At 46.0% G+C, this 143433-nt stretch overlaps 2 protein-coding genes, 2 non-coding genes and 1 pseudogene across 4 annotated transcripts; 4 read left to right on the top strand and 1 right to left on the bottom strand.

Moving 5' to 3' along the window:
• Positions 1-22366: 22366 nt before the first annotated feature.
• On the top strand, positions 22367-130518 carry CLMP (CXADR like cell adhesion molecule). Its single transcript, XM_090291762.1, has 7 exons — positions 22367-22457; positions 103252-103409; positions 123375-123576; positions 124672-124839; positions 125296-125418; positions 125963-126104; positions 127012-130518. Exons 1-7 carry the CDS (start codon positions 22427-22429, stop codon positions 127310-127312), a joined length of 1125 nt encoding a protein of 374 aa, XP_090147888.1. The 5' UTR covers positions 22367-22426; the 3' UTR covers positions 127313-130518.
• LOC149997308 (DNA primase small subunit-like) lies at positions 76779-87640 on the bottom strand (annotated as a pseudogene).
• A 2191-nt stretch (positions 130519-132709) lies between the features above and the next one.
• On the top strand, positions 132710-137561 carry HSPA8 (heat shock protein family A (Hsp70) member 8). The gene is made up of 9 exons (XM_090291073.1): positions 132710-132791; positions 133454-133663; positions 133987-134192; positions 134738-134890; positions 134994-135549; positions 135765-135967; positions 136374-136572; positions 136769-137001; positions 137252-137561. The coding sequence occupies exons 2-9, from the start codon at positions 133459-133461 to the stop codon at positions 137435-137437; spliced, it is 1941 nt and encodes a 646-aa protein (XP_090147199.1). The 5' UTR covers positions 132710-132791; positions 133454-133458; the 3' UTR covers positions 137438-137561.
• Positions 135613-135699, top strand: LOC149997306 (small nucleolar RNA SNORD14). The gene has a single exon (XR_016507369.1). It is a non-coding gene; the product is annotated as a small nucleolar RNA SNORD14 (small nucleolar RNA).
• LOC149997305 (small nucleolar RNA SNORD14) lies at positions 136031-136116 on the top strand. Its single transcript, XR_016507360.1, has one exon. It is a non-coding gene; the product is annotated as a small nucleolar RNA SNORD14 (small nucleolar RNA).
• Positions 137562-143433: the final 5872 nt, after the last annotated feature.

Here is a 143433-nt window from a genome sequence, read left to right as displayed (position 1 = left end):
AGGATGTTTGTCTAGTTCTTCTGCACCTCTACATAGAGGCCACTTCATAGACGATTAATCATATTCTTCTCCTCTCTTCTGGGTTTGCTTTAAATTTTGCTAAGTTTCCTTCAGAGACAGGAGCCCCAAAATGAGTCCTCTCCTTCAAATAAAGGCTGAGCTGAGGGCAGAGCCTCTGAGAGTTTCTCAGGGCCCCGGTGCATATCTTGGCTTCTTTTCCCCAGCACCCAGGACTTTGTGGGCTCTAACTATGTGTTCTCGGGGTGCCCTGAAGAGCTGTTGTGAGTCTGACTTTAAATGTCCAGGCCAACAGTTCTGCGCAGACTGGGGTTGGCTAAAGGACAGAGCTAAGCCTCACAGCCAAGGATGGGGCTGCCAACAGATGAGGAGACATTGGTGAAGCCAGGTGGGACCCAGGGGAGCAGCCAGAAGAGACAGGTCCGTGCTGCGGGTGTGCCTCAGGCCCGGTCAGCGCCAGGAGCACGTGCTCACGGCCAACGCCGCTCTGCGGAACTGATGGCCACTCCAGCTGGCTCTCTTCCTTCTTACTTCATAGTCTAATGTTTTGGTCAAGAAATGTGTAAAGGGAAAGGCATGACTTGGCTCTCTCAGAGCACTGAGGCAAATAAACCCAGGAAAAAGGTCAGAAATCTTTGGTTAGGTCACTTGATCACAATTATGCTGCTATTATGGGTTGGATAGTTGGTCGTGTTTCTTTGCAGCAGACAGCTGAGGAAAACAGATCCCAGCCTCCGTGGGCCCCTGTCTGACACAGTGCTGCGGTCCTGAAACCAGAAAAGCTGGCGTTCCTGCTGCCTGTCACCTGCCAGACCCAATAAGCAGAGACCAGATGGAATCTTTATGGGCACTTTATTCAGATGGTGATCTGAGAAGACGGTGGGTTTGTACCCTAACAGACTGTCTTAAATTTCATTATAAACAGACCATTTTTATAAGGAGAAGAAAAGTGTAGGGGTTTGGAATTCAGGGCAAAGGTTAATTGGATAAAAGCTGCAGCGTTCCTTCATCTGTGTCCTGGGTGGTGGTCTTTGTGTCCTGGGTGTTCATCTCACCCTGGAGCACAATGGCTCAGGCACCCTCTTGATTGCTTGCAGTCCTCCCGGGGCACAAAGGTAGAAATACTCATGGTCTTCTGGAGTCAAGGTGGGCCATACCTTAAATTCCCGAAACAATAGCTTTTCACATGCATTAACTACTAAGCTTATTAACTATTACCTAAAACTAAAATTTTCCAACTCTTGAGTTCCCCTTCAAAAGAAAATCAGGTCACTGACTTAAGAAAGTTTTACCTGAAGTTTTAAACTTACAGTTTTTGTTTGTTTTTTCTTAGCTAGACTTTTAACAAGGACTAGAGGGCAAAAGAAAGGGATGGACAAAAAGACCTTGAGATCCTTTGTTCCCAGGTGTGTAGTGGGAACCCCAGGCTCCTAGAAAGATAGGAAGTCAAACAATTAGAATGAGGTTTTCTCATTCTAACACCAAAGAGGCAGGCAGAGTGGATGGCCCAGAGCCCAATGAGTAACCCCACCTCTACCTGCAGGGTGAGAAAAAGTCAGAGGCCCAAATTAAAGTGTTACCTTGCGGGCAGCAGGAGTGGGAGAAACTGCTGTGCCCTTTCTCCACGAGTCCAGTGAGCTCCTGCATTTTTATGTTGAGGTGTTAAACATTGTCAGAGAGAGGGCAGTCTGTGAGTATTTAGGTCAAGTGCTAGGATTTCTTTCAATGCCCTAGAATTCTAACTGCACTCCAAAAATGCTAGATTGAGATCCTTAAGCTGGCCTAACACACTTTTTGGGAACCTTAACAGAGTCATCACTAATACTGTTTTTAAAAGCCTGTCTGACCTCAGTATCTCTCTGCCCCCTCAAGCAATCCCTGTATGGAGCTTCCTTGGAGCTTCCTCCCTCCCCGCTGGTGTGCAGGTGTGTAAATTCCGGCTGGCTTCTGGACTGAGTGAGGACCCCTTTCCGTGCCTGATCACGCCCCAGGGAATAATTTCAGTTTTAAAACACAGAGAAAGTCATCACTTTCCAGCTTTCTTTCTTTTTGTACTTTCTTTTTGTAAGTATATTTTATTGATTATGTTGTTACAGTTGTCCCAATTATTTTTCCTTTGCTCCCCTCAGCCCAGTACCCCACTTGCCTCTAGCAGTCCCACCCCCCTAAGTTCATGTCCATGGGTCATGCATATCAGTTCTTTGGCTTCATCCTTTCCTATATTATTCTTAACTTCCTCCTATTTTGTACCTACCAATTATGCTTCTTAGTCCCCGAACCATTTCCCCATTTCTCCCCCTCCCCACTCCCAGCTGATAACCCTCCAAATCATCCCCATACCTATGATTCTGTTCCTATTCTGGTTTGCTTAGTTGGATTTTGTTTTTATTTTTTAGATTCACTTGTTAATAGTTGTGAGTTTGTTGTCATTTTAATACTCATAATTTTTATCTTCTTTTTCTTAAGTAAATCCCTTTGACATTTCATATAATAACGGCTTGGTGATGATGAACTCCTTTAGCTTTACCTTGTCTGGGAAGCGCTTTATCTGCCCTTCCATTCTAAATGATAGCTTTGCTGGACAGAGTAATCTTGGTTGTAAGTCCTTGCTTTTCATCACCTTGAATACTTCTTTCCAGTCCCTCTTTATCTGCAAAGTTTCTTTTGAGAAGTCAGCTCATAGTCTTATAGGCATCCCTTTGTAGGTAACTCTCTGCTTTTCTCTTGTTGCTTTTAAGATTCTCTTTTCATTTTGAACCTTTGGCACTTTAATTATGATGTGTCTTGGTGTGGTCCTCCTTGGGTCTAGTTTGTTTGGGACTCTCTGTGCTTCCTGAATTTGTATGTCTATTTCCATCAACAAATTTGGGGACTTTTCCCTCATTATTTTCTCACAGAAGTTTTCAATTTCTTGCTCTTCCTCTTCTCCTTCTAGCACCCCTATAGTTCAGATGTTCTCACTTTTAAAGTTGTCCCAGAGGTTCCTATGTCTCTCCTCATTTTTTTCAGTTCTTGTTTCCTTGTTCTACACTGGTTGACTGTTTTTTTCTTCCTTATGTTCCAAATCATTGGTTTCCTTCCTTCCACCATTGGTTTTGTGTGGATTTCCCTTCATTTCATTTAGCATAGCCTTCACTTCTTCCCTTATGCATTTGTCGTACTTAAGCATATCTGTCAAGCCTATGGGCATCTTTATCACCAGTGTTTTGAATTCTGCATCTGTTAGGTTGGCTATCTCCTCATTGCTTAATTCTCCCACTGGAACCTTGATCCGTTCCCTCTTTTGGGCCATACTTCTCTGTCTCCTCATCTTGACAGGCTCCTGTGTTTGTTTACCTCTGTATCTTAGGTAGAGCTGTCGTACCTGTTATGTTGTAAGGGGTGGAGCCTTAGATATTCATCAGTGCAGGGTGACTGTTTCACCACATTGTGGTACTCTATGTGGGGGAGGGGTCTGAGAGGGAACAATGCCGCTTGCTCAGCACTCACCTCTTTTCCAGGCACTTTTCCCACTTCCGTATGGGACTGGCACCTCTCTAGCTATTTCCCTGGCCATTGTTCCCAGAGCAGCTGGGTCTGTGGATGTTCTAGGACCGTGGGGGCCCTTTAAACAAGTGGACTCTGCTGAGAGACTGGCAGTTTCCTCCTTCACCCCAACCCCCACTGGTTTTCACAGTCAGAAGCAATGAAGTTTTATTTCCCCCAGCACTGGAACCATGAGCTGTGAGGTCTGGTGAGGAGCTGGGAACACTCCTCAGGTGTCCCTCGTGACTTTTTAAAATGTGTGACTGCGCTTTCTGCCAGCCTGCCACTGCTGCCACTGCTGCCTCCACCACACCACATCCTCTCTGCCCCGGCTCCGCCCCTCCTACCTGTCTGGGTGAGTATTTCTTCTTTATATCTTTGTTTGCTGGACTTCCATGCAGCTCAATTTTCTGGAACTTCTGGTTGTCTCTAGTTTTGCGGTAGTTGTATCCCTTCTTAGTTGGGGAGGGAGGTGCAGTGTATCTGTCTAGGCCTCCGTCTTGGCCAGAGGTCTCTGTCACTTTCCAGCTTTCTTACCCAGGCAGGTTTTGCAGGCCAATCAGAAGCCCCAAACCTGACACTAAAAGGTGACTTTCAGAGAAGCGGAACCCATGGAAATAGAGAGTAGAATATTGGTTTCTGCAACTGGGAGAGAGGGAAATGGGGAGATTTTTGGTCAAAGAATATAGACTCCCAGCTATAAGATAAATTAAATCTGGGGATCAAAAGCACAGCATGGTGATTATAATTGACAATAGTGTATTACATGCTTGAAAGTTGTTAAGAGAGTAGATATTATCACCACATACACCAAAAGATCATAATTATGTGAAGAGTTGGAAGTATTAACTAACCTTATTGTGGTAATAATTTTGCAGTATATACATGTATCTAATCATCACATTGTACACCTTAAGTGTACATACATTATGTGACAATAATATCTCAAAAAACTGAAGGAAAAAAAATAGATACATAAAGACCAGCATTGAAGCAAAGCCAAAGTGGATGATGATAATTCTGGGGGTTTCTTCCTAGGGGTGCTCAGTGTAGAGAAATCACTTAAGTTGTAATGAAAACATACAAAGCAAAATGGCTCAAGGGAAACCGTAGTTCCCAATAAAATGCTCTGCTCACCCAGGGGCGTTTTGCTAGAAAGCCGCTGAATGGCTACAGTGGGATGGGGTACGGCAGCCGATGGCAAGGCCCAGAGAAAGTTCAATGTCTAAACAAACTTGCAGGAGAATTGTGAGAGGATAAGAACAGACAGTTCCCCCCCAAAAGGAATATGCTTCATTCTCAGATATATGAGAAAATGCTTCACATTTGTAAAAGAAATATAAAACTGTAGTGAGATACTATTGAGACGAGATAGTGAGAAGCTAAGAGAATTCTTTGGCAAGTGGAATAGGCAAACTGAGACAGACAGCTGAACTCAGTGGCTGAGCAATTTACAGCCAGGTGCAGATGGTCCTCAGGGCAAAAGGCCTGGCAGGGTGCAAATCTGGGAAAACAAGGGCCTGGCCCTCAGGGTGACCTCTCCTGCCCTGGCCATTCCCCCGGATATAACATCAAGGCCTCAGGTATATTTCAGCTCTAGGCCCAGAAAAGCAGCAAAACCAGGTGGGCATGCCAGAACCAACTGTAGTGACTAAAGACCCCCTGCCCTGTTACTGACCCAATTGGAGAAGACCACGACCCTGAAAGGGCGCACCTGGAGAACTAATGAATATTCTACTAAAACCCTTCCCTCAGACCTCCCTTAAGATTCCTTCCTGCAAGAAGAGATAAAATCCTCAAGACAAAGGACCCAGTGCACACGCTCTCCCTCTGGGGAGCAGCTGTGCCATTTCCTTTCCCTTTTTCTTTCTCCACATCTTTCTTCACAGGCACTCCTCTCCTTAACTCTAAGGCAATGGGCAGCTGGCAGCTTGTCCCCGGCTAACCCCTGAACCTGTCCCCGAAGGCCCCTTTTCTCTGACTTCCCAGGGAGCTAAGGCAGCTTAGCCTGGGCTCTTCTGTTGCTTCATATATGCTAAGCCCTTTCTTGTTTCACTGTCCTCAGCTTTAATAAATGTACCCTCATAGTCAGCTAGACCCATGTTGTGAAATCTTTCCTACACAAAGTCAAGAACCCACACACTACAGCTGGCCCCAGGCAGACCTGCTCAGGGCCAGGCCCCTGTCCACTAACACTATCTTCACTATAAAAGTTCAAAAATTTCACAACACACTGCTGTAAATGTAATATGTAATGCTGGCAAGAGCTCTCATATATCATTGGCAGGACTGTAAATTGATATAAACCCTATGAGAGGAATTTCTAAAAAATCTATTAAGTTATTAATGTATGTATTCATTGACCAACCAATTTCACTTCTGGAAATTTATCTTACAGAGATGTACAAAATCATATATGTACATAGTTTTTCAATGCACTATTGCTTGTTATATAAAATGATTAGAGACAACCTAAATATATATTAATAAGAGAATGGTTAAATAAATATTTGATAGTATATGTAAAAAAAAAAACACTGGAGGTTATACAAGTTGTCTTTGAGGAGGAAACCTTGGTGTCTGAGACTGGTAAGAGGTAAAAATTTCACTATATACCCTTGAACTTTTTGAATTTGAACCCAATGGATGTTTATTTATTTTTAAAAATCAGCAAATACAACCTTAACACATTGCATACAGGTGGCGAGAATTCTCATCATATCTAAAAGGTATTTAAATTCCCCGGTATGCAACGTGATAAAAAAACTTATGGGTACTAAGAGTGACAAGACAGAAATTAGTGGATATGCCTAAATGTACAACATTGGTGCTCAAACAGAGCTCAGCAGATTGATATAATGGAAATAGCTTGGAACTGTAACTGTCAAAGTATAATTTCCCAAAAAATTAAAAACACAAGTTCCTTACAAAATAGTATAAACATTCATCACAGATTTTATTTAAACTATTAATCTATTGAGACAGGATAGTTCAGTGACACCAGGAAGGAATCATTAAGGTGGGAACACTGATTCCAAGGGCAGTTGAGGAAGTAACACACCAAAATAATTGTTTTTTAAGTTAGAGATAAATCTAATTAATGTTTCACAGGGCAATAAAAGCAGAGGTTATTTGCATCTCCATTGGACCCACATCTACGAGTTACTGTGTAACTTCACAGAGTCTGAGCCCTTAATTAACTGTAAACAACAGAATCCAAAAATCGGTTTATTCTCCAAGAGAGTACCAGCTACATAATTTGCTGGGCCCAGTACAAACAAAAGTTCAAGGCCCCTTGTTCAAGAATTATTACAAATTTCAAGATGGTGACAGCAGAGCATTAAAGCAAGTTCACAGGCCCCTCGCGGGGCAGGGCCCGGAGGGCCTCAGGGGCTGCAGCTGCAGGAGCTGCCCTGCCTGCAGAGCTAAGGAGACAGGAGATGACGCCCCACGGTGACACTGAGAGGACTGCAGACACCCACGGCATTAACTCCACCTTCAGGATAATTTTTCCTTACTGAGGGGGAAGAACCGCTTCCTCGTTGTGAGTTTCCAGTTAAGTTACCCAACTGCTGTGAAGCTCCATTGTCCGAATGGTAGAAAACGATGAAAAATAATCCTTGCCAAGGACTGAGGGGGAGGAGACGAACTGAGTGAAGGTGGCCAAAAGGTACAAACTTTGAGTTAGAAAATCAGCTATCTCTGGGCATGTAATGTACAGTATGGGGGACTCTTGTTAACAGTACTGTGTCGTACAGTTGACCCTTGGACAATGTGGGGGTTAGGAGTGCTGATCCTCTGCACACTTGAAAATCCACATATAACTTTGACTCCCTAAAAACTTCAGTCACCCCTCCATATGCACATATCCACAGGGGATTGGTTCCAGGACCACCCCCAACCCTTCAACCCCCTCCCCCCTCACCCACTCAGCCCCCTACATAGACCCAAATCCTCAGATGCTCAAGTCCCTTATATAAAATCACATAGATCCATGCATACAATTGACCCTTCACATCTGGATTGGTTGAATCCGTAGATGATAAACCTGGGGATATGATAGGCTGACTGTATATTTATTGAAAAAATTCTGCATAGAAGTAGGCCCAAGCAATTCAAACCAATGTTGTTCAAAAGTCAACTGTACATAAGAAAATTGCTAAAAGAGTAGATCTTAAAAGTTCTCATTACACACACACATACACACACACACAAATTTGTAACTATGTGTAGAGATGGAGGTTAACTAGACTTATTGTAGTAATCATTTCACAATATATACATATATTGAATTATTATGTTGTACACCCAAAACTAATGTCAATTATATCTCAATAAAAAATTTCTAGTAATCACATTAAACAAAGCAAAAAAAGATAAAATTAATATTATAATTTAGTTAACCCAATATATTCAAAATATTGTCATTTCATTATGCAATAAGCATTCAAATTGTTAATAAAAATACTAAACCTAATCCTATATATTTCATAGGGTTGTAATGATTACTAAACAAGATGTGTGTTTGACAGTTCCACACACTAAGTCATGCAGATATCCAGCATCAGAATAGAGTTCTGGGACCCCCGCCTGGTACTTTCAGATCCTCTTTTGAGAGTCAATTCTCTTAACGCAGGAAACGCTTCCTGGGAAAATGACCCTGAATTGCATTACAAGGAAAGGAAGAAATGTGATGTGGTTGTCAGGAAGTGGGAGGTTGTCCCCCCCAAAAATGACAGTTTGGAGAAAAGCTTGCAGAAAGGAAAGGGTGAGCCTGTCTCAGGAGACCACAAAACTGTCAGCTTCAGAGGCTGACCTAAGACGAGAGCCGACAAGTCAGATGGGCAGACACCATGAAATCATCACAACTCACTTGTCCCATGGAACATCAGGGCAGTGCCTGTCAAGTCCCCTGACCCCAGACATCTCTAAAAGCAGAAGAAAGAAAATAACTATCCAAATAAACCACTACATTTAGGATACTTCTTTAACTTTCTGTGTTTATCATCATAAATACATGGAATTTGTATGTTTTATTCCATCACATACCCAAGATTATTTTATTTTTTATTTTTTAAAAGATTTTATGTGTTTATTTTCAGAGGGCGGTGAAGGGAGGAAGAAAGAGAGAGAGAGAAACATCAATCAGTTGCCTTTCGTGTGCCCGCAACTGGGGACCTGGCCCACCACCTAGGCATGCGCCCTGGCCAGGAATCAAACCAGCGAACTTTCAATTTGTAGGATGATGCTCAACCCATTGAGCCACACCAGTTAGAGCACCAAGATTATTTTAGTATTAAAAATAATCATCTCCCCTCCAAAAAAAATCTTTGCTAAAATTTAATTACATCAGGATGTTCCATATTTTCCCTTAACCCAAAAAGTTTAAGTATCCCAGTCCACAAAGCACTATAATACTAGCATCTTACTAATGACATCTTGGTACTAAAGGCTGCTACACAGAAGAGTCCACTCTTGACTGAGATCCTCTTGGCACTTCAGGCACCAGAACTCCTTGGATGGGGCCCAGAAGAGGACATGCTCTGTGCAGAAATCCCACAGTTCCATCCAGCCTTCTCTGCGGCCCTTTCCCTTTGTACATACTCCCATCACCCATGAGCCTCCAGCCTAACCCCTTCTTGACTCTTGGAGAACTAACTGGTTTACGGAGATTTATAACTCCTTGAATTTTTCCAGAATTTCTAATTCTTTCGCTGCCTTTAGTTTTTCTGCTCCATAATTGGGTATGGAGGTGGAGCAATAGAAGAGGTAGGGCGGGAGGGGTGGGGGGGGGTTGCACTGTAGACTCAGAAGAGAGAAATTTCCATGGGAGGGAAGAGCAACCTCTGAAATCTGAGACTGGGAGACCACCCAAGCTCCATAGCTCCTACCTACTGCCCTGGGCCCCTTGAACCATGCACATATTTCTGTTCTCCAGAGCCTTGCCCCTGGGGCAGAATTATCATTTGTTTATGATTAGGATCAGGCAGCTGAATGCAATAAGTCCTCTAGTAAACTCAGATTGCAGCCCTATGCGTCTAACTGATCCAGGGAAGAGCTTCCTGTGCATTTCCCTACGTTAAAGTGTGCATGCGTTGCTCAGATACTTGGTGACAATTGAAGGAGCAAAATTCATCACTGCCTCTTCGTGTGTAAAACAGGAATTAGGTGTAAGCTGATATTTTCTCAACCCCTTCTTCCATCCTCAGAAATTGTTTTTATTACCAGAAAATGGGCTGTTGGATTGCAAAATAGGATATCATAAAAACATGTAAAATATCTTTTCTAATTGCTTCAATATGGTGGAGGTTGGGGAGGGAGTGCTGGGTATAAGTGAAACAAGACTAGCTGTGGCTAATTGTTCAAGTGGGTGTTGAGAACATGGGTGGTTGTTACACTCTTCTCTCTACTTTGTTTTTAGGTTGGAAATTTTCCATAAGAGATTTTTAAGAAATGCCTGCCCTCGTGGAGCTTATATTGTCTTTCACAGAGAGGCGTGGGAGAGAATCGGCATACGGCAGGCTGCACGGTGCTCATGTCCAGTTCTGCTTCTCACTGTCGACTCTGTCCTTCGTCATTGGTCACAACCAGACCTTCACCATCACTTCTCAGCAGAGGGCCCCCCGCAGGCTCTTGTCTGCACCTCCCTGCCAGCTCTTGCCAACCTGAGTGACCCCCTCTCTCTATAGCTCTCTTCACCCCCACTCAGGAGGAGGAGGAGGAGGAGAAGGAGGACGAGACAGGATCATGACATTCTCTTCCATAGGATCGGTCCTGCAGTCAGGAGCCAAGGCCAATTCCAAGCAGAGAGAAGAGCCACTATTCTCTAGACTAATACTTGAGAACCAAAATCTGATGTAAAACTTAAACATACAAATTTCCAGGCCCCACCCCACATGTAATAAATAAGCCTTGTGGGTGGAAGAGGTAGGAAGAAGTCATTTTAAAAGCTTCCCTGTAACCTGGCTGCCCGGCCAGGTGTCGGAGTCACTGCACCAGGCCAGCACTTAGCGTCCTGTGGCTGGTGCTGCCAGTCTGTCCTAGAAGAATATTCCAACTCTAAAAGTTTGAGTCAAACTGCTCGTCCACCTGGGACCCTCCTTCTGCCTTATTGTCCGAGGTGGTGGTACCTGGAGATCTCAGCATTACCTCGACCAGCGTGTCTGCTCATCAGTCCTCAGTGTCTTTCAGCAACCTTGTCCCAGCAGGAAGCTCTGGTTCTGCCTGGCCACCCTTTCCTGTTGCAGGTTAACTAATAATTCAAATTCAAGCTAGAACCCCAGTGACCATCCCCACCAGGGTGTTCTTTAGGTTCCTCAGACTTAGCATAAACGAATTCACTGGGTTCTCCTCCCTCAGCCAGCTCCCTCTCTTGGCTTTTATGCTTCTTGCGAGTCTTAGAACCATAATTCTTCTTGTTATCTTGTCTTGAAATCAACGTTATGATTAAGTTACCTCTACCGCTCTCTGTTCTCCATGCTTCTCTCTAATCAATCACCAAATCCCTTTACTCTGTTCAACAATTTACACTCGTCATCTCTCCCTTCTAGGCACAGGGCCTCTGTCCCAGCCCAGCCCTCTTCACGTTTCACTCATAACACTGAATGCCTTAAAGTGAACTTTTCATCTCCAGTTGGTCCCATGCATTCCCCACCCCTTCCACCACTTCCAGTCCTACCCCCTTCCTCTGAGGTGTTCAGAAGTAAATCCCACCAATCTTCATCAAGACTATGTTGTTCTCCAGATCAAAAACCCTTAACAGCCCTGGCCGGTGTGGCTCAGTAGCTCAGCTGGTTGGAGCACCATCCCGTACACCAAAAGTTTGGGGTTTGATTCCAGGTCAGAGCACATACCTAGGTTTCAGGTTTGATCCTCAGTGGGAGCGTGTATAGGAGGCAACCAATTAATGCTTCTCCTCACATCAATGTTTTTTTCTCTCTCTCTCTCAAATCAATAAGCATATTTTTAAAAATTTAAAAAGCAAACAAAAAGAATAATAGCTGCCTTTGCCTACTGAATAAAGCCTAGACTTTTTTTTTTTCCCAGTGATTTGGCCCAACTCTACCCTATTGGGCTTATATCCACCCACAAGTTTCTTATGTTCCCATAAAATGTTACTACTCACAGAACTCTGCCAATGATGGAAAATTAGCCTGTGAATTGTTTTCAAGTAGGTTAAAAAGTTCTGTGATAATAAATGTAACAACTAAAGAAAATATCATAACATCTTTGTAGATTTAGTGAGGTACTTATTAATTTTTGTTTTCATGGTTTTCTTTTTATATTGTGAAGTGGATTGCATTTTTTTAAAATCTTCATCTTTGGACCTTCAACACCAGACCTGGAGATGAACTGCCCTGCTTGCAAATGTCTGACTAGGCCAGCAGAGCTCAACTGCAGACTCAGTGGGGATACTTGAAGTCCCACGGAAGTGCCATCAGTGGCCCCCACCAAGCCATCTTTATACATCTCCGCACCGGGGAAGAAGGTAATTCCAGAAACGCCCTCCTTACTTTGGATGTGGTAGAGCCACAGGGCAAGAGGCAGCATGTGGTGAGATGACTGGCCCCAGGCAGGAAGCACCACGGCCCAAAGGGAGGGGCACAGAGTGGTTACCAATGAACACTGTTTATTGGGGCAACCTGAGTGAATTCCCAGCCCAGGCTGCAGTCAGAGATGACACTAAACAGTCCTCCTTTGCTTTCGGGGTTGCTATGACAGCCCGGAATTTGCAAACCAAACCGGACCTGGAGACAAATTCTGTCCTTGGCCCCAAAAGTTAGTAGTTCCAAACAGTTCTGCTTATGGTGCTTGCTGTCCCCTCTGATACTTGCCAGACAGAGCTATCTCTAAACCGGGGATGTGACAGTGTCCCAATGGGCAAGGCTATTTCTGAGCTGGCTGAAGCTGCATTAGAAGGAATTTAGGTGTGATAGAAGGAACTTCTTGGCAAGAAAAGTTGGAAAAATATTACAATAGGTCCCAGAGAGAACCTCATCATTTTCTCAAAAGTATTTTATATTTGTTTAGTGTTCTGTGGTTTACTAATCACATCCATATAAATTATCTCACTGGATTTTCAGATACGCCCAAGGAAGTAGTCAAAGGTGATATTGTTATTTCCAACCAAAGACGAGGAAAGTACGGCTCTGTAAGAACAAGATCATGGGTTAATAAGCAGCAGAATTGAGGTTTGAGTCTGGGCTTTCTGATTCAAAGTTTAGCTCTAAATTCTACTGTGATGATTTCCAAAAAATAAACAAAGTCACATCTGAGGTGGACGGTTTAGGAGCAAAGTTTTTTAAAGAAAGTGATGCTGTGGATGAATGATTTTTTATTGTGGCAAAATACACACTGCATAAACTTGATCAACTGAACCATTTTTGAGTGCACAGTTTTGTGGCATTAAGCACATTCACACTGTGGTGCGGCCGTCACCACCACCCATCTTCAGAACCTTCATCTTGCTGAACTGAAACTGCATCCATGAAGCACCAGCCCTTCCCTGCCACCTGGCCCTGCATGCTGGAAGTCACCATTGTACTTTCTGTCCCAATGAATTTGACCACAGCCTGTACATCATATAAGTGTAATCATACAACATTTATCCCTTTGTGGCTTACTTCTGTCAGCATAATGTCCTCTCGGTCCATCCATGTTGCAGCATGTGTCAGAATTTCTTTCCCTTTTGAAGCCAAATAATATTCCACTGTATGTATAGACCACATTTTGTTTATATATTCATCTGTTGGTGGACAGATTCTGATGATGGAAGGAATGTAGATTTTACAGGAATACCACTATGTAAAAATGACCATATGCTTGTAGTACCAGAGAGTACCTATTCAGAATGCTCCAAATGTAATTAAGTTTTAAAAACTGCACACCACTTATGTTTGTGTCTTTGAAGACCCAGCAGATCCTTTCACTGCTAATCAGCATGGGAGGTTTCCAGGGAAGTTGAAGATCAAACCAGTACAGTCCATGTAGAGAACAGTTCCTCATTTCCCGAAGATTCCTGTTTGCCAATCCCAAGGAAATGACGATAGAATGCCATTCTAGATTGCACTTCTGCCAACAAATCTCGTTTTCTTAGGAACCATCTTCAGAAGAGCCTCATATTTATATTTATGGTTAAATTTCCACTTCATATTTTACAATAGTCCCTGGCTGGTTTGGCTCAGTGGATTGAGCGTCGGCCTGCGAGCTAAGTGTCGCTGGTTCGATCTTCCAGTCAGGGCACATCAGAGAAGGAAACTCTGACTCCAAAAAACCTCCGCTGCCTTGCGGCATACCTCTTCAGGGGAAAGGCTAAGGGAGTAAACCCCGACAGAAAATCCGGAGCCGGAGTCCCTAAGGCGGTTTGACGTTGTAGTCAACACCGGCAACTCCTGCGGTGCACCTGAAGCCAAGCTGTATTGACTCCGTCTTTCCCTTGGACCCTTCAGCTGCGAAGAGAGGGGGTGGTCTGCTGCATGGGCAACAGCAGACCCTCCATATCACCCTGCCCAGGCTCTGTAGCTTCAGCTTCACTGGAGAGGACACTCCAGCGTCATCGCAAGATGTCGATTCAACACGGGAGGAGACAGATACCGTGTCACTCCCGAGTCGGACTGCACAACCATTCTCGGCGGTGCAGATAGACTCTTAAGAAGCTACACCATCGTCTCTCGAGACGGACGGCTGCCGACGACGGTGGACATTTGGGTTGTTTTCACCTTTTGGCTACTGTAGATGCTGCTGCCATGAACCTGAGTGTATAAATATTTCTTTGAGTCCCTGTCTTCCCTTCTTTGGAGTAGGTACCCAGAGGTGGAATTGCTGGGTCATGCAATAATCCTGTTTAGTTTTCTGAGGAGCCATCATACTGTTTCCACAGCAACTACACCATCTTACATTCCCACCAACAGTGCAGAAAGGTCTTAATCTCTACACATCCCCACTAACACTTATTTTCTGATTTTTTACGTTAGCCTTCCTAGTAAGTGTGTAAGTGGATAGCTTTTAAACTCATGGTTGTCTGTGTCATTTTTTTCAGAAGGGTTGAAGGTTGGTCCTAGTGAAACCAGGTTAGCTTCCACCTGAAAGCCAGCTCTAAGCCCAGCCAGGAGTCTCAAAAAAGCATCCACCAGTAACCAGAGAAAGCACTTAAATAACCTGAGCAAATCCATGACTTGCTCCTTGGGATAATGAACCTGAAGCACAGATCCTCCTCATAGGAATTTCATACGCCTTTACTATGAGCAGAATTCACTGTATGGTGGATACTATATAAAGTCACCTCCCTTCGTAACCAGAAGGTGTGTGTGTGTGTGCACACAGGTGAGGGCATGAGTCTACATGGATGGAGATGAAGGTGACATGTTCCAAGTAGGATCATTAGGCTCTCCTCCCAAGCAACTCTAGTCACTTCCTGTCTGTGAGCTTCTGTCTTTATTCTTTATCTACCCCTGCCTACTTCAGAGGGATAATTTTGATGTATTTTTAAAGGATTTTGAAGAAAATGTTTTGTGCACACAAGATGTAATTATATCTGATAGTACAATGACATCACCTGGCAAGAACTGTTGGCTTTCCTATAAAGTGGTTCAGAATAGTGGGGAAGTTTGGGGCTGGTGAGATTTGGCCTAGGAACCATCCTGAATCTCCCAACCTTGGAAGTTCAAGCCTTACCCACCTCAAATGCCACCTCCTACATGAAGCAGTCCCTGATCATTACATAGGAAGAAATAACTCTCTCCTCTTAAATTCAACAGTACTACATCTATACCTTTCTTGGCCCAAAGGCTGTGTTTTATCTTTGGTTTACAGTTATTTAAGAGCATATCCCACTTTAAACTGGATGTTCCTTAGAGGCAAAATCCAGTTCTGGTTTGCACGGAGTATAAAACAGATGCTTCCCAAAAGCTCCCTAGCAAACTTCTCTTGTTCTTGATTCATTGGCTAGAACTGTGTCACATGGCCTTCCTGTGGCAAGAGATGTTCTGAGAGTGTAGACATTTTTTAGCCTCTATGTTGGAGGTTTGTTGGGAACAGGGCTGGTGAGCCAGTAACCAGGGTCTTCCAGAACTGTCTTTCTGCTCAGTACATCCCTGAAGTCAGGGGGAAGAGGCCCCAACCTGAGCCCTGAGCAGGGCTCTGGGGCCCCATTGCGTCTGTTGTAGACACAGAGTAACCGTTCTTGGATTGACTGACCCTCTACTCCAGCTCAGATACATTCATAAAGAATAAAGAGCTTACAAAGCATTAGCATCTCTATTTCTTTAGGTAACAGACTTGGGTTAAATAATTTAAGATAACTCAGTAAGTGACAGTTCCAGAAAGGGATCTATCCCGGTCTCCCGATGGCACACCTCCTGCTCGGCCTACCAGTCTCCATGCCTCTCAGACAGCGGGGTCGGCCACAGCCGCCCCATGCCTCACCTAGCCCCGGAGCCGTCCAGTCCAGAGAGATGCCAGACGGTGGCCTGAGTTTGTGTCATGTGCTTGTGGCTATGTGGTGGTTGGCAAGGTGGAAGCTGTTGCTCCTCCGCTCCTGTCTTCTCAGCTCAGCGGCCACAGACAGCGGCCGCATCACTGCGCAGCTCCGCACCTCAGCCCACAGAACCCCGAGCTCCCCGCAGGACGGCGGCGACCTGTTCAGGCTCTGCACGTATTGTCCTCATTTTAGTCCGCAGCTTCGACAGCCTCATCCATTTCTAGATAAAAATCCCAGCTCTTCCCTGAACCCCATCACACCTATTTTTTTGTGAACAGACACTGTGGAGTTTTCTGTTCTCATTATAGACCTTTCAGGAAGAGACAGAGCCACTTGGTGTGATAATTTTCCACACTGCTGGAAAGAGAATGGACTGGTTGCTAGGCAACAGGCCTCAAGCTTGACTCTGTCTCTAACTTGACTGTGACCCTGACATAACACATCCCCTGACTAGGTCTCAGTCTAAAAATGAGGAAGTTGGACCGAAAGGAACTCCAAGGACCCATCCAGCTTGACAGTGGAGGCAGCCGCTGCTCAGGGTGGAGCTAAGGCAGGCCTACGGGCTGAACCGTCTTTCAGGGCTGAGTGAATGGAAAGCACATAAGGACCATATTCCCTTAGTATTCTTTTTAGTCCTCACCAGAGGAAAAGGGAAGAGAAAGAGAGGGAGAGACACACACACAGACATCGATCGGTTGCCTCCCATACATGCCCCAACTGGGATCAAACCCGCAACCTAGTTATATGTCCTGACTGGAAATCAAACCTGCAGCCTTTCGGTGTATGTGATGATGCTCCAACCAAACAAGCCACGCCCTTCAGGGTTCACGTAATCTCCTTAACACTCATAAGAGAATCTTATTAATGAAATGATGTAGACTGAGAGAGGGTAAGAAACTTGCCCAATTAGGCACAGTACGGAGGGTTAGGGGAATTCAAAACTGGCCTGTCTTGCCCTTCTGTTACGTGAGGACCCAGCAAGAACCCAACCATGCCGGCACCCTGATCTTGGACTTTCAGCCTCCTTCCAGAATGGCGAGAAACAAAATTGTTGTTTATTTAAATAAATAAAGAAATCAGCCGGTCTTCCTCCAAAGCCTGAAGCTGGACGGAGTTTCTTCAGCAGGAATTGAAAGCAGGGTGTGAGGAGGTGCAGGGAAGCCCACGTCAGCTAACCTCAGGGAGGACGTTGGCAGCAGAGCAAGACCCCGGCTGTAAACCTTTAGGCTCAGCCGCGGCGTAAACCTTCTCTGTTTTTCATCTTGACTCTTGGCTCTCCCACTGGCCTCCTAAAAACTCCACTGGGATTGAAGGACAGGCCTGCGGACCTTGGGTCCTTGCAAGTAGACGGAGACAAATTCCTTTCTAACAAATGTCCTATAGGGAACACTTGCCCCACAAATCCTTGTCCCCTCAGCTGGCACACAGATCAAAGTGGGGACTGTCCTCTCATGGTGTGGGATTGAGTGGGGTCCCAGGCCTCTGAGAAGAGAGTGGCTGCTTTTGCCACCTTGGTGATAAGTCCTTGTTCCTCAGCCACCTTCGGCACACAGGTTCCCCCCGAGACACAGCCTCCATCAGCACTGTTCAGTCAAGACCCTGAAAGCCAGCTGGGGCCTCTCACTGTCCAGCTGGGAAAGACGGGCACACTGATAGCCAAGTCTGTGTAAAGATGACCTTGTTTTAATAGGAAAAGGGAATGAGACAGAGCTGGCTCTTTTTTACTGCAGGGAATGGAATCTTAGGAACCAGCGTCTATTGAGTCTCCTATGTGTTAAACACTGTGGCAGATACATTCGTGACAGTCTCATTTCCTCCTCATAATGGTGTCAGGAAAAGAGGAGAGGAAGGCTCACTGAGGTGGCTGGCTCAAAGCCACTGAGATCCCCAACTGTCTGCCTTCTGCCCAGAGCCCTTGCACTGCCCCCAAGTCTCCATCTGGGACGCCTGGGCAGAGCCGCACACTGGAGCCTGAAGACACTGGAGCCCGAAGACACTGAGAGACATGGTCTGTGGCTCTCCAGCACCCTCTGAGGTGAGATGACAGCAGGTCTCCAGGTCCTCACCACGCCCCCTCCTGCCCGGTCCACAGGACCTCCCTGGCAGCCCTTGCGCGGTGCAAGGCCCACAGTCGGCTTCACAGCACTCTGCCTGCTCCCTTTCAGGTATTTCTCATTCCACATTGTCATTGTTTGCTGTCCATCGTCCTTAACTCACCATAGCACCTGGAGGGCAAGGACAGCTCATGCTTGCTCACCATTGACTTCCCAGGAGCTGGCACATTCTAGGAGCTGAAAGAAGATTCAGTGAATTATAGATTTTAAAAATTCAAAGATGGGTGGATAAATGAATAAACTGATAGATGGATAATGGTTTATCCTCCCCTCTAAGTTACCATGTCTCAATTAAGTTTATCTTTCCCTTCCTGACAAGTTAACTTACTTGACTCCTCAGTTGGCTAGTAATAGCATCAAAAGAGAGTAAGATATCTGGCTTTCAATCTTCTGATTTTAAATCCTGCCTCAATCATTTACTAACCTGGGAATGATAAGCAATTTGTTTAATCTCTCATTGTAATATGGGATTGTGAGGCTTACTGACAACATTTGTAATACCTGAACTATATTAGGAGGTCAATAAATAGCTGCTACTAATCTTAGCATATATAAAATATATTAGGTCATTTATAGTTACTTTTAGTGCCTCTTTTGTCTTCTACTTCCTCTCCCACAATGACCATTGAGTATTTAACCTGTCAGATCTTCCCTCCAAGAATCGTCTATATTTGTTTCCCCGTCCCTGTCTCGTCTCCCCACTTAATGCAACAGATTCTAACCAGTTCCTCTGCTTCCTATTTTCTTCCAATCTTTTATGTGCACCCTAAGGTGGCTCCAGAATTCCTCTAGAGAAGAGGTTAGGGTGGCAGTCTTTGGCTCCCCATAGAGTGGGGAAAATAAGGAACTTGCCTTGAAGCCGCATATGCATGTCTCGTTGCAAAATGTTGAGAAAATGCCAACTGTCTATATTAAAGAATGGGGGTAGGAGCGTGATGAGTATAAAAGGGGTACTAGAGCTCTCCATCCTTGGCTAACTCCTGGGATCACCTCTGAGCAAAAGCTGCTAATTCACATTTCTTAAATTATGGTTCCCATCAATGTCCATTTTTCTAAATTTTTTTCAGTGAGTTTGGAAAAGTTCCAGAATCTTTTGCCTCACATTCAGGACTTTCACAATTTCACTTTAAGCTAATTGTTCCATGGCATTTTGCTCCAATATGAATTTTTCATTTTCTGTATTTCATTTCATTTAGGTGCCCCCTGAATGCACCCAACTCCATGTATGTGCCCAGGAGTGCCCCCGGTGGTCCTCCTGGGGTCTTTCTCTCAAATGGAAGTCAATCCTTAAGGCCTGGCTCAAAAAGTGTTCTTCCAGCATCTCTTCCCAACCACCTCAGCCTGAAGGGCTCTGTCCTTTCTTGGAATACCCAGTGTTTCTTATTGTCTGGATAAATCATTCTGCCACTTAACCACATAACTTTCGAGTATTTTTGTTGAAAGTTTTCACATGCTGATGTTTTCTCTCCCACTGGACTGAGATGTCCATTTACGGTAAAGACTGCCACATACCTCTTTGGGTCCCCATGGCACCCAGCCCAGTCACTGTGGGACACAGTGTAGGTAGGCAGTGGGTTGCTGAGTCACAGAGTCAACCCCAGAGGCACTCTGCTCTGTGAGCCACAAATGCACAACAGAAAGGAGGCTTCAAATTTAGGGACAGTCATCTCTAGGGCCAAGGACTCTCCCCAAGGAATATATGCCAAATATCTACCAGCTATAGGACTTCGGACCTGGGAAAAAACTAAGTGTTTATGATCTAGTCTCAGCCTAGTGAAACCATTTCCTGGGCTGGTGATGAATGACTTAGAGCTGACTGCCTCTTGTTACCTTTAGCCTGAACAGGGAGAGCTTAAATACACCTCTGCCTACACCCACACACATCTGTCCTGTGTACATCACCCTCAAGCAGTAAACAGTGTTAGCAGATTCCTGGGAGAGGCCACCAGCAGTGGAGGATTAGAGCTGGGGCGTAAAACTTTTGCAAAAATATTTCTTTTAGAGAGAAATGAAAGGAGGACTTTGGTGAAGAGTATGTAAGAATGTTTTGTACACTTTTTGTAACTTTTCTGTAAATCTAAAAGTATATCAGAATACTAAACAAAATTTTAAAGCAGAAATCATGAAAAACCACCTTCCTCAGCCTTTAAGAATTAACGTTTTAACACATTCATACACAAATTATGTTTATGAATATTTCTCCTATTAGACAAGAAGTATAAAATGGAAAGAGCCAGAGATGTTTTAAACACTTTATAATATAAAACAATATTTTAGATTATTAATATTGTGATAGAGGGGTTTTAATGTTATATAATATGGGTCAAAATACTTAACTTCTCTAGGTTACAGTTTCCTCATCTTTAAAATGGATTTAAAAATGCTCATCCCTCAGCATTGTCTGAGGAATTAAATTAAAAGATAAATATTAAATAATTAATACAATTCCTGGTTCACAGTTGGTGCCATGATAGTCAAGTTCCCAATGTTTAAAAAACGTCAATCACCGAGTCCTGTCCACTTTGTGTCCTTAACGCAGGAAGAGCGTCTGGCTCGGAGCAAATGCTCAGCAGCGGCGACTGCAGACGCGGGAGGAGGCAGCGCAGGCCCCGCAGGGACGCAGCCCGCCCTGGCCCAGCACCCCCTGCTTGCGCCACCCCCTCTGATTTCTTGAGTCCTGTCTAGGCCTCTGCTTTCTTCGGCTATGAGGTGGGTTGGTTTTCATTACAACCAGAAGCACTAGCTAATTAGAGAGGACCCCACAGCTCCTGGGATCGAAGACCCTGGAGAGGGGGTCGGCGTGTGGTCTGCCCGCTTGCCCTGCTGGAGGGGCTCACTCCCGCTTCTCAGAGCTCGGCCCGGCTCCCAGCACGGGCGCTCGTGCGAAGGAAGTGAGCGAGCGGCTCCCCGGGCCTCAGTGTGGCCTAGGAAGCCCGGAGGCCGGGGCCACCGGGGGAGGTCCAGAGCCCCAGACGCGTGTGCCGGGCGCGAGCCGTCGGAGCCGCGGGTAGTTGGGCCCCGAACACCGAGGTCCCCGCCCCGCCCTCTGCTGCCCCCCCACCCGCTGGCCATGGGCGGCAGGGTCCTCGAGAATGGAACCCCAGGGCCCCTCCTGCCGCTCCCGCTCCTGGGCCCGTCCCCAGAGCAGGAGCGCCGGCCCCTCCGCCCTCCGCCTTCCCGTCTCTCTGAAGGGGGTGGTGCGGGTTTTGGCGGGGCCCCTGCAGTGCGGTTTGCTTCGGGGCTCCCGAGAACAGACCCCGTCCGTCCGCGGAGCTCCGGTCCGCACCCCCGGTGATGGACAGCTGGGCTCCGCCGGGATCGCGGGTGTGCCGCGGTGCACGGGGCCAGACCAGAGCCGGACCGACAGCCCGAGGGCGAGCCAGGCGCGGGAGGCTGCGGCGTCTGCACGGGCGGTGCGCTGGAGGGAGGGCAGCACGCTCTCGGCTCACTGCCCCGCGGCCTCGGCCGCCACCTCCGCGCGCAGCTGTCAGTATGCGCTGCAGTGTCACGCTGGCAAAACCAGACGGGAGGCCAGGGAAGGGAGGAACAGAGAAAGGAAAGGAGGGAGGCAGGAGCTGAGAGCGAGGCAGCAGGAAGAGTGTAGGTGCCTGGGGGTGGGGGGAAACCGATCTGTGAGAGAAATGGAAGCAGACAGTGCATGTGAGTGAGAAAACGGGATGCAAGAGGCGTGGAGAGGTCAGAGTGAGCACAGAGGCCGGGCAGACTGGCGAGGCCTCATCGCTGGGCTCCCAGCTGAAGGGGGTCCCACTTTCTCCCACACAGACCCCGCCCTGCACCTCGCGCCGCCAGCCACCCTGCCTCTGCTCGCCCCGGTCCCCTCCGGGCAGAGGTGCGGCCCTGCCGGCTTGCTCCCCGCCGCGCACCCCAACGCTAGGAGGGCGGGGGCGAGCCACGAGGGAGGGGCTGCAGGGAGGAGGCAACCATGTGGTTCCAGCTCACTCTATTTTTTTCCCCGTCTTTCTCCACTCCTTTTTCTTTCCAAACAGGGGAAAGTGTTCCAGGAGCAGCGGCGTCTTTCCGCCTCGCTTTTTCCTCCCCAACCCTGGTCCCCACTCCCGTCTGGGCTCCAGCCGGTGGGGCGCGCGCCGAAAGCCCGTCTGCGAGCGGGAGCGCGTGGCGCGGGGCCGCTGCCGCGGCGGCACATGGCCGCAGTCACCCCGCAAACACCCGGAGGCACCGCGCCCAGCTCGCCCGAGGTCCGTCGGCTGCGCCCCGCCGCCCCGGCGCCAAGCAGCGGCTGAACTGGGAGACACCCACGCCCGGCATCGGGATGACCCTCCTCCTCCTCCTCCTCTGGCTAGGTGAGTGCCTCGGGGCGGGCGGGGGGCCGGCTGACCAGGGCAAACACAAGCCTGCGTCCGGGGACGAACGCTGGCTCTGGACTGACTGTCGTTCCGCAGCCCCCGGAGTGAGCCGGGCTCCTCCGTTCCGGCATCCCGGCTGCGGAGGAGCACATCTGGCCGTGGAGCACACTTGGGGCTGGAGGTGGTTCCTGGTCCAGTTGGCTGTGAACCATTTGATGGGGAGAGTCTTTCGGGGGGTTGGTGTTTAGTTTCAGGAGAATGTGGGGAAACCAGAGGATTGGGGAAGGAAGGCTTCTTCAGGAATTCTTGTGCCAGGTTCCTGAGGGGGGAGGGGGGAGGTTTTTGTTTCAAACAGGCGCCTCCAGGGCCCAGATTGGAAACAGATGTGTTGAAGGGTCAGCGGAAGGGGAGGGGGGAGAGATGGGGAGAGGAGGATAGGCAAGGGGCAGAGCACCAGGAGAACCAGGAAGATGCAAACTCGAAAATGACCCGGGGAAGGAATAAGAGGGAAAGGGCAAGGATTGAAAGGGAGAGAGAAAGGAGAAGGGAAATATGAAGCAGAAGAGCAAGACTGAGGGAGACTGAGCAGAGAGTGGGAAGAAGACAGAAAAAAATGGAGTGGCAGAGAAGAGCAGAGAGAAACAGTTTCTGGGGCAAAGAGAGGAGCCCCCCTGTGTGTCCCTTCTGGGTGTCACCCAGGCAGGACTCCGGAAGCCGAAGCAGCCCTAAGGTACAGATTCTCCTGGGCAGGGACAGGCAGGCTTGCGGGAGTGGGCAGGACAGAACACATCGAGGACTGTGCACTAGGAGCTGACAAGAGGGAGGTGTGACTATCCAGATGCCTGGAGCAGGGAACACAGTCAGGAAAACTGAAGAGAAGTCAAGATCTGCAGGAGCAAGTGTGGGTTTCACCTGGAGATAGGATCAAAAGTCAACTGGAGTTCAGAAAACCAAGAGCCAGGCTGTTGTGGTAGGGTGAGCCCTACCCTGGACGCCAGGCCACCAGTCAGTTTTGAACTGACTGACTGGGCGACCTTGGAAAATTTATTCACTACCCAGGGCTTCAGTTTCCTTAGCTCCAAAACAAGACCACCAGATAGTTCCTAAGTCCCTCCTAGTTCTAACAAGCTAGGCAGCCTAAAACACCAGGAGGTTGTTGGGGCCTGATGTCTAGAAACCGCCCCCCAAAAAGTAAAAAGGCACTAAAAAGTCACCCCAAAGTAGCTGCCTAGAGAGCTCCCTCTCTCTCTTTCCTTTTCTTTTTTTTTTTTTTTTTTTTTTTTGAAACCTTACAAACCAACTAGGCCATAGGCATGCCTGTGTAGGTCAGCCTTATGCCAACGATAATCACCCAGGTGAGAGGGCTACAGGAAGTGGGTTAGCCAGAACTATTGCTCAAGGAAGCAGGTAAGGAGCCACTATTTTCTGAGCTCTTTTAGATACTGCCAGGTATTGCAATACTGCTCCTGTGCACAGCTGGCATAATTAGATAGCACCTTTGTCACCTTTACTGGCCTCTACCCCTAAGCTACCAGTCACCAGATGTTCAGTAGACTCAAACATCAGAGCTGCCTTGTTAAAAAAAAAAGCTGGAATTTCTTAAGTACTTATTAGGTTGAGCACTTTATATCTTGTTAACTCGCTTAGTCTGTATGCCAACCCTTTTGGCTACCCACTTTATTATTCGCATTTTACAGATGAAGAAAGCAAGGTGGAAAGAGGTCAGGTAACTTGCTCAAGGGCATAGGCTCATCTTTAGCAGAGATGGGATCTGAATGCTGGTCGTCTGCCTCCAGAGATTGCTCACAAAACCACCATATGCTACTGGTCAGGACAGAAGGACTCCCAAAGGTGTTCTCTGTTACAAGGTCCAGTCTGGTCCTCCACATGGAGCTTGAGATGTCCTGTGCTCCTGTCCTGTAGAAGGGTCTGGAGGAGGGGAAACCAAGCAACATGGGGCACAGCTTATAGTGGAAAGTGAAAGGTGACTTTGGCCCTCCAGGTCAATTGAAATCAACTGACCTGATGATGGTTCTTCTCTTAGTTCATGAAAAAGAGGAACTGACCAAGACATGGGCCCAAGATGTCACTGATTCACTGCCGGTCCTTATTGGGTTCCTACTATGTGTTATCATTCCTCTGGTGAGAAAATAATCTGTTGGGTTGATACTCTATCTTTCTGATAGAAGCTACCCCTCCTGATTTCTTTCTTGGTTCTGTCTTTATGAATTGTTACAAACGATAGGCCATGTAGGAGAGACAAAGTGGACTGCTGACTTCAAATTCTGCACAACTGGAAGCTCAGCATCCACACCTACTCTTGAGCTTTGCCACATCTATACCTTTGTCAAACATACTCAGATTCATGACATCCCAGCTCTAAGTTGAGGAACCAGCTCAAGTAAGAAGTTACAGAGAGGATGAGCTGAAGGTCAGGACGAGGGACAAGGCAGGAGACTCGGGGTGAGGTTGGTGAGCCAGAGACACGCATCTGAGGGGAGCAGCACCAAAGGAACCCTTCTGCTCAGACATCCTGCGGGCATCAGAGCCCCTGGGGAAGCGCCCCTGTGGGCTGGAAGGGCCTTATTTGCAAAGTGGCTTGGGGCCATGGTATGCCTGGGCACTCTTTAGCAAAGCCAGGAAGGAAAGCCTCCAAGTTGCGTGAATCATCCAGTGGGCCCTTGAAGGAACAGTTCCAGGGCTGCTTCTGGTCACCGCTGGCATGGTTTCTGGCTTCTTTTTTTCTAGAGATTGCACACTATTTAAAGGAAATTGGGAGGGCTAAGAGTTCATAGTCAGAACAAGAATGGACCAGTTGACTCCTTGTTTTCTGGACCTGCCAATGAATTGAATCAAATGCCTGCCTTTCTGATGTGAGTGAAAAATTACGACCCTGAGCCCTATGGAGGAAAGGGAAGGGGGATTTCATGGGCTTCCCAAACCCTATCCCATCCTCTGACCACCACCCCTTAACTCTCTCCCTGAGGCTCAGCTCCCCGTTATTCCACCTGAACTTCTCTCCTAGACTCTGTAACAGATGCCACACCGCTCTCCTGCCTGAACTCTGTCTTCTCCACCCTGCACACCGCTACCAGGGTAACCCTGTCAAAGAGCTGCTGCAATGCAAAGAGTTTGGAATTGGAATCTAGCAACCTGTCTGAGTTCCTATTCTGACTCCCTTGTCTGTAAAATGGGGGTGCAGGGATGTTGAGTTCAAAACTTCTGTAATTCTATGATCTTACTCCCATCTTCCATAAACCTTTTAGGTTCCATTGCTTATAATATTGAGTACAAATACTTTATTCTTATATTGTAGGTTTTATAGAATATCATTTCTCTCCTCTCCTCCCTGCCTCCGGACAACTGTCCAGAGAACCTGGATTACTTCTTGGGCCCTAAACATGTCCCCTGCTCCTTTCAGTTCTATGCTTTTGTTAATGATCACCTCTCCACCAAAAATGCCCTCTTATGCTCCACCCCTAGAGGTCAAAATCTTGTTTACCCTCTAAGTCTCACCGCACATGCAGCTTCCTTCACACGCCCATCTGTGATTTCACCAACAGGATATATTTTCTTCCAGTCCTTTGAATCCCAGTAGCCTCTCTGTTGTTCTGCATTTGCAGGATGATGATCTGAATGCTTATCTGATCCCCCTTAGAGTGTAAGCTGTGTGTAGACAGGGGCAATGAGTGTCTCAGCCACCTGGGCTCCACTTTCAGTACCTTCTGTAGCTGAAAGCTGGCGAAGTCTTTGTTAAGATAATTGGGTTTTTGAAACATTTGGAACATTTGAAGTCAAGAGAGTTAAAAGATGTATACAATTATTGCTCTTAGTGAGAGGACACAATTATGAGGAGCCCAGTTTTAATTCAGCCTGGTTTTGTGCTTCCCTGTCCATTACTGCAAAAATAGCATCAGTACTATTTTTTTTAACTGTACATAGAACATCACATGGACAGGGACCAGATAGCATATTTGTTATACAAACTTACTTTGTTATATTGAGTATGTTAGTACCAGATTAACAATACTTTTTCATTGAAACTTGTGCCCGGGTGGGGAAGGAGGTTTGTTTCCCAGAAAATGCGTTTAAGGAAGGCTTGAATGCATAGTCCATTGGTCTGTGGTCTGATGCCAGATGTCAGTAGGATTCTATGTCCTTGCCTCATCTTCCCACATTAATGATGATGGTCATCATAATAATAGGTTCCCAGCAGGCATGTATCTTGTCTCATCCAGTTTTTGTCTTGTGCTCAGCTGGGCAGTGTACATATGAGTGTATTTTATGAATATACCTAATGATGACATTTTTAAAAGGTAAAGTCAAAAATGGTCAGATATGGGGGAAAGTTAAAAGACTCTCTGAATCGATGGTTTGGAGAGATTTGGCTGAAGTTAAACAGCTAGCTTAGTAGGAAGGCCAAGATGAGAACCCCAATTCTAGGATCTGTCCAATCACATATTCTCAAAATAGAAGAGGATTCTCCCTCTTTTCCAACTCATGCAGTTGAGCTCTAGGATCAAAGTTGCTCTTCAGAAGCTTCAGTTAACTAAGCTAAATGCTGAAGAGTAATTGGCATTGGCTTTTATGTTGAGACATTGCCTAAAAAGTAGGGCAGATGTCGTAACATTTCAATTTGGCCATCATAACGGGAAATCCTGGAAACTTCTTCAGTGCCTGTAAAATGTCTGGTGTGTTTAGGACAAAGAGAGTATACCCAAAATCCCAACCATGTGAGCATGTGCCTACAATAAACAGCAAAAACTCAATAACTGTAACCCCTTCATAATTTTACTGGGTTATTCTGCGCAAGTCATATCGCCCTGAGCCTCAGTATCTTTCTTTGTAAAATGAGATTACTAGACTAAGGTTCTCTTTATGTTTCCTATACCACTAACATTCTCTGATTTCTTTTTAAAAAGATTTTATTTATTTATTTTTAGAGAGAGGGGACGGGAGGAAGAAAGAGAAGAAAAGAAACATCCATGTGTGGTTGCTTCTTGCACGCCCTCAACTGGGGACCTGCCCTGCAACCCAGGCAAGTGCCCTGACTGGAAATCGAACCAGCAACCCTTTGGTTCACAGGCCGGCACTCAGTCCACTGGGCCACACTGGTCAGGGCTGATTTTTTTTTTAATTCTGAGAATTTGCAGGCTGGTCTTGACGTGGTTGTGATCAGGAACACATGAGTGTAACCATACTTATCTGATATTTTCAGGCACTTGTCCATGCATGGCAGTTGGTAACCTGTGATTATAGATCCACAAGGGCTGACTACCTGGTGTAAGAGAGCAGCAGTGACTTCATCCTGGAACTGCACTGGGGCACTGTCAGCCAGGGAACCTTATTCAGGATCAGGGTGGACAGCCACAGACCCTGGCCCAGGAAGTTTAATAGCTGAAATACCAAAGGAGCTCTTCCTCAGGAGAGTTACCTACAAAATACCCCCAGGCGTGGACACCCAGGACAAACTTCTGCACAGAGGGTCTATTGTGTGAAACGGTTTGTAAGCATTAAGCACTTTTTGTTTTGATTTTTAAATTAAGGCATAATTTGTATATCATAATGTGTACCCATTAAGTATGCAGCTTAATGGGTTCCTTGCATAGATTTGAATTTGTGGTTGGGTATTGAAATATGAATTATAAATTATTAGTTCACTTATAGCAGCTGAGAGAGCATCATGTGGATTATTATGACGGTAGAATTCATTTCTAAATTTGTCCAAAGTTCAGCAGTTTACAAAGTATGCTAACGTACTTTATTTCATCCTAAGATCACTCTTGGAAAGCAAACGTCATTATCATGCCATTTTACAGATAAACAAACTGAGGCTAAGAGAAATGAAATGAGTTTCTGAAGATTACCCTGTTAACAAACAGCTGGGCCAGGACACCAGCGCAGCGCTTGGATTCCAAGACATTTGCTTTCCATTTACCAGGAGGCACGTAGTTCTTCTGAAAGGGAGGTTTGTGTGCTACCAAGAAGAGGGGCAGGCTGAAGCCGATGCTTGTTTACAGGGTTTCACGCCATCAGTCCCACGGGGGAAAAGGAACATTTAGCACACTCTCCTCCCTTTCCATTTCGTTCAGACGGTTAAGAAATGGTTTGTTTGGGTTAATGACTATTGTTCATAACCCAGAATGACTACATATACCGTGCATGGACTACTTGTTTCCTCTCGTCAGGAGACCCTTGTGGTTGCCAGAGTTAATGCCATGGAGACCTTGCCTGCATTGGAGTCATACGTATGAGCTCTCCGTGTAACACACAGTCCCGTGGGTGGTGAACATGTATGATTGGGTATGACTGCTCAATCTGTCGCTTTTTCTAGTGAAATTTCTGTTTTCAGCAGTTTTTACTTCTCCTCCTCAACTCCCTCCTCCCCCCAATGCAGACTATAGCAAAAAAGAAAATGTTTGGTTATCTGAGCTTCTTAACTATCTGAATTCTGGAAGAGAAGTTTATTTCCTTTGGCACCATAGAGACCGCACCGGGGAAGAATGCTGAAATCAAACCACCTCTATTTTGTTAGCGACGGTTGGGTCGCTCGGTGTGCGGCCTGAGCCAGAGTCTGGTGGGGACGAGACTGAGACTGCTTTGTTTCGGTGGAAGTCGGGGGGAAAGCTGTTTTCCTTGGGCTCACACCGAGAAGGGACCGTGGCCAAACATCTTCAGAGAGTTCCTCGGCTGGCGGGGAACAGCAGAGGTTTTTCTGAAGCCAGCCAGTAAAGGGGACCTGGAGAGTTCTGTCACTGGTGACAGAGGAAAGAAAGGAGAGCAGGAGGAAGAGGAAACAGAGGAAGGTGGAGAAACAGCATCAGGAGAGGGTGAGAACGCGAAGCTGAAATCGCAGACCGCCTGGTGTTTACGGAGCAGTTTCTTGGAGCCCCCTCTAGTTCCGCATGGCTGCGGCAGCTCCTGGGCCGCCCTCTTAGGGTCACTGTTAGCACTCACGTGTGCGCTGTGCCGTCTTCCACCTCGTTCACTCACCGTCACCCACAAAAGAATTACGGAAGGGAGCTGCCATCTATCGTTCAGGCCCTGGGTTAGGCTCTGAGACCCCAGTTATGTAAAAAGCAGAGCTCCTGTTGTACCGTCTGAGAATACGCAGTGGACAGGACGTGCTCCTAAGGAAGGAATTAGGTACGTGGAAGTGCTATAATGGGGGAAAGCACCAAGGTTTCTAGGAGCCCCACCGGGGAAGCCATTTCAGCAGGCGCTTGTGCAGATAGGCATGTCTTCCCCTGGAGGTCTTTGGTGCTGTGTCTGATTCTCCTCCGTCCCTCATGGCACTTGCACGTTAGTGAGGGGTGTTGATGGATCACCCGCATCCTCCCCAGAACGGATCGTTAAGTGGTGCGTGTCCTGGGCATTCAGCCAAGTGCTTCCTGGAGGGATTGAACCTCCCGATGGCCTTGCCGAGTGAAGGTTATGGTCTCATTCTTCATCACAACCTGCCAGCGAAATAGCTACTTCAATTTTCTCATCCCTCATGAGATGCTTTTAAAAAGAGAGAGAAAGAGATATATCAATGAATTTGTATCTTAATTATTAAGCATGGTGGTCTATTCATGCAAGGTTTTAATGGTACTTGCCCACATGGAAAGCAAATAGAATCAAGCCAAGAAGGAATTTGCTGTTCTAGAAGAAATCCATAACATTGAATAGAGACTCAATCCCTGACAGTCTTACTTTTTCTTCATTGTGCGGGTGTGAGGGAGGGAGAGGATCAGACCTCAGAGACTTCATTGCTTAAATTCAGGCTTGGGTTTGTAGCGGTCACTCAGACTAGGAGCAATAAGTCTTCTAACCCAGCCTCTGTCACTTCTCATTACTTCCAGTGACAGTTCCAATTATTTCCAGTCACTTTTCGAGGGGAGAGCAGAGGGCAGATAAGGCTTCCATGTGGACCAGCCACACAGCAACCTCCGTAAGAACCTGGCCCCGGGGTCCTCAGACCCTGGCTCTGAGGCTGGCTAAGCCACTTCATAGCTTCACAATCGTGTGGCCTTGGGCCAGTCACTTCACGTTCCTCGCTGGGAGAGGCAGAGCCTGCGGATATTCAGAGGGTCTGTTGGCACTCAGCTGACCTCCTGGTGTTTACAGAGCAGGACCAGCCTTCGGGGCAGCGGCCACTGCTGCTTCTCCACCCTGCCGATGAGTTCCCTAATGCCCTTCAGAGAATGCCAGCCTGCTCTAGGACCCTAAGAATCGCATCTGTGCCCCAACTATCTGCAACTGCTCTGGAAGAGAAATGGATGCGTTGTAGTCCGAGGCCAGAGGTGCCCGTCCACGCCAAAGCGCTATCACAGTGTGCGGGCCTTCTTTTCTCAGGCTCTGCCCTCTCTCCACCTGCTCCTGAATCCCTGTGCCCAGCTGGGCTGGCCCAGCTGGGCAAATCCTGGGTGGTTCTGTTTGCCATCAAGTCCTGCTTTATTCAGCACCAACTATGTGCCAGGCCCTGTGTTCACACGAGTCATTTCTTGTATCCTCAGTAACCCATGAGGCAGGTATTATTATCCACATTTTTAAGTCAGAAAAGTGAGCCTTAAGAGGTAAGCTGTTCTATCCTAGGCTGTACAGCTTAAATACAGCAAAGCGGGGGACCAGAGCTGAGTTTGCCTTCTGTTTCACCTCTGATCTGGGGATGAGAATGCAGAGACAGACAAGTAACATACATACAGTGACATCAGCTGGAGGCCACTTGAACCAAATCCACCTGGCCTCTGAGGGGTCTGCCTGGTGAGGAGGTGCGAGTTCCCGCATTCACCAACTTTCTGGCAGTCGTTTATCCTGACCAAAATTAGGCCCCAGTAAGCCCAACACCCATATTCAAGGTGTGTTGAATTATATTCCCTTTTTAAATTTGGAGGGAAAGGAAAACCTCAAGATGAGAAGAAAAATGTTTGTTTTTTTCCACTGACCCCAACAGCCAAGAGTATGATTTCCCTCTCTGTGAAAAAGGGCTAAGCTGCATGTCCCAGATTTCTGCAGACCTAGAATTCCCACTCGGAATGAATCCCTGGACCAGGTTGCAGGGTCTGGGTTTCCATGGTCCAGGTCCATCTGCTTCCTCCAGTGGAGCTCCATCCCCGCCCGCGCTCCAGCCAATGGCGGAGAAGCGCAGCAAGCTTCGGCCCGCCCCCCGCCCCACCCTCAGAGAAGGAAAGGCTGGAAACGGGGCCACCTCTCTGCAGCCACCTTCTCTGCTCCACTGCCTCCCACTCTGTCCCCGAAGTCCTGCTGCTTCCCAAGCTCTGAGGAATCCAGGTGACGGTCCCTCACATGCCTGCCACTTTGGCCTGACCTTCCTGGTGTTCTTTCTCTCTGGGCGCCATATGGCCGTCTCTCAGATCCTGCCCTAAACCAGAGACGGAGGAAGGAGAAGCAGAGACGCGCACACACAGAGAGACAGAGTGGGACAGACACACAGAGAAATAGAGAGGGACAGAAAGACACAAAGAGCAGAGCGGAGAGTAGGAACTCCGGAAAGCTCATGTTTCACGTACTGCCTCTTTTTCTTTCTGTCCCGCTCCCGCGCGCACTTCTCTGACTTCACACCGGCAACCTTGACAAAGAGCTCCCTCCTGAAACATTTGCTAGAGGCAGTGCTCTGCGGCCCTGGCCTGCCCTCAGGCCTCCCGCCTTGCTTTTTATCACCGTTGTGCCCTGACTCACCATCCCCTTTGCCCGGCTGCCTCTCACCACTTCTCCCTGACCAGCTCCTACCCACCCCTCAAGACCGTGGGATCCTCTCCTCTCATCTTGGGAGGCGGATCTGCCACTCCCAGGTGAGAGCGCCGCGCACCCGTCAGTACCCCATAGCCTCCTGGTCACATCTGTGGAATGGCTTATGTCACATTACATCGTAGTCAGCTTCTCCATCTTTCCTGTTGAGTGTGAGTGGAGGACAGGGTCTTATTGTCCGTGACACCAGGCCTCGTGGTTGGCACACATTAGGTGCTTGGAAAACGGATGAATGAGTGAACACATAAACAAGTGAGAGTAAAATGTAAGCTTATAAAAATACATTACCTCTTTACTACAGTATCTAGTACCTGTTACCTCTTCCTAGAATATCTTTTCTTTTTAATTAAATCTATTGGGGTGACATTGGTTAATAAAATTATACACGTTTAAAGTGTACAAGGCTGTAATAAATCTGTATTCTGCATGTGTGTTTACCTACCCAAAGTAAAATCTCCTTGCTTCACCATATATTTGGCCCCCATTTCTCTTTTCTACTCCCCCCCCACCCCCTTCCTCTGGTAATCACCTTATTGTTGTCTGTGTCTGAGTTTTTATTTGTCTTGTTTGTTCATTTGTTGCTTTCAGTTTATATCTTATGTATGAATGAAATCATATGGTTGCTGACTTTTTCTGTCTGACTTATTTCGCTTAGCACGATATTCTCAAGATCCATCCATGTTGTCGCAAGTGGCAGTATTTTATCGTATGGCTGAGTAGTATTTCATAGTATATATGTTCCACATCTTCTTTTTTCAACTCTTTATCAAAGGGACATTTTGGTGGTTTCCATGTCTTGGTCACTGTGAATAACGTTGCAGTTGAACATAGAGGTGCATGTATCTTTGTGAATAAATATTTTTGAATTTTTCAGGTAGTCATCCAGAAGAGGGGTTGCTGGGTCATATGGTAACTCTATCCTTAATATTTTGAGGAACCTCCATACTGTTTTCCACAATGTCTACACCAATTTACATCCCCACTACCAGTGAATGGGGATTACTTTTTCTCTGCAACCTCTCCAACCCTTGCTATTACTTGTCTTGTTGATAATAGCTGTTCTAACAGGCGTGAGGTGGTATCTCATTGTCGTTTTGATTTGCATTTTCCTAATAGCTAGTGAAATTGAGCATTTTTTCATATGTCTGTTAACCATTTGTGTGTCTTAAGAGAAATGTCTGCTTAGGTCCTCCTCCCATTTTTGAATTGTATTGTTAGGGTTTTTGTTGTTAAGTTGTATGAGTTCTTTATATATTTTGGATATTAACCCCTTATCAGAGGTATTGTGTGCAAATACCTTCTCCCATTTGGTTGGTTGCCTTTTTGTTTTGTTGACAGGTTGTTGTTTTTCCTGTGCAGAAACTTTTTAAGTTTGACACAGTCCCATTCATTTATTTTTGTTTTTACCTCTCTTGCCTTTGAAGTCAAATTCATGAAACCCTCTGTAAAACCAAGGTCTGTAAGTTTAGTACCTGTTTTCTTCTATGTAATTTATTGTTCCAGGTCTTTGATCCATTTTGAGTTAATAAAAAGCATTCTAGTTTCATTTCTTTTGCATGTGACTTTTCAATTTTCCCAGAACCATTTATTGAAGAGGCTTTGTTTTCCCTCCATTGTATGTTTTTTCTTTATCAAAAATTACAGGATTTGGCAAAAGTAGGTTGACAGTTGTTCATATGGAAAAAATACAATAATTAATAACAATACAAGAACAAACTCTGTGTTTTACATACGCACAACTGTCCACCTAGTTTTGCACCACCCCGTATTTGCCCATATACATGTGGGGTTATTTCTGGGCTCTCAGTTTCATTCCACTGGTCAGTGCGTCTGCGTTTCTTCCAGTACCACGTGTTTTAATTAATGTTGCTTTTGTAGTATAATTTGAAGTCAAGGAATGTGATCTCTCTGGCTTTATTCTTTTTTCCCTCAAGATTGCTTTGGCTTTTCGGAGTCTTTTCTGGTTCATACAACCTGATGATTTTTTTGTTCTTTTTCTTTTTTAAAAAATGTCATTGGGATATTAATGGGAATTCAATTAAATCTGTATATTGCTTTAGTAATGTAGCCATTTTAACTATGTTGATTCTTCCAGTCCATGAACATGGAATACTTTTCCATTTCTTTGTATCTTTTTCAGTCTCTTTTAATAATACTTTGTAGTTTTCAGTGTGTAAGTCCTTCTCATCCTTTGTTAAGTTTAGTCCTAGGTATTTTATTTTATTATTATTTTTTTTTTTGGTATTCTTTCTGCTGCAATTGCAAAAGGAATTCTTTTCATTTCCTTTTCTGAAATTTCATTGTTAGTATATAGGAATGCAATGGAATTTTATACATTGATTTTGTATCCTTCAACTTTGTTTATTGTTTCTAATAGTTTTGTGGTAGAGTTATTAGGGTTTTCTGTATAAAGAATCACGTTGTCTGCAAAAAGTGACAATTTTACTTCTTTATCCCTAGTTTGGATGGCTTTTATTTCTTTCTCTTGCCTCATTGCTCTGGCCAGGACGTCCCTAGTATATCTTTAATGGAGATATCTATATCACCAAAAAGACCCAAAAGAGGAAATGGTCATTTTAGGCACCGAAGATGGTTGGAATATTGTGGGCAGTGGGGCCTGTCTGGTGTGCTTCACAATTTTCCCACCTGGGAGGCCAGCCACACGTGGCTCCTCCTGAAGCAGGGCTGCTCATAGTCGTTGGAGGAAGACAGTCAGAGCTGTGCAGTGGGCAGGCCACGGGTGGGGGTGGCATGAGAGCGTGCAAACCCTTCGTTTCAGGCCTGGTCATGGGAAGCCTGTAGCAGCTCAGCCCTGGGTGAATATTTCCCATGTAATAATTTGGGGACCTGCAGCTTCTCCTTCCGGCACTATTCTGAACTTTAGCCTCATGCGGGGACAAGGCCAACCATGTTGACCAGCTCTTTCCCTGCTCCTTTGCAGGTCCTCTGGGGGTGAGTGACAAGTTGTATGTTGGGTGCTTAGCCCATAAGGGGCCCCTTTGCTAGCACATGGACTTAAAATTCTTCTTCCTCTCCTCTTCTCTCTGGTTTCGGTTGTGGTAGACTCATGCTGCTCGTCACTGACTGTGCCGGGGTATCATGGAGGCCGGGCAAGTGAAAGAAACACAAGTCAGGCAACCGTTACAGAGAGTGGTGGTGGGATTTAGGAGACATTATTTCCAGGCTTCGTGCTCATACATATGTCAGCTCATTTAATCCTCACGGCAGCATTGTGAGGTAAACATCATCAGCCCCCATTTTAGAGAAGAGGACCAGAGAGGTCAGGGATTTTTCCTGGTGTTACACCGCTAGCGAGCAGCAGAGCCAAAGCACAGAGCCAGGCCTTTGGGCCTCCGAATCATTGCCCGTCCGTCATGCACACGACCACGGTCCCCCTACGAATGGCAGCGGCATCTCATAACACTTAGCAGGCCTCTCCCTGGGCTCTGGCCGCTGTTGTCCCATTGCCCATCGACTGATCAAATAGGCATGGAACGAGCTTCTGGGAGGGCTGGGGCTTTTCTGTGTTCAGTGACCAACCGTCCTGATTTGCCCAGGACTTTCAGCGCTGAAACCAGGACAGTCTTGCAGAAACCGCTCGAGCGCTTGCCCCAGCAGTGCAGTATCTCACTCTCAGAAGTGTGGTCCTCAGGCTAGCAGCAGTGGTATCACCAGGGAGCTGGATAGGGACGCAGACTCTCAGGCCCCACCCCAGGCCCACTGAGCCAGAATCTGCGAGATCCGTGCAAGATCGCCGGAGAAATCAGTATAAAAACCTCCTGAGAGACTTGAAACAGAGCCTGAAGCACCTTTCACGGGAGCTGGGGAAATGGAGGACTTGCACCCGAATTATCTAACCCAGGAAAAGCTTTGGGATAGCCTCCATCGGCGTGTACTGACCCAAACACAGATTTATCGGCTAGGACAGGCCCCATAGTTGACCCATTTGTGGGAAAACGCTGTGTGAGCATGGAGTGATGAATGGTTAAGCTTCTGTGTCTGTCCTTGAAATGAGGATGTTCTTGTAAAGGCTCTGAAGTGTCCTGGGTTTGTTCTCCCTTCTGGGAAGAGGCTGGAGCTCTCAGCAGCTGCCGCATCCCCACGCCGGGCCTGGGGACTCAGACGCGAGATAACAGCACAGAGGTCAGCGCTCAGCATAGAGCCACGCTTGGCAAATAGTAGGCTCTCAGTACTTACCTACCGAAGGGATAAGGGGCATCCCAAACCTACATGTTCTCTTGTTTGATGCCTGGCTCCTCTGCACAGGAACCTAATTCACTTGCAAACACGTTGTCAGTGTTTATTTGCCCTCCTGTCTTTACTGGACCATAAACAAGCGGGATTGGCCTGTGCTCCTGGTGACGGGGCGCCTGCAGCTGCTCTGGTGCTTCAGCAGCTTCTCTGAGCCTTGGCTGGCCTCAGGGGAAACCTGGGTCAAAGCACTTGTTCGGGTGCTTTCAGTGAAGGTGGTGTGCCATCTTCGGTCCATCTTTTCCCCCCTGCAGCCCCACTGTGGGATGTTAAAACAGCAAGGTGGGAAGAGACGTTTGTGTTTCTGGGGTTTCCTCGTAGCCTCAGACTCCGAGCAGTGCTGCCCACGGGTGTCAGCTTCCCCTCCACCCCGGGCCGCGTGCCCAGGAGGCCTCTGCACTGAGGCAGCCCAAGGGAGGGTGACAGGCAGGCCTGGAGGGGACCATGTCACCCCCTCCGTCAGAGCTGTCCCGGACAAAGCTGATTTCTGCTGTGACGTTAATCCCACCCTGACACCAAGATATCAGACCATCACTTTCCTTGCACTAGGGACAGATGTTTCTGACCTGTGTTGGTTTTGTAGCTACTTCTTCCGTGCGGGTTGTTTTCCCCGGGATCTCAAAGGGCTTGGTGTAGGTAGATTTTGCAGGAAGATCCAGATTTCTGTTCCGGAGCGGCTCCTATGTGCTTGGTACTGGGGGGAGGGGAGCGGGGTGGGGTACCAGGGTGGGGGTGGCTATACGTGACCCAAGACCCAGCTCACTGAAGTCTGGTGCCCCGACCAGACTGAGAGGGAAAAGCTAGTGGTGAAAGATGTCAAACAGAATGTAATTAAATGCCAAAATGTTTGGTACTGACAGGAAATGATGTGGGAGTTTTGGAAAAGCATAGTCATTGAGGTGTAAGATCTTTTTCTGGCTAACAGTGGGGCAAGAATATGTGTAATGTGAGGTGAACGCACAGTCGCACAGTCGCTTAAGGGCGTTGTGTGCAGGGCGGGGGATGGGGGTGAGAGGGCAGGAGTCCAGAGGTAGGAACAGGGAGGGGAGGGGGCGGGGTGGAGGCGGTTGTGAAATAATTATTCTGGAAATAGCACACATTCATAGTTTACAGCCCAGTTTGGAACCTACCCCAGGCGGTGTTGAAAAATGACATTGGGCAACTCACTGAGCTGTAGTTTTCACCCCACACAAGAGGTATTGGAACCCAGAATTTCTAGGTCCTTTCTGCTCTGCGGATAGACTGATCGCTCCTTGTCCTGCACTGCAGGCTGTGAGCTGATGTGCTCACCTCCCTGCCCCCCGCACGGGCTCTGGGCTCCCTGCTCCCCAGGCTCCCTGCTCCCCAGACTCCGTGCTCCCCAGGCTCTCTGCTCCTCAGGCTCCCTCCTCTCCCAGGCTCCCTGCTCCCCAGGCCCCCTGCCACCACTCCAGCTCTGCCCTCGGAGTTTTCCCTTGCTTAGAATAGACCCATTTTGTCCAACCCGTCAGCGCTTCTGCCCCTGAAGATGCCAAAGGTGCTCTTGTCTCAGGGTCTTTGCACTTGTTTCCCCCTCACCCTGTGATATTCTTTCCCCTGATCTTTGCAAGGCTGGCTCCTTGCCTTCCAGATTTCAGTGCGAATATTGCCTCCAAGAGATCTTTCCTGAGCTCCTCCCACTCTTCCAGTGTAACCACGGCCTCTTGTATTTTCCTTCTAATATTTTATCACAATCTGAAATATACTTTTTAACCTACAAAAGTATGGAATTTGTATCATTGGTTGTTGTATCCATTGTGCTTAGAACAGTGCTGAAGCAGAGAGGGATGCTCATAAAGATACTATCAACAAACACAGATGCTCTCTTCTGTGTGGCGTGCACAGCAACAGAGACATTTTATAGAAGAAACAGTTATGTCATGAACCTTTATTATGGGCAGAGCTCTTTGTACGCATTATTTCACTTAATCCTCACAACAGGGAGGGGCACAGACTGGAACAGAGTCTGAGTCCTTACCGAAGGTTATACGTCCCTAGTGAGCCATGGAATTAGGGTTTGAATCCAGGCAGTCTGACTTTAAAGCTGGTACCATAAGATAATATATTATTGAAGTCGTCCAAGCCAGTGTTTCTCAGACTTTATGGTGCTTATGAATCACCGAGACCCTGTTAAAATGCAAGACCTGAATTTAGTGGGTGTAGGATGGGGCCTGAGATTCTGTTTCCCACCAGCTCCCAGCCAGTGCTGCTGAGGTGTGGAAAGGAAGGAAAGGAGAGATGGAAAGATGGAAACTGGGGCTCAGAGAGGTTAGGTGGCTTTCCCGAGGCCAAAGGGCTAGTTAATGGCTCCCAGCCCAAAGCTCTTTAAGCAGTTTAATGGCCCCGAGGGATTTAAAGCGTACACACCGAGGAAGGAGAGTTGACTTGGGGTGGGGAATACACTATATAATATACGGATGATGTATGATAGAATTGTACACCTGAAACCTGTATAATTTTATTAACCAATATCACCCCCAGTCAAGTCAATTTAAAAACAAAAGAAAAAGAAAGCATACACATATCCTCAAAGATCATTTGCAGGAATATAGATGCCTAAATTCGAGCTTGCCAAGCTGCCCCCAGCTCATCACAGCCAAGGACATGGTTGCCCCTGGGCTTCCCATAACAGCAGGACAGTTCTTGTTTTGAGAGACAAAAGTGGTTGCCCAAGAACTTCCAGACTTCTTCCTAGCACACTCAGCCATCTAGGTGTGTGATCTCCGGTGTACCTACTCCACTCTCTCTGCCTCATGGAAATAAGCTGCTGTGATCAGGGTGAGGATGGAGGGGGCAGCTTTCTCCCAGACAGAAGTGCTGGCAGAAGCCATTGCTCCTTTGCTGAGCCCTCCCCCTGCCACAGAGATAGCAGGCAGGAGCCATATCTGAGTGTCCATCAACCTGGCTCACACTTATTCCCCCAACAATGGTAATTCCCGGATACCTTGCCCAAGCCACCTTGGGGCCTACCCACACTGTTTCCAGTGCTTTTTCCATATGAATGGCCTGTCTTGGCTCATGCTTAAGATTTTCCTAAAATCTCTCAAACAAGCAGCATCTGGCCTCAGTGTTACCCATACCTCTCGCTAAGTAGCCCCTGGCCTGGCACTAGCAGCAGTTGACTGTGGTTTGCAGCTTGGCTTCACCTGGGCACCTCCAAGCCCAGCACAGGTAGCAGCCATATGCAGATGGCACTCTAGCTCATGCTGAATGGCACTGAGCGGGGCACAGGTGGCAGCTGACCTTGGCCTGCACCTCCCAGGAAACCCCAGAGCCAGCTTCGGACCATGCCAAAGCACCACCCAACCACCTAAGTGAGAGACACACAAGGAGCAGCCTCGGCAGGCACCAGAGCCCGACTGAAGCAAGTTCTGCTGGTGGGGTCAGCCCCTGCACAGCAGACTTTCCATGGTGGTCAAGGCCAGTCCTTAGCAGCCAGTCAGCCTTGGGGCAAGTTTCTCCCATTGATGTGCCGGCAGTAATCAAGGCTCAGCTACAACAGGAGGGTGCACACAGCCCACACAGGAGCATACTTGTACCTGGAGCAACCAGCTCAGGTGACAGGGAGGCTGCACCACTGGGTCCTACAGGACACCTACTACATAAGGCCACTCTACCAAGTCTGGGAGATGTAGCAGCTCTACCTAATACTAATACAGAGAAACAGGGAGGCAGCCAAAATGAGGAACAAGGAAACATGACCCAAATGAAAGAAAAAAACAAAACTTCAGAAAAAGAAGCGAACAGGATGGAGACAAGCAGCCTACCAGACGCAGAGTTCAAAACACTGGTTATGAGGATGCTCAATAAATTTAGGAGAAGAGTAGATGAACTTAGAACTTAAGCAGAGAGAAAACATAAAAAAGAACCAGTCAGAAATGAAAAATACATTAACTAAAATGAACACTACATTACAGGGAATAAATAGAGAGTAGATGAAGCAGAGGATCAGATCAGCAATTTGGGAGATAAAGAAGCAGACAATATCCAATCAGAGCAACCAAAAGAAAAATAGAATCCAAAAAAAATGAGAGTAGTTTAAGGACCCTCTGGGACAACTTAAAAAATACCAACATTTGCATCATGGGGGTGCTGGAATGAGAAGAGAGAAAACAAGAAATTGAAAACCTATTTGAAAAAATAGTGAAGGAAAACTTCCCTAACTTGGTGAAGGAAATAGACACACAAGTCCAGGAAGCACAGAGAATGTCAAACAAGATGAACCCAAAGGCGATCACACCAAGACACATGGTAATTAAAATGCCAAAGATGAAAGAGATTCTTAAAAACAGCACAAGAAAAGCAGTTAGTTACCTGCAAGGGAGCTCCCACCCTTCCCCAACCTTCCTGGTTTCTTTTTGCCTGACACAGAAGACTAAATGTAGACTTGTTGGGAACCTATAAGTCTGTCTGTCCCACCTTCCACCCAGCATAATCCTCTTCTGGAAGATGACCATTTGTGCAAACAACAGGAAGCTAGTACCTGCGAAGAGCCCTTGCCCTCTAAGAAAGCTCTTACAGCTAGAAGGACTTCCCACTCTGAGCTGGAATCACCCTTCCCAAAAACTGTTACCAACAGGGGTGGCAAAGATTAGTAAATGTCATAATCACCATACAAGTAAAAAGCTCTCCAATTTATAAAGTGATGTTTTAAAAGCATTCCTCTGTGACAGGCACTGTGCTGGACATTTTCATATACATGTCCCCTCATGTAATATCCACAACCACACCCTGAGGTACATAGAACCAAACCCCACAGTACAAATACAGACACTGAGGCTCACAGGGCGCAGTTGAAGGGACCTGCCCCAGGACAGGTGGTCAGTGGGCTTTACGGGCAATGTCATTTCTCCATCAGAACCCCACACCCTCCTCTATCCAAAGCCCTGTAAATAGTTAAAGGAAGTCTTTTCATGTTTGTCTCTCATCCTACTCTTTTCTCTTACAAACTAAACACCCTGTTTCCTTACATCTTTCTCCCCAGTTATCCTAATGACTGGCTGACCATCATTCGTGGAAGTCCTGTTATGTGCCAGGCACCCGACAGGTTGACTAAACTCATCTCTGTAAGAATCCTAAGATATTTCCATTTTGTACATGGGCAAAATGCTGATGCACAGAGAAGTAATATGTCTAATGTCACTCAATTAGTAAGTGACAGAAGGTGAGGGTTTGAGCCTGACTCTCGGAGACTGTGAACATGAGGAGAACGCTGGGATGAAGGGATGACACGAGGACAGTGGGGTCCGAGTGAGAATGATGCAAACTTGGATGTTCTCCCATTTGAACGATCTTTCCTGTATCAGAGGCTCGGGGTCCCCAACAGTCACTGAGCTCTGCACAGTGCCTCCCGGGGGCCCTGCTCTGTGCAGGGTAGCAGGGCCTGGCGTTAGGAGGGCATTGTTATTGAGGGGTTTATTTGACACCAATTCTAGGTACTTAAAAAAAAGCTTTACTGAGATATAATGGACATAACAATAAACCTCACATGTATAAAGTACACAATTTGTTAAGTTTTGGCACATGTATACACCCATGAAACCATCATCACAATCAGGGTATTTTTAAATATGTCAGAAATCCAAAAGTACCGCACAGCCCTAGGAGTCAAAGCTTCTATGGACCTTCAAGTGTCTGCCTGCTGCAGAGACCAGGTCGCGATCCTTCGGAGTGAACTCTCTATGAAGAGTCGAGATGGTAAAACTCTTTCTCTGAAATCTTTGACATTTGGGACCCACTGAGCTGTTTCCAGTTGCAACTGAGACTCGCAAGTGTGCAGCCTTTACCAACAAACGCAGTGGCCCAAGTAAGTCACCTCTGGCCAAAGCTAAAGTGCTCCAGCTACAATGCGGAGTCATGAAAGATGAGTGGAATACTGCCACTTTTGCAAGATGTGGTCTTTTTCTCCAGTCCCTGCTGGATTGAGTAACACAATATGAATTAAATGTTTTAAGCAATCATGTTCTTTCAAAAACGAAGAGTTTTCTAATTTGTAAATTAAAGGAGATTCGTGGGCGCCTGAAATGCAAAGAGAACATAAAGGACCTTGGGATGCTGCCTCTAGGACGGAAGGCCAGCAAGCTCCTCCATTGCGGTCTCCCCAGAGACTGGACTTGCAAAAGGAGGAAGCAAGTGGGAGGCTCTGTTATTTATTTTTTCAGTGCTTAACAAATCAGCTCAAGGAGACCCAATGTCAGGCCGAGCTGTGAAGTGTGACTTTTGAGGAGGGAATGCTTTAGCATCCAGTGGGAAAGGAGCCAGGTTCAGGCTAGAACATGATTTAGGTCCAGCTGATCTCTGCCTGTGTCATCCCTCCCTCTTAACCGTCTTGCTTCCCTGAAGAGGTAAGAAGGACAATGTTGGAACTTCTATTATGCATAGTACGAAAATTTTTGAACTACTTCCTATTTCTAAATAACTAGATTTGGAGGAAAGTACAAGTGAGCATACTGGGGTAGAAAGAGCATTTAAGTACTAAATGTAAGAAGAGCTTACTCTGAAAAACAAGGAGAGTACTAACTTTTAGACTCACCGTGCTGATTTTATTTTTCAGTTACGGTTGACATTCAGTATTATTTTATAAGAGTTTCACGTGTACAGCATAGTGATTAGACAATGATATAATTTACAAAGTGATCCCCCCAATAGTTTTAGTAGCTAGTTGGCACCACACATAGTTTTTGCGATATTATTGACTGTATTCCCTACGCTGTTCTTCACATCCTCTTGACTGTATTGTAACAACCAGTTCGTACTTCTCAACTTCGTCACCTTTTTCACCCTGTCCTCTAATTGCCCTTCCGTCTGGCTACCATCATTTTGTTCTCTGTATCTATGAGTCTGTCCCTGTTTTATTTGTTAGTTTATTTTGTTCTTTAGATTCCACATATAAGTGAAATCATATAATATTTGAATGTCTGTCTGACATTTCAATTAGCATAATACCCTCTAAGTCTATCTATGTTGTTGAAAATGGTAAGATTTCATTCTTTTTTATGCCGAGTCACAGTCCGTTGTATACATGCACCACCTCTTCTCTACCTGCTCGTCTGGTGACGGGCATTTGGGTTGCTTCTGTATCTTGGCTATTGTAAATAATGCTGCAATTTAAAAAAGAATGCATTTTTTTAAATTAGTGTTTTGAATTTCTTTGGCTAAATACACAGATTTGTAATTGCTGGGTGATAAGATAGTTCTACTTTTAATTTTTTAGGAACCTCCATACTGTTTTCCTCAGTGGCTGCACCAGTTTGCATTCCCACCAACAATGAATGAGGGTTCCCTTTTCTTCACATCATTGTCAACACTTGCTGAGTGCTGATTTAATGATGATAGCCATTCAGGCAGGTGTGAGGTGATAGCTCATTGTGGTTTTAATTTGCATTTCTCTGATGACTAGTGATTTTGAGCATTTTTTCATGTCTATTAGCCATCTGTGTGTCCTCTTCGGAGAAGGGTCTGTTCAGGTCCTCTGCCTATTTTCTAATTGGATTATTTGTTTTTTGATGTTGAGTTGTATGAATGCTTTGTAAATTTTGAATATTAACCCCTTATTGAATACATTATCGGCGAATATGTTCTCCCCTTCAGTAGGTTGTCTTTTTGTTTTGGTGATGGTTTCCTTTGCTGTGCAGACTTTTTAGTTTGATTCAGTTCCATTTGTTGTTCTTGTTTCTTTTTTTCTTTTCTTTTCTTGTTTCCCTTGCCCAAGGAGGTATATCAGGGAAAAAAAATGCCAAGAGAAATGTCAGAGTTTACTGCTCATATTTTCTTCTAGAAGTTTTACAGTTTTCAGTCTTATGTTTGTCTTTAATCCATATTGAGTTCAGTATTGTATATGGTGTAAGAAAGTGGCCTAATTTTATTTTTTGCATGTATCTGTCCAGTTTTCCCAGCACCATTTATTGAAGAGACTGTCTTTACCCCATTTTATAGTCTTGCTTCTACTGTCATAGATTAATTGACCATATAAGCATGGGTTTATTTCTGGGCTTTATATTCTGTTCCATTGATCTTTGTGTCTGTTTTTGTCCCAGTACCATGCTGTTTTGATTACTACAGCCTTACAGTATAGGTTAATATCAGGTAGCATGACACCTCCAACTTTGTTCTTTTTTCCCAAGATTGCTGTGGCTATTGAGGGTCTTTTGTAATTACACGTATGATTTTGGATTACTTGTTCTATTTCTGTTAAAAATGACATTGGTATTTTGATAGGGATTGAATTGAATGTATAGATAGCTTTGGGTAATATAGATATTTTAGTGATGTTAATTCTTCTATTTATTTGTAACTTCTTCAGTTTCTTTCTTCAATGTCTTAATTTTCTGAGTACAAGTCTTAACTTCCTTGGTTAAATTTATTTCTAGGCATTTTTTTATGTAGTTGTAAATGGATATTTTTAAAATTTCTTTCTGATAGTTTGTTATTGGTGTATAAAATTACAACCAATTTCTAAATATTAAATTTTTATAATGCTACTTTACTGAATTCATCTATCAGTTCTAGTAGGCTTTGGTGGAATCTTTAGGTTTCTTTATATACAGTATCATGTTATCTGCAAATCATGACACTTTTACTACTTCCTTTCCAATTTGGATGACTTTTATTTCTTCTTTTTGCCCGATTGCTGTGGATAAAACTTCAAATACTATGTTGAATAAAAGTGTTGAAAGTGGATATTTCTGTCTTGCTCCTAATCTTAAGGGAAATGCTTTTAGCTTTTCCCCATTGAGCATGATGTTGCCTGTGGGTCTGTCATATACGGCCTGTATTGTGGTGAGGTGTTCCCTCTATTTACATTTTGCTGAGAGTTTTTAGCATGAATGGGTGCTGGATTTTGTCAAATGTATTTTCTGCATCTGTTGATATGATCATGTAATTTTTATGCTTCATCTTATTTATGTGGTGTATCTCATTAGTTGATTTGCAGTTATGGAATCAACCTTGCATTACAGTAATAAATCCACAAGGCTGTAACTTAAAAAATCTGGTGGGGGAGGGGGGATTCCTGGGTATCTCCATTTTCTATCTGCTACATAACCTTAAATAAGTCACTTATTTCTGAGCCTCAGTTTTCTTATCTGCAAAATGAGAATACTAACTGCCGTTTTAGAGAGGAGTAAGGTCAGGCTCTTAGAGATTCAGAAACTTAGCCCAAGTCACAAGCTAATATATATCGTATTGCTCTTTTCTTTAACCATACCAAGATGAGGTCATACGCATTAAAATGTGTGTAATGAGCCAGGACTGTGCAGTCATCCCCTGTGGGTATTGGGCAGACTTCCCTCTGGCACGCACAGACAGATGTGTCAGCCTGCATCTGCATGTGTGATGAGGCCATTTATGTGGGACTGTGCTTTTCAGATATAAGCAGTTTTTGGTATGACTAAAAGAATGCTTTAGGAATCTTCGGACAGAGCCAGGGAACTCCCAGAATCCCGGGCTGTGCAGCGGCTCCAGCCTAAGGGGAAGCAGGCCTGGCCCATGGGCACTGGCTCCCGCTCTGACTGATGCCAGCATCAACCATCCCAGCATGAGCGACACGTAGCTCTCACTCTGGGACGGTCCTGCTGCTGCTATCCTGTCCCAGAAAGGAGTCCTTTCTGAGAGGTTCAAGTAAACCATATCTGCTCTTGCTGATCCCCATTCTGGGGAAGTCTGGGAAAAGGTGTGGACTTTGAGCACGGGAGGAAGAGGAGAGGGAAGTTCCTAGTCTGCACCCCAGGGGGGCCAAGTGTGAGTTGCCCAGTGCCCTGGCAAGGTGTGATGAAGCTGGCGAGGACTGGAGCCCTCTCACAGTGCCCCTCCAGCGAGGCTCACGCGTTCTCGGTGGGGTGCGAACAGCACAACCCTCTTTAAAAACCTTTAAAGGTCTGCTCTAGGAATTTTAAAAACATTCATAACCTTGGACCCATAAATCCATTGTTAGGAACCTCTGCTAAAGAGAGAACCAAATAGAATATACAAAACTTGATGGACAGAAGTGTTTATTTACTGTAGTAAAAACACTGGTACACACTAAATGTCCCAAAATAGGTAAATTATGATTCATGAACCCATAAACTGAATAGAATGTTAGTAAAACAGATAACAAAGAACTTCCATGACTTGGACAAATGCTTACATTATAAAAAATAATAAAAATAGTACAGAACTATGTATATAGAAAAATCTCTAATATATTATATGCATCGAAAAGGACTGAAAGGAAATTTTACAGGTGGTTATTTTCTTCAATATTTTAATCTCTATTTTCCAAGTTTTGTATAATAACTACATATAACTTTTAGTTTTTAAGCATTACTTTAAAGGTTGCTTAACTATCCAAGGGCCACATAAATGGCTTTCTCTTTTGCTTGAATTAGTGCAACAGGCTCCCAAGGGCCCTTCCTCCGCCCGCCGCACCCCCTCCCAGCCCAGCCTGTATTGTCTCCAGGGCTACCCTCTATGGCTCTAAGCAGAGCAGGTGTAACACCCTCGGATTAATAGGGACCGTGGCTACCTGTTGCCTGTAGACTAGAAGATAGTGTTCAAACTCCTTTGTAGATCTGTTGTTCCCCACACAGGCCAAACTCGTTCTGATCTGCTCTGCATGCGTGGTCTCCCTGCTGCTCAGAATACCCTTTTCCCTCCTTTGCTACATGGGAGAGACTTACTTTGCCTTTAAGTCCAAGCTCAGATACGAGCCCCTCTGTGAAATTGTACCCATTGGTCCCAACAGAGCCTGTTGCTGTTGGCCCTCCTTTCAAAGACTTTGCCCACAGCTCTGTTTTAGCAAATATCATAATTTGTTGCAATAATGTCTGTTGACCCCCCAGCCCCTCCCCGCATATGATTATAAAATTCTGAGGATGAAGTTTGAGACTCGTTTGTCTTGGCCTGCCTGGTGCCTGGCCCAGAAAAGCTGCCCAGTGATGAATATGAAGAAGCTGGTCGCTGAGCTGACACAGAGGAAGCAGCAGGGAGCTCTAATTCCAAGTAGACAGCATTTAAAAGATGGCTGTGAACTGATCTTCATTCTTAAAAGCAGCAAGAAAAAGCAGGCTTCGTGTGCAGCAAAACAGATTTAAGTTAGCCAACAGGAGGAACTTCCACAGGCTGCTATTGCTGGAGTAGGTGAGTGACTGGGGTAGGAGATGCCCCCAGAACAGGGTAAAAACCTCCCCGTGTAAGGAGAGGTTGGACATTGTCCTTCCTGGAGACAAGAAGGGGGACAAGGTGACCTGAGTCAGACCCAGGCTTCAAGGTTTTGTCCGAGGACACAGGGCGGGAAGCTCCACTTTTTCCCAGAGCCCACAGCGCGGTTCTGCTCTAGGCCCTGGGCGGGTTTCCAGGCGGCTTCGCCACCAAACCCAGGTCTGTAATTTGAACCTGCAGCCCTGCAGACAAAGGAGACTGTGTTAGAGCAGGGCCAGCTGCTCCCGCAGCCCAGCAGAGCTCCCGGCTCCACAACACTCATTAACATCTTAAGTTCACATAAATATATGTGAGGGCCAAACGCCCCTGGGAGTCCGAGAGGCCCCCCCGCAGCCCCAGTGAAATCTCTCCTTCCTTGCACCTCCTCCCGGCGTTCTGAGCCCAGCCCCCGCCTCCTCCCACCCCAGTCTGGTGTTGGGAAGGCTCTTCCTCAGCAGGGGCCTGGCAGCTCACTTTCAGGGTTCCTCTGTTTTGCCCTTCCCCTCCTTACAGTGGCCCTTCATATCCAGTCTCTGAAGCCCAGGGGTTCCTCTCTGCCCCTCTCACAGCCCCAGTCCTGGAGATTCAGGCAAAGGGAGCCTACGGCCTGGGTGCAGCAGCCCCCCACCCATGCCCACGGTGAGGCCCAGACTGGATGTGGCAGATCTCAGGGCTGAGGGGCATGAGGACCCGCGGGACTTTTTGTTCCTAGGGGACTCCAGTTCTAATGGAATATGCAAAATAGAGAAGGGACACCAAAAAGTAGAAACCTGAGACAGCACTAACCTCAGACTAAAGTAGAAGAGAGCATCACTAGCCTTGTAAGTTCCAGGGAAGGGGACAGGCTTGGAGGGAGTGCCGCTGCCTCCCTCTCAGAGGGCTTCTGGGGAGAGGTGAACTTGAACGGGAAAGGTTGGAGTTGGGAAGGTGCTGCTAGGTAGGACAGCTGGCCTGCCCCTCCCTGGGGCACTGCGGGGCCATCAAGATAGCAGGAGAAAGCCCCTCTTGGCCCCATCGCATTCCAAAGTAACTAGCCCAGCGACCACAGTTGTTTCCAAGTCCGGAGGGGGAGAAGGGCTTTCAGAGAAAAGCCACAGAATGCAGCCAGTTGAACCCTGATGCATATGGGGAGAGCCCAGGGGCTGTGGGGCGGCTCCCCCTTGTGCTATGTGGCTGAGGCTGGAGTGCCCTGGCCCCAGCTTCGGGGTGTGGGGCCACAGCACTGCCCTGGCTGGAGAAGCCTCCCCACCCCCGCCTGCACAGCTTGCTCTGTGAAAAAAAGCACATGAATCTCTTCGTGCGCTAGAAGAGGACCGGGTATGAAGTGGAAGGAGGAAATTATGGTGGCAGGTTTCCAACATCTGACAGCGTTTTCAGCTCAGATTCTTTGGAAAAGGTTTCCCCAGTCCCACCTCGTTCGCTGAGCTTGGCAGCTGGCTCGCCTCTGTCAGTTTGAGAACAGGCGTTCTGCTTTCTGACCCATCTGCCACCCCAGGCCGTCTGTCCATCTTTCTTCCCTGAGCCTGATGAGAAGGGCCCTGTCTTCACCTGCTTCTCCTGGGGTGCACTTCGCTCCCGCGGGCAGCAGCCCTGTCTGCAAAGGGAAGGAAGCAGACTTCTCCACCCGGCAGGAGCTCCCTTGTCCCTGTGCCATGTTGGAAGGGACCCACCCTTAGGGGTCACTAACTACAACTCACCCTGCAGGCCCCATGTGCGGAGGTGGAGTCTCCCGAGCTGGACTGGGGTCGGTGCTCATCCCCCTGACTGTGGTAGAGGAAGGAGGCTGGGCGCAGTGTCTGTGGTCATCCGGGCCCAGCTGCGCCTCCGTCTTTCTGACTTGGTAGCGATGAAACCTCAGATCAGTTGTTGAACTTCTCTGAATGTCTGTTTCCTTGGGTGTCAAAAAACAAAGAGGCAGAAAGAAAAAGAAAGGATAATAATACCTCTTCCTAGCTTGACCTACAGGTCATGGGTAATAATAGCCATCACGCACTGAGTCCTTCCCACTGGTTGTGTCCTGCTAAGGACTGTTTGCATCACCCCAGCGTGCCCAGGGCCCCGACAGGCACACAGTCATGCTCACTGAGGTCATGACCACACGCAGACCCACACACCCGGCGCTCGTCTCGGACATGTCTCCCTTTGGCAGCAGACCCCTGAGATGATGAAATTCCTGCAGTCCCCAGTTTCTGGACATCAGGAAGACCTAAAAGCAGGAGAGCAGCTCACGTTCAGCCTGAGCAGTGATCTGCTGACCTGCTCTCCCACATCAGGGAAAAGTCACCAAGCCCAAACACAGCCTGCTGTCATCCTGTTTAAACAAGGCCGAGGAGGCAGGCAGGCAGGCTGCGGTTGGGGAGGAAGCAACAAGGGCTGTTTGGGATTCCATGGAGACTCTGGGCTATTGAAGCTGTCAGGCTGATACACAAGCTCTGTCAGGCTTGTAGCTCTTGGCATTCTGGCCTCTTCCCCCTGATGACCATTTATAGTCAATCCCTCCAAAGACTAAGACGCAGTGTAGCCCTGGGGTTGAGTGTAAGTGATGAAGCTGAGGAGAGGCACCTGGCCTTGGGGACGCTATGGAAACTACCAGAAACCTCCCTATCGCCAAACTCTAGATTTCCCAGAACGTGGACTCAGCCGCTGCCGCTTCAGGCCTGAGCTGTGAGAGCAAGCCAGTGCCGAGGGGAGGCTGGAGGGCAGAAGAAACAGAAGGCCCGGGGACACAGATTGAGAATTTGGCCCTTATGCCCTTGAATTTTCATTTTATCTTCCCTTAAAATGTAATTCAAGACCCTTTTATGAAGTTTGGAAGTAAGAATCCTATAGCAGAGCTGGGGAAAGGGAGAGATGGCTCGGGCCCTCCCACAGCCCGATCTGGTCACTGAGCTATGGCGAGTTCTGCCTCTTTGCACCCCTGTGATTTCCGGGGTGTCAGCTTTGAGAGCGCACTACATGACACGGGCCCTCTGTAGACCGTGTGCTCTCTGAAGTGCCCAGGAAGGTGCAAGATTAAGAGGAGGGCTTGGAAATAGGCCTGCAGGTCCAGGGCCAGGTAAAAGAACACTGTCCTCGGTGCCAGGTGGGTACATCGATAGCAACTCAGGAAACTGCAAATAATGATGATTAAGAGGAGAAGGCTTGCTGGCTGCTGAGGCCACAGGAAAGGAGTACTTTGCAGTGGTCCCCACGGGCCTGCACACGCATGCAAGAATGCAGAATACTAATAACATCCTGTTAACACGACAGGGGTACCTGGCGGTAGGTGGAGGAAGAATGGGCCAAGGCAGACGAGGAGCAGTGACATTATTGAGCTAGGTTCCAGGCACTCGGTCAGGAGCTTTATACTCGCTACTTTATTTTTTAATGTTCGTGACCTTGATGGGTTAGTCTCCTTATTTTACAGTTGAAACTACAGCTCATAGAGGCTGAGCAAATTGCTCAAGGTTTCAGACTTAGCATGTGGTAGAGCTGGGATTTGAATTTCCTTTTACTCTCTCAGGTTATTTTTAGCAGCTACACCAAGGTTATTACTTGTTCAGGGGGCTCCCCTGGGTGGCTGGGGGATACGTGTCCTCAGGAAGCCCAGTTACAGACTAGAGGTGGCTGCAGCGGGTTGGGTGGTCCTGCCGTCAGGCTGGGGTGACTGCAGAAGCGGGCTCCACTTTGAAGAGGTGTCTGCTTTTATTAGAAGAAAAGCTGGTCCCCTGTGCAGTGTGGGATGACACTGTCAAAATCTCATCTTTCTGGTTAATTTTTCTAGAACTGGGTAGAGATCATGACCCTTCTGTTATGACATCCTTTCCACTTGGCCAAACAAAAATGTGCTTGATTATGCTACAGCATTCTGTGGTTAGTTTCAGTTCTGAAGTTTCTGAGGCCCCTTTTACTAACTTACAAACCTTTTTGTACAAACTGCAAATTCATCTACGTACCCAAATTTGTTGAGCACTTACTATATGCCTGACACCGAGTTCAATACTGGGACCAGAGAATAACTGAACTTGTCTCTTTATACATGAGACAGATACATAAACAAGTGCAATGTAATAAATACCCAAACATCATGATGTTTAAAGCGCCATACAGATAGCTTAGCTGCTCTCCCTCCACTGGTTTTCATTCGTTGAAAAAAAATTACTGGGAGAACTTGACAGGAGTCTATGGCAGGGGCAGGGAGGACAGATAATAAGTAGGTAAGTTAGATGACGCAAAGGAGGCAAAGTCTATAACAAATAAAGGCAGTTTTGGGGAGGCATATTACCATTGATTTGCCAAGAAGTAAATTGTTTAGTACTTTATCTAGAAGGAAGCAAGCACTCAACAGGTGGAGGCTTATGTTGTTATTACCATCACCATTATCACTGTTGTTGGCAACCGTCTGGTGGATTCATTTGGACTTTTTTTTCCCTATAAAATCTAGGCAGTATTGTCACATCTCAATTTTATAGACAAAAATCTGCACACAGTGTGACTTAAGCAGCTCTACCACCCAGTGATTTGGAGTCAAGATATAAAAATTAAGCAGACACTCTGGCCCCCAAAATATCCTTCTACTTAGGGACCCCTCAACCCACAGCTGGTCAACAAGACGGCCTTCCCAGATGGCCTTCTCAGCCTCAGCGCCAACCTATTCTGACCCTACCTCCAGCCCGGATGAGCCAGCCCTTAAAGCATCTGCCATTATCTTAGCACCACCTCCCCCTCCCCCCACCCTTCAGCAGTTGCCAAGTTCTGTAATCAGTGCTCTTCTGACCTGGCTGTGTTTGCAGACCCCCAGGGGCTCTCACTGAAATACAGATCCTGGGTCAGCCCCTGCGCCTGGGGCCTGGGATGGGCCCCGAGGTCCCAGTTTCTAACAAGCCCCAGGTGATGCCGGTATTCGAGGTCAGAGGACCACACTTGGGATAGCGAGCTGTCCGTCATAACCCCTGAGCTGCTCTCCTACTACCTTCCGTCCTCTTGCTCCCACCATCCACAGCTCAGGCCTCCTTACTCCTTCCGAGTCTAGACTCAGGTTCCTGAGTGGTCTCTACCTATAGTTTCCCCTTCTCCATCCTCCGTGCTTCTGCTAAATTCATCTTCCCAAAATATACTCCTTCCTGTTACTTCCCTGCTGTGATTCCTTCAGTGGCTCTCCACCGACCAGCAAACTGGACACAAATGTCTCCGGCTGAAGCCAAGACCCTCTAAGACTTGGCCCCAGCTTTCTCAGCATAGGAAACGTCATGACTCCCTTTGGTTTCTGCCACGTTCCAGCTCCATCGCTTCTTTGCCTCGGGGACTTTGTGGTCACTCTTTCTTCCACCGATGGTCCTTGCTGCTTCCAACTGTGGCCCTAATCTCAGCACCCGAACTCCCGCCCTCCTCCCAGGCACGAGCACCCACTTCCACTGCGGGAAATGAGCTTGAAATGACTGTAGCTCTTTGCCCAAACGTGGTTACCTATGCGCGCTTTTATCTTCCCTGTGGGCTCAAGCTCCTTCATCTCTCAGCAAACCCGTAGGACCTCTCGCAGGGCCTGGCTCCCAGCAATCTCTCATTTAGTTCATCCCAAGTGTCTGAAAGATCTGTTCGCCGGTTCCTTTAACGGACACTGTTCTCTTTGCATTATTTATGTTCCTGTGTTAGGTGTGTTTCAATGTCACTAGCCACTGCAAATCCTTTTGGGAAATCTGTGAGCTATAAGTGATCAATATGCCCTGGCTGGTTTAGCTCAGTGGATTGAGCGTCGGCCTGCGAGCTAAGTGTCGCTGGTTCGATCTTCCAGTCAGGGTACATCAGAGAAGGAAAACTCTGACTCCAAAAAACCTCCGCTGCCTTGCGGCATACCTCTTCAGGGGAAAGGCTAAGGGAGTAAACCCTGACAGAAAATCCGGAGCCGGAGTCCCTAAGGCGGTTTGACGTTATAGTCAACACCGGCAACTCCTGCGGCGCACCTGAAGCCAAGCTGTATTGACTCCGTCTTTCCCTTGGATCCTTCAGCTGCGAAGAGAGGGGGGGTCTGCTGCATGGGCAACAGCAGACCCTCCATATTACCCTGCCCAGGCTCTGTAGCTTCAGCGTCATCGCAAGATGTCGATTCAACACGGGAGGAGACAGATACTACCATGTCACTCCCGAGTCGGACTGCACAGCCATTCTCGGCGGTGCAGATAGACTCTTAAGAAGCTACACCATCGTCTCTCGAGACGGACGGCTGCCGACGGAAGTGATCAATAGTTATCTGCGAGAGTAGACATTCAATAATATTTGTTAAGTGGATAAATGGATGCTTCCCTTAGAGCCGAGTAAAGCGCGGGCAGCTGCCTCCCCCTCCTCCCACTCCTCTCTGCCCCAGGCCCTTTGGCTCCCTGGTCCCTCTAAAAGGTGCCTTTGCAGTTCTGTGGAATCCTGTTCCACTCTAAGACCCAGCGTGGGCACCAGTTTAACACCATCCATGAGACTGAGAGCCCCTTCATGTCCAGGGCCCTGGTCTCTGCGTCCCTACATCTCTCCTGTTACACAGCACAGTGGCCCCCAGTCCCAGGCACATCGATGTCTCCTACAACTTTGAGAACATTCGGGAGTCCAAATCTCCACATCCCACACCAGGCCTACGGAATCAGGTGGCTCTCAAATCGGAATATATGTGCACCGGGAAGGCTTGTAAAGCATAGAGTGCTGCCCTGGCTGGTGGGGCCCAGTCGATTGCAGCATCATCCCATGACCAAGAAGTTACGGGTTTGATTCCCGGTCAGGGCACATACCTAGCAAGCGGGTTCAGTTCCCAGTCGGGGTGGATAGGATCCCCAGTCTCAGCATGTGTGGGAGGCAGTCAGTCGATGCTCTCTCTTGTGCATTGATGTTTCCCTCTGCCTTCCTTTCTCCCTTTCTCTGTCTCTAAAAGCAATGAAAAACAAACACAGAGTGCTGACCCACCCCCAGAGACTGTGGGATGGCACCAAGAATTGTTTTCTGTAACGAGGTCCCAGATGATGTTGACGCTGATGGTGGTCTGAAAATGGCTCTTAGAGGGCCATGTCCGAGGGGCGAGGCCCAGCCATTCCGTATCCAAAGGGAAGAAACCACACTGCTTCTCATGGGCAGGCTGAGTGTGACTGCTTTAGCCCATGGAAAGGACTGGATAAATACTTAATGGGTGAAATGATTTGCTCCATCTATCTTAGTTCTAGCTCCCCAAATAGATGATAAGTAACTTGCAGTTAGAGGCCAAGTCTTGATTACTTCTCTTGCAAATTCCATCAGACAGAGACCTGGGCTGGGCCACGAGTTTATCCTCAGTACATACTTTTAGACAAGTAACAGCCGTCCCTGCCCCTTCTCAGTGTTGCTATCAGAGGAAAGCCGAGGAAACCTACAGTTGCTCCTTTTAGTCGTTGAATAGGAGGAGGTAAGTTCCTTGTCAACTTCTTTGAAGTATTTGTGCCTGAGATGTTTACAGGGGAGGAGGTCCTAGCCATTCATTCTGTACATCGTAGGAAGGAAGAAAATTGAAAACCTGTCTCTAACCCAAACCATCTCAAGTAACCAGCATACTCCGAAGGTTTCTGATCCCGAGGTTCTCGCGCTGCATGTCTGCTGTGCTCTCCGACTTTTTCCTAAAACGAGCGGCCAGTGCTTCTGGGAGCCAGCCTTCAGGAGCTCTTTTAACGCTGCAGAGAAGCCACTTGGCAAAATATGCTTCTAAAGATGTCCCTCCCCAAATGTCAGTATCTATTTATGTTCTCAGGGAAAAAAAGTTTCATGAGAATATCATTGGATTATTGAAATAAACTCTTTTCACCAGGGTCTGTTTTGTGTTTCTTAGAGCCTTTATTAGCGTGTTATAACACTGTTATCATCATTAGGCAGGAGGTCCTTATAACAAACAAACATGGTAGATGTAAAAAATAAAAATAAAAAAGGGTAAATTCCTCATTTTTTCCCTTTTGGGTTAAAAATTGAAAAGAATTTTTAAAGCAACCACTATTCATCAACGGACAATTATTCATCAACTGAGAGTATTTGCAGAGAATTATGGGAAGTACCTGCACATCCTGGCAGACTTGGGGCACGGCCTCGGGCCCAGGAACCGTCCCAGCTGCGTGCCCCGACAAAGCGCAGCTCCTCCTCGCTGCCTTATAGTTTGTCAATTGACCGTCCCCTACTCCGTTAAGCATAAGACCTGCCAAGACTAAGTTACAGAGGAAGCTGATGTAAAAGCCGACAGAGCACACCACTCTCAGCGTTTGTGACTCTGCGGCGGGCTGTCCGTGCAGACGTTGCACACACTCAGGCGACGCCCATGCCTGCTTGTCTGGTAGTGTTTGTTGCCTGCAGTGTGGGGCCCAAGGGAGACACAAGGGGCCACTGTTTACCCTTGTCACCCACTGGGTCTCTCTGCTCCCTCCTTCCACTCATGCCCAACTTCGCCCCATGATGGGGCCGCACAGCTCTGCCTGCACAGTGGCCTGCAGGGAACCGGTTATGAGCTCATTCTGGAAGGTTCATAGACTGATAACTCCTTCCCCAAAGTAGCTGTTAAATAGTTCCCAAGAGAGATTGGGATCTTGCTGGGCTTTCCAGACATTGCTTTAGTCACTTCGTAAAATAACACACACACCCATCCATATTTAAGCATGTTCATTTCTTTAATGATTTGACAAATCATTGGTCTTCCTACATTTTCCAAATGCCTTAGAACCAGGCCTGTATAGCAACTACTTTGTGAACGTTTTAAGGGAGTGACTGTCTTTTCTATTTGACCCCCAGTGCCCAGCACAACTCCTGGCATACATAGGGGCTAATGAGTCAGGTATAGAATAGCAACAGTCACAACTAATATTCACTGGACACTGTTCTGGGCTATACCGTGAAGTCCCTTTGTAGATGCGAACACCTGGGGCTCAGAGGGATGAAGTGACTTGCCCAAGTTCAACAGGTAGAGCAGATTTTAAACCTAGGTCTGTCTAGTTTCAAAGCCCTTGTGTTTAACACAGCACAATAAAGGACACCAGTTGAACTCCCGTTGATTTTAGGGCCTGTAAGTAGTCAAGCTGCCCCCTGGCTTTGTGATTTATTGCGAAACTAAACTAATCCACCCAACAGTCAAACATATATGAGGAACTAACAAGCAGTGCCTTTTTCAAGAGGGAGATAGACCCAGTGAGGCGAACGGCTGCACCAGAGCCAGGGGGCCACTGTATCACTGTCCCTGAAGTCCCCAAATCTGATTCCTCGTAGTGGAGAGGGGTACCCCAATTGTCCACAGTGCCTGAATTCTCCTCTATTGTTTTCTCTCTTAAATAGTCTTCTCCAGGAGAGAGGCATTTTACTGAGATCGCCTCATTCTATTATCTAGGCCTGATGCTGAGAGTGAGCCGCCTAAGTCATTAATGGGCTTGCTTTCTCTGACCAGTGAGGTGGCAGGTTGTAGTCGGAAAGGCACTCGGAGGCTGGCAGGCAGTAGCGACTTGCCCGAGATCTCAGGGTGGACGTTAGATGGCTGATATGAGAGCTCCGGTCACCTAATCCTGCCATCCAGGATGCTTTCGCTTCCACTATCTTCCGCCCCTGAGTTTGAGCAAAGAAGCATATGATACTGCGTCTCAGATGAGTGATCTGTGTGAGAAAGCCTGTGAGACCCAACCTGGGGGCATTGTGCAAGAGGGACCATGTAGAAAGGGGCAGGAAAAATGTACTTAATGAGGAAACGGCTGCAGGGATAGCAGTGGCGCAGTGCTGAGTCAGGGCCAAGGTCGCCCTTGGAACAGGGCGTTGCTTCACACCCTCCTCCCAACGCTGGAGGGCAACGAGCCGTGCTTGGCAAATGCAGGGGCCAGTATCTGCTCCGTCACTCACACACACATCATTTACATTTGGGTAAGTCTGGGCCTTTATTTTTTCTTTATTCATGAACTACAGAGGCCATCCTGGGTGATTTCTAAGATATCCTATCTCTGGCATTCAGGAGGTTAGGCCTGATGTCCTAAAGCCGCTCTGAATGCCCCACCGCCATGACTCTCCAGCTGCCTCTGGATTTTATTTTAGAATGCTGAGCCAGCTGGTAAATGAGTCCCAGGTATTTCACTTCTCTGATTTCTCCATTCTCCTGGGCGCAACTATTCCTTAGTGTTTCTGCTCCTAAAATGGTTAAACATAAATTTGGGCATCAGTCTCAGCATTCAGTAGAAATAGTAACCAAAATAATGTATTGCACAAGTAAAATATAGACTCCTGGAAAGACAGTGTCCACGGGGTGAGACCCCTGGAGGTTTTTCCTGGAGCCGTGTGCACTGCTCTGGGGATGCTTAGCAGATCTTCCTGGGAGGAAGGAAGCATCGTTTGGGAGACACCATCTGTTAGCTGGGCATCTCTCTAGCACATCCATGTGGCATGGCTGGAGGAAGGAAGCGTCACCTAGGAGACTGCACCTGTAGGATGGAGCACAGCTGAGCTTTATCCCACAGGTGAAGTCTCACCAATGCTGCATCCTTCCTCCCACTATGCAACGCGCCCCATAGTATCCACTCCCTCTGTTGCTGCATAACAAATAAGGAAACTAAACCTTTATTATTTCATCATTTCTATGGTTCTGGTTTAGGATTGCCCGTGAATTCTCAGTCAAACCGAGGCTTCAGCCATCTGAGGGCTCGCCTGGGGCTGAGGAATCTGATTCTCCGTGTGAGGCTGGGCGGCCCTACTAACATCTCACAGGCTGGGGTGCTTAAACAACAGACGCTGATTTTTTTTCACAGTTCTGGAGGCTGAAAGTCCCTGATCAAGGTGCCAGCAAATTCAGTTTCTTATGAGGGCTCTTTTCCCGGCTTGCAAACAGCTGGCTTCTCACGGTGTCCTCATATGGCCTTTCCTTGGTTCTTGGGCGCAGGGAGAAAAAGGGGGGTGGAGGTGGGAAGGGAGAGGGAGACAGAAAGAGAGGGCGCTGGGTTATCTTTTCTTATAAGGACACTAATTCTATAGATTAGGGCCCCACCTTTATGACCTTATTTAACCTTAATTACTTACTTAAAGGCCCTGTCTCCAAATATAGCCACACTGCAGGTGTAGGTTTAGGCCTTCAACATATGAATTGGGGGTGGGGGCACAAAGACGGTCTGCAACAGCTCCCAAGGTGGAATACTTATAAGGTGCTGGCTGTTGGCAGGAGACCTCAGTCCTCCTCAGGTGGGCCTCTCTGTGAGCTGCCTTGTCATCTCCATGCCATAGTGCCTGGCGTCCCCAGGAGAGCACTGTCTGAGAGAGCAAGATCAAGGCTACCGTGTGTCTTATGATCTAGACTCAGAAGTCACACACCATCATTTTAATTACAAAGATCAGTTGTATTCAGTGTAGGAAGGAGCTATAATGCCAGGAGGCAGGCGTCGTTGGAGGCCACCTGAGGGACTACCTACCACATCTCCACATGAAAAGAGATTATGGTATTAGAGAAAGAACATGCACTTTCAAGAGCAGCATGTCTGGAGCTGCAGTCAAAGCCTATGTCTACCACATCAAAGCTATGCAAAAAGCAACCTCTCTGAGCCTCTTTCTTCATCAATAGAATAATAATACCTTCCTCAAAGGATGGATATGTTTAATAGTAGAACAGACTTGCCGTGTTGCAAATGTTCATCAAGTAAATATTCTTTCCATCCCTAACATTCTCCAGTCTCTCACCCCCTTGCTGTTCCCACCTTCACTGCTTGCCTAGGCTTCACATACTTTCCTTGTGCAATGACAACACAAGACAAGAACTCTTGGTGTGGCTCAGTGAGTTGGGCATAATCCTGCAAAGCAAAAGGTTGCTAGTTCGATCCCTGGTCAGGACATATGCCTGGGCTGCGGGTTCAGTCCCTGGTCAGGGCACATACAAGACGCAGCCAACCGATGTTTCTTACATCCATGTTCCTCTGTCTCTCTTTCCCTCTTCCTTCCCCTCTCTTTAAAAGTAAATAAATAAGTAATATTTTTTAAAACTATACCAGAATTCTAAAATGTCAGAGGTAGAGAAACATCTATGTCATCTAGTCTAATAGTCCTCAACTTTTTAACCACCAAGGCTCTTTCTATTTTTCTCCCAATGAGCCCATATTTTGAAATACTTTTGATCACCAAACAAACTACATATTTCATTTCCCATTATTTTTGTCAAAGGCATATGTAACTGCCTATTAGAACTTCTGATCAGTGACAGACCATCAAGGTTTCTGTACCAAGCTTCAGTGATAATTTCAGTGGAAGGCAGAGTAATTATTATTTTAAAGCCCCAGAAAGATGAAAGGGATTTACCCAACATCATTTAGGTTAGTTAATGATAGAACTAGGGCTCTAACCTGGACTTCTTGATCCCAAACCAATGATTATTCCCTAATTCTAAGTGGTCACCTTATTAATGTGACATGCTGTGTATATCTCATGATATCTGACATGAGAGATCTAAGGTCTTTTCCAGTCTAACACTGTGAAACTCCAGGGGGTAAAGCCATGTCAGGGCCCCCATTGCGTGAAGAGCACAAACGGGCAAGATCTCCAACCCACAAATGTGAGCCTGTAAGCACCACAGAAAGGCCATTAGCCATGTGACATCCACAGAGGCTATCTCACTCGACCTTCTGCCTGTGACTTCTAGAGCTGTTCAGTGCAGGCATTAGGCAGGGGAGCTAGTTTTGTGTCTTCAAGTTTGCTGGCCCGTATCCTATCAAAAGAGAAACTAGATTCTCATTGACAAATGGAAGTCATGGTCACGAAAGGGGTCAGGACATCAGTCTCAAGACTACCTCAGTGGAGGAGGGGTGAGAGGGTACAGCTCAGCATGTGCCTTGTCTTGCCATGGAGAGTAAAAGCTGAGAAGGAGGAAGGCTGTACAGTTACCCTGGGGTGGGCCATCAAGCCACCTTTTGGCAGAAGGTCAGTTAATGACATATGGATATGACAGCTGTCCAGTCCCAGTGCCTTCTCTGAAAGAGAACAGAATCGAAGAAGAGCCTAAGGATTTCCTCAGCCTAGAGCAGTGGTTCTCAGCCTTCCTAATGCCACCACCCTTTAATACAGTTCCTCATGTTGTGGGGACCCCCCAACCATAAAATTACTTTCGTTGCTACTTCATATCTGTAATTTTGCTACTGTTATGAATCGTAATGTAATATCTGATATGCAGGTTGTATTTTCATTGTTACAAATTGAACATAATTAAAGCACAGTGATTAATCACAAAAGCAACATGTAATTTTATATGTGTTTTCTAATGGTCTTAGGCAACCCCTGTGAAAGGGTCGTTTGACCCCCAAAGGGGTCGCGATCCACAGGTTGAGAACTGCTGGCCTAGAGGCTGAAAGAAGAATACCTATGAGCAAATTAAGTGGGCCAGTTGTTTAAAAACAAAAATACTTCATAAATGTTGGCAAGCTCTGTGTATGTGTTAGTGCTTGCACCCAATTTAGTTCACGGTAAAGTTCCTTTTGAATGTTCCAGCCTGCCTCTGCTTAACTAACGGGCCTAAGGAAAGAGGACTTTGCATTTCCCATCCTTGGGCCGAAATTCTAAGTGGGAGAGGTAACTCTGTGCGGACAGATGTGTTCATGGCCAAGGACTCAGGAGAGAAGCTGGCAGGAGGGCAAAGGAGGTTCCAAGAGAAAGAGCAGATGAAAGTTTCAGCCCTGGCTGGTGTGGCTCAGTGGATTGAGTGCCTGCCAGTGAACCAAAGGGTCGCCAGTTCGATTCCCAGTCAGAGCACATGTCTGGGTTGTGGGCCAGGACCCTGGTTGGGGGCACACGAGAGCAACCACACATTGATGTTTCTCTCCCTCTCTTTCTCCCTCCCTCCCCTTCTCTCTAAAAATAAGTAAATAAAATCTTTTAAAAAACAAAGTTTTATTCATGCCTTCTTTCACCCCTGGAGAGAAAATAGCTAAGGCTCTTATTTGCTCCAGCACTGGAGGCTGCTCTGTGCCTGGGGAGAGGAGAGGCCTGTGTTGCTGACATGGGCAAGCATGAATGTCAACACGTGCTGCAACAGTCCTCAGACTCGGCAGCTCCATCAGCGTCGGCCAGGGGGACACTTTAATGTCAATTACATTCAATGTCATTGTTTGGGACTTCCTTGGCCAGATGCATTTCATGACAAGAAATTTAGTTTTATAAAGAAAACCTTTAGAAAAAAAAAAAAGACGAAATGTCCTCAGTGAACTTCCTTTGAGGGCAATTGGTATCATCAGCACGGTGGCTGAAACACTCTTGAGACATGCTTCCCCTCCAGGCATTTCTTACACAAACAGCCTCTGTGTTCCAAGTCCCTTGCTGGGCCCTGATGAGTATGCAATGGAAAGCGTAGCCCAGCAATTTAGGAATTTACAATCCAGTTGGGACATACATGATATACCACATGAAAAGATACAGGGAGAAATATGAAGGCAAGGGGAAAATGGCAGGATGCTTGGCAAATACTTCCCTAATTTGAGCTTTAGGGAAAAATCAGACGGGGCTGTCCTGAAGCGGAGTAGCAGTCTGCTCGGGCCACCATAACAAAGGACCACACACTGGGTGACTTAAGCCACAGAAATGTGTTTTCTCACAATTCTGGGAGCTGTAAGTCCAAGATCACGTGTGGACAGGGTTGGTTTCTTCTGAGGCCTCTCTCCTTGGCTGAGGAGACCCTCTTCTCTCCCTTGTCTTCACGTGGTCTTCCCTCTGGGTGTGTCTGTCCAGATTTCCTCTTCTTACAGGGACATCAGTCACATGGGTTAGGGTTCCACCCTAAGGGCCCATTTTAACTTCATCACCTCTTTAAAGATCTATCTCCAACTCTAGTCACGTTCAGAGGTACTGCGGGGTAGGCCGTCAACATAGGGATTTTGAGGGGAGCCCATAACGGGGTATTTAGTTTAGAGGAGGAACAATCACATCCGTGTGAAAAGTTATATAAACCTATCAATGAGGCTGCTGTGCTGTGTGAACTACAGGCAGAGACTCAGGACATGAAGAAATCACCACGAGCCAGTGGGTTCTGAAGGCTTTCCTAGAGAGGTGGCCCATGAACTAGCTAGAAAGGAAAGTAGGATTTGCGTGAGGGTGGAGTGTGGGAGTGGGGAGAAGGAGTAGGCCTTCCAAGCGGAAGGAAGGGCATGGACAATGGTTCGGACGGGGCTCTACGCAGACACACCCAGAGGGTTTGCCCGGACCAGCCTTGTGAGGCCAGAGCACGTTCCGCGGGAGAAGAGACGAGAAGAAAGCTGGCGGACACTAGAGAGGAGAGGGCTGGGCTGCAGACGGACGCTCTCTCGCTGAGGGCTCTTCCACCGGGGAGTGAAGGAGCATCAAGAATAACGTTTGCATATAGACCCTTACAATTATTGGGAGTTTCCATAGTATTCTCTCATTTCCTTTGCACAGCAATGTAACGAAGGGAGCAGGGCATCCTATAACCATTCTGTGAATGGGAAGACTGAGGTGGAGAGAGTGTAAACTGGCTGCCCAGCAGGTGTGAGGGCTGCGGTCAGAAGTGAGGTACAGGCACGGTCACCTGACAGGCTGCGGAGGGTGCCCTGGAGAGCGGGTTTGGGGCAGGGAGCCGTTAGAAATTAGGCAGCAGTGAAGTGATGAAAGCCTGAGTGAGGGCGGTGGTTCTAGAACTAGAAAAATTTAAATACACTGTATTGGTTTTGATTAATAAGCATGCTAAAAATAAAGATGCTGTGAAATAAGCAAAAAGACCCCTGGGGAGGGTACCATGCTGGGTTGTCATCAGATGTCTGTATCCCAGCATGAATTAATGTGTAGACCCCTCCTGACTCTGGGAAGTCGGCAGAGGGAGAGCGATGCCACTACGTTCCCGTGTGTGTCTCGCAAGCCCTCAGGATGTTGCACTAGGTTTATGAATTAATGCATCTCTCGCTCCCCCTAGACCTTGAGCTCCTCCAGGAAAGTGACAGTACTTCACTCATTTGCCTACCCAATGCCTTGTAAAAATCCCTCAGCAATTGGAAGTCAGCAGTTGGAAGCGCAATGCTCACCTTTTGAATGAATGGATGAATGAGCCAGAGCGAGCTGGTGGGACGCTGCCCTGGGGAGGGAAAGGGTGGAATAAGCCGATGTCAAGGAGCTTGAGGACAAGTAGGAGCAATGTCACAGGTGTCCCCAAGACAGTTTAATATGCTAATAGGTGAACCCAACCTAACAGAGCTCTCTGTAAGACCGAAAATCTTAGTCAGTGGTTCTGACCTCCAGGTCCCTGCAGGCATTTTTCACATGTGGACTTTATTCTACAGACTGTGAGGGAATTGGCCCCGACGCCGTGCCTAGGATAGGTTTCCCGGCAGAAAGCAGTTTTTCTGTCAGTGGCCTCACCCCATTACTGCTCCAGGGTCCTTTCCCATGCACTCTTGGGTGGCCTTCTGTCCCTTTGTGCTACTCTCCCCATGCTGTGTCTCTGCTTGGCACATATGGCGGGGCTCCCAGAATGCTTGTTGAGTGAACAAGGCTGGATGTAGAAGGTGGCAAGATAAGATGGAAGGATGGTGTGTGTGCCTTGTTCTCCTCTCACGGTGGCCATCAAGAGCCCGGTGGGCTGGAATAACTTGACCCGTGTTCTTTTATTGCCCTGGGATCTAACTGTAACCAGGAGCTCCTAAATCAGTGTATTTCAGAAAGTAGGTTCTGTGAAACTACAAAGACAGGTAACAGACAGTCCCTGCCTCCACAGGAAGAGCAAAGTCTTCCTGATTGGTGTTGAATTTATCCTCTCCCCTTTCTACACGAAGCCAATCCCATCCTCAGGCATGTAGCAAACGTGCTGAGGTGCTTGGTGGCCCCTTCAGAGCCACAGCCTCTGGTGGTCGTTTAGACATATGCTTCCTGAAAATTCAGGGCCCCTGACATGTGACCCACCCCTCCCCACATCCTAGACCACCTCCCCTTGCGTGAGCACATGCTTTGATTGTTCGGGAAATAAAATAGAACCGTGGCCTTCAGCAGCAATGCATGAATGTTACGTGAGGAGGCAGCCATGACAGGGCTTCCTCTGCCCTCTAACAGAGGATGGTGTTTCAAGGTAAAGCAAAGACATCAGGCTGATGCCCTAGAACTCAGCCTCTAGTTATTATGGGGAACACTACAGGGGCAGTAGGCGGTCAGAGGACAAGTCTTGATAATTTATTTTATTTTTTTATCCCCACCTGAGGACAAGCTTATTGATGTTAGGGAGAGGGAAAGGGATGGACAAAGAGAGGGAGAGAAACATCGATGTGAACGTGCCCCAACTGGGGACCGAACCCATGACCTCTTGGTTTATGGGAAGACCTCCAACCAACTGAGCACATTGGCCAGGGTGAGGTCTTGATAATTTTTAAAAATTTTAGTATTGACCAGAGCCTGGGTCATGCACCCAATTGGCCCTCTTCCCATTGTAAATGTCAGGGAGACCCAGATGGGACTTTTATGGGATGAGGGCAGAAGTTTAGGCAGTCTGACATCCGTCTTGGCGCTCTCCAGTGCAGGATCTTTTCATCTCTTAGAAGGCCTGAAGTCTGGGGCTGAAAATCTCCACTGCCCAAGGAAACAGCCTAGACATCATGCTAAGTTAAGCCAGGAGACAATCTGTGGCTGTCACATGACTGATAGAAAGTTTGAACAGGAACCACAGTTCACGAACTTGCAGATGTGGGATGTTCCTGTGATGAGGCCAATTTTCTCCCTATTCTCTTGCCATGAGCAGGCACATCCAGGCTAAGACTTAAGCTGCCAGAACTTCAGGCCACTGACACTCTTACGCTTCCCATTCAGCTTCCATCCCAGCACCCTCGTGCAGAGGTCATGCAGGTCGGCAGTAGCATGGTGTAGCGGAGACAGCAGAAGCCTCGAGGTCAGACAGAGCTGGGTCAGATGCCAGCTCTGAAAGGCACTTGAAAGCCCTGCAGCCCCAGACATAACCGCTACAGTTGTGTTGTGTAGCGCTTAAAACCTGCCAGGCACCATCCTGTGTGTCCTTTCGATATGAACTTACTTAATTCTCACCACTAACTCGTGAGGTTGCGGACCGTTGTTATCCCCGTTTTGTCGGTGAGGAAAGGGAGGTCTGGGAAGATGGAGTAACTTGCCTCTGGCAAAGCTGCAGAGCCACGGTTTGAACTTGTACAGCCTGGCTGGAGACTTGATACACTGAGCCCCTCAGGGCTGTCTCCCTGCAAGGCAAGTTGCTTGGCCTCCATTCATTCCTTTGAAACCCGTTTCCTGAACACCTTGTTTGTGGCAGCTCCGCACCAGTCCTGATGAGGCATAAAGGACAGCGAGGGGCGCCCTGGCTGATGGCCCCATGGCGGAGGCCTCCTGATATGCCTGGTGGGGGGTGTGCAGACAGCGAGCACAAGGAGGGACAATCAAGAGAGGTGTGCTGGAGGATGTGACCCCTCAGTCTAATGTGGTTGGTGGAAGGCCAAAAGGGTAGGGAAGGGAGCATGAGGCGGCGGAAGTCATGAGTGCAAAGACAGAGTGCGCAGTTCGTGTGCAGAACAGGAAGCAAACCCGTGTGGCTAGAACACAGCACGGGAGTGGGACAGTCAGTCATAAGGGATGCAGTGGGTGAGCCAAGCCAAGCTGGTCTCCAGGGTCCTTTTACCACACTGAGTTGAAGTTGAACGGGAAAAAATAGCGTTTTAGAAAGCAGGCGATGAGACAGAGGAACGTGGACAACTGAAAGCAAGGAGTCCATTTTGGAGGCAACTCAGCAGAGACCCTGTGGGTCTGCATCCCAGCGAAGCAGCAAGGATGGAGAAGGGTCAAAGTCAAAGGCCTCCAGGAAGCAGAATCTATGGGACCCAGCGGAACTGGGGCAGAGCGAATGTAAAGCAAAGGAGGAGGGGGAGCAGGCGTGACCCCCTGGTTCTGGGTCAGCAGGTAGGAGCTGGCGCCATCCAACCAGATGAGGAGTACCGGGGCTAAAGTGCTGAGTTCGGGACCTCCTGAGTTCAGGTGCCTGTGAGACATCCAAGGAGAGCTACTTCGGCTGAGCCTGCGGCTCTTAGAGGGAGAGGTCTGGGCGGCAAACCAGGTTTGGAAGTTGAGTTGTCAGCATTTAGGGGCACGGAAGTTCTGGGGCTGACAAGAAGACCAGGGGCTATGCAGAGGGAAGGAAAAAAGATGGAGTGTCGGGCAGCGCCAATGTTCTGACGCACACAGGGCACACCCATGAGAGAGGAGAGCCCATGAGAGACCAGGAGGAGCAAACCCTCAAGAAGAGGGTGTTCCACGCGCTAAGGGCCAAGGGCCGGGCCTGCTTCCACTTGTCTGCACATCTAACTCCCACCAGTACTGTGATGTGAGAACAGAGTTGTGCCTGATTCATCTCTGTTTTCCCAAAACAGCAGGCTTTTAATACAAGAAGAATACAGAAATAATTAAAAAACTAACATTTATGGAGTGTATACATGTGCCGAGCACAAAAGCCTTTCTGTGAAAAATTTAATTCTCACAACCACGCTATTAGGTACATGCTCTTCTTTTTATGGAATATTATTCAGCCTTTAGAAGGAAGGACAGTCTGCAGTCTGAGACACGGATGAACCAAGAGGACGTTGTGCCAAGTGAAGCAAGCCAATCACAGGACAAGTACTACATGATTCCACTCATGTGAAGTCTCTAAAATTGTCAAATTCATAGAATCAAAGAGTGCAATGGTGGTGGCCAGAGACCGGCGGAGGTGGGGACGGGAGTTGCCAATCACAGGCATGACTTCAAGTAAGCAGGAAAGTGCATTTAGAGCTCTGCCCTATAGGTAATGACGCTGGATTGTATGTGCACTTGAGAAATTTGTTTAGGGGGTAGATCTCGTGTTCACTGTCCTCCTACCTGCATTTATGGATGAGAGTGAGGCACGGAGAAGCCATATAACATGTTTAAACTCACACTGCTGCTAAGAAGTAGGGCTTCCTTTCAGGCTCAGGCTGACTCCAGCACCCTCCCTGTAGCCCCTCAAACACATGAAAGCTAACAGTTGAAGTGATTACTCCTCCCAGAGAGGCCTGGATTTTAACAGGAAGAAGCATCCTTAAGCCTTTATGAATGCCTGTCTGATGGCGTGCCTGGAAGTCCCTCAGGTGGGTGGCCTTGTCACTGAAACCCTAACCCGCGTTGATGACACAGCTGGGCGCTTCCAAGTGTTCTGGTGTCAGAGTCTTCTTCCCCTGGGGAAAGGCTATAGGTGTGAGCTGAAGCGCAAGGGGAGACAGGACAGTGACGGGTAACCCCGTAGGTGCTGTTTCCAGGGGCACTCACCAAGCCCACCAAGGCTAGGAAGCGCCACGTGGCTCCTCCGCATGTCGCGGCGAAGAGCCCAGTTCTCCCAGCACAGTGACACCACAGCTGAGCGTGCTGGCCCCGGCAAGGGCTATGCCCGTGAGAGGGGTGTCCTCTCAGTCATTTCAGGGCCCCAGGGCCCAGACTGGGTAGGGCCCTTGCCGGAACAGCAGCTCTCAACCGGCCATCACAGTTAGTTGTCAGGGGAACAGATCAGAGCATAAAGATGGCCTGTCAGTGTTCCTCTAGAGCAGTGCTGTCTGATGGACAACACAGAAATGGAATGCAACGCCACATGTAAGTGTTTCCTAGAATTTATTTACTTACTTATTTTTTAGAGAGTGGGGAATGGAGGGAGAAAAGAGAGAAATGTCAATGCGCAGAAGAACATCAATTGGTTGCCTCTCAGTTGACCTGGCCTGCAGCCCAGGCCTGTGCCCTGACTGGGAACGGAACTGATGGCCTCACAGTTCACAGGTTGGTGCTCAATGCACTGACCCACACCAGCCAGGACCAGGTCACATGGAATTTAAAATTGTCTAGTAGATGTGTTTAAAAAAGCAAGAGAAATGGATGAAATTAATTTTAATAATACATTTTATTTATTCCTAAATATTGAGAATATTATTTCAGTTTGTGGTCAATGCAAAAAATTAACAACGTATTTTATTCTCTTTTTATCGCACCAAGTCTTCAAAATCCAATGTGTATTTTATACTTAAGGTGCATCTTAACTCCAAGTAGCCACTTGTCAACTACGCAAGTGCCACATGTGGCTTAGTGGCTAGCACAGCTCTAGAGCCTATGAAGTCTGAGAGTGGGACAGCAGCCACTGTCGAGGGCCATCGCACAGCCAGGCAGTGGAAGAGAGACAGACCACACAGTCACAGAGAAAGGGGTCCACCGTTGGTAACCTGAGTTCATGTGCAACCAGCCCATAAGTCTGCAAGGGGGAGGTCTTCCCTGTTCTTAAAAAATGATTCAGTCTATTGCTTTACGTTGTATGTCTCTTCATATTCTTTTCTATCATGATGCTCACCGTGATGCCCATTTTATCCTCATTTTACCAAGAACATCATCATCCAGTTACTGAGAATACTGTGTTCCTGACACTGTGCTAGACGTTGGACCCAATAATGCCTCTGCATGTACAGCGCACTGTAGATCACAAAGCCCTTCACACACAGACTGAATGGTGTGTGTATTATCTGCTGCTATGTGACATATTACCACAAACCTAGCAGCTGAAAATGACAGACATTTATTATTTCATGATATCTGTGGATTAGGAGTCCAGACATGGCTTAGCTGCATCCTCTGCTCAGAGTCTCCCAAGGCTGCAAAGCATTGGCCAGTGCTGGTTTTATATCTGGATGCTCGCCTGGGGAAGAATGTGCCTCCCCATTCACGTGGCTGTTGGCACCATTCTGTTCCTTGTGGTTGTAGGACTGAGTTTCTGTTTTTCACTGGTTGTCGATCAGAGATGACCCCCCAGTTCCCTGTCATGTGGCACTCCCCACTGCCAGTTCACCATGTGACAGCTTGCTTCTTCCAGGCCAGTAGGAGTGCTTTTAGCTTCAGTCTGCTGGACAGAGCACTATGTAATTTACTGTAACTATGGGAGTAACAGCCCACCACTTTGGCCATATTCTATTGGTTAGAAGCAAGTCACAGGTCCCACCTACACTCAAGTGCCAGGTGTATAATTCACAAAAACATGAATAGCAGGAAGTAGGGATCATGGGGGCCACCTAAGGGCCTGCCCCCTCAGTGGTATTACCCTCTACAACATAGGCAGGCAGTGAGGGTCAGGAGGAATGATTGACAATAGTCACTTAGTATATAGGAGACTAAGGTCCATGTGTTCTGATTCCATGGCTTGTGTTCCTTCCACCATAGGGACAGTGACACATGGATCCTGCCCTTAGGCAGCTTGCTAAAAAATTTAGGATGGGGAGCTAGAAATAAGGCCACCCAGTGTTAGACCGTGCACCGCCCCACTGCCGCCCCCCCCCCCCACCGGCCCCAGCCACAGGTGAGGGGCTTCGCCCAGGGGGTAGGTTGTCAGGATACTCCACTGGGTTTTTGTTGTGTCCCTCCCCAGACCAGAGATACCAGTGATGAGATGTGAGGCTTCGGCTTGGAGATAAGAAGTTGTGGGCTTGTGCCCAGGAGTAAACTGCCTATTTTAGGAAATGCTATCCAGCCAAGAACCTCACCCACAACTTTTTCTAGGTGGTTTTACACCAGGAATCCCTAACGCCCAGTTTTCTTCTTCTCCCGTTAGGACTTTGACTATGGGACTCTGAAGCCACTTACTCTGCCAGGTGCCTTGGAAACTTGCCTAAAGAATCGCTCTCTAATCTTAGGTCACATTTCAACAACTTTTAAGATCATTACAGTATCCCTAAGGGGAGAGCCCAGATAGTCAGATCTCTCATTGCCTCTCCTATCCTATCTGTGACACTCAGGATCAAGATCAAACCTGAAGAACTTTGATTAGATCAAATGAATTCTCTCTGGCTCTACCAGGGACAGTTGCCCGTCTGCTGGGCCGCAAAGGAGAGGAGGGAATTTGCATGAATAAGTACGAGTGAAGTCTTTGTGTACACTCATGCAAAATCATAGGAGTCATAAAACACAGTCCCTGTCTTCAAAATGTATTCACTCTGTTTTTGGGGATGAAGTATGTACATTGTAAATGATGAATACAAGACGGCATAAACCATCTCATAAAAATTATTAAAATGAATTCAGTAATAAGTTTGTCCGGTTAAGTTATAAGTTATAATACAGAGTAGATGCCTTAGCATTGCGCAGACAGAAGAGCCCACTGCGAACCAGAGTGGAGCAAGTTGGCCAGGCTTACTAAGAGACCGAGGTTTGGAGCAGCGGTTCTCAGGGGGAACGATTGTGTTTGCTAGGAAACATTTGGTGATGCCTGAAAACAGTGTTGATTGTCACAGCCCCATGGGGGAGCTGGGGTTATGGAGTGGGTGCAGCTCGCATTTAGTGGGTGGAGGCCAGGGGTGCTGCTGTACATGCCACAAAGCACAGGACAGCCCCACCAACAAAGAATTATCTGGCCCCAAATGTCAACAGTTCTGAAGGCAAAAATCTCTGGTCTAGTGGTAGCAGAGAAGAAGCCTTCTAGCAAGGTAGGTGGGTGGGGGGTTGGGGACAGGGAAGGATCCAGAAGGGAGGCAGAGGGAGGAACAAGAGAGACACCAGGTCACCAGCCCACGCACTGACCTAGAGGGTTCATGCCACCAACTAATGACAACCCATCTTCTGACATATGCATGGCCGACAGTAACAAATGCAGAAATTCCAAAGTTAGAATCTTAGCACGCTCCCACTGAAAGGACGCTTCGTGATCTAGCCTAAGCCCTCTGTGCTGCAGAGGTGCCTGCTGAGCCCCGAAGAGACGCACTTGTGTCCCGAGGCCACAGCAGCCGCTGCAGAGCAGAAGTGCTCTAGAACTGAGGCCCCTAACTCAGGACAGCCCTCTCCCTTCTGTTTTGCTTTTTATGTCAAAAAGTGCAATAACTGTTTTTGAACATTTTGCATCCTACTGAGTTGAAAACAATTCTTTAGCTCAGAGGTTTGCCAAGGCTTTCTGTCAAAGGACAGAGAGTAAATATTTTAGATTTTGTAAGTCATGTGATTTCTGTCCCAAATACAGGGTGAGGCAAAAGTAGGTTTACAGATGTTTGTATAGACAATACTTAATAAATAATAACACAAGGATATAAACTTTTTTTTTGCGTACTCACAGCTGTAAACCTGCTTTGGCCCACCTTGTGCTGTGCTCTGTGGTGTATCTGTCACAGCCGTAGACAATCCAGAAACGAATGAGTGTTGCCGTGTTCCAATAAAATTCATGGACACTAAATTTCATATAATTTTCATGTGTCACAGAACATTCTTCCTTTATGTCGCTCAACCTTTTTTAGCTCCAGACCATACGAAAGAGTGGGGAGAGGGGACCAGAAGGGGAATGTTGCTGGATTTGGCCCACAGGCCAAAACTGTCCATCACCCCATCACCCGCTGTAACTAACCTGTCTTTTTCACCCTGGAGATAGATCTCTGCATCCTAGCATGGGAAAACTTTCAAAACCTGCTGAAAATCAGTTACAAACATCACATACAATAAAATCTTGTTTTTGTTCAAGGTAAAACACAATCTTCTATTTTTCTACATGTAACAAAATGGAGGAAAATCTAGAATAATATTCATAAATGTAGTAGCAGAAATTTGCAGAGGAGGAGGACTGAGGAGAATGGGCCATGGAGGGCCTTAAAGTGTCCCTACTTTTTTATATTGAGACTATATGTATCAATATATTAATCTTGCAACTTCGTAAAGCTTTAGATTAGAAAAGAGTTCATGTGTATCTTCTGTGAGTTTGGTAATTATCCCTCACTAGCCCCTCCCCCCACTTCAACACCCCCCCTCCCCGCTCTTGCTCGCTCTCCTCCCCGGGAAGCCTGGGACTCTCCCACAGTTAGAAAACTCCCGCGGTGGGCTCTGGGGGCAGAGGCGCCGGGCCCTGAGGGTTTCTAGTTATTTTCCGTTAGTGGGGGCCGGGCATGGGATGCCCTTGCATTAAAAATAACAGCCAACTGCTGCTGGTTCTGCTGCGGAAGCGGTGGTCTGGCGCCCTCAGAGGACCCAACTCTGGCAGGAGAGGGAGACGACAGAGACGTGCGCCCAGACCGGTGTCTGGGGACTCGGTCGCGGCTCCGGCAACCCCCGCGCATGTGGTTTCAATCAGCAGCCCGGCGCCTTCCGCCGCGCGCAGAAGCCCAGCAGCTCAGGGCCCAGCTGAATTCTTTGTTCGCGGGGCGCCGGGCCAGCGAGGGGGCCGCCCTCGGAGCCGGAAGGCGGTCCCCGTTAGATCAGATGCCGGAGGTCGCCGGGCAGCCCCAGGCGACAGGCTGCAGGCGCGCGCGCGGGCCCCTGGGGAGGACTCCGCGGAGACGTCCGGGCCCGCGGCGGCCGGAGCGAACAGGGCACACGGCCGCGGCGCAGCCGCTGGAACCGCTCCTCCTCGGGACGCGGCCGGGCCCTGGGGACCCTGAGCCCCCCCCCCCCCCCCCCAGCCTTTCCTCCGACTGCGCGCCTCTCTCCCGTCCTCCTCCCGAGCGTGTCCTCTGAATCGGACACTCCTTCCTGAACGTAAAAAACGGTCTGCGAGGAAAATTCAGCATGTCCCCGCGGGAGGTTATTTTGGGGTTCTAGAGAAGAGTTGCCTGAAAAGGCCTGGGCGCAGGGAGGTGGGCGTGGGAGTTACCTTACCGTTTGGGAGGAGGACAAACCTGCCCGTCTGTGCGGGCAGCCTGTAGGAAAGACTCCATTTATTAAAGTTATGCTTCGGGCCTACCTGTCAGAAGGTATTGCTTACAAGTAATAACCGAGGTTCCAGCCACGAAATGTTACACAGAAAATAAAAACCTATCGGCAACCACCTCACTTCAAACAACCCAATACCCAGCCCGCACTCTGGGAAAAATCTATGACAGACAGACACCTCACTCAGGACGTTTTTCGCTGTTCTTTCTTGGGACGTTAACCATCAGTGTTAGCCTTAACCGAACAGCATGTAGTTTCTACACGCTGTGGAACTGCCATTTTCACAGAAATTCTTGACATTTATTTAAAGTATATTTTATTATGTTGTTACAGTTTTCCCAATTTATTTTCCCTTTGCTCCCCTCTGCCCAGTACTCCCTTCCCTCCAGCAATCCCACCCCCCTTAGTTCATGCCCATGGGTCGTGCATATAAGTTCTTTGGCTTCACCCTTCCCTATATTATTCTTAACTTCCCCCTGTCTATTTTGTACCAACTGATTATGCTTCTTAGTCCCTGCACCATTTCCCCATTTCTCCCCCAGCTGATAACCCTCCAAATGATCCCCATACCTATGATTCTGTTCCTATTCTGGTTTGCTTAGTTGGATTTTGTATTTATTTTTTAGATTCAGTTGTTGATAGTTGTGAGTTTGTTGTCATTTTAGTATTCATAGTTTTGATTTTCTTTTTCTTAAGTAAGTCCCTTTGACATTTCATATAATAAGGGCTTGGTGATGATGTAGCCCTTTAGCTTTACCTTGTCTGGGAAGCACTTTATCTGCCCTTCCATTCTAAATGATAGCTTTGCTGGATAGAGTAATCTTGGTTGTAAGTCCTTGTTTTTCATCACTTTGAATACATCCTATCAGTCCCTTCTTGTCTGCAGAGTTTCTTTTGAGAAATCAGCTGATAGTCTTATAGGCACCCTGTTGCAGGTAACTCTGTTTTTCTCTTGCTGCTTTTAAGATTCTCTCTTTATCTTTAACCTTTGGGATTTTAATTGTGATGTGTCTTGGTGTGGTCCTCTTTGGGTCTAGTTTGTTTGGGATTCTCTGTGCTTCTTGGACTTGTATATCTACTTCCTTCACCAAAATTGGGAAATTTTTCTTCATTTTTTCGCATAACCTTTCAATTTCTTGCTCTTCCTCTGATTTGGATGTTGGCACGTTTAAAGTTGTCCCAGAGGTTCCTAAGCCTCTTCTCATTTTTTTTTTTTCAATTCTTGTTTCCTCATTGTGTAGTGGTTGACTGTTTTTTTCTTCCTTATGTTTTAAATCATTGATGTGAACCCCAGTTTCCTTTTGTGTGGATTTTCCTTCATTTCATTTAGCACAGCCCTCACTTCTTCCTTTCTGCATTTGTCATACTACATCTTGTTAGGTTAGCTATCTCCTCATCACATAGTTTTCCCACTGGAACCTTGATCCGTTCCATTTTAGGCCATAATTCTGTCTCCTCATCTTGACAGGCTCCTGTGTTTGTTTGCCTCTGTGTCTTAGGTAGCTGTTGCACCAGTTATAGTATGTGGGGTGGAGACTTAGGAATTCATCAGTATGGGGCAGCTTGTTTGACCAGGTTATGGTGCTGTATGTGGGGGAGGGGTCTGAGAGGGAACAATGTCTCTTGCTTAGCACTTGCTTCTTTTCCAGACACTTCTCCCACTTCCTGTATGGGACTAGCACCTCTGTAGCTGTTGCCCTGGCTGTTGTTCCCATAGTGGGTGGGTCTGTAGATGTTCTAGGACCATGGGGGCCCTTTGAACAAGCAGACTCTGCTGAGAGACCAGCTGGAACCATGAGCTAGGTGGTCTGGTCTGGTGCTGGGAATGCTCCCCAGGTGTTCCTCCTGACTTTTAAAAATGTGTGACTGCACTTTCCGCCAGCCTGCTGTTGCCACCGCTGCCACTGCCACCACACCGCGTCCTCTCCGCCCCTGGATGAGTATTTCTCCCTTATATCTTTGTTGGACTTCCATGCAGCTCGATTTTCTGGAACTTCTGGTTGTCTCTAGTTTTGAGGTAGCTGTATTCCTTCTTAGTTGTGGAGAGAGATGCAGTGTGTCTGTCTAGGCCTCCATCTTGGCCAGAAGTCCAATACTTTTGAGAGTATCAACAAAGTTGTGTGACAGCTTCTTTGGATATTTTCTTTCAAGATGAGTAAGGAAAAAGGAAAAATCTCACAGGATGAAAAACAGTTAACTTGTTTATTACCACTCTTGGCTTATTGTAGCTGGCTTCTAGGAAAACAAACCTTCCCTTTGCTGTCCGCTTGTCACATCGCTAACTGAGTCCTCATGCTACAGTGTGAGCCTGAGTGTGCAACACCCATGTTTAAAAGTGACTTTGGCCCTGACCAGTGTGTCTCAGTTGGTTGGGTGTTGACCCACAAAACGAAGGGTCGCTGGTTTGATTCCTGGTCAGGGCATGCGCAGGGGCGCCACTGACCAATGTTTCTCTCTTCACATGATGTTTCTCTCCTTCTCTTTTCTCCCTCCTTTCCGCTCTAAGAATAAATAAATTTTTTTTCTTTTTAAAGTGCTTTTGGCTCCCTATTGCCTCTGCATCAACGACAAACTCTAATTTCCTTAGTAGTATGTCATTCACACTTTTCCTGTCTGGCCCTATCCAACTTTCCAGCATATTTCCAGCCATTAGGTTTGGACGGTCCATTTGTCACCGAACGCAGGTCCAGCTGCCTGCCTCTGTGAAAGCCAATACTTGAGAGGCAGGTGCTGATGTAAAGGAAAGTGGTTTATTTTCAGGTGCCGGCCACCTGGAAGACGGGGAACTCGTCTCAAAGCCCATCTCATGTCTCAGTGGAGGCCAGGGTTTTATAAGGAGGGAGAGGGGAACAGAACAAAGAGATCAGGGGAGGGGGTGCTAAGTTCTCTATGTGCAGACAAGCAGTCCATTCCGATAAGACAGGTGACAGGCCTGCGTGAGTCATCCTGGTTTAGTCATACTGGCTTCACATCATCCTGGCTCCATGTCATCCCAGCTTCATATCATCTTGGCTCCACAGTTGAAGGTCAGCAAATCTCCCAGAGCTGGGGTGCCTGAAGGTCGGACAGTGTATCTTCTGAAGTTAGTTCCTAGGATTCTTATACAAACCTGCTGTTTACCTACAAGCTACATATTAGTCTGAGTCCGCACTTACAGAAACAATGTCAAAGGGATGGTGGGGTGGGTTATAATTCTCCACCATGACAATTTTACATTGTTACAAATTCTAAGCTGAAGTCACTATAAGTTTCTCATCTTTCCCTGAACTTACCTCCAACTCATCCCAGCAACCCTGGAATTTCTTTGTGGGCAATAATATTAACCTCAGAGCACAGGCAAATAGGAAATAATGGGTTACCTGTTATTTACGTTGACCCTCCTACAGCTTCCCCTTGTCCTACATATAAGTGGAATCATACAATATTTGTCTCTAACATTTCCCCCAAATAACCATTTCTTTTCTGGGTCCCTTAATGAAGGCTCTGCCCACTCACCGGCTAGGTGCCTGGCGTGGGACTGAATCGGCCCTGGCCGATGTAAGTGATATCTGCAACGAGCTCAAAAGAGGTGCTGTGCACGCTACAGAGGCCTCCGCGCGTGGGCCAGCCCTGCACCTCCCTCAGGCGTTTCCCCGTGGGGTTTTCTATTTCTTTCCATGTTTGTACTCTTTACAGTAGCAGCTAAGATATAGTTCACACAACGTGCTATGTGCTTTAAAACAAACGTTCCTGCGTCTAAGCCTTACAGCAGCCCTGTGAAATGAAGACTATTATTGTGCACTTTACCAGTAATAAAACTAGGTTTGGAAAAGTTAAGGATCCTACTGAAGGCCATGTAGTCCCTGGCAGTATCAGAGTGCCAGTCTGACCCAGCCCACTGCGGTTGCCACTCTCCACACTGATTTTAAACTTGCTACTCCAGGAGTTCGGAGCAGGTTAAGTTTTCACTTGTTTTGTTGTTATTTTCCATGTGTTTGTTTTGTTTTGCTCCTAATCTTAAATACACAAAATTAAACTAAGAGGAGTTAAGAATATCCTCCAAGACTCAAAATATTCCTTTTCATGTTTATGTTCTAAGCTCTGTGGCTGCCAGAAAATATTTCTTTTCTTTTTTAGATATTTATTTATTTTTAGAGAGAGGGGGAGGGAGAAAGAGAGGGAGAGAAATATCAAAGTGTGAGAGAACCATCGATTGGTTGCCTCTCTTATGCACTCCAACGGGGGACCAGCCTGCCACCCAGACATGTGCCCTGACCGGGAATCAAACCGGTGACCTATTGTTTTGCAGGATGCTGCCCAACCCACTGAACTGTGCGGTCAGGGCCAGAAAATATTTCTTAGTGGAACAGATATGGCAAGTGAAATATCTATACCCTTTATATTTGAGGGAGAAGAACAAAGCTAAAACTAAATGATCAAACTGTTTTCGGGACCGGGAAAGTGATCACCTGCATCCTATTTTGGAATGCTGTAGAGTTGGCCCTCTGTAGCTGCGGGCTCCGCATCTGCAGATTCAAGCACCTGCAGATGGAAAAAATTGAGAAAAAATTGTTATGTTTGTTACCTTGCTGCTGTTATGGCAAACCTATGGTTCAAAAGTGGCTGTGCCATGTACTAGTTGTATTTCCTTAGGCTGTCTGTCTGGTTTCTCCGAGCCTCAGTTTCATCAGCTGTAAAATGGGAATAAAAATTGTACCTATTTTATAGCATGGTTGTAAGGTTTAAATAATGCAATGTTCATACAGCTCTTAGCAAGGGCGCAATAAAATTAGCTATTAGCATGGATGTTCCACAGGGGTCCTCCTTCCTCTACACATTTTATGACACAATTTGGAAAAATGTAGTAGTTAGGCTTAAAGGTGTTAGTTCTGTACTGCCTTTTTTTCATGTCACTATTCTTTAAACAATACGATATAGCAACTGTTTACATAGCATTTACATTGTAAAGGTCTTAGGAGGAGTCTAGAGCTGATTTTGAATAAGGGAGGATGTATGTAGCTTATAGGCCATTTTATATAAGGTTTTGATATTTGGGGGGGGGGGGTGTCTTTGAACCAATCCCCCTCGGATACCGAGAGACAACCATACAGTGTATTCTACTTCAGATCCACTTGAGGAAGAAAATCAAAGACGGGACAGGTCTCAGCACACTTTCTGCTGTGCTTAAATATCACATGTGCGTGTGCACCACGATGGTGTTAAGAAGCAACTCACACCAAGTTTTAGATGGATGAACTACTTTCCAACGTCTGAACTACTTTTTTTCAACCTTTTTCAAAATGTGGTTCCACACTTTCCTGCGTGGTACAGGGCCCCAGAATGATGCTGGTCACAGTGGGGAGAGGCCAGCTGCCCAGGGCAGTGGGCTCCTGCTTGTCTGGGTGAGGGCATCGCTTAGGGGATTTCAGCTGCTGTAAAAGGCAGGCTGCCGGGTGCACTTGAACCTGATGGCCTGTGGAGGCATCACCTGGCCCGTGCCAGTTTTCTTCTTAATTCATGTTGCTCACATTGTGAAGTGTTTTTTCTTCCCTTGTAACTTTGCCGAGCCTGGCCAGGGCAGGGCCGAGTCCCCGAGCTTCTGCATCCCAGGCCCCTTCCAGCACCTCTCTGGCTGTTCTGAGACCCTGTGCCCGCGAGGGAGGGAACTGATCTTGGCCCTGGCTGCTAGGGCACTTACATCCCTTGCAATCCCCTGTTCAGGCCCTGGAGTTTTAAATTTCCAAGAAATGAGTACATGTATGTTCTCACCCCCACCCCTAACTTTCTTTACCTCTGTTTCCTTTTAATGCTTTAACTTTCTCACCATCTGCATTCCAATGAAGGGAGGATCCCTCTCAATCCTGCTTAAACTCGCTCTTTCCGGAGTGTGGGCAGTGTTCTTTGTGTGGCTTAGTGGTTCTGACTGCTAAACAGAGCAGGAGACGAAATGCAATCTTTGGCTCTCTAAATTATATTTATTTTCTCTAGTATTTTGGGCCTGAAGCTTTCCACAAGGAAAACTGAGTGTTTTGTTGAAAAGGAGCGGGTGGGTGGGCTAGATGTGAAAGTAACACATGGTTTCTGGGAGAAGACAGTGCACTGCGGGTCACACAGCCTGGCTCCCAGTCCCCACGTTACCATTAACTCACATCAGTGTGACCAAGTACCCAGGTGCCCGATTTATGAGGCAAAGTGGCTACTGGAGAAGTACGACTGAACAATGGTTAAGGCAAACTCCAAATGGCAAACCTATGGTTCAAAAGTGGCTGTGTCATTTTCTAGTTATATTTCCTTAGGCAGTCTGATTCCTCCAAGCCTCCGTTTCATCGTCCAGAAAATGGGAATAAAACTTGTGCCTATTTTACAGAGTGGTTGGAAGGCTTAACTAAGGTAATGTCCATAGAGCTCTTAGTAAGGGCCCAATAAAGTTAGCTATCAGCGTGGAAGTTCCACAGGGGTCCTCCTACCTCTACACATTTTATGACTTGACTTGAAAAAACAAAATCATTGATAATTAATTTTCTTAAACTTTTTAACTTGTAGTTCTATTTTAGTTTGTTTATTTACTTGTTTACTTTTTATTTTTAAGATGACCCCTTCCTGGTTTGCTTAGAATTTGTTTTATCATAAATGGGTGTTAAATTTGTAAAGTTCTTTTTCTTCATCTACTGAAATTATATTGTTTTTCTCCTTTTGTATAAATATGAACAATTACAATGATTGATTTCTTAATGTTAAACGAACCTTACATTCTGAGGCTAAAGCCCACTTGGTCTGATGCATAACTCTTTGTATTTATTGCTTGATTTGATTTTGTTAAAGGGTGATTGCACCTCATGAACTTGAAATATCATGTTCATGAGGGATATCGGTCTGTGATTTTTGCTGTGTGTGTGTGTGTGTGTGTGTGTGTGTGTGTGTGTGTGTGTGGTCTCTATCTGGTTTCCAGGATCAGAGTAACAGGATAAAATTTGTTGGGAAAGGGGCCCCTCCTTCCTTATCTTCTGAAGGAGTTTATGTAGAATTGCTATCATCTTTCCTTTCCAGGAAAGATTAGCTCTGGATTGTAATGTGACTAAGACGTCCCTTTCTTATACACTCTCTCTCTTTTTAAAATTTTGCACAATAGTCTTTAATATTTTTTCTTCAAAAATTAGAAAAGAGAAAGAAATGCAAGGCATTTCATTGTGTGACTGCATAATAGAGTCTGTTTTATATAAATCAAAAGATAAAAGGAAAAAAGACGGTATGGCATAGGGAAAACAATGCTAAAGGAAATGCAAAGGAAGGAACATTTTCATAAATCATGGAAGGTACCGGCCTGAGAGCTTGCCTCTGATGTTTCTCAGGAGATAGCCAAAATACTGTTTCGTTTAGATTGGTTGTAAAACCATGCAAAAGAAATCTGACACTTCAGAATCTACCACACAAAAATCAAATATGTAAGAAATGAAAACTTTAAAATGAAATTTAAATATCTGGAGATATATATATATATATATATATATTCCAAATGTTTTGACAACTATAACAGGTTTTATGTTAGTGAAGTTGGTTATTTTCTAAGCTCCTTTTCTTGGTGTAGACTAATATAATTGTTCTAATTAATCTTTAAGGAAAGAACTTGGGAACCACAGTTGCAAAAATTATAAACAATAATCTATTAGGTCCTAATATTATATTCTAGTAACTTACATCTTTAAATTGAAATTTTGGTAGGTTTAGATGCTCAGTTAAAATGCTTTTTTAAAAGATGGGCAGTGGGGTGCAGCCTGACCTATAAAAATATCAGTAAGCAAAATAAGGCAGTGACCGAATACCCTGCCAGGTGTAATTAAGTGTTTAAGACTTAAGGGCAAAGCCTCCACTCACCTAGAGTGTTCACTCCAGGGAGATGCAAGGTGGCGGCGGAGCAGGTGGGAGGCACACTCACCTCCTCTCAGGACCAAACTGAATTACAAGTAAATGACAGAACAATTGCCCTGGCCGGGTGGCTCCGTTGAAACATCATCCCACACACCAAAAGATTGCAAGTTCTATTCTTAGTCAGGGCACATACCTAGGCTGTGGGTTTAATCCCAGGCTGGGACATTTACGGGAGGCAACAGATCGATGTTTCTCTCTCTCTACCTTCCTCTCTCTCTAAAATCAATAAATGAATAACCAACCAAAGACTAGCTTAACAGCGATCTTATAACCACATCGAGACTGACAGGAAGGATAGAGATGCAAAAAGGGCTGGCCTCACTTTCACAGATGGCAGCTGAGAATCTGGAGGGATATCCCAGCTGCAAAAGTGCCCCCTGAGGAATGTGGGGGGTCTCAACCCAGGACCACCAACCCAGAACACCAGAGCCAGTAACACTTGACTGTGAAAATCAGTGAAGATTCTGTCCACCAGGGAGGGCATCTGCTAAAAACCCAGGTGCCCTTTTAAAGAGTCAGTGCGGCCACTCATCCTGGACTCCGGCAGTGGGAGGGCGGCTCAGAGGCTCTCAGTGACTGAACCAGGAAGCAGCTCACCGGTGGTGGCAGGCAGAGGTGGATCTCAGGGTGCCTTGGGCCTTTTGCTGACCTGTCCCCAGGCTCAGTGCTGGCAGAAGCTGGCCTTGGTGTACAGCCTTGCCTATCCCATGCACACCCAGGCCCAACAGAGGCAGCAAACTGGGGATCTCTTTGTAGCTCCAAATTGGTTGCCCAAGGCCAATCACAGGCAGCATCTAACATTGCCTTGCACCAGGGTCCCTCCCAAACACTCCAGAAACACCACACCTAGAGGTGGGCTTCAGACATCGTAACAGGATCCAGTTATCTCCACAGCAGCACCTTTAAAGGGAGATCTTTGTAGGCACCAGATCCTGCTGAGGCAAATTCCACTTCCTGTAGTCTGCAAGCACACAGTAGCTTATACAAAATGATCAGGGTCAGTACTCACAATCAGCCAGCCTAAGGGTCAACTCCATGCTGGGATAGGCCAACAGTAATCAAGACTCAACTACATGTCCTGGCCTTGTAGCTCACTTGGTTAGAACATAGTCACAATATGCCAAGGTTGCATGTTCAATCCCCCATTATTAGGGCACAAACAAGAAGCAACCAATGAATGCATAAATAAGTGGAACAACAAATCAGTATCTCTCTCTCTCACCACATACAAGAGTAAACTCAAAATGGATTACATGTAAGACTCAAAACTATAAAACTAGAAGAAAACATAGGTGGTAAAATATCAGACATTTCTCTTGGTAGTATATATATATATATATACTAGATATATATATATATATACTAGATATATATATGTATATATATCTCCCGGGACAAAGGAAACAAAAGAAAAAATAAACAAATGGAACTACATCAAACTAAAAACTTTTTGCCCAGGAAAGGAAACCATCAACAAAATGAAAAGATGACCCACTGACTGTGGGGACATATTCACCAATGAGACATCTGATAAGGGTTTAATATCCAAAATTTATAAAGAATTTAGAAAACTTAATATCAAAAAAACCAAACAATCCAATTAAAAAATGGGCAAAGGACCTGAATAGACACTTCTTAAAAGAGGACATATAGATAGCCAATATACATATGAAAGATGCTCAACATCATTCATCAGAGAAATGCAAATTAAAACCACAATGAGGTATCGCCTCACACCTGTCAGAATGGCTGCCACCAATAAGTCAACAAACAAATGTGGCGAGGATGTTGAGAAAAGGGAACCCTCGTGCACTATGGCTGGGAATGCAGATTGGCGCAGCCACTGTGGAAAACAGTATGGAGGTTCCTCAAGAAATTAAAAATGAAACTGTCTTACAACTCAGCAATTTCACTTCTTGGTATTTATCTGAAGAAACCCAAAACAGTAATTTGAAAGAATACATGCATCCCTTTGTTCATTGCAGCATTATTTATAATAGCCAAGATATGGGAGCAGCCCAAGAGCTCTTCAACAGACTAGTGGATAAAAGAAGTTGTGGTACATATGTACAATGGAATATTACTCAACCATAAAAAGAATGAAATCTTACCATTTGTTATAGCATGGATGGCTAGAGAGTATTATGCTAAGTGAAAGAAGTCAGAGAAAGACAAATACCAAATGATTTCACTTATATGCTGAAGTTAATGAACAATATAAACAAAGAAACAAAACAGAAATAGATTCATACATACAGAGAAGAGACTGATGTTTGCCAGAAGGTGGGTAGGTTCGGGGACTGGGTGAAAAAGGTGAAGGGATTGAGAAGTACAGATGGGTAGTTACAAAATAGATGTGATGATATAAAGTACAGCATAAAAATTATAGTCAAGTCCTGGCTAGTGTGGCTCCGTGGATTGAGCGCCGGCCTGCAAACCAAAGGGTCACCAGTTTGATTCCCAGTCAGGGCACATGCCTGGGTTATGGGCCAGGCATGTGAGAGGCAACCACACATTGATGTTTCTCTCCCTCTCTTTCTCCCTTCCTTCCCCTCTCTCTAAAATAAATAAGTAAATAAATAAAACCTTAAAAAAAAGATATATAGTCAATAATAATATACTAACTACATATGGTATCATGTGGGTACTAGAAATACCCAGGGCAGGGGATACACTCTGTAAAGTATATGATTGTCTACCGCTATGCTATACACCTGAAACTAATACAAAACAATATTGAATGTAAACTGTAATTTGAAAAAAAAATTTAAAGAACATTCAACTTTAATCAGGTAGCTCAGTTGGTTAGAGAGTCGTCTGGATATACCAAGGTTGTGGGTTCAATTCCCAGTCAGCACATGCAAAGAGGCAATCAATGAATGCATCAATAAGTAGAACCACAAATCCATGTCTCTCTCTCCCTCTCTCTCTCTCTCTCTCTCTCTCTCTCTCTCTCTCTCTCTATCTGTCTCCCCCTCCCTCTCCCTGCACCTCTTCTCCCCCTGAAATTAATAAAGAATGAAATTTAAAAAAATAAAAGCATATTTAGTCCAGAAACGTGGAGGCTGTATCCAGTGAAGTGAGATTAAAGTCTTGGATATATTAATGCTTAGTTACCTCTATATATGGCAACTGGTAAAAATAAGTGTTTATATCAGAAATCTTAGAATTATCTTTTTACAATAATAAATTTTACAGATTGATCTGCAATTCACTTATTCCTCCCATTATTGCTTTTTTCCGTGATTCTGGTTGCTTCTTTAGTGGTCTCAGGCATCTTTTTAACATAATTATTTCTCAAGAGAAGGAAATGTTGCTTTGAGCATTAAAATGTATATATGGGTCTGCTATATTTATAAAATGGCTCTTAAAGTATTGATTCTTGGTAGAAGGCAGAAATTAGCCACACTGGTTGGAGGGGAGCTGTTATCTTCAGAGTCTTTTCGTACATCACTCTTCTTGGGAAGTTCTCCTTTTCAGGGTTATTTAGGTTTTCAAGAGACCATTCAAGAATTTTTACATGAGAAGTGAGACTGGTCTTCATCACTGGGGCTCAGTTTGCTGGCAAATTCTGCTCTGTTCTCCTCTTTTTCTGCTTTAGTGGAAATGGCACCCAATTCATGGCAGTGGAGCTTATGGTTGGAACAATAGATGGATCAAACTGGTCTACTTTCTGTAAATCAATAGGCACAGGAATTCAACCTATTTTAGTATTAACACTAACAGGACTCTTAAGCAAATGATCGATTCCTTCACTATTGTTGGTATCTGTGGAAAACAGTAAGGAGCTTGACCTCCTGCTCAAGCCAGGGTCCGCATTTGTCTTTTTTGATGTCATTCAGACATCTGGCTCCTTTCTTCAAATTCTCCCAATGCTCACATGAACTGGGATGCTTTTGAACGCCCTGTTGAAGGTCATCATGAATTGTTTCAGGAGCAAGGGCAGCTTGCTCTTATGGCAGCTTTCTTTATTTCCAAGAATAGTTTGATCAGGCATATTCCTCAAAGTAGCGTTTACTTATTTTATTTATAGATTTCCAGACAAAAGAGTGAATTTTTTTCACTTAGGCATACTTTCTAATTTAATGTCTTGACCACCCTTCCCAAGACTCAAACATTCAACTCTCCCAGAACTACTGCAGAGGGCAATTTTCTGATGCTTATGGCCATTGTCCTGAGGGTCCAGCACTTGAGACATACCTGTCTGTGGAACTACAACATCTCATGTCATCCTAATCTGTCAGGTCAATGTCAAACACCTGTTCTTCCTCCTGAGCCCGATATAACGTGCCCGTATCTCCTTTTCCAGATCTCTCTGCCTGTTGAAGGATGGGTGGCGAATATAAATATCATTTTTCAACATGAATGAAAATTCACGGGGTTGAAAATAATTTGTTATCACTCTGCCACAGTTGAGGCAGCGATGGTGCTGGGCATGGAGAAGGAGCCTCCAGTAACAAAGCTTGGGCAGCTGGGCAGCTGGGCAACATCAAACATGTCCTTGGAGCACGGCGCCCCGAGACGGCCCGCGCAATCCCCTTCCCTGCTCAAAGTACGCTTAAAGGTGAAATTATATGTTCCCAGCCTGCTATTCTTCTCCTTCATAACACATAAATTTACTTATTTAATTTGTCAGATTTAATATAATTTAATACTTATCATTATTTTTCTTTTATTACTGTGAGGCTTCTTCATACAATTAGAAGCTTCATATTATCTTCATAAACCTGGCTCAGTAGTAGAAAGCTGGTAAATATTTAGTGAATGAATGCATAGGTGATGAATAAATGAGTCAATATTTTCAGATGAGCTTCCCAGAAAATTTGCATGTCCCTCTGGAACATTAAGTTCAGCTTCCATTCACTGAAGGCCCATTTGGTGACAAGTATTGTATAACTTACAAAGATGGATACACAAATGCCCCTGCCTGGGGAGCTTAATGTCTAATGGGAGAAAAGAGGAGGAAATACCTAGGCACAACAAAATATGAAATTCACAGTTGTCCATTCCCACTATGGGAAAACAGAAACCAGATTCACGCTGCCCAGGCAAAGCAGCATGTTTGACCTGGCTCCTGGAAAGAGAGAACAGGATTTTCCAGGCAGCGAAGGTGAGGCAACAGAGAGCAGGAGCAGCTCTTTGTGAGCCAGGCAAACCTCGCCCCAGCACACAGCCGAGGGGCTGTTCAGTGTGGCCCGCAGTTGGGATGCTTAGGAAATGGTAGCTCCTGCCATAGACAGAGGGTGGAGGAAGCAAGGGGGGTGCTAGGGAGCCTGGAAGGACCTTGAATGCTCATGAGGAAGTTTTCACCTGGCCCTGCAGGCAGTGCTGATGCCACCAGAGGCTGTTAAGTAGGACAGTGCTCTGCAGACTGTCCCACCAGAGCGCTCCTTAGGGCAGAGAAGTGCACGTGTGCACCACGGGAACCTGGGAGCACAGTCCAGAACAACCTGCCACAGGGCACTGCTTAAAAGTCTTTCTTTAGCTTAAAAATGCATATGAATTTTGCATTCTACTCCATATATTTTTTTAAATACAGAGCATTGTTTTCAGTTATTTACCATTTAGTAAAATGAGACTCCAAGAAAATAATGCGATTATTCTATAACTCTGTGGAGATGAGCATATCTTTTTAAGGAGTACAGAATAAGGAGAATATCCATTTTGTTCACTGCTGTATCTCCAGCAACTCAAACAGTGTCTGACACATAGCAGGTGCTCAATAAGCATTCATTAAATGAATGAATGATGGACATCAAATGACAAGATAGGACCAGATATTCTATAAAGTGATGTATAGGCAGATGGCAGTCAGATTATGTAAGAGGCACAACCTAGAGTGGGGATTTGGCACTTCAGGCCTCTGCTGCCAGACAGGCTGTGTGCTAAATAAAATAAGTCCTTCCCTCAATCACTCACCTTGGACACCACAGCCCGCCAAAAGCTTGGAAATGTAAGAGAGGCTGGGTGGGTGGGGGGCAAGCACAGGTCTTTTCTTACCTCTGAATTAATCTCAAAGAATGGGGAAGCACTCCACAGGGAAAACTGTAGATAAAAACAGAGACTACTGTTAAGCTAAAAACAATAACAACAACAACAAAGAAAAGAAATTAGAGCTGTTCTCTGCTGTTTCTCAAGAAGCTTCCCTCTCTGGAACCTCACCTCAGAGGACTCGCTCCTTCCTTTCTGCTCCTCTTCTCTTTCTTGCAGCCCGACCTTGAGTCATGAGTTCACTCCTGCTTGGACATGTAGCACTTATTCCTGCCTCTGTCTCGACAAAGCTCCCCTCCATCTGTCACCTGCCCTACCTACTGAAACGCTAGGGTTCTTCAGACTGGAAGTCTTATTTCTGTCATGGGTTTTCGTCATCCATCTCTTACCATCTCCTCTGAGCGCCCGCGGTTTTGCAGGTTGTGCCAATTTGAGGCTGTCTTAGTGTTCTGTGCTTCTTCCATGTGGCATTGGGTGCTCCACGGGGCAGGGGCTGGGACTCCTGTGTTAATTGTACCCTCACGTCTTCACAGAACCCCTGTGCGACTCTGTGGTGTCCTACGTGGCCAAGAGGTAGGCTCACTGGTTGACGAGGGAGCTAGAAGCCAAGGCAACCTGCCTGCAGGCCCCAGGCAGTGCCTCCCAGGGCTGGCCACCGAGCTCTCACGGGCAGGCACCCTCAGATCTCTGCTGAAGTCCTGGAGAGTTCATGTCCCCAGAAAGATCCCAGCTGGCGGCCAATGTGGTGTGGCCAGAAAAGCTGATTCCAGGACTAAAAACCACAGTGGCCTTCAAAGATACAGAGAAAATGAAGGGCTTAAACAAATATTTTCCTAGGAAGGCCTCAGTCTCTGGTAGGTTTCCAAGCTGCAAGCGCAGCAAAAGAGCTGAGGGTGGAGGAAAGAGCTCTGCCGGCAGAATGGGGCTTCATGTACCCTGGGCATGACGGTTTCATCCCTAGGAGTTCTGTGCTTCTTTAAGGAAAACCTTGATTCATTTTCTCCCAATCTGAACCAAAATGGTTTAAATGCAACCTGCCTGTCGAGCAGGAAGGAAGGAGGGAAGGAAGAAAGGAAGGAAGGAAGGAGGGAGGGAAGGAAGGAAGGAGGGAAGGGGGGAGGGAGAGAGGAAACATTTTTTAAATTCCCACACACTTTTTCTCTGTGGTCAAAATGATAATTTCCTGCTTCCACGTGAGAATTGCTCTCACATTTTCCAGGTACCCTTCTCTCAGACAAGGTCATGAGGAGGAGAGTCTGCGGGGAACCAGAAGCTTCCTCTCTCCTTTCCTATCCTGCTGAGCAAAGGGTGTTGCAGCAGAAATGTTTCCGGCAGAACTGTGACCCCCTGTCTCCAACGGGAGCTTCCTGGGGACAAGGACAAGCAGTTTTGTTCCTGAGGGACTGTCCTCTCAGCACAGGGTTAGACAAACAGTATCGCAGTCAAGGGGTACCACTCTGCAAAGATGACTGTCTGCTGAACAGGGGAAGTAGGAGGATAAAAGTCATGACTGTCATTGTTTTTAGTTGTTCTCAAAAATGGAGTAGGAAAACGTATGTCGAAGACAATGCCTGCCCTGTCCCTCTCGCCCCCAGTCACTTAACTGGTATTTTAGGTAAAGCGGTGGGTTGAACAAAAGCAGCGTTTCCTCACCGAATCCCAGCGGGTGAAGGTAGAGGAATAAACAAACGTAAGTCGACAAGGACGAGAGAATGGGGAGGAAATAAAGCTGAGAGGCCACCAAGTGCTTGGACACAGGGAAGGAGACGGAGGAGAGACGCTGACTCACCCAGTCACAGCGGCCGAAACCCTCTGCAGGTGGGGGGCAGGTCGGTTCAGGAAAAGACTCAGCCTTCACTGGTGTGGCTCGGCTGGTCGGGCAACTACCTGCAAAGCGAGAGTTTGCCGGCTCTGTTCCATTGTGAGAGGTCACTGGTTCAATTCCCGGTCACGGCACAGGTCTGGGTTGCGGACCAGGTCCCTGGCTGGGGGCACGCGTGAGAGGCAGCCACACATGGATGTTTCTCTCCCTCTCTTTCTTCCTCCCTCCCCCTCTCTCTAAAAAGTAAATAAATGAAATCTTTTTTTAAAAAGCTACACAGGTACAACAAAGGGTTGAGCTGGGACATGAAGAAATCAGAAGAAAATCTGTTTAGAAAGAGCAGTTAGATATCTAAGTTTCTCCTTTGCACCCTCCACAGAGAGGCCCAAGCTCCCCCCCGCCCCCACAGGAGGGATTTGGGAGAACCAAACACCAGGCACTGCAGAAGCAGAGGACCAAACTGTGAACACGGAGATTCCTGAAGTCAGGGTCTGCAGGCTTTTCTCTGAGGCCATTTGACTTGCAGGACATGCCTGACCCCTTACCCGCCCAGCTCAGAGATCATTAGCGGTCTGTCCACCTCCCCTTGGTAGATGGGTGATTTAATAATTCTCCTCTGGAGAAACAGAACAGCTTCAGAGACACTGATGTTTGGGAATTCCACTCTGAAAAAGCCTACAGAGAAGTCCCCTGGAAGAAACCTCGTTCCCTCACAGAGCTTCCAAACAGCTTTTTAGTAACTCTCTACCCAACACCAGACCTTTGAGAAAAATAGGAGAAAGACAAATAGAAACAGAGACTATGCAAGGAACCCTATGATTAATAGCCTCAGAGATATAAGGGATGAAACTGTAGAATGTCATGCAAATGATAGAGATAATGATAACAGCAATGTTTATTGAACGTTTATTATGTACCGGGAATGTATTAAAACTCACTTCATTTTCATAACTTGCTTTAATCATTTAATGCCCATGAGCTGGGTACAATTATTTCCTCACATTGTAGATGACAGAACTGGGGCACAGAGAGGATAAGGAACTTGCCAGTAAAGGAATGTATACTACGTGTACTTGAGTCCCCGAGCTTAACGACTACCATATAGTGACTCCCAAGAGCTCCTTTGAAAAAACTTTTAAAACAAGCAACATGAGAAAAAAGAAAGTTATAGGATCAATCTAGGAATTTCAACATCTGACACATGCGTACAAAGAGGAATAAGAGAAAGTGGAAGGAATTATTTTTAAATAGCATAATAACATTTCCTGACATTTAAATGGAATGACTTTTCAGGCTAAATGACCTAAAAATAAATGAATGGAAAAAAAAGACCTACACCAAAAATCCATCATAGTAAAATTTTACAACTCTGTGGATGAAAATAAAACCCTAAAAATGTCCAGATAGAAACAAGAGGTCACTTTTATTTATTTACTTTTAATATGTGTATTGGCCCTGGCTGGTGTGGCTCAGGGGATTGAGTGCCAGCCTATAAACCACAGGGTCGCTGGTTCAATTCCCAGTCAGGGCACATGCCTGGGTTGCAGGCCAGGTCTCCAGTTGGGGGCGCACGAGAGGCAGTCACACAGTGATGTTTCTCTCCCTCTTTCTCCCTCCCTTCCCCTCTCTCTAAAAATAAATAAAATCTTTAAAAAATAAATATATTTATTGGTCTGAGAGAGAGGAAAAGAGAGAGAAATGAATGCGAAAAAGAAACATCAATTGGCCGACTCCCATGCCCCGACCAGGGATCCGACCCACAACCTAGGCCTATGCCCTGACAGAGTCGAAACCCCAACCTTTTGGGGGGAACAACACTCCAACTCACTGAGCTGCACCAATGAGGGCAAGAGGTCACTTTTAAAAGATGAATTAGAGGTGACATCAGACTTCTCTGTAGTAATTCGGGAAGCTAGAAGTCAATGGAGCCTCCAGAAATTTGAGTCAAAATTCTGTCACACCTAGCATTCTGTACCCAGCTAAACCCTGAATGCAGTGTGAGACAGAATGCGTGTTGCGTGTGAGCAGGTGACAGTTACCTGCAGCAGGGAAACTGACGGAGGGACTGATTGTTCACGGTCTAGCATCTTGTTCTTTTTGAATGTTTAGCATATGCTTATAGTGCATTGTTCCAAAAATGGTCTTAAAGCCTTTTAAGTGTGTTAATAATTAACTGGATTTGGGAATCACCCATCCTGGGTAATTTCTTGTTCTTCACCACTGCTCTCCCATAAGCCTGAAACGTGCGGGGCCTGTGGGCAGAGAAAGGAAGGTCAGCCAGACCTGTTTGCTGCAAGGGTGAAAATGCGAAGATCATCTGGAAGACAGTCCTCTGGGAAGCCGAAGACTCATCTTTAGGTCGTCTGAGTAATTGCTTGGGTGTAGACGAGTAAGTGAGCACGGAGCAACCATTTGAGTCATTTGGGTGTGGGTGAATGACAGGAAAAAGTAGAGTTAGGGGAAGTTACTTGGCGTTGCACATCCGCCCTTGCTGAGAACTGACATTTCCCACCGGGATGTGTACTATGTGCGGAAGCCAAAATGCAGTGCTGGCCCTGTCCGTGCCACCTTTTTTTTTTCCTTTAAATCCTTGCCACCTTAATGGGAGAAGCTGAAGTCTGGGTGAGCAATTTATCCGTGAACCATCATTAAGGAGCATACTGATCAAGGTCCAGATCTCTGATTGCCCTTATCTGTCTCTAGGGGAAGGACGCTCTGAGATGTTTCTGAGGAACCATGAGCTAAGCCTGATTACAGTTCTGCTCACACATTTGATGCAAGAAGCATATTAAAGCTATTGACATTCTTAAGAACTTTCCTAATATACTAGTTATTTTTAAGCCCCTTTAAAAGTCTGTGTTAAATATATGGTGTAATGAGCCCTGGCCAGGTAGCTAAGTTGGTTAGAGTGTCATCCTGATATGTCAAGGTTGCAGGTTCTATCCCTGGTCAGGGCACATACAAGAAACAACCAATGACTGCATCAATAAGTGGGACAACAAATTGATATTTCTCTCTCCCTTCTTCTCTCTCTGAAATCAATGAATAAAAAAAGTTAAAAAAAAAAAAAAAAAAAGCCCTGGCTGGGTGGCTCAGTGGGTTGGAGCATCGTCCCACACACCAAAAGGCTGCGGGTTCAGTTCCCAGTCAGGGCACACACCTGAGTCGCAAGTCCAGTTCCTCAGGTAAGAATTGAAAATAATAAGTAAATAAATGGTATGATGATATGATCATCTTTTCATGAACATATTAGTAAAAATATAGTCTAGCGCTTCACCCAAGTGATGTTAGGTCGATGGCATCAGCCTTTTGAAGAAAGACTACCTTACTCTTTAACGCTGCCCTATGGGGGTCACTAGTTTTCACATTCTACCTGCCATAATCTTTGAAGATAATCCCTCCCCCTTCCCAATATCAAGATGGCACAGCTTATGTAAAAATTTCCCCATGACATATTCCAGGAAACTGTGTTATAAGAGTGATATGAAAATTATAGTTTACATCTATAGCATATAGGTCTCAAGTAAGACTATTTGAGTTGAAATTCTGGCTCTATCAACTGTTATCTCTGAGATCTTAGCAAATTACTTAGCCTCTCTGAGTCTTAGGTTTTGCTCTGTAAAATGAGGTAAAACCTTGCCTCATAGAATTAGATAATCATGTGAATTTTTATGTATAAATATATACGTATATACATATAACATATATATCCCTTAACATACAATAATTGGCATATAGTAAGCACTCAATAAATGCTAAATTTTATAAAGCATTTTGATAACTTTCAGATAAACTAACACTAAACTATAATTCTCACTTATTCTGCATAATGAAACTCCAAATATGTAGGGAAAGAGTTGTGAAATCTGAGAAGCACTGTACAAATATAAAAGTATAATATTCAGCTTATATTTACAAGTCTATACACCAGAAAAAATTTCATGTCAGAATCTGCCCTTAAGGGATGTTGTAATTACAAACGCACTAGTGAGTTGGCCAAAGCATTTTTAATTCTGTAAGACGGTGATTATCACTGTGAGTGGTGAGGCAGAGGAAGTTAATGTGTAATAATTTTTAATTTCCATTGAAGTGTGTGGAAGGCAGCCTCTCATTGCCTCCACGATTCCTGCCTCCTAACACTCCCCTCCCCTTGAGTGTGGGCTACAATTATTTAACTGCTCCTAACAAATAGAATATGGCTGCGGCGATATGTTATGTTCCCTCTGCGCTTCCAGGTCGAGCACTTTCTTGTGCTCCCTCTGGGGTTACTCCCCTGGGGTCAGCCAGCTGCCACAGGGCACAGCAGCGCCATGGAGAGGCCCATGTGGTGAGGGCCTGACAGCCACCGACCCCCACGTGTGTGAGCTTAGAAATGAGCTTTTCCTGCCTCTGTGGGGCGTTCAGATAAGAGCACAGCCCCAGCCAGCAGTTTTATTTCATCTCATGAGCGACTCTCAGCCAGAGCTACCCAGCAAAGGTGTGCTCAGATTGCTGACCCACAGAAACCGGATGAGACATGTCTGTTGGGGGGGTGAGGAGAGGTAGAGAGGGTAACGGGGAGATAAACGGTGATAGGAGGAGACTTGACTTGGGGTGGTGAGCACACAATACAATAGTGTACCCCTGAAACCTATGTAATTTTATTAACCAATGTCACCCCAATAAATTCAATTAAAATTTTATAAAAATATTGACACTGTAAAACAAGAAAAATATTTTTAAATAAGTAAAAATATAAATTGATAACAATGAAAAAGATGTTTATTGTTTTGAGATGCTACGTTTTGGGACAATTTGTTATACAGCAATACATAATTAATAAATTAGTACGTATATGCACAGAAAATACATTTGTAACAGTGTCAACAATAAAAAATATGTTTCGGAGCAAAGGGGAAAAAATTGGAACTATTGTAACAATATAATCAATAACATATACTTTAAAAAAATAAAAATATGTTTCAAAGAGAAAGAAGATGAAAAGCCCTGAGGGAACCGACAAGAACACTAGCCTAACCCTCGACCAATAAAATCTGTGTTAAATAGAGAGAGAGAGAGAGAGAGAGAGAGTCCGTATAATGTACTGCTAAGGGCACGCGTGTTAAGAGTAAAAATGTCTGGAATGACGGCTCTGCTCCTCACTCACTGTGTGTCTGGGGCAAGGCATCCCCCTGCATGTCAGTGTCTTTGCCTGTAGGGTGAGGATAATAACAGTGCTTTCCTCACACAATGTTGGGAAGATTAAAAATGGGAATGACTAAGTCAAGTAGAACAATACACATAAGTGCTCAAAAGTTGTTAGCTTTTATCAATAGACGCTTCCGTATGGGGTTCTAAAGTACATTGGATGATAAATGTGTACTGTCTGTCATTTTGTTTGTTTCACGTCTCTTCTGTCTTTACAGAGTGCAACTGGGGGGAGAAAGAGATGAAGTGGGACCAGTGTCTCCTTGTTACTGGCTTTGATTGGAAGGTGAAGGGGGAAGTATAAAGTTAGAAGCTGAAATGAGGCTTTAATTTATCAGCGGATTTTAATTATCAGCAAAACCTCAATTCTCCATTGCCGTGAACCCCTAAAAATGGACTCTTGCCCTCTCAGTAGTAAGTCTGTGTCCATTTTTAATTTCTCCCCTCTGTTTAAATCTCTCAGCAGAAGGTAATAAAAGATTTAGGTTTAGAAAGCGACTTGGCACTTGGAATGAGATAGAGGCTATAAATAGATATGCCAATGAACTAAGTCAGTACGGGATCCAGCTCTCAGAGTCTCAGAATTGAAGGCACCCAGTCTTGTCTCCTCTGCACACCGACACAGGCATGCTCGTAAGGGTCTCTAGACAGCTGTGCGTGTGTTTTCCTACGTAGGTGAACGTGGATCCGTGCATGGAACATGTACTAGCATATTACCAAGGACACAATTCTGAAGGATGTGGTGTATTGCTGAGTGGCAGAGTGATCCCTGGGGACCAGGGCAGTATCCTTTCCCTGACAACTACTACTGGAGATCCCAGGATAAAACACTGTTCCCAGATATCAACCCCAGTTCTGTAGGACAGTGACAGAGCAGGTACGATGATCATGTGACATTACTGACCGGTCTGTGAGAACTTGTCTGGACAAAGGGTGCAGGATGATGCTCACATTTGCCGGGGACTGAGTTCAGCTTGGCTGCTGGCTGCTGGTCCCAGCCTTTGGAATGCCCCCACCTCATTTATAGATGCTAACATGCCACCTTACTCATCAAGGCCCAGGTTAGATGCCTTTTTCTATGAAGCCATCCCTGGTCACCATGGTGATCTTCCTCCTCTCAATTCCTACAGCACTTTCTGACCCTGACATTGATACTGATCACATATTGCCTTGAATGGGACTTGCTGGATTGTTGTTCTAAGTTTCTCTGTTACTGTGATGTCTTCATAGACAAAGGACAATGCCATCCATCTCTGTATCCCCAGCAGCACCCATATGGTAATAGAAGTGCCTGCCACTCACAGTCATTGAACAGATGTACACTCCTGGTTACTCTGCTCTGGTGGAGCTATTTTGTCAAAGTTCCCATTTGCAGGACCTAGAATCAGAAGCTTTGGGGACAAGGTGTGTGTTTGAGGAAATGCTATAGGAATCAGTATCCCTGAATATCGTATAGCATACTATAATAAAGTAGTTGATACTAACAGACCTGTCAAGATCTTAGAACAGTTTTACTGTGGTTTCAGATTATTGGTGATAATAAAAGAATATGAACAATTTTATACATTTCAGCAGATGAGTTTTAAATGGGAAATTTCTCTGAAGGTAGATAAGGACCTACTGTAGGCCTTCCCCTAGCTTGAGATTCTAGACTGCATATAGCCAGAGCATTCAGGGCTTTGTAATTCAGGAATTTACTGACCTAGAACAAAGACAAAACTTTAAGATTCAAGGGACCTTGATAATTCTTTTGCTAATTCCTCAATCCTTCTAAGCCATCTGGGACAGATTTTTGTTCCTTCCCTCTTTGCCTTTTCTTACTGACTCTCTACAGACAATATTTCACAACACCGGAGTAATTGGTTTGTTTCACAATAAAGTCTGCAATTAAAGTAAGGGTATTTTTTGGTATTAGACAAAGTAAACGTCTAATTCAGTTGGAAAATGTCAAAACAGTGATGTGAAGTTGTTAAAAGTGTGTATGTTTCTATTTCCTTGATAAAGTTTCTTTTGGATTTCTGACCATATTTTCTAAGATTTCCATTTTTCCCATGGCCCTTGAAAATTAAATGCAGAGAGTTTAAAATTTAGCATTTAACCACAGAAGGAAATAAAGTGCTTATTAAGCCTAAATCCAAGGTAGTTTATTATTCTTTGTCAATTATAATCCTTTCTATTAATAATGTAAGAACTACATTAAAGGTCAGGAGTGTATAATCCTAAATCCATTCTGCCCCCTTGTGGATTACAACATCCAGAGGAAAAACGCTCCCATCAGCAATGTTGAAGCTGGACTCTGTATGATTTGTGCGAGAGCTGGCTGGTGGGGGCAGCTACACTGACAGACAGTAGTGTGAGTGTGTGTCTTGTGTTGCCACCCCATTCAACTAGGACGGTGCCTTGAATGTACTGAGCACTCAGCAACCACTTCATAGAATACTGTAGTCAGCAGGGCCATTCAGGGCTGAGCTCAGCAACCATCTCTAAGAGTCCCTGTCACAGTCCTTGACATGCTCCACTTGAATGACTCCAATAATGAAAACTTACTAAATGATACAGCTCATTCTCCTTTCAGTCAGGACCGTTAGAAAGTCTATCCACATATTCAGCCCAAATAAAGTAAGGCGTTCGTGAGAGAATCATACCGTTGCAGAACTGGAAAGGTGTTGCAGCTCCCCCTGTCTGATTTGGCAGCTGGACCCAACTCTGCCCCCAGGACAACACCCAATAAGCCTGTTACTTGTTGTGCAGTTTCTTAAATATTGGAAGGTAACTACCTTGCTGCCCCTCAGTCTTCCACCCTAACTTTTCACCTAAAGTTGTCAACTGCCCCTCACATGACATGTTTTTGTCCCATTGTCTCCTGGTCACAACCCTCTGGATGTCACCTTTGTGCCAGTGTCCCTCTCAGGATGCAGCATCTAGACCGGAGCACAGGCACTCTGGATGCCCTTGCTTTGCTAATATGGGGCACAGGGGAGTCGGCACCCCCTGTTTGGGACATCAGACTCTTTTCATGCAGCTTGGCCTCCATGGGCTTCTTCAGAAGCCACATCACGCTACTGGTTACTGTAAATCTTGTCCCCCATCTCTTCCATGTCTTTCCCACCCTATACTAGGTATAGCTGTAACCTTGAATATCTGTACCTATAAATTTCATCTTACTTTTGGGTCAGGATTCTAGCTAGCAAGGTCTTAAGTGTGTCCAATCAGATCGGCTCTGCTACCTGGCTCTGTGTTTTCCACAATTTAATCAACATGAGCTCCGTGTTTTCAACCAGCCAATTTCAAAGACAGAGACCTTTGGTGTGGGAAAGAGAATAGAATAAAAATGGTAAGTGAGCTCATGTCCCCAGGTGCTGCCCTTCAGCCCTGCGGCCTCAGCTGTGAGGCCTCCATTCTCTCTTCTCTAAGGCAGAGGTGATAACATCAGCAGCTCACTGTGAGCTCATGGGGCATTTGAATGAGCTGAGCTAAATAAATGTAAAGCATTATTAATCATTAGCTTTCCAAAGGTTTGAGGGAGGAGGAATACTATTATTATCTTTGCATTCCAGCAACGTACCTAACAGGTGAAGAGCTCAGTACAGTTTTGTGATAGAATAAATACATACAAAGTACATAGTGAGCTGGTTTTTCAAACAGGAGAAGGGAAGCGAGTTGATCGTTTTCAGTCAGGCTATGTTTGGTCTATAAACTTCAACTCTCTTCTCTCTCCTTCTACAGGGAATGGGGAGGAGGGTCCACATCTGCTCCACCCGCCCCGCCCGGACCAAAGCCCAAGCTCAGGCACCCCCTGGTCCTTGCACCCACACCACTTGTTTTAGGGGTTCCAGGAACAAATACTCACCTCCCCGGGGGAGAAACAAGGCCCCACACCGGTTCCCAGATGTCTGAAATCCCACTGGTAGTCAGCAAGCTTCGCTCTGTTAGCTTCAGCCTTGCTGGAAACACCAAGTACACATTTGAATTTGGGAAGACATTTAAACGTCTCAGTTCTTCAGCAGCTCGTAGTGAATGTGGTTTTTCTTTTCTGAAGGCTTCAGAAAGTCTCCAGAGAGAAGACTAGAGGGACTCTGGGGCTGGGGCGAGAAAGCAGGAGATACAGGAGAGAAACTTTCCGGTTCACAGTGAGGGAGGCCCACTGCTGAAGGCAGGTGCTGCGCGTCTGCTCAAGCGGCTCCCTTCCCAGGAGGGGCGTGTCCGCCCTCACATCCGGGCAGGGAAAGCCCTTCCGTCTGTCTCTCCAGAACTAGCTCAGTCCCACAGCTGGAGTCTTCCTTAACACTCTAGTCAGAAACGATCTTCTGTACAATGTCAGTAATTTCTTAGGTGTGAGGATGAGGCTGTGGTTGTGGAGAACAGCCTTATTTTCAGGAGGTGCATGATGAAACATTTAGAGGGAATGTGTCGCGCTATCTGCAGCTTACATGCAGCTGGTGAAGCGAATGCACAGACACACACACACACAGATAAAGCAAACATGGCCACATATTAACAGTTATCAAGTAGAATGACTTTCAGACTCCTCACAATTCTGCTTCACCTTCTCAGTGTATTTTTTCAGTCTTTTTTGTCTTTCAAAATACAGTGTGTACAATTATTATTAATAATAATGACCATTTTTGAGTATATACGGTATACCATGTGCCAGTGCTGGACATTTTACATACATCCTTACAAAAGTCTCTCATGTGGATGTTTTTATGTTCATTTTACAAAGAAAAAGAGTGCTCAGGGATTTCACTGGTGCTTTGTCCACTACTTAAAGTCACGTCCATCTAACGCCAAAGCTCATACTCTTTCTATTGCATCATGCTGTATCTTAAATTACATACAGTGTTCCAGAAATAGTCTGCAAAGGAGCATGCTACAGAAACATGCACACACGCACACCCCTACAGAATTTTACATATATTAGTCTATAAATCAGAACGCCTTTGGGTGGTTCACTGCTCTCTAAGTCTCAATTTCTTGATCTGTAAAATGAGAGAAGTTGATTTTAAAATTTCCAAAGTCCTTTTTATTTTTCTGACTGACATCTGATGATTTTGATTGTCTGAGACTTTGCCAAATGTTCCACATAAGGTAAAAAACAAGAAAACACTCTTCCCGCTCCCCGAGGTAAGCAAACGAGCCCATTAATAAAAGTGCAGTCACTGAGCAGAAGGCGGTGCTGGCACAACGCAGTGGCCCGTTAGCGGACGCCCTGCTGCACACTGAATAGTGTGAAGTGCACAGGTAGCGCCTGCACCTGCCGTCAAACAGGAGCTACTATGGCTCTCTAGCTTGGTCACTAGTAAACTAGCAAACCTGTCCCCACAGCCTGGTAAACAAGAACTCAGTTCTAGAGAAGAACCCACCTGTTCCTGACCTGTGCACAAGTACTGTGGCCTCCTAGTTGCAACCCACGGGGCTACCAGGTGCCTGTAGCCATGATGGCCGTACCAGGGACCCCTTCTCGGGAGAGAGTAAGCATGCAGACGTAACTGAGACCCCCAGCCACTTGTGCCCTGTGGGCGTTCAGTGTGCATTTGAGAAGCAGAAGAATACTCTGATAGGGAGACGAGAGAGAAATAGATATTCTATATGCAGCATCCTAGTTCCTATTACACGTTACCCCTGGCCTTCTTCTAAAGCAAGGTGAGTTCCCCGCAGCTCCATGGGGAGCCATCTAAGACAATTTGGCCAGTGTTATCACTCCTGCCCATCTCAAACCCACATGGCTTGACCCGGAAATATGGCCTCAATACGTAGTGGAAACAGTTTCCATGAGTACATGAAGGCTGTAGGCTTTATTAAGTTGGACTAAGTGAACTTCCTTAAAAGGGTCATCTAAGATATCTATCTGACCACAAAAACAATCTAGCTCTTTGTACAAAACAGTTTTTAAAAAGACTTCACTAGTAAGTGTTTTAGTGTGAATGCAAGAGTCAACTGGCCATGGAAATTGCCTTTTAATAATTTACTGTTCTGAATGGATTCATCTGAATATGTGGCTCAGTTATATAAAAGTATTCATGTTTAAAAAAAGTTACTTCTGCCCCCCCATCTCTTTGAAGAAGGTCTTAAAGGTTCAAGAAAATCTTTAATAGATGTAAATGCCCCTTAGAGAATAAAACTTAAATTAATCTGAGTTGGCTGTAGGCCCCAGCCAGCTGAGAAAACGCCCTTCTTCTAGTTGAGGAGAGCGTTTTTGTGGGAGATGCCTTTGTGCTTTACCTCCGTCCCTTGCTGCGTCAGCGAGGGCCCCTCTCCCAGGCTCCCACAGGCCCAGGCCCTCTGTGAAGTGAGCCGACAGCCCCCATGTCCCCAGCGTGCGTGGGAACACAGGTGCGCGCACCGCCACCCCGTCAGGGCTGCAGGAGCGCCTGGCTACCAGCGGGATCATTCCCTGACTTGGAGTTCTACCACTAACTAGCTTTGTGCCTTGACGTTTCAGCTCTCCAGGCTGTAGTTTCCTCAGAAGTCAAATCTTGATGACCTCTAAGGTCTTCCAAAGGAAGATGAATACCTGAATGCCCAGGGAACCTGAGGCTGGCCACGGGGCGTTTAGCGGGCCCCTCCCACTCACCCACCAGGTGGCAGACCCGTGCTCAGAAGCCCTCACAGGCATTGCCAAGCCTGGTTATGTACAGAGTCCATCCAGGGCCCTGTCCACCTAGGCTACGGAACAGGGGTGTAGGTTTAAAGAGCCCAGAAGGACCGCAGAAATCTGAGGCCGGGACCTGCGGTTCAGGGGGGATGAGGTGCACGCACTGATGTGGAGGCTTCCTGTCTTGGTCTAGTCATTTGTGTTCCCTGAATGGCGCCCTCCCCGCGCTGCGCTCATTAGTTCTGGGGATGGTGTCCATAGAACTTGGCGCTCTGGCAAAGCGCACCACCCGCCACAATGTCCCTTTCCTTCTGGGACATCCACTAACCCTGAGCCTTTGAGTCCCTCTAGTGGCTCAAATTAGCAACTTTCATAGCTGATTTTTTGCACTTGTTCATTCACTGTATAGGAAGTGCCTGCTGTGTGCACCAAGATGGTGCTGGGTTCTTCATTTGAGCGTTGTGTCTAGTGGAAAGTGATCAGGGACAGAAATCAGAACTTACAAGCTTAGCTTAGTATGGTGCAAACCGGCTAATTTCCTGCTACTAGATAGCTGCTTTATGGGGACCGAGGTGGGATGGGTTTTACATGACTTATTTCTACCACTAAGTGGGTTGCCAGATGTTGGGCTGACTTATCCAGGGGCCTCAGTTTGTTCATTGGTAAGCAAATACTTATTAAGCACCTACAGTGTGTGAGACCAGAGCCTGGTGCTATCAGAACGCAGTGGTGGACGGTACCTAATTTCAAGGAGCTTATGGCTAATGGGGGAACCAGGCCTCCAGAGGCCACATGAAACAAGGGGCACACGTGCTGTCAGAGCGTGAGCTGTGCAGTGACACAGATGTGGGTGTGCCTTGTTCTGTCACTTCCTGATCTATGATACTGGGCAAGTTGCTAACGCCCCCTTTACACTTCCTCAACAAATACAGAGCCTAATCCTCTCTTGATTCTAGAGACAGGTCAGAGGCCATGCTCACTAAATGGGGCCACGCCCATTGCAGAGTCAAGTTCTGAAGAGAAATAACAGAAACATTGTTGAGACTGTCAGTGAGTCCCTACAGGGGACTCCTTCTGTTGGTTCTGAAGCCCCCTTCTCATGCTCAGCGTGATTCTGTGGGCTCCGTTCCGTGCCGTGGAACTGGGGACCCCACCGCTGAGGCTCTCAGGGCGGAGGCCTCTCAGGGCCCTGACCCCATCGCCCTGTAGAGAGAACCACAGTCCCCTGCTCCCTTCTTCCTCGTTTCATTTTTCTGCAGGCAAGATACAAGCCCTTCTCCTCCCCAACAGACTTGCTGCCAGTCAGTTTTTGGAAATGAGCAGGGAATAAGAGATAACCTCTGTGTTTCTGTTAGTCATAATCCTTGGTCTTGGGGGATGAAAACCCTTCTCAGGTGACAGAGTGGTTTTGTTCCAGGAGAAAGAACTTCACACAAGCCCTGGCCCTTGGAGGTTGTATAATATTGTTGCATTGCAAATGGCTTGAAAGAGATCATTTTTCACACTGTGCTTCTTTATATGTAAGGAGATAAAGGAAGGTCCAGAGGTAGAACACACTTTGAATGCTGGACACATCACACCTAGAAGCTAAGTGGGGTTTTATCATAGCAATTCATCAGCCATCAAGGCTGTCATTTTAATCGTCCCCAATGTCAGAGCCTTAGCCAGGCACTAAGAGAGAGATTAATGGGAAGGAGAGGTGAGCTTGGAGTCTAAAAGTCGCTGACACAGGATACCATCCCTAGAAAAAGAGGAAAGTTCAGGGGAAAGAAAGGTGCAAGTGGAAATGAGTTCCTGTCAGCTAAATGGATAATGGATCCACAGAGCGGCAGGATCCAAATGTGGAAACTCAGAATTTCACTTTGGATAGAAAGGGTTGAAACCATAGGCTATGAAACTATACAGAATGGAAGACGGGAGCAGGGCGGCGGGGGGGGGGGTGAGAACGTGTGTTCCTAAAAGAAGCAGGAACTGCCCACAGGAACCCGCTTGTTGCCTGAGGCATTCCTGCACTTCCTGGGAGGCGATGGGGGGGGGGGGGGGTAAGGGGTCTCTAGAAGGCTCTAAGGAGTGTGCACTGGTATCGGAGCCTGTACAGGGAGGATGCCAACCCCTGCCTTCCCCTGTGGTTTCTGTCCCGTTGGAAGCCTCTGCTAATAGGGGAGGGAAAGATTAAAAAACGTAGACCTCAGTGATTTTATTATCATAAAAATCTTCTAAGGTAGGAAAGACAGGCATTGGTAGAAGTATAATTTGGGGGCAGTGGACAGTTAAGAAAGATATGATGAATTCAGTGAACGCACCAGCCCCGTGAGATCCTGGCACTTCTAGCACTTCCGGTCTAGATCCTTCCAGTGCCTCGACTTGCCCTTGGCCCATAAGGACTTCCAATAATGATCAGGTGTAACATTTGCTGTCCGCACACTGCCACCCAGGTTCTGCAATACTCACGAAAGGTTTCCCTCTTTCAGTTTCCTACTGTGTTGGAAGTTCGGGAACTCACACTGAGATCAAGAGAGTGGCAGAGGAAAAGGTCACCTTGCCCTGTCATCATCAGTTGGGGCTTCCAGAAAAGGACACTCTGGATATCGAATGGCTGCTGACTGATAGTGAAGGAAACCAGAAGGTGGTAAGTACATGCCTGTGAAAGCCCTTCCCCCTCCCCTCCTTGTCCCACTTCCTTTGCCTTTCCTTCGCTCCAGGCTTTCTCTTTGGGTCAGAAAGGGCTAGAATCGCTTTTCTGGTCTGGCTGATAAAGACTAGATACAAAACTATACACAAGAAAGGGTAGTTGGGTTATGAGGATAAGAGTTTCTATGTTCTTTGGGGAAATCAGAACTACTGGAAGCCCCTGTCAGTTGCCCAGAGAGGGCATCTGCACTGTGACTGTCTTTTCCAAGGGGACCACAGTGCAGCCGCTTGACTCTAGTCTAGTGGCCAGCACCAGACCTCTGGTAAGAAGGCCTGCTCCTCCTCCTCCTCCTCCTCTGAAACCGTGGCTCCCGGCCTGTGCCTCAGCTCTGCACCATCATGACTTCCGAGCTCTAAGGCTGCATAATATGGTAAACTTCGGACAGAGGAACAGGTACCGGGCATGAATGAAATGTTTAACACGTAGCGAACTGGCCAGCAGAAGAGCTGACACAGATTCTGTGGTTGGAGAAGGAAGGAGCTGGCCCTGGCTTTCAGGGCTCAGGTTGCCCAGAGCCACTGGGACAGCCCATTGGTTTGGACCAACTTTGGCAGTGTGACCAGGACTTGCAGTGCTCTGTCCCTGACAGTCCTCCGGGCTGGCCTTTATAGACAATGAGAACTAAGTAACCTTCCGCCTTGGCTCTTTCAGCCCCTGTGCCTTTCCTCATCCTGGGTTTTCTGTCCTAACTATTCTGACTCCCTTTACCTACTGACTTTTTTTTTTTTAATTCTTTTGTTAAAAATTTTGTGATTAAAAAAAAGAGAAAAACTAGGAAGGCTGTTCTTTGACTTTTCTTCTTTTATAGAACTTTACTTTTTTCCCTACTAAAAAATGAAAATTGTCCTTTCCACCATCTATGCCACTAATTTCATAAGATGGTTTTTATGGGCAGAAAGAAGCCAAGGTTTCACTAAAAATAAAATACAAGTTCCCTGTTGGGGTTTCACCTGCTTAAAAAGCTGCCTCCATCACCTGTTGTTCTGATACTGCTTGTCAGCCTGTCCTCAAGTGCATCGCCCTAAGACTCTGTGCTCTGTAGAGCGAGGCCACCTTAACCTGAGCAGACTTATTCCAACAACATCCTCATCAGTCCCAGCTCTGAAGTAAATAAGAGCACAATTTCCTCTAGTAAAAACCCAAGAATGACTCCACTCATCTAACTTTCACCTGAATGTTTTCATTGAAACTAAAGAAGAAGAAAAAAGAGTTGCTTGGTTATGCAGCCAAGTGAACAGAAGGGTTCGGAAGTTAATTATTGATTAAAGAAGGCCACTGATATTGCTTCTGATATCACTCTGATAAACAGTCACAGCTCCCTCCTTATCTTCAGTTAATATTCTAAAGTAAGGATTGTCCTCTCTTCAGTCATTCAGATCACACAAATTCATCCTGCACTCACTGGTATGCCATGCTAGGGACTGGGATACAAGAGTAGAGACAACATCAGTGCCCTGGCCAAGGGGCTCATCTGGTTAGAGCATCATCCTAATACACCACGGTTGTTCCCCAGTCAGGGTGCAGACAAGAAGCGACCGATGAATTGCTTCAGTACGTGGAGCAACAAATTGATGTTTCTCTCTCTCTCTCAAATCAATACATTTTAAATTTTTTTAATAAAAGTTAAAAAAGAAAATATCAGAGTCCTTAGCTTTTTAATGTTCCAAGGTAAATGGCATTCAGTAATTTTAAAATATACATATTTTTAAGTAGAGCACAATAGGTATTAAGTACATGCCAGGCACAAGTCCGTTTAGCACACATTATGTAATTTAACTTACTCTTCAGAGGATTATTAGTCCCATTTTACAAATAAGGAACGGAAGCATATGCACATAGACACACCAAGTGTGAAAATTGTTTAAGGTCATCCATTTTGCATTTTGAAATCAGGCATTCTGACGTCTGTACCTGGGCTATTAACCACTAACTATATTACCTTCATAAATAATTTAAAATTATAATGTTCTATGTAGAAAATAAAAAGGAATCAAGGAGAAAGTTATTCCAGACAGAACTAATTATGCAAAGAACCTGATGCTGGAAAAAGATTGGCACTATAGGAGATTATTTATTTATTTATTTTAATATGCTTTATTGATTATGCTGTTACAGTTGTCCCAGTTTCTTTTCCCTTTTTTCCCCTCCACCCAGTGACCCCCCTCCCTCCAGTTGCCCCCCCCCTTTAGTCCATGCCCATTGGTTGTGCATATAGTTCTTCTCAACATCTTCCTGTCTACTCCGCTCCCTCCTACTATGCTTCTTAATTCCTGTACCATCTTTCTCCTTTTTCCCCTTCACCCTCCCCACTGACCTCCCCCCAATATGTTCCCCATACCCATAATTCTTTTTCCACTCTCGTTGCCTATTTAGTCTGCCTCTGTTTCTGTTCTCTAGCTTCTGTTGTTGGTTGTTGTGATACAGTTTCCATTTTAATGTTCATGGTTTTGATCCTCTTTCTCCTGAACAAGTCCCTTTAACATTTCATATAACAGTGGTTTGGATCTGATGAATTCCTTTAGTTTTACTTTGTCCTGGAAGCACTTTCTCTGCCCTTCTGTTCTGAATGACAGCTTCGCTGGATAGAGTGTTTGTGGCTGTAGGTATTGGATTTTCATTACTTTGAATATTTCTGGCCAGTCCCTTCTTGCCTGCAGAGTTTCTTTTGAGAAATCAGCTGATAGTCTTATTGGGACCCCTTTGTATGTAATTCTCTTTTCCTCTCTTGCTTCTTTTAAGATTCTCCCTTTATCCTTAATTTTTGACATTTTGATTATAATGTGTCTTGATGTGGTTCTCCCTGGGTCCAGTTTACTTGGAACTCTCTGTGCTTCCTGGACCTGTAAGTCTATTTTCTTCCCCAAGTTAGGGAAGTTCTGCTTCATGATTTTTTCACATAATTTTTCAATTTCTTGTTCTTCTTCTTTACCTTCTGGCAACCCTATGATTTGGATGTGGGCCTGCTTATAGCTGTCCCATAGGTTTCTGAGCCTCTCCTCATTTTCCTCACTTTTCATTGCCTCTTTCTGCACTGGTTGACTGTTCCTTCCCTATGTTCCGATTTGTTGATTTGATCCCTGGTTTTCTTGCCCTCACCACTAGCTTCATATGTGTGTTTGTTCATTTCAGCAGGACTAGCCTTCATTCCTTCCCCGTCTTGTTTGAGATCTGCTGTTAAGTCTATAAGCATTCTTATAACCAAAACTCTGAACTGTGCCTCAAAGATTTCCTATCTGCTGAGCTGTTATATTATATATATGCTGTCTGGTCAGCTGTGTCACTGAGATCTCTATCATGATCTGTGCCATCCTGACAGTTTTGTGTTTACCTTTGCTTCCTGGGTGGGGCTCACACACCTCCTGCACTATAGGGGGTGGAGCCCCATGCACTCATCACTACTGGGTGACCCTTCTCGCCATGCTGTGGCATTTTCTGTGGGGGTGGGGGTCCAATATGGATTCCTGCCATTCACTGTCTGCTGAGAGACTGGGAGCCTTCTCCTCCATCCCCACGCCCTCCGGCCCTCACAGTCCGAGGCAATGGAGGTCTGCCTTCCCCAGCGTTGGAATCGCAAGCTGACAGGTCTGGTCTGCAGCCGGGGGTGCTCCCCAAGCACTTCTTGCCTCCCCTTAAATACGGGTGTCTGTGCTTACCGCTGTCCATCGCTGCAGCCACCAGCACACTTGATCTCTCCGCCCCAGCTTCGCCCCTCCTACCCGTCTGGGCGAGCACCACTTGTTTATAACTTCATATGTTGGACTTCCATGTAGCTTTATTTTCTGGTACTTCTAGTTATTTCTGGTTTTGTGGTAGTTGTATTCCTTCTTAGTTGTGGAGGGAGACGGAGCATGTCTGTCTAAGGCTCCATCTTGGCCGGAAGTCTCACTATTGAAAAACTAAAAATCAACTTAATATAAACCAGTTACCTCAAAAAAAAAATTTTAACCTATTTAGTTAAATTTATTTTTATTTATTTTTTAGAGAGAGGTAATGGGAGAGAGAAAAGGGGAGAGAGACATTGATCAGTTGCCCCCCACCTGCCCCCAGGGACCTGGCCCACAACCCAGGCACGTGCCCTGACTGGGAATCAAACCGGCTACCTTTTGGTTCACAGGCCAATGCTCAATCCATGAGCCACACCAGCCATGGCTATTTAGTTACATTTAATAAATATGGATTCCCATTCTATCTGAAAAAGTTAATTGAAGAGGTAAATATCATGACAGAAATAAGAAGAGTGTTCTAGACAAATACAAAGGAGGAGTTACTGGCCAAGAGTAGTTGGAGGAGGGGAGAGGCTTCATGTAAGAAGGTACATTTGAAAAAAACATACTAGGAAAATAAAAGGGCACATCTGTGTGCTGGTAGAAGGCATTGCCCTGAGGAAATCACGGAGCACAGACCGAAGGCTGGGGATTCTGGGAAACCATCAGCTGCTAGAGTAAGTGAGGTCAGATGGTGAGCCAGCAGACATAGCACCAGAACATGAAAGGTGTCCTAGGCCACACTAGGGAGCTTAGAATTTTCCCTACAAGGCCATGGAGTTCTTGAAGGATTTTACAAGTGAGAGGTCCATGTCTGCATTTTAAAGCCATCACTGTGGCGCTGTGTGGCACACTGGCTTAAGGGGCGCTTGAGTAGAAGCAGTATGAGTTAAACAGTTCCAGGCTCTACAATAAGGGCTGAAACTATAGCCACGGGCAGTTGGTATATAATGAAGGCATTAAAACTTCATAAGTAGTTACCAAAGCTTTTGAATTGCCAGGGAGCTGGGCATGAGTGTGAGGGTGGCTGAGAGAGAAGACAGGAAGGGCTGGAATAGACGTGGTGCTTCAGGTGAGCTAACCAAGGCCCTAGATTCCAGGTCTATCTTTGCATTTTAATCAGAGCAGAGAAGTTTTCATCCCTCTTGTCTAAGATGCTCAGATATGCAGGGAACATTTGGGGTGGGTAAGCAGGTTCAGGAAGAGTTGACTTTCAGACTAGATAGGACGGCCACTAGGACTCCAGAATGTTCCTCCTGGTTCCAGCAATGGAAACAGTGGAATTTCCGGAGTAAGAGAGGTCACTTCCCTGAGGGTCAGTCAGGAGCACACAACAGAACCCTCCCTCTAGTTTTCCGACGGAGGAATTAAGATAGGAACGTTCCAATCTCCATGCCAAACCTCTTGGCCACACCCTCAGCCTTTCCCCTTTCTCTTTAAATTGACAAGAAAAATCCTGATGCAAAAGGGACAGAGGGGCTGACATCCGGCTCAGTCAGTTTCACAATTGCTATGCAGGGCCTGGGACGGCAGAGCGACTGCCAGAAAGCTGAGCTGACCCATCTGTTCCATACAAATCCTAACAAATCGGCCTGCCTCCTCTGGCTAAAAATGCATCTGGAACGGGTCCACCAGGAATGTCATAAGACAAACAGCCCCCTCAACAGCTGTAATTCATATATTTAATTTTGTGTTTGTTTGCTAAAGAATTAAATTTATGTTCATTGTTCTCCAGCACTACATTTTCTAAAACTAGAAATAAGAAAGAGACACACAGCATCTGAGATTCGATGTAAGTCTGAAAAAAACGGAGCCAAATTGCACAGGCATAACTGAGCCCCAATCCGTGTCCACAGTGTATGTGAATTCTCACATTAAATAGGAATTATTTAATTATGTTAAGATTTTTTTGGAGCCGTTATCTCTGTTTTTCAGAGATGTGAAATACATGTAGTTGTCTCTTTTTCCTTCATAAAATGTTAGGACAGGATTTTGGAGAAAGGGGAGAAAGAAGACCAGGCTCCAGGAAAGCCTGTGTCCCCAGAAGGTAACTCCTGACCTTGGTCTGGGGGCCTGTGTGAGTGTTGTTTAAGCAAAAATAAAAGAGGGAAAGACATTTCAAAAGGAGAAGACAGCACGATCCAAGACAAAGACTCAGCAGGCGACATTGTTTGGAATGAAGGGACACTGGGCTTAGGGACTGGCCTCCTCCGAAAGGTGAGGGCGCGGAGACCGGTGTGGCTCAGGCCGGACCCGGCTTGGGCGCCACCTCCGGAGGCTGCGCTTTGTCCCGCAGCGCGCACAGATGAGGCGGCCGGGAGCTTGCCGCCCGGGAGGCTTTACTGCACACGTGTACGAGACAATCACATTCTTGGGGTACCTTGGGGGGCTTCCTGAATGCAGCATCAGAGTCGTGAAAGCGATTGTGAGGGCTCACTGCCTCATTTCCAAACAATCCTGTGAAGTAGGATAGGCCCATTTTACAGTGGGGGACCTTAAGGTTTAGAAAGGTTAATTAATTTCTTTTTTTAAAGATGAAAAGATTAGCTGACTGACTGGGCGCACAGCTGTGCTGGAGGAACCCTGTTCAAATGTGGTCATTACACCTCCCAGCAGTTCCCTCAACACCCTGCCCGCCTGGTGCAGCTGTTTTCAAAATCAGGACCCGAGGTGGATGCTGAGGACCAGGCGTTTCGTTTGAGCCCAGACTAGAAAATGCCTGAGTGTGTGGCACATACACTAGGTCATGAAACGCATGTTTCAGTTCATACGAGTATGCTGCGTGCGTGCTCGTTTATGAAGAAAAATGCGTTTCTTAATGTGAGTCTGTTCAAAAAGGTTGAAAGCTCCTCCTGTACTGTACGTCTAACAGTCTGAAGCAGCGGTTTCCCACTGGTGTGCGCCACAAGAATTTTTAACACATGCGGTATTGAGTCGGGGCCCTGACCTCCTTTCCCTTAGATCGACAAATGCAAAAATGGCAACAGCCAACAGAGTAGCCGTCAGTACGAATGAATACAATTTAAACCTGTATTTTTTCACATCAGCAAAAAATATATTTTCGTGTGTGCCGTGGAATTTTTTTTTTCTTTTATTTTATTAAAAGACTCAAGAAAATATACAAACCAGGGAGTGCCACAGGATTTTAGTGACTAGTTTATGTGTGCCATCAGATGAAAAATGTTGAAAATCACTGGTTTAAAACAGCTGGAGTCCACGCTCTCTCCCCACGGGAGAAGCCTCGCCTCCATCCATGCCCCACCCTGGCCCCCAGCCCTCGATTCCCCCCAGGCCCCGGACCTTCACCTTTCTCTCTTAAATGCCGAGGGCCCTTCTTTTGCCTCTATAGCTTTCTAAATAAACTTTCTCTTATTTTTTTTTTAATATTTTATTTCTTTTCAGAGAGAGGGGAAGGGAGGGAGAAAGAGAGGGAGAGAAACATCATGTGCGAGAGATATATTGGTTGCTTCTCATACACGCCCCAACGGGGGACCTGGCCTGCAACCCAGGCATGTGCCCTGACCAGGAACCAACCAGTGACCTTCTAGTTCACAGGCCAGCCCTCAATCCACTGAGCCACACCAGCCAGGGCTAAACTTTCTCTTATTATTAAATAAATAAGTAAATAAAGCTGCTAGAGTCCACACCTACTAAGGCTCTCTAAAGTCTAAAGTACCATTGTGGCTGGTGTTGTTCGGGATGGAGCACCAGCCTGTGAATCAGAGGGTTGTCAGTTCGATTCCTGGCCAGGGCACATGCCTGGATTGCCCTGGTTGGAGGTGTGTGAGAGGCAACCAACTTCACACTGGTGTTTTCTTCCTCTCTTTCTGCCTCCCCTTCTCTCTCTCTAAAGATAAATAAAATCTTTTTAAAATAAATAAATAAAGTCAAATATACCTTTCACGAGAAAGGTATTTTCTGATGTTAGTCCAAATATTAAAATGAACAAGAAATGCCCCAAACCAAAAAGGGTTACCAAACTGCCAAAGCCCACGAAACCCCAAAGTTCCTAAGTGACCCAGGTCTTTACTGATCTGTACACTTAGAATCTCTTCATTTTTCTATAAAAAGCATAAAGTGACTTCCTCATGAGTGATTATTCATCTGTTGTACAGGGTTCATAGATAAGAAAAAGTCAGAAAGAAGAACATAACATGACTTGAGCTCCTATTAAGTGTTCCAAGCTTATTCTATCTTCAAACATCAGCCCCTACTTTTAGCCTTAGGAGATAAAACTCTAAAGCTTTTTTCCTGTTGCGAATGTATTTCTTCCTCTCCCCATTGTCCCACCAGTTTGGCATTTCTCTGGCCACTTCCTCCAAGCAGGCTTCCCCACCCCTGGAAATTTAACCCTGCTACGGGGTGCACACAAAGGACACGGGCCGCACCGCAAACATGTAAAATAAGTACCATATGGGAGGAGGGCTGGGATCGCAGCCCCTCTGGTCTGAGTTGTGAATCACAGGCCTTTACATCAACTGATAGAAACCCTATGGAACTATTTGCAAAACAATGCTATGTGTATTTTTCTGAGTCAGAGTTCTTAGGTTTTAGGAGTTAGATAGATCTATGCAATGACTCAGAAATGGTGCTGGTCACAGCCTGGCACAGGAGGTTGGCTGCGTGTTAAAGGATCAAAATAGAATGGGAACCTCTCCCTGGCGCTGAGAACTTCTCCCTGGGAAATGCAGTCATTAATCAGTGACTGCAGGAGGGCTGCAAAGCCACCCCACTCTAGCAGAATTAACCCCTGGGGCCCCACTTTCACATTAAGATGTATGCCATTAAGATGTATGCATGGCCTTCATAAAGAAACTCCACAACCATTTATTAAACATAAGGATGGCCTTCAGTCTAAGCCATTTACGGGAAAGACTCACTTCCTGAATCTCCTTAATCTTGTCTTTAACTTACTGCTATATCCTGTCCCATTTTTCCCCTTAAATGCAAGGAGTTAATATTTGTGAAGTATTTAGAACAGTGCCTAGTACAATACAAATTCCACATGCATGCGTGTTAAGTAAAAACAAAACAAAACAAAAGCTCTGACTGAATGCCATTGTGTTGATAATTTTTGTTTTACTTCTAATTCACATTCCTAAACCCAGAACCAAGCACTGTGCTTGGTCACTACACAGTCACTGGGCGAAAGAATTCTTACTATAATCCTGTGAAGTCGGTAGGATTGTTACAGAGCGAAAGGGGGTTCTTTCACGTGGCGCCTCGGTGTAAAACCCAGCAACTAATGTTGAGGAAAACAGGTCTTTATTTACAGTATTCCAACGTGGGGAGGACAGTGAGCACTTCAGCTCAGAGCCCTGTTCTCCCACGGGACCCAGCACTTCCCTTGCTCCCCAAAGACCTAGAAGCCAAAACATGCCCAGAAGTTCTCCACCCCTTATCTGTCAGCTGTCTCCTTCAGACTCTGGGGTACGGTGTCATCAGCCTGCGTATAACAGTCCAGGAAAACATGTGCCGTGCTACACTGGATCACGCGTGGTTCTCTCTCTGCCCTTTCAAAGCCGCATGGACCTCTTTGTTACAGAAACAGGGGTGTTCCAAAAAACCCCAGAGTTTGCAGCTGGGGGATGGGGAGAAGGAAGCAGCTTTTCAGAATGCCTCCACATGCCTGAGGCCGGTGGCTAGTGTCTTTTTTATGCAAAATGACTTTAATGCATCCAAAGCCTCAGGTAGATGGGAGGAGTCTTGAACCAGGGGATGGTATGGAGAAAGCACACAGAACCTGCGTAAGGTTCTGTGAATGGTCAGAACTGGTTACCGCACCCACTACATCAGAGGATGTAGTCAGGGATTTAAAAATAAGCGGCAGACATTTTAGGCGGACTGACTGTGCGGATTTAACTAAGGTTAAGGCGGACTGTGCGGATTTCACTAAGGTTGAGGCGGACTGTGCGGATTTAACTAAGGTTAAGGCGGACTGTGCGGATTACAAAAGGACTAACTATACAGTTTACAAGGAGGCTGAGAATCCATGAGGTTCTGGATTAAAAGCTGGTGGACCCCATAACACAGACGAGGTCTCCCCAATCAGGATTGAATGATTGGCAGCTACTGGTAAAGCTGAACTGTGTTTGGAAAGTAGGGAAAGGGTTTCTCTGACTTTTCTAAAACTAGCCTGGTTTGGTAGGGGGGAGGCAAGGATATGTGTTTATGGGTGTTTTAAAGAACATAAGACTTAACAACAGAAATCCGCAAATAACTGAATCTATATATAACTGTTAAATAAACTATTCTTTTTTCTTTTCACTAAACTCTGGTATTGAGAGTTATAATTTTGGCAGCAGGCAATCGGGCCCCTAACTAAAGAGCCCGCAGGTTTGTTTTCAACTGGAGCAGCCCAGGGGTTCTGTAACATCTTCCCTTCTAAAACCGCATGGTGCTCTCTTTCTACCTCCTCGCAAACTGTGTTGAGTTCCCTCTCTGCAAATCACGTGGATTTCTCTACTCTGCAAAATAGCTGCCACCTTATTTTTGAATCCCTAACCTCGGCCTGTGACAAAGTGAATGAGGTAACTGGTTCTGACCATTCACAGAACCTTGCGCAGGCCCCATATGCTCTTTCCTCACCATTTTATGGTCAAAACCCCTCCCATCTCCTTGGGGCTTTGGAAAAACCAACCATCTGCATAACTAAGACACTAGCTACCAGCCATAGATGTGCAAAGCCGTCTTGAAAGCTATCCCCTTCCCGAACCACAGGCTTTTGGGAACCTGCTCTGTAACAGGATAAGAGTTGTTAAACTAATTTTCTTATATTTGAGCAGAGGTGTTACCAAGCAAAGCGGGGCGCATTCACATGGCATCTTGGTATATGACCTAGCAATTAGTGTTGAGAAAAACAGGTCTTTATTTACAATATTCCAATCTTGGTGGGCTGGGAGCACTTCAGCTCAAAGCCCTGTTCTCCTATGACACTCAGCACTTCCCTTGCTCTCCAAAAGGCTAGAAGCCAAAACCAAGCCCAATAGTTCCCCATCCCTTATCTGTCAGCTCTCTCCTTCAGGGTCTGGGGTATGTTATCCTCAGCCTCCATAGAATAGTCCAGGAAAGCACACGGTGATGTCCTCTCCTTATGTCCCGAGTTCCAAGAGACCAGACAGAGTCCGGATCTGCAAGGCAGAGTTCCCGGTGGCTTCGGAGACAGCTAGAGCAGGCACGATCAAAGCAACATGCCTGCCTTCTTACTAGCCCATATGGTCAAATTCTGACTCCAAACTGCATAGCTGCTTCACACCTGACTGCTACAACCTGCTGCCCCATCACATCCCTGTATCAAGGCACACCTCCAACATGCTGCTCACCCTTCTTTTAAATCCTGAAAGTCACATACACCTTTTGCCCTGGGGCATTGGCACACCTATTATCTATTTACCAGCTTGCCATAGATATACAAAATACCTAAAAGCTGTGTTATAGCCTTCCTCATCCCCCAAAATACTGGCTGTGAGGAAGATCTGTATCCTGTTTCAGAAGTAAGCCTTAATTCATCTTCAAAATAAAGTTGTAATCTAAACCTTTTAGACTTTAAAAGGTGAAGGCCCTTGCCCAAAATAGGTTTCAGAGCTAGAATCTGAACCTAAGATTTCGACAGCAAAAATTCCCTTCCTTTTCTCTGCCTCTTCCTTCAAAACTTGCAGCTTCTATGGAAAAGAATGCAGAAATGCAAGACAAGATGTCTGTCTGGGAGTAAACACGGACATTTGACTGAAATTATACATTTCCTGTACTTTCCATAATATTCCTCAGCTTGAAGATATGTTTAGGGGGCAGCTCCCTAGAGTGTATGTGGGGGTTAGGGGCCAATTTTCAGACTGGGTCTAGGGGGAGATCCTCTGTGGATATGATAAGGAGGGGAATTGGGTCTCTTGAAGGCTGCTCCCCTGCCCCCACTCCCCTAGGGCCTCCTCCCCTGGCTAGAGATGGGGAGAAAGGAGTTGTCATCCAGAGGTCAGGCTGCAAATATAAACAAAGGCCGGACTTGAATGTTAAACCTAAAGCAATCCAAGGCGCCAGTCATTTGACTCTGAGGTTGGTAGTTCTGTCCATGTAAGGACATCCAAACCTGCAGAGAATGTTTATAAATTCATTTGAACCCAAAAGAGGAGACACCTGGAAGCAAGATCTCAACAGACTGAGACAAATGCTTCAGAGAATAAGTTTGCAGTTTCTTTTTTTCAGGGCGGCCTTGCTGAGAGACTCCCGGAGGCCACCATGGGGGCAGGCAGCGGGTGTATTGAGGGAGAAAGGGGGAAGGAGGGAGGGGAGAGGCAGCCCGGAGGGACTCAAGCGCCTGTAGCAGCAAGGGATGGGGGAACGGGGAGTGGGGACTCCCGGTGCTCCTCGCTGGCCTGTAGGAGCCCCACCCTGACTTCTGCAGGCACACTTTTTAAACTTGCCAACTGCACCTGTCAGTGAGGGTGTTTGTCGTATTAGCATATGCAGTAGATCGTTTGCATCTTGTCTTCTGACCAGGTTGATTAGCATATCCTGTTGGTGTGACTAGGTTTGCATCCTGGCTACCTCTCTGTATTCTGACACTTTTTATGTGTTTGAAAGCAAAGAGGGGATGTAAGGAAGACCATAGTCATAGGAAAGTGGGAGAAAGGAAGGCTGGGATTGGATTACAGAACAGAATAAGATTATGTGCTTTCTTGAGGGTGGTTATGGCTTCTTTCAAGAGTGTAAACGATGGACAGGGCTTACTTAAGGCAAAGGTAACCCTTTTACTACAAAGCTATATGCCTGGGACGTGACTACCCTGACTATGACCTTTCCAACTAGGAATTTATGATCAGGTCACTCTATGAGGTTACTTTCCATAGCACCCCCCTCTCTTTTTTTTTGCTCACAGTTCTCATCTTTGTGTTTAGATCATCTCTATTTGGAGAGCCTTCATTTCCCTCCTCTTAGCCTCTATTTTCATGCCCTCAGCCATCTTATCTAGTCTCTGGGCTTTAAATGCAACCCACATGCTTATTCCCAAATGCAAATTTCCAGTCCAGGCCTCACCCTTGAACATCAGATAGCTATATGTGCAACTGCTTGCTCATTGCCAGATGCAGAGTTCAAAACACTGGTGATCAGGATGCTCAAAGAACTCACTGAGTACAGCAACAACACAAAGGATGAAATGAAGGCTACACTAAGTGAAATAAAGAGAAATCTACAGGGAACCAACAGTGAAGGGGAGGAAGCTAGGATTCAAATCCAAGATTTGAAACAAAAAGAAGGAATAAACATTAAACCAGAACAGCAAGAAGAAACAAGAATTCAAAAAAAACTGAGGATAGTATAAGAAGCCCCTGGGACATCTCCAATTGTACCAGCATCCTAACTGAAACCGGAAACGCTGGTGTCCGTGCTGCCTGTCACCTGCCAGACCCAACAAGCAGAGACAGGAATTGGATCTTTATGGCGCTTTATTCAGATGGTCGGCGATCTGAGAAAAAGGTGGGTTTGTACCCCAACAGACCATCTTAAATTCCATTATAAATGGACCCTTTTTTTAAGGAGAAAAAAAGTGTAGGTAAGAGGATTGGAAGTCAAGGAAAAGGTTAATTGGATAAAAGCTGCAGCGTTCCTTCATCTGTGTCCTGGGGAGTAGTCCTTGTGTCCTGGGTGGTGGTCACCTCACCCTGGAGCACAGTGGCTCAGATGCCATCCTGATTGCTTGCAGTCCTCGTGGGGCACAAAGGCGGAACTGCTTATGGTCTCCTGGAGTCAACGGTCCTGAAACAATAGCTTTTTACATACATTGATTACTGAGCTTATTAGCTGTTACCTGAAACCGAAATTTTCCAAGAGTTGAGTCCCCCATCAGAATCATAGGGATGCCAGAAGGAGAAGAGGAAGAGCAAAAACTTGAAAACTTATTTGAAAAAACGATGAAAGAAAACTTCCCTAATTGTGTGTCCAGAAAGCACAGAGAATCGCAAACAAGTTGGACCCAAAGAGGGACATTAAAATGCCAAAGGTTAAAGATAAACAGAGAATCTTAAAAGCAGCAAGAGAAAAGCAGAGAGTTGCCTACAAAGTAGTTCCCATAAGACTATGAGCTGATATCTCAAAAGAAACTTTGCAGGCAAGAAGGGGCTGGCAAGAAGTATTCAAAGTGATGAAAAGCAGGGACCTACACCCAAGATTATTCTCTCCAGCAGAGCTATCATTTAGAATGGAAGGGCAGATAAAGTGCTTCCCAGAAAAGGTAAAGTTAAAGGAGTTCATCATCACCAAGCCCCTATTATATGAAATGTTAAAGGGGCTTAAGAAAAAGAGGATCAAAACTATGAACATTAGAATGACAACAAATTCACAACTATCAACAACTGAATGTAAAAATTAAAAACAAAAACTAAGCAAACAACCAGAACATGAACAGAATCATACGTATGGAGACAATATGGAGGGTTATCAGTGAGGAGGGTGAAGGGGGAGAATGGCGGAAATGGTGCAGGGACTAAGAAGCATAACTGGTTGGTACAAATTAGACAGGGGGAAGTTGACAGTAGTATAGGAAAGGGAAAAGCCAAAGAACTTATATGTACAACCCATGGACATGAACTAAGGTGGGGCGGGGAATTGTTAACAAGCGAAAAAGGGTTCTTTCACATGGCACTTTGGTGTAAAACCCAGCAATTAGTGTTGAGGAAAACAGGTCTTTATTTACAATATTCCAACCTGGGGTGGGGGGGGCGGGGTGCTGGGAGCACTTCAGCTCAGAACCCTATTCTGCCACGGAACCCAGCACTTCCTTTGCTCCCCAAAAGGCTATAAACCAAAACCATGCCTAGAAGTTCCCACCCCTGATCTGTCAGCTGTCTCCTTCAGGATCCGGGGTACGATGTCATCAGCCTCCGTATAACAGTCCAGCAAAACATGTGCCGTGTTGCACTGGATCACGCGTGGTTCTCTCTCTGCCCTTTCAAAGCTGCATGGACCTCTCTTTCCTTCTAAAACCACATAGTGCTCCCCCTAGAAATGGCTGCCGCCTTATTTTTAAATCCCTGACTGCAGCCTGTGCCACAGTGGGCAGGGTAACCAGTTCTCACCATTCGCAGAAACTTGCATAGGTCCCGCTTGCTCTTTCCTCACCATTCTATGGTCAAAACCCCTCCCATCTCCTTGGGGCCTTGGAAGAACTAGAGCAATTTGCGTAACAAAGACACTAGCTACCAGCCACAGATGTGCAAAGGCATCTTGAAAGCTGCCCCCTTCCCCCATACCCCAACCACAGGCTCTAGGAAATATTGGGGACCCCATTCTGAAACAGAATTGCTGAAGGAAAGAGGGTACCAGGCAGAGGGGGTCAAATGGGGAAAAATTGGGACAACTGTAATAACGTAATCAATAACATATAATTTTAAAAAGTAAAAATAAAATGTCAAAAATAAATAGGACTGTAGAAGAGGAAAAAAAAATCTTTTCAGGTTCTGAGGTTGGGGCACTCCCAATAAGATTAACAAGACAGAGAAGTTTATAACCGGTGGTTCGGATCTGGGCTCATATGTGTAACTTAATAAGGGAAGTGGGAGGTGAGAAAGGGAAATTATGGAAAGGCAAATGGCTTTTTGGAAAAATAAATGGGTCCTTAGGAAGATAGGTGGAGACATGCTAGGTTGTGATGTGTCTGTCTGGGTGTGGTGCCAGTAACTGGTCCCCCAGAAGAGATTAGTGTTGCTCTGGGGGAAGGGATTTATGACATTTAAATTCTTTTGTTAGGCCCTTATTTCAGGCAGATAAGGGATTTCAGAAGCTCAAATGTCTTTCTTTTTCTTTTTTTTGAGGTGGGGCGGGAAGGGAGGAAGAAAGAGAGAAACATCAATTCCATGCATCTGCCCTGACCAAGAATCCAACCAGTGACCTTTCAATTTGCAGGACACCCAACCCATTGAGCCACACCAATCAGGGCTCAAGTGTCTTCAAACGATATTAATTCTTAGCCTCTGCAAAGTGGCATATTTTGCGGTGGGATGTCCTGGTCCCTAACAGCGCTTACTTATAAAACTCATTTCTTTGTATTGTTATCATCTGTAGCATAGTGCCAAGCACAGAGTATGTTTTCGTAGATGTTTATTGACTAAAGGGCTGCGGTGTGGCAACACAGGCTCGCCAAAGACAACCAAGGGCAAAGACAAACTCAGAATGCCTGGGGGGAGCCCCAGGGCACGCCCAGTGTTAGAGAAAGAGGACCCAGCAACCTATTTGCCCAGTCTCTCCCAATTTCTCTCACATAAAAATGGTGCAAAGAAGTGCTGTGGACAAGAGCAAAGAAAAAAGACCATTCCAGTGTCATACAAGGGAAGATTTCATACGGAATTGACATTGATCTGGGAATAAAAGAATGAAGAGGGAGTCTTCACGTGGAGAGATGGTGAAAAGGGAGTTTGCAAATAGAAAAATGCAGTGGCTGTGAGTACAAAGCTAGCACAACTCATATTTAAAAAAGGGAAATAACGTGATCTGACTGCACCCAGGTATGTGAGGTGGACTAAATAGGAACTTTAAGGATTCTAGTCTGAGTCTAGCCATCGCTCAGAGCTGTTGGGGACTATGAAAGCTTTTTAGCTGGAAAAGAGCTAATGTGAGTTTTACATTAATATTAACTTGGCATTAACTTACATTACTATGTGGGGTAGGTTGGTGGGCACAGAAATACACAGCCGCCAGGCAGCCGGAAATATGAAGTGAGCTCAAAAATATGTTGGGACCAGAGATACGGATATATGGTAATTATCACAGAAGTGGTGGTGTTGAAATGAGAGGGCAAAAATGTATGTTGAAAGTGTTCTAAGTACACGATCATTACAGTGTTTATCTTAATTTTCTCTCTCTTTTTTTTTTTTTTTCACAAGACTGGGTTCCTCAGAGTAGGAACTTATTCGTGCTTGTTTCCAGGTCCACAGGACTGTGAGCTCAATAAATGTTAGCCCAAGAAACAGAACATGCAGAGAAAGAAGAGACATTTCTCAGAGAGGTGTAAGGGCAAAATGCATGAGACTGAAGAGTTTTCCATAATGGAGAAAGAATTAACGGGCATTTCATTGGATGGCTTCAAATCTTTTCTAAAAGCATGTAATGAGTGCAAAGCACCACGTAATTGAAGATGGGGTTGAAGGCTTAAGTAGAAGTGAAACATTTTAAAACAACTGCAGACAAGGAAGGATGGAAGGGAGAAAAAACATTTTTAAAAATAAAATGAAATAAAAATAAATAAAACAGCCCTGGCTGCTGTGGCTCAGTGGATTGAACACCGGCCTATGAACCAAAGGGTCGCTGGTTCGATTCCCAGGCAGTGCACATGCCTGGGTTGTGTCAGGTCTGACACAATTTTATTGTTTGGCTTTCCTTCCTTGATTTCACTGTGGATTAATAAATTAGGTGGGAAAAATTGTGCCCTTTCCTTCCATAAAATATACATGAGCTTCGTGTCTCTGTTTCCCTAACTGAAAAGAAAAAAAAATCTTGATTTTTACTGAATTTTCTTCTGTCTGCATCACAACCCTTCTTGAACCCTTGCTGACCGAACCACCAAGACTTCAAGCTACTTCAGGGTCCTCCTCCCTACCACTTAGCAGTCATGTTCTTAAGCTCATTTAATTTAAACATCAGCAAATATTTATGGAATGAGTGCTTCCCATCAGGTCAAGAAGAGGCTACTCATGTTACAGAACCCCTGGGCTACTCCAGTTGAAAACAAACCCACGGGCTCTTTAAGTTAGGGGCCCGATTGCCCGCCGCCAAAATTATAACTCTCAATACCAGAGTTTAGCGAAAAGAAAAAGAATTGTTTATTTAACAGTTATATAGATTTAGTTATTTGCAGATTTCTGTTGTTAAGTCTTATGCTCTTTAAAATACCCACAAACACATATCCTTGCCTCCCCCCCTTCCAAACCAGGCTAGTTTTAGAAAAGTCAGAGAAACCGTTTCCCTACTTTCCAAACACAGTTCAGCTTTACCAGCAGCTGCCAATCATTCAATTCTGATTGGGGAGGTCCTTTCTGTGCTGTGGTGCCCTCCAGCTCTCAATGCAGAACGGCCTGGATTCTCAGCCTCCTTGCAAACTGTCTTCTTCCTGCAAACTGCGCGGATCTCCTTTCCTTCTCAAAACCGCATGGCGAGAGCCTCTTAACGCAGCCTGGAGACCCCTTCTCCAAGCCACATGGAGAAGGCCCCTTCACCAAGCCACGTGGAGGGAGCACACGAGAGCGAGAGCGAGACCCCGAGAGCGAGCGTGCGAGAGAGAGCGAGAGCACGAGCGAGAGCCAGAGAGAGTCTGAGCGCCAGTGAGAGCCAGAGCCCGAACGAGAGCTTGAGAGAATCTCAGAGCGAGAGCACAAGCGAGAGCCAGAGAGAGTCTCAGCTAAAATGTCTGCAGCTGCTTATATATCCCTGACTGCATCATCTGACGCAGTGGGCGTTGCAAACAGTTCTGCCCATTCACAGAACCTTATGTAGGCTCTGTGTGCTTTCCATACCGTCCCCTGGTTCAAGACCCCTCCCATCTGCCTGAGGCTTTGGATGCATTAAAGCTATTTGCATAAGAAAGACAGTAGCCACCAGCCTCAGGCATGTGGAAGCATTTGAAAAGCTGCTTACTTCTCCCCATCCCCCAGCAGCAAACTCTGGGGATTTTTGGACTCCCCTGTTTCTGTAACACTCAGACAAGTAAAACCCCCTACGTGTCTTCAAGTAATTTATAATCTAATAGGATTAACAAGGAGAGAAGTGAAAACATAGAAAAAGTAAAGATGAACTTGAAATTGTGTCAGAGAATGTCCCAGCGGAGCTGGTGGCATTTGAGGTAGGCTTTGAGAGATGAGTAGACTCAGAGGCAGGGAGAAGAGATGGAGGGAGGATTCCAGATACACAGAAGGGCACTAACAAAAGGCACACAAGTGTATGCGAATCTGCAGAGCACGTTTCTGGCTGTAGCTGTTTTATTTATTTTATTTTATTTATTTATTTTTAAGATTTTATTTATTTTTAGAGGGAGAGGAAGGAAGAGAAAAAGAGAGAGAAACATCAATGTGTGGTTGCCTCTCATGTGCCCTCAACTGGGGACCTGGCTCGCAACCCATCACGTGCCCTGACTGGGAATAAAATGGGCGACCCTTTGGTTTGCAGGCCAGTGCTCAATCCACTGAGCCACACTAGCCAGGGCCAGACCTGAATTAAAAGAAAACATTTTATTGACTTTATTGGGGTGACATTGGTTAATATAATTACATAGGTTTCAAAGGTACAATTCTATAACACATCATCTGTATATTATATTGTGTGTTCACCACCCCAAGTCTTCTCCCATCACCATTTATCAACGCCTTAATTTTTTTTTTTTGTCAAATACAGACCTGTATTTTAACCATTAACAAAACAAATTGATTTTTTCTTTTGTTGTTGTTTTACTTTTTCTACTTCATTTCCAACGTTCTGAAAGAGCAGTTAATGAGTACTTAAATAAACACAGACAGGAAAAGGAAGGTGAGAGGTAACTGTGGTATACCAGAGCAATGAACTAGATGGCTTAGGTGGACATGTTCACATCAGGTTCTGCTACCTGTCTGTGAAATGGAGACAATAATTACCTGGAAAAATTTTGTGAAAAATAAACTAGATGTAAATCACCCTGTAGCGTCCTTTGGGTAAATCACATGTGATTGGTAGAATATGCAAACGTTTAAAAGGGGAAGCTAACTCTTGCTCCCCATCCTTACCCTCTATTCTCTCCATTCTCCTCAGTCAACCCTTAATACCATGTGTACTTACTGTGCATTTCCTTCTTTCCGTCACTTAGCTGTAATGATGTAACTCGCATTTAAAATTCCTTACCTATAAAATGGAATAGTTCTGAGCATTTAATTAAATAATTATTATTTTATAATTAACATGCGACACCAATATAAGGTGTCATTATTCTTAAAATGAAAAGCAAGGCCTAGACAAACATTGCATTTCTCACTTTATTTAGAACAGGTCTCTTGGATCCTTAGCATTAGCCCCAGGCTTGACTGCTTTGTTCCACCGGGAGTACTCCCATTCGTTGTCCTAACATCAGCAGCAGGAGAGCAGGGCTGAGACCACACTGCTTGACCCTCTGCCTTGGTCTGTCCCACAGGTAATCACTTACTCCAACCATCATGTCTACAGTAACTTGACTGAGGAACAGAAGGGCCGAGTGGCCTTTGCTTCCAATTTCCTGGCAGGAGACGCTTCCCTGCAAATTGAGCCTCTGAAGCCCAGTGATGAGGGCCGATACACCTGCAAGGTGAAGAATTCAGGGCGCTATGTGTGGAGCCATGTCATCTTAAAAGTCTTAGGTAAGATGGAGTGCCAAAGTAAATGCCTACCTACATCTTATCAATAAAGTCTGGACAGTCAAACGCATCATGGTGCTACAAAAGTTCTTGTTTTGTATTTGAATTATAATCAGAGGTCACCTACTCTAGTTCCCTGGGAAGAAGTGTATTCTGTATTTTAGCCATAATGAAAAAAGAAAAAATGATCACAATTTTCCTTGGTAGCCCATTAAAAAAAATTAAAGATTGCCCTGGCCAAGTAGCTCAGTTGGTTAGAGCACTGGCCTGATACATCCAGGCTGCAGGTTTCATCCCTGGTCAGGGCAAATATAAGAAGCAACTAGTGAATGAATAAATAAGTGAAATAACAAATTGATTTTCTCTCTCTCTCTTTCTCTCAAATCAATAAAAAAATAAAAAATTAAATCTCTAATATTTGAATGATATCCTTACATTTAAGTTTAATCTTTCAGATGTGATACAAATCCATTTTTTATGAATTTTATTTATTTATTTTTAGAGAGAGGGGAAGGGAGGGAGAGAGAAGGAGAGAAACATCAATATGTGGTTACCTCTCACACGCCCCCAACTGGGGACCTGGCCTGCAACCCAGGCATGTGCCCTGACTGGGAACTGAACCAGCGACCCTTTGGCTTACAGTCTGGTGCTCAATCCATTGAACCACACCAGCTAGGAAAGTCCTTTTTTTCTTTTTTTTTTAACAGCAGGAGCTACTAAGTTCTACTTAATAGCTTCCAAACTTATGAACTTCTATCCTTGTATCAGTATTAGTAAAATGAAACTTAACTTCCCTAAAATTTCCAATTAAAATATTTCTTCTTTGAGAAGTAATGATATAATTTCTGAGGCAGCCTCTGAAAATTACAACAGCATCACTGGAAGCAGCTGGAATTGGGGGGGGGTGTACAAGGGACAGAGGTGGGTGTATATCTGGGACTGATGTAACACGTGGCTAGGTAACTAGGTAAGACTATTGAATCCCCACTCAAAATTAACCATAAGGAATGGCTGGAGAAACAACTCAACAGGACATAATTGTTCCATGGAATTTATTGTTTGGAGATCTTTGACTCAGTACTTTTTGTTCCTTCCCAGTGAGACCATCAAAGCCCAAGTGTGAGCTGGAAGGAGAACTGACAGAAGGAAGTGACCTGACTTTGCAGTGTGAGTCATCCTCTGGCACGAAGCCCATTTTGTATAACTGGCAGCGAATCCCAGAGAAGGAGGGAGAGGATGAATATCTGCCTCCCAAATCCAGGATTGGTAAGTCATCTTTCTGTCAGCTCATTAAGACAACAGAACAGTACTCTATCCATGAATTCTAAATCTGGTCTTGACAGCAACTCGTCTAGCCTTAAGTGCACTAATGAACCTCTTTGAACTTCCATTTTTCATCCTTAAACTGGGACTGTCTTTTCTTTCCTCAAATGAATTGTAAAAGTGGTAAAAGACATGAGAAAGAAATGTACCATGTAAATCTAATTATCTTGGCTAGTACTCCTTAAATGTTCACAACCTTTTTCTAACTTTTGAGGATTCACTATCATTGAAAAGAAGGTTCACCTTTCTTCCCATGTTCCAAAATGGGATCTGTTCTATCATCTATGTCATCCTAAGCAAACTGTGTTAGAGAATCTTAGGTCAATGATGTAATCAAGTAAACAATAAATAAAGATCCTGTCACCAAGGGAAGCACGGTCATTCTTTCTGCCTGCATAGACAACAACCACCCAGGGCGCGTTCTGCTGCAGAACCTCACCATGGCCTCCTCTGGGCTCTACCAGTGCACAGCAGGCAACGAGGCCGGGAAGGAGAGCTGTGTGGTGCGAGTCACTGTGCAGTGTAAGTATCTAGAGGGGACGCTATGTTTCTCTTTTTGCATTGTGGTGCAGTGTAAACATGTTTAACCACGAAAAAGAGTAAGGTCAAGTAAAAGTCTTTATTTCCAAAAGAACATGGCTATCACTAAAATAAATTCAGTAGTTGCAGGGACCATTCAACTGTTATAGTTAACTCTATACTTAGTTATGTGTGAATTTACCAGCTCCCTACAGAAATTTATTATATCTAGGAGGGGCCCAAATGGAGATCTCCTTTATAAAGGGGTAACTTCCATTTTCAGAACTTTTCCTGAGTCTGCAGTTTCTCAAAAATAATCAGCTTAAAATAATCTTAAAGTCACAGAGGCCTATTTTGGGTGGCATGTTCTACTACCCTTCAACATCAAGCAAGATAGTTACGCACCAGGATGGGGTAAATGGGGATCTCAGGAAGAGAGATATAAAGATCTGGAAATACTCATCCTGTCCAGGCTGATGGTTTTTAGGTTCGTGTATTTCCTAGTTTATGCTTCACTTCATTTCTGCTTTTGTTTCTGAGAAAACAGATGTACAAAGCATTGGCATGATCGCAGGAGCAGCCACAGGCATGGTGGCCGGTGCGCTGTTGATCTTCCTCCTGGTGTGGCTGCTGATCCGAAGGAAAGACAAAGAGCGATATGAGGAAGAAGAGAGACCTAATGAAATTCGGTAACCCTCCCTCCAAAATCTCCTCTTCTACTAGGCTTCCGCTCTTGGGTCAGTTCCACAGTGACCAGGCAACATTAAGGTTCCATTTCCTCTTGGCCAGGAATCTGGTAGGTAAGGCGTTCCAGCCTAGGACAGAAGGTCTGGCTTACCTTGGCTTTATTGTGAAACTATCCTCAACAGACGTAAGAGGTCACTTCCTTGATGTTCTGACCAAAAATGCATCCCTGAATCTGATCATGGAAATGTCAGACCCAAATTGAGACACATTGTAAAAACTGGCCTTAACTCATTAAAAATGCTAAGGTCACAAAAGATGAGGAAAGTTTGAGGAAGTACTATAGACTGAAGGAGACTAGAGGCCTGACAACCGAATGAATGTAACGCCTGATCTGGGATTTTCATTTCTGTGAAAGGCTTACTACGGCAAATAGTGAAATTTGAATAAGGTTGGGAGGTTAGTCAATAGCACTGTAGCAATGTTAATTTCCTGATTTTGATCACTGTACTGTGTTTGTGTAAGAGAATGTCCTGGTTTTTTAGGAAACACTAAATGTTTAGAGGGGAAAAAAAGAGATACATTTTGCATTACTTCTGATTCCCTTCTGCTTACAAAGCGCATCGGGCACAACCTATGGGCCACGGAAGGGTTGGGCAGACAGGCCCCAAAGCCAGGGGCGTGCAGTGTAGACCAGATCAGTGGAGGGGGCATATTCTCCCAGAGCAAAGGGTGGCTCTGTGGGCTGACAAAGGGTCGATTTGCCCAAGCCTAACATTAAGTCTCAGAAAATGGGGTGTTCCCTTAATGGCAGCTTGAGGAGTTTATTGGGGAACCTCAGAAGGAAGCACCCACAGTGGACATGATCCCAGTCTTGCCAGTATTACATCCCTTGCTGCTTCTCCTCCTCAGAGAAGACGCCGAGGCGCCCAAAGCCCGCCTGGTGAAACCGAGCTCCTCGTCCTCGGGCTCCCGGAGCTCGGGCTCCGGCTCCGTGTCCACGCGCTCCACCGCCAACAGCGCAGCCCGCAGCCAGCGGACACTGTCCTCGGAAGCGGCCCCGCGGCCCCGGCTGGCCCCCCGCGTGCACGGCCGAGCGGGGCCCGAGGGGCGGGGCGCTGAGCCAGTGGGCCTGCACCCTGCTGCCCCTACGGAGGCGGAAGCCATGCCCGGCACGGCGCCCGGCCAGGGCCGACCCCTCCAAACTGTCTGAACTACGGTGCACTTGGACTCTTGGGCAGTCCTGGGAGTCTGCACGTAGGACTTTCCTAGTCATCACAGCCCAGTCACCAGCCACACCATCCGCCCAGTCATACGAGAGATCACCGATGTAGCAGGGAGCATTGCACAGGGCAGATTCAAAGGAACACGCTCCTTAGAGGGCACCCAACAAGGACAAGGGTGTGAGCCCATCATCTCCAAAACGGCGACTCATCTGCCCTCAGACGAGGGGAAAGCACAGGGGTCTAATGCTGTGTGCTCACTGAGCAGGACCTAGGTGAGCAAGGCCCGGGAAAGAGGAAGCGAACCCAGGCACAACTTCTCACTGGAGGTGTTCTGTATCAGTACTTCACTTCAGGGTTGCCGAGAACAAATGAGGTGTTGTTCATAGATTTTCTAGGCCTTTCTGCAAACTGGATCATTGTGATTATCCAGATCAAGCGGAACCCACAGCCTTATATTACACCTTTCTGCACCACCCACCGTACTGGGATTACCGCTTCTGAGAAACTCCAAAAAAGGAACCGTCTCTTCTATTCTGTCTTGACTTCATTAATTATTAGGTTTGGATATTAATTTCAAGAGGAATTGAAATAATGGGAACAGAGGAGAATAATTGAGTTCCTCCCACTCTATCCAGCCCTAATTTTCCCCTACTTACACTGAACCATAAGAGAACAAAAAGGGTCCAACATGTGTGACAGGGGACTGTGAAAAACTTCTCATCTTAATGATGTTCAGAGGGTCACTGACAAATGTCAGAAATGTATACTGGAACAATTGTGGGTTTTCCCTCAAATCAGAAGTCTCTAGGGACTTCCCTGCTGGATATCTCTGGAGCATGAAAACATTCACTACATGTCATTTCATAATGTCCTTAGAAAGAAATCTTACGTGAAAAGGAGATCTTTTAAAGATGCTGAAAGATCTCCAGAACTACCATGATAGTTTTCCTGAGAACATACAAAACCAGAATTTCAAGACTACTAGACTAGAACGGGAGATTAGACCAATTTTCTTAATGTCACAGAATGATATAAGGAAGTTTAGAACCAAACCAAACTTGTAGCTTTCTGTTTCATTTTAGAAAGGGACATGAACCTGGGACTTTTAATGATTTTAGGCCTTAAATTATCAGGGAGATCAGCTTTGCCAACATTTCCTAATGGCACTGCCTTAGAAGTTGAGACAGAGGGAGAAGTTCAGTCCGTTACCAGTTTAGCCTCTAAGGAAGTCTAGCTCTGGAGTACAAGGAAATGGAATTAACACTCTGGGAGGGGATAGTGAGGTTAACTAGTGAGTGGCAGGAAAGGTCTGGGTTCATGCCTATTCACGTTTTAATTGTCAACATCTTGGAAAGAATTAGCAGAATGATTCACCAGGATAGCTCTCAGAAGAGCTGATTCATGGGAGAAAACAGATGTCTGAAAAATGAAAAAACAAAAAACAAAGAAACCCCCAAAATAGCAGCCTCCAATACACTAACTTGCCCTTTTAATAGTTTTGACTACTCTGCTACTCAAATTCATCCCCTGGCAAGAATTCAAAATCTGAAACAGCCCTTCAAGGACGCTAGTGAAAATGGCAGATCATTGGTAGAGCAAAAGATTTATCATTAAAAGGGCAGCAACCTATAGAAAAGAAACAGTGATGCTGAATATGGTGATGAAACCACTGCTTCTAAAATGGGAATCAGATGCTTAAAGGGAAATGGCTGATGTGGGATTGTGTCCTATATCTCTGGTTTTCGGATTTCTACATTTAATTCTTGCAACAGTGCCCTCACATAGGGCAAATGCAGTTCCTTCTAAAGCCCTGTAAAAAACAGGGGTTTATCGTTGGGTGAAAATTTTCACGGGTTTTATCTTACTCTAAAGTTGGGAAAGAGACACTGATGAAGTAGTGTAAAGAATGCCTGGTGTTAGTTTAATATGAGGGGGCTACTAGCATATTTGGAATGTTTTATACTAACACTGCCTTGTTGTAAGACATAAAATCCCTTACTTTACTTTTTTATTCTTCTGGTAGTGATATCCAGCAATGTATCACTACTTCTGCTCTGTAAGACTGAGAGTTCTCATTCCCAGAGTACCTGAGCCAAACAAGGACGCTATGGAGGCTGCAGCTCTCCCATCATTAGCAATTTTGCTGTGATCATTATTTCCTACCTTTGAACCTAAGTTTCCCCCGTCCAAGCCTTTGAAAGTAGGAATCAGTCCCCTTTGCATACGAAGAATGTTTAGGTTATTTAAAAATGTAATTATCAGAAAACTAAAATACCAGATGAATAATCCAGACTATTTCAGAAATCTGTCCACATTACAAGTCTACAAAGAAGTCACAAAACTGATAACTACCTACAATCTGAGAAATTCTAGGGTTTGAAGATTCCAAGAGAAGATGCTGAAGTCTTAGCAATGACAGTGCACTTCTCTTTGAGTCAGGGTTTTGGGTTCAGATGTGACAGGATCTGGGCATGAGATCAAGTTTGAGCCACTGCTGGTTTCAAACCACATTCCATTAACTTTGCAAGCCAAATAAATTTGATTCTTGAATGTGAAACAAAGGATAAAACAACTAAATGACAGAAGAAAAAATGTAAGAAGGAGATATAGACAGAATGATGTGAATGTTTAGAGAATAACCATTTCAATAAAATATATAAACCAAACTTAAAACTGTAAATTAATGAAGTTGATGCCTTTGTTGTTGCACTGTATAAAAAAACAAGTTCAGAATTGCTGTTGCAAAAAGACATAATTTGGCTTCATTTCTGTTAAGCTGTTTATATTTCTATCTTAAGTGCTAAGTTGCCTTGTAATCGGGACTTTGATCACAAAAACCAAATATTTATTACAGATGCATTTGTATCAGCAATTAAAAAATAAATAAGTAAAGGTGATACTGTAGAGAGAGGCTGAAGCTCATGTAACCTACACTGGAAATTTGTTCATTAGCTTTCTGCCAGCTGAAGAACAGAAGAACTCAGACTGAATGTGATCTATTATTTATTCATTTCAGTCACAAATATACCAAGCACGCATTTCTCACAAGGCAAGATGCTAAGAAGCACTTGGCGATACCAAGTGATGCAAGTTCATGGCAGGGTTCCTGTTCTTAAGGACTTGATCAAAATTACGATATTTACTAAGCAAGTATTTTATGCCAAGGTAAAATACCAACAGAAAAGTAAACAGTAGGGATTCAAATAAATCTGAAAAAACCCTCCACGGAATTAAATGAGGTAACATGCGAAAAGCACTTGAGAGTGCTTGGCCCGTGGCCCGCATTCCAACGCACCCCTCCCCCACCACACCCCACCGCCGCGGCAGAAACCCTGGGCCTCAGGCGCCGCCACTGCCTCCAGACCTCAATTTTAGATACTACGTGTGTTCAAAACCCTGTGCATGTAAAGAGGGGGGGACAGGATAGTCATCATACCCTGGCCTTTAGATAAATTCAGAGCCATTCTATTTCATAAGAACACAGTCCCTGTCCTAGAAGGCATTTTGAGAGGGATCAGAAAGAAACACAGGTTACGTGTCCTGCCTTGGGTCATCATTGCCACTCGGTGGAACACCCCAAACCAGTGGATTTGGGCCCCAGTTCTATTTTCCACTGGCTTGACGGTTAAAATGTTGTAAGTAGTTCAGATTACAAAAGCTGCCAAATATAGGGTGTAGTTCAGATTGTATTTAGTAAACGGGGTGGGAAAAGGAAGATGCCGGTCCCACGGAAACCCGAGGGAGCCTGCGGCAGCGCACTCCCTCTCTGGAGATGGAGACCGCGTGTTTCTGGGGAGGAAAGTACACTCCCGTGGAACCTGCACAGAGACCACGGGCTCTGGAATAAAGGGAGCTGGGTTTGCCTGGAGCTCAGCTGGGTACCTCCCACGACTCTGAACCTCATTTTCCTAACACAGGGGTGAATCATATATAGCTCAGAAAAGTGTTTCCACGATTAAGTGAGGTAACAAATGAAAGCAGAGCCTTGTCAAAGCACCATGTAGATTTAACTGCCTGAGAGGGGGGTGACGTTCAGAATTTGCCTGCATGGAGTAAAGCCGACATTCCCCGCCAGAGGCAAAGCGAAGAGAGTGCGCTCGGGTGTGCCCCTCTGCCTCTGGGCCGCCCTGCCGGTCTGAAAGAACACGCTGTCACCGCATTAAAGGCCCTTAAGAGTGACAAGGCCGAAATTTTAGATCCTATTGTTTGGTGCACCCCATCCGTAGTGTTTTCACAGCGTCTCCGCATAGCAGCTCCCTTAGTTTTTCATAAAAGCCATAGCAGGGAAGACATCACCTCAGTAAGAGACTTCACGGCCAACCCAAGGACAAGGGGCGACAGGAACCCAGGTTCCTAAGGCCTGGCTCCGCTACAGGTAAGAAGCTCGCTGCCCTTTCTCTTCCTGATAACTGGGAGGAGGGGCTGAGCCCAGACGCCGACCTTGGCGGCAGGTAGGGAGTGGCGGGGTCCGGGACGGCCGAGAGTGGGGACACAGGATCACAGGATCGGGTCCTGGGGCTTGGGGGGGAGGGGCTGAGGTCAGGCCCTTGACATTTCTGCAACAAGGGCTGCTTGCCCCTAGCTGCCACGGTGAAGAAGGGGTTCTGGGGGCCTGCCTGGCTAACCTGTCCCACCCTGCGCAAACGCTCAGAGGGCCCCCAAACCCCAGCTCTGGGCGCACCCGATAAGCTACCCTAGCAGTGCCCAGGGGTCGGAACCTGCGCCCGCGCCGTTGGGGCCAGCCCTATACCGAAGGCAGCCAGGTAGAAGCGCGGGTCTGCGGAACCTGGCAGGGTCTGCAGGGCCGCCAGGAGCCTGACGAGACTGGGGAGTAGAACGGGGTCCCGGGTGGGGGAGGGGTGCAACAACCTTCGCGGCCATTTTGTCCTAGCTCAATTTCCGTCTTCTCTCCCCGGCGCTGGTCGGGAGCCCTTCCTTCTAGCCCTGTGCCCTCCCTTACCCAGTACCGCGCTGACCCAAATAGCGTCCATCATTGGTCGCTTCCACGTTCGCCCGCCTTCTTCTTCCTCCTCTTTCCGTCCCCCGCCCGCGTTCTCGGGGGGAGCATGCGCAGAACCGGACGCCCCCCACCGCGCCGGGGGTGACTGAGGACTCCCGCGCGCGGGCTCCCTCAGCCCCACCCGTCCTTTCCCCGGGGCCGTTCCGAGAGCGGGGGCGAGCATGAAAGTTCCAGAACACTGCGGGGTATGCGTCATCGCGAGGAGGCGTGGGCTGGGGCGGGATGGAGCGAGGCCCAGGGGCGGAGCCGGGTAGTCATTGGGGCCTTTGGAGGAAGCCGCAAGCCCATTGGTCGAGCTAGTCTTGACGGGCAGCTGGCAGGGCGGGCCCCTTCTGGAAGGTTCTGAGGCAGAGTATAAGAGACAGGGTGGCGGCCGGAAATCGGTCTCATTGAACACGGGGGAGCTCTTCTGGTCCGCGTCTTTGCGAGTAGCGCGCACCTGCAAGGTAAGGCCTTTGTTTTTCAAGCTATTAGTATGTTAAACCGTTGGAGGAGCCCGCGTCCCGGCTGAGCGGGTCTGCGGCGGCCGGAGAGATTGAGACCTCCGTTAGGCGACTGCAGTGAGTCTTTCGCCTCGCCATGAGCTTGGTTCCGGGGCGACGGAACTCTGCGCCGCAGCCGCGTGGGTCGCGGCCGTGCAGGGCCGGGGCGGTGGCCGGGGCGGTGGGGGCCGCGCATTGGGCCGCGGCCGTCTTCTGGGTGCCGGAAGTGGGACACCGGGCAGCCGCCGGCGCCCGGGTGGGGCCTGACCGCCCTTTGGCAGTCTTGGTCGGCGTGCGCCCGGGGCGAGGGCGGCGGCCTCGGAGGGCACCGGTCCCGCTGGCTCCGGGAGCGCGGGCTGTGCGGAAGTGGTGGGAGGGGCGTCAGGCCGCGTGGAGCCGGAGACCACGTGGCCGTTACTGTCGCAGATGCCTCAGGCAGGCGCTGCCCCTGAAGCCGGGGTGGGTTCGGTTGGGTTTGGCGCTGTTTGATCCTCCTGCGTGAGTACTACCTGCAAAGGCCGTGTTTTTGGTGGCGGTGGGAGGTTACCAAGTGGTCATTCCTGAAAGTCTGACTGGCTATTTAACAAAGAAAAAGTTCCTAAGTGATTAAACATTTCTTTCCCCAGCAACCATGTCTAAGGGACCTGCAGTTGGCATTGATCTTGGCACCACCTACTCTTGTGTGGGAGTTTTCCAGCACGGAAAAGTGGAAATAATTGCAAATGATCAGGGAAACCGGACCACCCCAAGTTATGTCGCCTTTACTGATACCGAACGATTGATTGGCGATGCTGCAAAGAATCAGGTTGCAATGAATCCTACCAACACGGTTTTCGGTAAGCTCCTAGTTGAAAGTAAAATGGCATGAATTAAGCTAGGCTAGGAAGAGTAATTTGAGAAACTGAAGTTTAAATGGTGTGGCAGCCAGGAAAGCCTTGGGAACTGGGAAAATTCTTTAAACCTTAAATAAACTAGACTTGAGCCAAAATTTTATCAGGGAAATTCGAATAAACTTTGCTACCTGTACAGAAGTTGAAATAAGTCATTTACTGTGAACTTGGGTTGGTAAGGCATCATAGTATTTGAGTAATGGAGAGCTAAGGTATTTGGAAAGATGTATGAGCAAATTGAAGTATTTGTGTTTGCATTTGTTTTGTAGATGCCAAACGCTTAATTGGACGTAGATTTGATGATGCTGTTGTTCAGTCTGATATGAAGCATTGGCCTTTCATGGTGGTGAATGATGCTGGCAGGCCCAAGGTCCAAGTAGAATATAAGGGAGAGACAAAAAGTTTCTATCCAGAGGAGGTGTCATCTATGGTTTTGACAAAGATGAAGGAAATCGCAGAAGCCTACCTTGGAAAGGTGAGTAATGTAGTGATACAGAGAGAAGACCTAGCTGGAGATTGGAACACTAGATACAAGATTCCCTGGTGAATGGATAACTGGGGTTCTGACCAAGAACAGAGTAGTTACATGAAACTAGCCCATGTATTTTTGCCAGAATATTTTCTGTAACTTGGTGTATCCATGGGTTCCACTAGGTCAGCGGTTCTGAACCTGTGGGTCATGACCCCTTTGGGGATCGAATGACCCTTTCACAGGGGTCACCTAAGACCGGGAAACATGTAATTACATATTGTTTTTGTGATTAATCACAGTGCTTTATGTTCAATTTGTAACGGTGAAAATACATCCTGCATATCATATTTACATTACGATTCACAACAGTAGCAAAATTACAGTTATGAAGTAGCAACGAAAATAATTTTATGGTTGGGGGTCACCACAACATGAGGAACTGTATTAAAGGGTGGCAGCATTAGGAAGGTTGAGAACCACAGCACTAAGTGGTGATCATAGGGCTACCAATATGTTTATGAAATGGTTTGGCTTGCTTTATTTTTTAGACCGTAACCAATGCTGTAGTCACAGTACCTGCTTACTTCAATGATTCTCAGCGTCAGGCTACCAAAGATGCTGGAACTATTGCTGGTCTCAATGTACTTAGAATCATCAATGAGCCAACTGCCGCTGCTATTGCTTATGGCTTAGACAAAAAGGTACCTCTTGTTATATACATGCCTTTATTTTAATGTTAAGCCTCAATAAAAAGTTAAACTGTCAGAAATTTGGATAACTAATAAATTTTTATTCTAATGGCAGGTTGGAGCTGAAAGAAACGTGCTGATCTTTGACCTGGGAGGTGGCACTTTTGATGTGTCAATTCTCACAATTGAAGATGGAATCTTTGAGGTCAAATCTACAGCTGGTGACACCCACTTAGGTGGAGAAGACTTTGACAACCGAATGGTCAACCATTTCATTGCGGAGTTCAAGCGCAAGCACAAGAAAGACATCAGTGAGAATAAGAGGGCTGTCCGTCGCCTTCGTACTGCTTGTGAACGTGCTAAGCGTACGCTCTCCTCCAGCACGCAGGCCAGTATTGAGATTGATTCACTCTATGAAGGAATCGACTTCTATACCTCCATCACCCGCGCCCGATTTGAAGAGTTGAATGCTGACCTCTTCCGTGGCACTCTGGACCCTGTAGAGAAAGCCCTTCGGGATGCCAAGCTTGACAAGTCCCAGATACATGATATTGTCCTGGTGGGGGGTTCCACCCGTATCCCCAAGATTCAGAAACTCCTGCAGGATTTCTTCAATGGAAAAGAGCTGAATAAGAGCATCAACCCTGATGAGGCTGTTGCTTACGGTGCAGGTAATTCTCCTATCTTAATTGTACAGTTGTAACAGGCAGCCTCTTATTTGAGGCTCAACAGACTCGCTATGATGAATGATTTTTAAACATTCGTAGTTTCCACTATAAGCTTAGCTAATGATAGCCTGACTTCCTTGGATGTCTGAGCGATTGCCATTTATTAACGAAAAAATGAGTTGTGCTGTGCTTTTTAAAATTTAACTTTTTTAATCTAGCGGTCCAAGCAGCCATCCTCTCCGGAGACAAATCTGAGAATGTTCAAGACTTGCTGCTGTTGGATGTCACTCCTCTTTCCCTTGGCATTGAGACAGCTGGTGGAGTCATGACTGTTCTCATCAAGCGCAATACTACCATTCCTACCAAGCAGACACAGACCTTCACCACCTACTCCGACAACCAACCCGGTGTGCTCATCCAGGTATGTTTCTTTATTAGGTTGGCATGACATACTGAGGTTCTGGAAAACTGGGGAAGACTTGGCTCGCTATGATGATGGATCCAAAACCATTCGTAGTTTCCACCAGAAGTCTTTGTGTTGGCCAGTTCCTTCCTTGGATGTCTGAGCGATCAGTCTTCCCTAATTGAGCTTGTACTTACACACAATGCAAAAACCTTGTTAATTCTAGTAATTTACTTTCGGAAAATTATTTTTAATTATATATCTATGTTTAGAGAGGAGAGGGAAGGAGAAGGAAACCTCAGTTGCTTCTGTCATTCCCTGACTGGGGATTGAACCAGGGACCTTTTCAGCAACCTTTCTCTTTGCAGAATAAGGCCCAACTGAGCCACACTGGCCAGGGTAGTAATTTCTGTTTTCTATCAAGGTTTATGAAGGTGAGCGTGCTATGACAAAGGATAACAACCTGCTTGGGAAGTTTGAACTCACAGGCATACCTCCTGCACCTCGTGGTGTTCCTCAGATTGAAGTCACTTTTGATATCGATGCCAATGGCATCCTTAATGTCTCTGCTGTGGACAAGAGTACAGGAAAAGAAAACAAGATCACCATCACTAACGACAAGGGTAAGTTCAAGCACAGGTGTGTGAATGCCATCTGGTCTTACGGCCATGCTTTGAGTGGGTCTTAAGGATTGCATGTTTCCAATGTTCCCGCTGCCCCTCCCCTAGGGCATTTAGCCAGGAGATTACGTAGATTGCTAATGGAATTGGGGGATTCAGGTTTCAAATTCTTACAGGACATGCCTAAATAACTCCACAGGTCGTCTGAGCAAGGAAGACATTGAGCGCATGGTCCAGGAAGCTGAGAAGTATAAAGCTGAGGATGAGAAGCAGCGAGACAAGGTATCTTCCAAGAACTCGCTTGAATCTTATGCATTCAACATGAAAGCAACGGTTGAAGATGAAAAACTGCAAGGCAAGATCAATGATGAGGACAAACAGAAGATTCTTGACAAGTGCAATGAAATCATCAACTGGCTTGATAAGAATCAGGTTTGTAGTTCTTTAAAATTGAAATCGGGGCAGGTGTAAGGCTTTAATAAATGTTTAGGTGGATTTATAAATGCAAGGTCACAAGGATGAATGGTCCAAACATTCGCGGTTTCCACCAGAATTCCAGTTGTGTTGGCAACTACCTTCCTTGGATGTCTGAGTGACCCAAGAATTCAGGTGTAGGTGTTACTGTGACAGTAGGTTTCTCTTGACTTGAATTTTGGGAGTAAAATGTTAATTCTCTTCTCAGACTGCAGAAAAGGAAGAATTTGAACATCAGCAGAAAGAGCTGGAAAAAGTCTGCAACCCTATCATCACTAAGCTGTACCAGAGCGCAGGAGGCATGCCGGGAGGAATGCCTGGGGGCTTCCCTGGTGGTGGAGCCCCTCCATCTGGGGGTGCCTCCTCTGGGCCCACCATTGAAGAGGTGGATTAAGCCAATTTCTTGCATAGATTTAGCATTGTTCCACACAAAATATTGAAGGACCCAAATTTGTAGCAAATTCCATGGCAGTTTTAAAAGTTTAGCTGCTGTATAATAAAACTGAGCATTCTCAATACTTGAATATGGACTATGTGCACAGGGAAAAGAAATAACGCACTTTATAAGTACTGTATTTTAAAGTGGAAAATGCGATGTCTTAAATAAAAGTATTTAAAATTGGCACCATAAAAGGGTATGACTTCCATGCTTTACAAGGTTGGCACTTGGGGTTGAAACAAGTATCTGAGTTGTGAAATACAGATTGCACAGTTCCAGCTAATGCCTGAGGAAGGTTTTTAATAAAAGGAAATGAGAAAACTTGTAGTTCCAGGCTTTTTTAGTTTCACATTACTAGATAGTACTACACTGGACCTAAAACAGTTCAAGATACAGGGAAGTAATGGACTCCCAAGGTTAAGTTACTGGGAAAGGTTAGTAAAAAGGGTTCCCTTATGTAAACTGTTGGACTGCTCCCTGCTTGACCACAAGATAACAGTTTTCAGTTCCCATTTGGGGCATGTTGCCTGGGTTGCAGGCATGTTGAGGCAACTAACTCATCCATGTTTCCCTCTGTCCCTCCCTTCCCTTCTAAAAATTTTTTTAAAGAAAAAACAGTTCCAAATATTACTAAATGCTTAACCTGAGTCATTGAACAAATAAGAGTGGGGTGGCAGTTAGAAAAAATAGGTTCTGGTTGTGCAATTCTGTAACTGACATGGTGTGTTCACCCCAAATTTGAGAATGGCCAGTGTGAACAAAGGAGCCATTAGGGACCTAATGGGAGGAGGGTAATCCTGAGCCTGGAGTGCAAAGGGTCCCTTGCCATCTCAGGCTGTGTTCATTTTGTGTATGGCAGGTTCCGTTACAGGTCCCCACCCCAAGGGCTGAGTGGCTACTGGAGCTGGCTGTCAGTTGATGTGGTTAGGGTTGTATGCTCCCCTTGGAATAAAAGTGATTTGAAGAGTGGGTGTTCACCTGCTAATAGGCTTTGATTTGATCTAATCACAGCCAAGCTAACAAATTTAAGAGTCTGGGGAGGCTGAAGCTGTTAGGGAACAGTTCTGTTGACCACGTTTAGGTAAGCCTGTCTAGGAACCAAGGGCTTCATGTTAGCAAGGAATCAGTTTTTTGACGGGCCTCCATTTCCTCCAGCAGGAACCAAGGTGATTGCTAAACCTATTCGGGGACCCAGTGGTTTAGACTGGCAGTGAATCCTGGCACGGGGAGCTGTCTTACTTTACAATTTGGGCTACAGAGTAACCCGGCCTAACCTCTACTTGAGCCCTTCGTGGCTCTTAAGTAAAACCGAAGTAGCATTTCATAGGCTGTCATCGGATTTCATAAGAACAGCTCCCAGTAACCACAATTCTCAGCTTTAACCTAGTTCAGTGAGCATAACCAAGTGGCTGGCATTCATAAAGCAGCTGCAGTAAATTTTCCTTAGTACATTTAATCAGTGAAATTAAAATTGGAGAGAAAAAGGGCAATGTTACTCTTATGTGGATGGGAGAAACAACTCACTGCTGGACCTGTGTAACAGGAAACTGGGGGCACCCTGCCCCTCCGAGGAGCACAGTGTCCTGGGCTAACCCCCTGAGCTGTCTGCAAGGCCCTCTTCATTGTTTCTGTCCTAAGCCCTTGTTTCACTGTCCTGCAGCTTTAATAAAAGTACTCCCAAAAGAAGAACGGGCTTGGAGGACGGTAGGAATTAACTATGCTGTATCTTCAGAGTTAATCTGAATAAGAGTTCACCGATGACACTGAGGTTCAGAGAAATTGAATAACTAAACTCGGGAGGGGATCCAGGCCTCAAATTTTAGTAAACTGGGCTCCAAAACCTGAATTTTTGCCCCTACACAGTACAGTGAATTACAAAGCGCCAGCTCATCTCAGTACAGACCTTTTTACTCCAAACTTTTGTGTCTGGGATTCGTGCTTGTTGGAAAAGCAAAATATAAATCAACACATGCAATTGTACGCTTAGTTTGGTCCCAGTATTCATCTCGCTAACTTCACTTTCACATCGTCTTTTTTTCCCAGTACTTCGGGTATTCACAATTGCAGATTTACCTTTGCATGTAGATGTGTAAGCAGTCTGAAATTTGAGGGTCCCGGTGATTCAAATCAACTTCTTTTACTTTGTTGTGTTTTTAATTAGGCTTCTGCTGAGGGCTGAGCCCTCATTGGAGGAGAGACTTGACATACACAAGATGCATTGAGGACAATTAAAAAGTGACATTAGAATGTACAAAGTAGCATAATCATGGGAAAACCCTGGAAAGTATTATGTTGCTTATTGGAGAAAGCTCAGAGAAAGGTGTAGAGAAGGTGGCCATAGGAACACCAGTATCTTCTACCACTTGGTTTAGTTTAACAAAGGGCTTCCACTTCTCTTACTTGATTCTCTGAAGAAGCCTACGACGGAAGAATGGCTGGGTGGTCTCACTGTGCGTGCATAAATCTACGTAGCGAGGCAAGAACAATTTTACTTCTACCTAGTTCTTGTCAGGAGGCTGCAGTTGTCAGAGGGAATGTCATGGCCTAGATGGCTGGTTGTGAAATTTGTACAAGGCATTTACTGGGTTGGGAGGAGGGAGCAAAAAATTCACTGTTCCTCAACCTCCATGTCCACCTTTAAGAGTTACATGCAAAGAAACAAAAAATAATTACATGCTGTTTTCAGCTGAATGTTATTTAGCGATAACATGGTTGTCTTCAAAATGCATTTTTAGTACCATTGCTAGTCTGAGTCAACAGTAATTGTTACACTTATAAACTAAGGGAATAACTTTTGTCTTTAAAGCCACAGCAATACAATTACTCCCCAGAATATTACTGTAATATTTATGTACTTAAAATTAACAGAAATAAAATACCGTAATGCTTTCAAACATTCCTTTCCTCAAACAACATTTACTGAGCACCCACAATGTGCTTTCATAGAAAAAATAACCTTTTGGGTTTTGTTAAGGTAGAATGGAGTGACCGGTGGGGCATAAGTAAGAAAGGCTGAGAAATTTTCACTTCTTTGCAGTCTGTATATGGATGTAAGGATATCTTTTCCCACTAGATGGCAGTAGCTATTTGTAAAACAACTGCCTGGGCAGCTGAGGGGAAGTTGCTAGACTTTCACTAAGGTTTGTGAGTTTTTAAAAAAAAATCGATTTTACTGGGGAGACATTGGTTAATAAAATAATATAGATTTCAAGTATACAATTTTATAATGCATCATCTCTACATAGGTGAGGGGAAAGTAGGTTTGCAGTTCATATGGAAAGTCGTCGTCGGCAACCGTCCTTCTCGAGAGACGATGGTGTAGCTTCTTAAGAGTATCTGCACCGCCGAGAATGGCTGTGCAGTCCGACTCGGGAGTGACACGGTATCTGTCTCCTCCCGTGTTGAATCGACATCTTGCGATGACGCTGGGGTGTCCTCTCCAGTGAAGCTGAAGCTACAGAGCCTGGGCAGGGTGATATGGAGGGTCTGCTGTTGCCCATGCAGCAGACCCCCCCTCTCTTCGCAGCTGAAGGGTCCAAGGGAAAGACGGAATCAATACAGCTTGGCTTCAGGTGCGCCGCAGGAGTTGCCGGTATTGACTACAACGTCAAACCGCCTTAGGGACTCCGGCTCCAGATTTTCTGTCGGGGTTTACTCCCTTAGCCTTTCCCCTGAAGAGGTATGCCACAAGGCAGCGGAGGTTTTTTGGAGTCAGAGTTTCCTTCTCTGATGTGCCCTGACTGGAAGATCGAACCAGTGACACTTAGCTCGCAGGCCGACGCTCAATCCACTGAGCCAAACCAGCCAGGGGCTCATATGGAAAGTAATACAATAATAACAATACAAGAACAAACTGTTTTGCGTATTTCACAACTGTAAATCTACTTTTGCCCCACCTTGTATTGGCTTGTGAGTTCACCACTTAAAGTCAAGTCTCCTTCTGTCACCATTTATCCTCCATTTACCCTCTCCTACCTGCCCCACCCCCAAGGTCTGTGCTCTGTTTCATGAGTTGCCTAAGTGGAAGGACAGCAAAAGCTGAGGGAGGAGGTCAGCCCCACATACTCACAGTGACTTTCCAGGGTCCCCTTGCTAGCTGAACAAGTGTGCTGCTTGAGGGGTATGTGTGTGGGGCTGGAGGGGATACAGACAGGCTTTGAAACATGAAGGGAAAAGAGAGAAGGCTCTGTGGGAGGAGAAAACAGCCTTTCCCGATGCACTTTTCTAGTTTAAGCCCCTATGTGTTGAGTTGGGAGCAGCCACCCAAGGGGTGAATGGCAGAATGTGTTCCCTCTGGGCTCTCTCATGACTCAGGGTGGTGATAGGTGGCTGTCTGGGGAACTCAAGCTCCTGCAGAGCTTTTCTAGGGTTGTTTTGTGCAGAGTTGGGGAGCAAGTATTAGGGTTGCATGAGATGAGGGGTAGATGGGTCAAGCTTGGAGCAGGGCTGGCCAAGTGAAAACTGACAAAACAACTGCCAAAGTCTTTGAGCTAAAGGACCACCTGATGCTTTTAGAATGCCCCAAAGACTTGGGCAGCATGTGGAGTGAGTGAGGGGAGCAGAAACAGTGCAGCTGGTCTTTGCTGCACCCCAGGACGCCCAGACCCAGACAGGGCCTGCCTGGAGGCATGGGGTCTGTCTAAGCAGCTGGGCCACAGATCACACGGTCAGTCAGAGGATGCCAGCCCCGGAGCCCTATGAAAGCCTGCAGAACCTCTTGACTTGGGATTCTTAGATATGACAGCAAAAGCACAGGCAACAAAAGAAATAATAGATATATTGGACTTCATTAAAATTACAAACTTTGTGCTTCAAAGGACACCATTAAGAAAAGAAAGAAAAAAACCCCACACAATTGAAAAAACTATCTGCAAGTCGTGTATCTAATAAAAGACTGGTATCTAGAATATGTTTTAAAAAATAACTTGATAATTAAACAAGTTTTAAAATGGACAAAAGATCTGGATATTTCCCCAAAGAAGATACACAGATAACTAATAAGCACATGACAATATGCTCAACATCATTAGCCATCAGTGAAATGCAGCTAAAAATTCTCAAAATTACACCTATTAGAATGAGCAATCAAAAATACAAGATCAACTTGGTGAGGATGTGGAGAAACTGGAATGCTCATACACTGATGTGTGAAGGTAAAATGGTACAGTGCCCTGGCCAGTGTGGCTCAGTGGGTTGGAGTGTCGTCCCATAAACCGAAATGTTGCAGGTTCGATTCCCAGTCAGGGCACATACCTGGGTTGCAGGTTCAGTCCCTAGTTGGGACATGTACAAGAGGCAACTGATTGATGTTTCTTTCCCTCTCTCTTCCTCCTTTCCCTTCTCTCTAAGTTCAGTAAGCATGTCCTCAGGTGAGGATTAAAAAAATGATTACAGCCACTTTAAAAAACAGTCTGGAAGTTCCTCAAAAAGTTAAACAGAATTAGTATTTGACCCAGGCATTCCACTTCATTGTGTACCCAGGAGAAATGAAAACATGCATCCACACAAACATTTGTACACAAATGTTCAGAGCAGTATAATTGCAAGAGCCAAAAAGTGTCAATAGCCACATGTCCATCAGCTGACAACAAATGAAGAAATAAAATGTGGTCTATGCATACAGTGGAATATTTAGTCATAAAAATGAATGACGCCCTGGCTGCTGTGGCTCAGTGGATTGAGCATCGGGCTGCGAGCCAAGTGTCGCTGGTTCGAGTCCCAGCCAGGGCATGTGACTAGGGTGCACGTCAGGTCCCCAGTAAGGGGCACAAGTGAGAGGCAACCACACAGTGATGTTTCTCTCCCTCTCTTTCTCTTTTCCCCTCTCTCTAAAAAATAAAACGAAACAAACAAATAAATTATATTAAAAAAATGAATGAAGTACTGAGACACGCTACAATGTGGGTGATCTTTGAAAACAGGGCAATCACAAAAAGCTGCATACTGTATGA

Source organism: Furipterus horrens, unplaced genomic scaffold, assembly GCF_987537825.1.
Source record: "Furipterus horrens unplaced genomic scaffold, mFurHor1.1.pri manual_scaffold_11, whole genome shotgun sequence".
Taxonomy (NCBI): domain Eukaryota; kingdom Metazoa; phylum Chordata; class Mammalia; order Chiroptera; family Furipteridae; genus Furipterus; species Furipterus horrens.
The sequence above is the reverse complement of the archived record's forward strand: the minus strand, read 5'-3'. Positions and strand labels throughout refer to the sequence as shown.

What these genes read in the sequence shown, in the direction of transcription:
- CLMP (XM_090291762.1), top strand. Translation starts at nt 22,427, where the DNA reads ATGACCCTCCTCCTCCTCCTCCTCTGGCTAG. An exon ending in TGTCATCTTAAAAGTCTTAG is followed by an intron (nt 123,577 to 124,671) that starts GTAAGATGGAGT and finishes GTTCCTTCCCAG; the next exon opens with TGAGACCATCAAAGCCCAAG. An exon ending in GGTGCGAGTCACTGTGCAGT is followed by an intron (nt 125,419 to 125,962) that starts GTAAGTATCTAG and finishes CTGAGAAAACAG; the next exon opens with ATGTACAAAGCATTGGCATG.
- HSPA8 (XM_090291073.1), top strand. Translation starts at nt 133,459, where the DNA reads ATGTCTAAGGGACCTGCAGTTGGCATTGATCTTGGCACCACCTACTCT. An exon ending in CAGAAGCCTACCTTGGAAAG is followed by an intron (nt 134,193 to 134,737) that starts GTGAGTAATGTA and finishes TTTATTTTTTAG; the next exon opens with ACCGTAACCAATGCTGTAGT. An exon ending in AACCCGGTGTGCTCATCCAG is followed by an intron (nt 135,968 to 136,373) that starts GTATGTTTCTTT and finishes TTTTCTATCAAG; the next exon opens with GTTTATGAAGGTGAGCGTGC.